Below are 124,721 nucleotides of genomic sequence, written 5' to 3'. Positions count from 1 at the left end.
GCAGATTTGGTAAAATGTGCCAGACTGCCTTTCTACCTGTTGTATGGTCTTGATAAAGAAGATGAAAGGTACGGAGACAGTGTCCCAGGGGGCAGAGACATGGCTCTTGCATTTTCATTTACTCGCTCTAGCAGCCTAAATTAAATTGGACAGTTGATCCTCCAGAGGGAGCAGTTCCAGGGTTTGATTTAACATTATATAAAAAGCAGCAACATTAATTATCCTTCTGGTTTTGACCTTCATTTTGACGTGCCCATGCGGACAGACTCGCAAAATCTAACACATACACAGAAAACTCAGCCATATCTCTATTAGGACAGGCCTAAACATCCCATTAGTCCGCATAAGTATAGCTAAAACCCGTCTCACACATGCACACACACATTGCCCACAGGGCCTGTTCATCTGTCAGGAAGGTGACATCTTCAGATGAATTAAGGGAGATGGTTGCCATCTTCTCTGGGGTCACATTCGAAATGGCGAGCTCGGGCTGTGGGCTCCCTCTCCTCACACTATCGCACATCAGCCATTTTAGAGGTTGAAAGCCTCGACGGGGGACCAAAACGACCTCAATTAAACCTCCATTAATATTAATACATTTTGTCGTTTCACGTGAGTTGCTGCTAATTAAACGTGTCCCTGACTGTATAATGAGGGTCAGCTGGGGTCACTAACATGAAGCTAATTCACCACATAACAGCGACCAAACACTCTTTGCTGATCTGAGCTCGCTTCCTATAAATACACCCGGAGACGAGGACCGTTTTGTTTACACCCGTACGTAAACATCTGCGCAGGTTCTCAGTCATTCAGGTCACGGTAGTCTCGAGAGCTTGAAAAGAAGGAAGGCAACTGGACTTCATCACCACAGCTTAACTAAACAATGTAGCATATGCTGTGCAGGGCAGTGAGGAGTGCTTGGATCTCTACGCAGGAGAAACTTCACAAATGCATGGTGGTGGCTTACGTCAACCACCTACAATGCATTGCTTCAAGCCCCACTCACAAATTTACCTCAGGTGACGTGAGTAAGTCAGCCAAGGTCTTACAGTAGTTTCACCCTTAACCCCCAGTGATGGCAATGATCCACACCCTCACATGATCAATAACGGGTCAACGATCACCTCTGAAGGGGACAGCCCCCACTAGGCTTTAGCTGGGATTCTCCAGCTTTTAGCTTTAGAACTGAAGAAGCCTCTTGAACGAGAGGTGAAACGTCTCCACAACTTAAAGGTACAATATGCAGTATCTCACCACTAGATGTCAGTAGATTGCAGGCTGGGTGAACTGAAAGTGGATAATCCTGGCTTGGTGGCTACAGTATGACAACTCTGGTCATTCATCTGCAGTGAGTGTAGGCTGTCAGTTCGCTGTTCGCCTCAGCTGTTAATATATAGTCACGTTTATTTACTCTTGCACAGAAACTCTTACATGGCGCTTTCACAAACCGATGCCTGCACCTCTATATTTTTCCATCCATCCATCCATCCATCTTCATCCGCTTATCCGAGGTCGGGTCGCGGGGGTAGCAGCCTAAGCAAAGAGGTCCAGACCTCCCTCTCCCCAGCCACCTCCTCCAGCTTGTCCGGGGGAATACCAAGGCGTTCCCAGGCCAGCCGAGAGATATAATCTCTCCAGCGTGTCCTGGGTCTGCCCCGGGGCCTCCTCCCGGTGGGACATGCCTGGAACACCTCGCCCAGGAGGCGCCCAGGGGGCATCCTTGCCAGATGCCCGAACCACCTCAGCTGGCTCCTTTCGATGTGGAGCAGCAGCTGCTCTACTCTAAGCCCCTCCCGGATGGCCGAACTTCTCACCCTATCTCTAAGGGAGAGGCCAGCCACCCTTCGGAGGAAGCTCATTTCCGCCGCTTGTATCCGCGATCTCGTTCTTTCGGTCACTACCCACAGCTCGTGGCCATAGGTGAGGGTAGGGACGTAGATCGACCGGTAAATTGAGAGCTTCGCTTTTACACTCAGCTCCCTCTTCACCACGACTGACCGGTGCAGCGTCCGCATTACTGCAGCCGCAGCCCCAATCCGTCTGTCGATCTCCAGCTCCCTTCTCCCATCACTCGCGAACAAGACCCCGAGATACTTGAACTCCTCCACTTGGGGCAGGAACTCATCCCCGACCCGGAGTGGGCACTCCACCCTTTTCCGGCTGAGAACCATGGCCTCAGATTTGGAGGTGCTGATCCTCATTCCCGCTGCGTTACACTCGGCTGCGAACCGCTCCAGTGCGAGCTGGAGGCCCTCACCCGATGAAGCCAACAGAACCACATCATCCGCAAAAATCAGAGATGAGATTCTGAGGCCACCAAAGCGAAAGCCCTCCGCCACTTGGCTGCGCCTAGAAATCCTGTCCATAAAAATTATGAACAGAACCGGAGACAAAGGGCAGCCTTGGCGGAGCCCATCACCCACCGGGAACGAGTCCGACTTATTGCCGGCAATGCGAACCAAGCTCTTGCAACGGTTGTATAGGGATTGAATGGCCCGTAGCAATGGGCCAGACACCCCATACTCGCGCAACACCTCCCACAGGACGCCCCGAGGGACACGGTCGAATGCCTTCTCCAGGTCCACAAAACACATGTAGACTGGTTGGGCAAACTCCCATGCACCCTCAAGTATCCTCGAGAGGACAAAGAGCTGGTCCAGTGTTCCGCGACCAGGACGAAAACCGCATTGTTCCTCCTGTATCCGAGGTTCGACTAGCGGACGAACCCTCCTCTCCAGCACCCTGGCATAGACTTTCCCGGGGAGGCTGAGGAGTGTGATCCCCCTGTAGTTGGAACACACCCTCCGGTCCCCCTTCTTGAAGATGGGGACCACCACCCCGGTCTGCCAGTCCACAGGTACTGCCCCTGATCTCCACGCAACATTGCAGAGACGTGTCAACCAAGACAGCCCTACAACGTCCAGAGCCTTCAGGAACTCGGGGCGGACCTCATCGACACCAGGGGCTCTGCCACCAAGGAGTTGTTTAACTGCCTCAGTGACCTCGCCCCCGGAAATCGGTGGGTCACACCCCTCATCCCCAGACTCTGCATCCTCCCCGGAAGACGTGTCAGTGGGATTAAGGAGGTCCTCGAAGTATTCCTTCCACCGCCCGACAATTTTCTCAGTCGACGTCAACAGCGCTCCGCCAGCACTATACACAGTGCAGGTAGAGCACCGCTTTCCCCTCCTGAGACGCCTGACGGTTTGCCAGAATCTCTTCGAGGCAGTCCGAAAGTCTTTTTCCATGGCCTCTCCGAACTCCTCCCACATCCGAGTTTTTGCTTCAGCCACTGCCCGAGCCGCATTCCGCTTGGCCTGTCGATACCTGTCGGCTGCCTCCGGAGTCCCACAGGCTAACCAAGCCCGATAGGCCTCCTTCTTCAGCCTGGTGGCTCCCTTCACCTCTGGTGTCCACCATTTGGTTCGGGGATTACCACCACGGCAGGCACCAACCACCTTGCGGCCGCAGCTCAATGCAGCAGCTTCGGCAATGGAGACGCTGAACATGGTCCATTCGGACTCAATGTCCCCAGTCTCCCTCGGAATGCTGTTGATTAATTCAAAGTTCATAAGAATGCATTAATTTGTTGGGAAGCCTTAATTACACCCTGATAAATGTATATGTTTGAGTAAAATATTTGCTTAGTCCATTAAAAATGTTCAAAAAACAACATCCAGGTGCTTTCTTTTGAGAATGCACACGCTTAATGAGCGCATCACTTTTTCCCTGCACTGTAGCATTTTTTTGTGTTCTCTGAAGGATCCATGTGTCACTTAATGCGAATATGTTATCCCTTTTAAACAGCCTTTTAGATCTCATGGGCTGGCCCAGCCCCTGCGGGTTTGTGTCCTGTTACATTTCCCCAACATCAACATTTATCAGGCTTTTATGTTGAGGTTAATAAGTTTGCAGCAGATCAGCTCTTTATGAGCTCCTGTCCCACAGCTCCAAAGCTCCACACACACACACACACACACACACACGTGCGTGCAAACAAACATAATGAACACACATTTTTCAAGCCTAATAGGATTGTGAGATCCTTCAGATTGGACTCCCACTAGTGTAAGTCAGCAGAGCACTGCCTGGGAGGTTAGATTCTTCTGTTCAATCCTGCAGTATCACGAGAGGTGATTTGGTGTTGACCTGGGAGATTAGCCAGACGTGGAGTGGAAGGTCAGATAACAGCCCCAGATGGTCCATCTAATCATATTTATTTTATTGCTAAAGGGAAAAATGCGTACTCCCACTCTGGACTGCTGTCTCTCCCTCACCGCCCTCCGCATTCACAATCTGACAAAACAGGGTACTGAAACTCTGCAAATTGTTTGTGTAGAGAGATTTATCCACATTGTATATCTGGCGATGAGGGTCTAAGCCATGCCACTGCTGGAAATGACTCAAGCCCGGACACAAAGACCAAACTCCATCGTGACCAGCTGCCGGCGCCAACAGGGCAGTCCTCCAGAACTACAATAGCCTGGCTCGATGCACGTAAGGGAGGAACTCGGTATGAACTTATCTGCAGAATTCCACGCTGAAAATAAGCAGTAATAACGCCAGAGTTTCTTTGTTTGCACGGCGCACGTATGGGACCAGCACTGAGGAGCTGTAGCCAGTTTGACCTGCTAATAATGGACTGCAGCCAGAGTCCGTACAATCAACTTGGAGCTGGATTCCCACTGCAAAAGCGAGCGAGCGCTTTCTCTCCCAAACACTCACATGCACACGTTCAGCCGCACAAAAGCTGTCCACCCCTCTGCAACGGTCGAGCCATTATTGTTTGTCCAGTCCAGCTGCACTTGGAATGACAGCGACCTAGAGCTAGGGGGAGGATTAAAGACTGCGTTCAGTCTAATACACCATTTGCCAGCTGCCAGAGAGGCTTCGCAGCTCTTCCTTTTCCATCCCACTCTTCTGTTCGTATGTCAGGCAGAAAAAAAACAAAAAAAACCCAGCATCTCTTTCCTCATGTCCTACATAAAGACTCTCTCTGATTCCTCATCTGCTCGACACTCTTGCTCTTGTCCGTGCCAGCTTTGATCTCCCTCCAGCCAACTGGCCCTGCTCGTCACTGTCCTGGCAAATTATTTTCTACGCCTGCCTCGATAGGTCAGAGTTGAAGCTCACTGGTGTGTTGATGAGGCAGGGTGGAGGCCTCTCTCCTCTGGAAGCTCAGCCAAGGACACGGAATTATATTTATACAGGCTGTCCTCTTCCTCGCAAACACCCACCTGCCACAGCAGAGGAAGAAGCATATTTGTGTGCATATAAGTGCATCAGGCAGGCTCAGAGTGTCTGCACATTGAATTAGGCTGTAGATCACTGGCGACAGGACTGAGGACCGTCATTAGGTGGGGGAACGGGCATCTTTATGGGGTCACAGTTTTGCAGTTAGTGTAGGCAAAAGGTAAAAAAAAAGAAAAAAAGAAAGAAATCCTTTAGTTACAAATTGGCCTGTGAATGGGAGTGTGGAAACCTGCAGGTCTCAGCTCCCACTCAAGCTGTCAAAAAATCACTGAGTGTAATTGAACATGTGGCTCGTTTTCAAGTTCAGTACCTTGGATGTAATTTCCAGCTAGAAAAAAAAGAAAAAAAACGGGAGATATTTTTCATGCTTGATAATAAAGTGACAGAATGGGAAACATCAGAAATGACACGCAGTGACAACCACAACACAGCCCGGTCTGTAAAAATGAAATATTTTAATTGGTGGCTTGATGATTCATTTTTGCAATCATAAGAAACAATCCCAGAAATATGCATACAGAAGGAGCCAGAGACAGACTGCACACCAACTCAAAAACAAAAACAAACAACACACATCTCTCTTTAAAAAAATAAAAAGCATGATGCTAGCGACACCCGGGTTGCTTCATTGTCACAAAGAAAAATGCTGTTAAGACATCAGATATACACAGAGATCAGACACAAAAATCTGAGCATAGCTTCAGAGCATCGGTAACTGGAATCATTTCGGTGAAAGGTTTGAGATTTCCTCTCACACTCTGTTCAGGTACGGGGAGTGTTTTTGAGGACTACTACACTTGAAACTGGGACGCTGAAAATGAAATGCTCTTGAGATACAGAATTGGTGTCTTATTTGTTCCGAAACCACTAATGCGGAGCCAGATATTATTGGTTTCGAGCCAAAACATGGACTAATGTGAGTGTGACTCTGAAAAAGAAGTTGTGGGCAAAACGCCCGGAGCTTAGGGGGGGAAAAAAATAAATAAAAATCTCCGGTTTGAAGAATACAATGACTGAGACGGAAAAATATGAAAAAGGGAGCTCTCTCGTTCTATAACCATTTTTCCTCTCCCTAATGCATTACTTTAAAAGAAGCATATTGACTCTGGATGTGTCCCAGTACATTTTCATCATCCCCCCTCGCCCTTGTTCTTTTCTCCTTCATAAATCATCCCTGATTTAAACAGAGCTGATCAAATAAAGAGATCTGCAGGAGGACAGGAGGATCCGGCCTGTTAAATTTCAGCTAAATTGTTCCCTTTGTTTACAAAAAAAATAAAAATAAAATAACGTTAACAACCAGATGAATCATCTTATGTATTTGGATACCAGGAAAGCAGGTTGTTTGCCTGCATCCTTTGCCTGAGGACACAAACAGCGGACTACATTCAGTTTAGATTCTTCCCGTCCCACTTTTACATTCTCTTCGTTTTCCCGCTTTATTGCTGACAGTGTTTGCTTGCAGGCAGGGTCGATGAGGGATTTTTTCCAACTCCAATCCACTTTTAAACCCAAATTCTTTCAAAATGCTTCCTTCCATGCATGTGAAACAAATACATTTATTGTTTCCAGCCTGTAACTCAAGCCTAAAGCGAAATCCCACTGTAGCACAAAGTCTTGATTAAGTGATAATGAACAGATGTAGCTTTGCACCATATTTTTCAGTGAGCTGGGCGCTATTAATTTGATGACCTTAAAGTATTGATTATATTCCTGAGACGTGTTCAGCTAACCAGATAAGTTCCCAGCAGTTATAGAAAGGAAACAATCATTGGCAGAATACAGAAAATTGCAGATATCTCTCAGCTGCTATGGACTTAATGTCGATTAGCTACAGATGACTGGAAACTGCTGCCATTAGAGCCCCATCTGTGACCACGTCAGAGGTCCTACGCAACCTTGGGCTTTGAACCCAAAATCTAATTTTCTTTTTACCTGTGATCTGGATAGAAGTTGTGTCTCCAGTTCTCTTTGTGGTGACTCAAGCAGCTACTTACTGTAGAAAACAATAAAATGATGACCCTGGGCTAAAGACGCATTTAAATCCGATCTTTCCACAGGCTTCCTGCTCGACCTGTGCCAGTAGCTGGCACGCTGCGTGGAAATAGTTTTTCAGTCTTCCCCATGCAAATATTTAACTTTTCAGTTAAAAAGCTGACCCCTGTGGGAACGTGGAAAAGCCTTTGAAGATACGGCCAGCTGCTGGATAGCACGTTTGGATTCCCTCCTGCAGTTTGCATACATAACGCTACATGACCAAATCACTGAATAACATAGAGGGGAACTAAGGTCACAAAAGGAGAAAAATCCCACTAAGCTTACTTATGACTGATTGACAAAAATGCACATTAGGATTTTAAGTGGTCGTACTGATAGTCTTTATACGTAGCCTCATCATGGGTAACAGACAAAAAAAAACAAGGGTTAAGGGCAGGTCGCGGGGGAGGAGGAGAGGGGAGGGGAGTATTATTGGCTTGCATCACTGTGAGGGTCGCACTGCTCTGACATGCTGCCCTCCACAAAAACAAAAAAGGCATTATAATTGGTCATGAAGCCACTCACTCGCAAAACTCATCGCACATCCTCTGTCAGTCAGTCAGGCACACTATTTACAAAGGCATACACATACGCCAATCAAAGGCATACTGTACATACTATTTACACAAACACACGCACTCTTGCAGAATTGCACTCATCCACACAGACTCACGAGTAGTCAGAGAAATTACTGTAGTGTAATGCAGACATAGTATCAGCAATAATTATGGTGACTATGATTCCCAGTACATAGAGGCACTGCTACCTCGCCCTGTCCGTTCTTCAGGGTAAAAAGACAGCTCCCACTAACGAACCGCGGGTCACCGGCGCTGTGGGCGCCCTTTCAGCAGGTAGGGCGGAAGCTTCTTTGAGACTGCTACTTTTACAACGCAGTCAGAAGGTAAAAGAAAGAAATGGGAATAAACGGTGAAACTGAAAATGCCACCCACTGCAATAAGAGCTCACATTGCCATGGTGACCAGAAGTTCCATGGCTCCCATCTCAAGCATTTGTCTGAGTTAAGGCTTCCAAAGCGCTTGCCGCTCACACAGTTCCTGGCAACAACCTGCAGCACACTTGCTCCTCTCCCCTCCCTTTGATTTCCTCGCACCTATGTGAGATTCTGCGCTGTAATTGGCTGTCATTCTCTGCAGGATGGAGACCAAAAAAAAAGAGAAATAATGAACTTATCAAGCGACAAGGGCTGTGGAAACCTTGACTAGAAAAACAAAAAACAAAAATTCCCACCCCTAAGAAGCAAGGCTTCAGTAATGGCTATGGTCCATAGTACATCAATCTAATCCATTTGCTTTGACTTATAAAACAAATAAAAACAAAGACATAAAGGAATTACTTTTCTTTAGGCAGCAATGTTGGTCTCAGTGTTATTACAATTGTGCTTTTTTAAAAAAAAAGCATCAACACAGAAGGAAAAATACAAATAAATTCATCCTAAAATGAGAATGTCACTATTTCATGGCCAAAGCATGTTCATGGGTGAGATGACAGATTTTTTTTTATTTCATTTTTTTATTTGTAAAGCGGAAAGCTTTTATTACACAACTTTTCTTTCCATCTTTCTGGGGCAGTCTCTGACGCACCTTTTTCTTTGTTCGGCCCAGCAATCAGCACATTTTCATTGCTCTCCCAGTTCCTTTGAAATTGGAGAATCCAGGAAGTAGACTGGTCCTTTATTTTCTCCTTTCTCCCTCTTTCTTTCTTTCTTTCTTTTTTTGCAAGGATTAGCAGGAATTCACAGACTTAAATTCATTTTCTCATGCTCCATATCAGGCCATAGAGACGGAGAGGAATACAGAAGGAGGAGCGGAGGCGGGAGTGCTGGTTGGGTTACTCAGCTGTCAGCGACTTTTAAAAATATCTCTCCTCTGCTCAGTCAGTAATGATGATGGGAGAGACAAAGAAATGCACAGGGGAGGAAAGGTCAAGCAGGCGCTAATAACAACTGGGCAAATCTCAATAATGTGAGCTGATGCAATCGACCAAGCTCAGGTTTCCATAGCAACCCACTCGGATTCTGATTCCCGCAGCCCAACTCTGGTAAAGTCAGTTTTCTTTTTTTTTGTATTTTTTTTTCCAGTCAGTCGGGTCTTTGAAGCAGGCGCCACTTTCTGTGAGTGTAAGTGTGTGTGAGTGTAAGTGTGTGTGTATGTGTTTGCATTTCACATTACATATGCATGTCTGTTCTTTGTTCTCATTCTTCTGCTACCAGCGGTTGATGATCTGGTTCATGTAGTCCTCAGTGGGGAGCCTGCTTCCCGCCTCCTCCGTTCTACCTCCCTCCTCGCCCTCCTCCCGCTCTCCGTCCCCGTCCTCCAGTGTCGACACCAAGCTCTGCTGGCTGCGGGAGGGCCACAGGCTGATGCCCAGGCCCTGGTGGCTCTGTTGCATGTGGTTCTTGATGCGCTGCTGCCGCCTCTCCTGCTGTCTGGTATACTGGTAGCGCTGCTGGAACAGGTCCCTGGCGTAGTCGTACAGCTCCATGTCCAGCTCGTTGAGCTCCTCTATACGCTGGACCTATTAAGAAGAGAGCAGGAGAAATTTAGCTGGGTGGATGAGATGGAGAAAGGGGGGGGGGGGGGAGAGAACAGGGAAGGCTTTTATTAGCTTTTCTAAAAGTTTCAATAGCGCCAGGTTTCTTCTTAGATTGCACTGATTTCTAATCGGTATTGTTTCCATAAGATTTTTAAAGTTGACCTCTCACTCTAGTTTGAGGAACCAGAAAGGGTCAGTCATGGCGGACCTTTTTGGAGCACAGTGACCTGACTGCGTCACGCTCTACCTCGTGCTCTGCGTCAAGGACGGCCTGGCCGCTTGCTGACAATGCAAAAAACACAAAGTGTTCCCTTATCTGGAGTGTTGATGTAGGCGGGAGTAAAAAGAAAACTCTCTGTGGAGAGATGAAGGTCAGAACACAGTGATCATACTCATCTCCCTTTTTTGGTCAACTAAACTCACAGGGGAAGTGAGATGGATCACAAGTAAGGCCGATATGCTTGGAAATGCATGGAGCTGAATGTATTATCACTTTAGCCATGGTATTGGATTGCTCTGGGATTGATGTGGAAGCCTTAATTTCTTCATCAACTTGTGTCCACTCCTAACCCAAACACTGACTCTGGGGACACAGGGATATTTCTTTGATTAATGACCCATCAATACTGCTCAATATTACAAACTCAGGCCCAGAAAGTTCCCAAAACACTCAAGGCACAAGCCCAGAAACTAAATATAGTCTCAGTTTCCTCCATGCGATGCTGGGAAAGTTTCAAAGTTGGAATTGCGAAAATATCCCATTGTGACATTTGATCACATGCTTTATAGCGCGTCTGCAGAGAGAGGGAACTGAAAGAGAATGCATCGCCAGCGTGGAGACAACAGAAACACGTTGTTTGGTTGTGCCATGCAGCTGGCTTTGTAATCTGCTGTGTGCAGATTGAACATGGAGGTGGGGGGTGTGTGTGTTTAATTAAGAGAATCCCTTTGAAATCTGTGATGGAGTGCTGGATATCATTTGCGAGCCATGTGTGGGATAACAGGGGGAAGCGACGTGATGCGTCGATGTTAGAAAATCTGAGGCGTTTGATCAGCGGCGTGGGGGGGGGACACCAGCAAAAGAAAGCCAGGGAGAAGGCGCACGGCTATCTGAGAACAGGCGTCGAATTATTTAGAAACCAGTTTCAAACAAAAATGACTCACTGAGATCTTGAAGGGATGAGGGTAAGAGTGGGCTTTCAGCAGCTTTAGAGGACAGTCTAAAGTAAACAGTCTCCGCCAAACCTGCTGATATAATTATTTGAATTCCTTTAAAAAAAAAAAAACTAATTCAGCTTCGCAAAGATTTAAACCAATTTTATAACCTACTTTTTAAACAAAATGCGACACAAAACGCCACATCTGTCGGAAGCATATTTTATATTCTCTGCTCCAACTGGTTTTGATGTATAAATCACCAGTCTGCTGTATACTGGAGGATTTCTCTTTTCTTTCTTTCTTTTTTTTAAGATGAGAACTGAGCTTAAAAACTCCCACACAAGTGTGAAGAACATGTTTAAAGCTGCTGTTTTCTCAACAGCAACAGTCATTCCAACTCATTTCACAGCAATATCAGACTGCAGACTTTTCTCTCCGTCTCTTTTTGAAATTTCCCCCCCTTTCTTCATTTTTCGTTTGAGCTTATTGTACTTCTTCCTTTTTCTTCCAGTTTCTATTAAAATAAAGTATCTGCCAAGTAATACAAATTTGAACGCAATGAGAAATAAATCATCTTAAAATAGAAACAGCGTGATTATAGTATAAGCTGCTTTAAAATAATTGCCAGAAAATTCTTATTTTTGAACAAATAAGAAAGAAAGGAATGTAATTTTTATTTAACTTTTGTTTGTTAATTTTTGCTACATCTACTACTTTTGTTACTTTTGTGCAATTTATTTAGGTTTTTCAGGGGAAAAGAGAACTCTTATATCAAAGATGATACATCTGGCATTATAGAGTTACCGGTAAATACAATGTTGCACTTACCGTAGTGTTGTCCAGGTCCACCCCTGCAGCCCGCGTGCTGTTGTACTGCATGAAAGGCCTGATGAAGCGCAACCTGAAGGTTCGTTCAAAGAGGAACTGTGTTTTCCTCTGGTACTCCGTCAAGCCAAAGAAGGCCATGTCTCGCAAGTTCTTCTTGGCAGACTCCAGGAGAAGCTGGGCCCTCTTCTTCTCTGGAACTGTGGACATGTTGTAGCAGCCTACGAGACTCAGGTCCGCCAACATACGAACCTAAAGACGGGAGAAAAGGACGTGAAGGCGGCTGTGCGAGCCCATGGAGTGTCTGTCACTCACTGCATGTGCAACAGAATTTATGTAGGTGGTACAAATATTACTTGGATTTTCACTATTCATCGTCCAGCCTTGATCCTGAAATCTTTGATTTTGCCGGCACATCATATGTTATCTTTAAAATGTTGGTATCAGTAACAAATTTCCCTCTGAAATTCCAGTAGCAGGAGCAGATTAGAGCCAAGAAAATTTTGCTCCAAAGTGAGAGATCACTTCATTACCAAGGGTATACGGGGGGGCTGTTAAAGTACAGTAAACAAACAGACTGGACATAAATTTGGATTCACTGCATGCACCATAGCCCGCTGGTCTATCAGGATTCCTCAAGTATGCATGTGTGTGTGTGTTTGTGCGCGCGTGTCGCATTTATAAGTCATAGGACCCTGAGTAATAACACCCCGAGGCTCAGATGAGATAAGCTGGCCAACACGTTGAGGTGGGAGACTGAGATAGCATGAGAAAACGAGGTGCGAATTTGAGGTGTTTATGACCAGAAGGCAAACTCCTGACGGTGTACTAGTAAATGTGTGTGTGTGTGTGTGTGTGTGTGTGTGTGTGTGTGTGTGTAAGAGAGAGGGAGAAAGATCTAGTGTATTTTCACTCATGCAGATTTCATCTTACAAGTGTACCAGGCACTTTTTATATGTAAGAAATGAAATAAAGTAGTAGGAGAACTTGTTTAACTTTAATTCAAGCCAAAGTGCATCTTTGCTGGTGTTTTCAACATCTGTACAGTAATTCTCACGGTGATAAAGCAACCTGATAGGAGAGAAGTCAGGCCTGGTGATGTGATGCAAGTTTGATGGACCATTTTTGACCATTTGTGTGAAAACTGTTAAAAAAATCTGTATCTATAATAATATGAATGTCCAATTTCTTTTCAAATATCAGTATTGGCCTTAAAAATCCTATATCGGTCAAGGCCTATTACAGTGCACAGGTTTAACTTATTTTATTGCTTATTTTTAAAAAGTGACAGCACACAGTTAAAAGTATTTGCACAGCATCTAATTTGCATCCATTATCCCTGGACAGGTGGATAAAAACAACCACACTTCAACTGAAACGGCACACAAGACTGCACAAAAGTCCATCAGTATTAAATTATGAACCAAATCAATGGATACAAAGGAATAACTCCTGGTGACACTTTTGTGCTGACTTTAGACAACGTTTGAGGCTGGTTTTATACATTACAAAGCTTTGTGATTCCATTATGTTTATGGTATGGATTTTTGCTTCCTCGCTACTTTTAATAAGAAAGCAAACTGAGCTTTTTTAAACTGTGGTACCCGATCACCAGTCGCTACCACTGCCAGGACAGGCCACACATCTTAGAGGAGACAAAGCAAGACTACAGACAGTTTTAAACATCAGGAATAAATGATAGTAAAATAACAATCTAGCTCTATGAGAATTTGCCAGTACACCTTCTTGTGTGTTATGAGGTAAAATAAAAGGGAAAAACATGGTGTACAGAAACTTTTCCAGTGATTTGAGACATTTGGTGTCTGATGTTCTTAAAGTTATTGAGATTAAAATAAACATTGATGCTTATGATCTCCCCCCCCCCCCCCCCCCCCTCTGTACCTGTCTGTTATTGGCCAGGTTGTAGGGACAGTCCATGAACTGTTGCAGGGTGCACCCCGACCAGTCGGACCCCTCGTAGCAGGAGGGCAGCTCCTCGGGCGTTGGGGTTCGTCCATCGCACATGTGCAGGGAGGTTTTCCACGTGGCGCCCCGCTGCACGTGCCTCCACTCGCTGAGGTAGCGAGACACGGGGTCCCTCAGCAGAGTGATGTAGTAGAACTTTCTATTTGGGGACAAGGATGGAGCAAAAGGGAGGAGAGAAAAAAAAGCAGAGGTTACCTCAGTTGTACAGAACATTTGGTGTATGCACAGTTAAAGTTTTAAGTGAATTTTATTCGCCTCTTTACACGCATCAAGTATGCCAACAAGAACGCTAAATCAACACGCAGTTCTTTAGCCGACCATATGGTGGCACTGTGTGCAATGGTTTCCCGAAGCAGTTCATTGTGCATGCTCCTAACTCAGGGCTTCACACTGAGCTTGTCATATTTAGTACCACATTATTTGCATTTACTAGAAGCAGCTCCGTGTTGCACAAAAGAAATCTGGGTGGAAGACTGGAAGCCAAACTGCAAATGAGCACGGGAGGAGGAGGAAGTGAGCGAGAGAGTTGATTTGTAAGGCAGAGGGATCGGGTCAGTGTTGGGGCCATGCTGTGCAGGAAAGGAAACTGCTGGCACAAGCACATCTCATGTGTGCAGCACACATCTCCACGCTGCAAACATCCTTCTGTCTCGGGCTCCGACGCACGCGCGCGTCAAACATCCTTTCCCCTTCCTTCGCGCTTGCACCAAGTCTCTCTGAGAGATGACTCATCCCACATCTTGGATTTGGATGGAACCATTTCTGTGGTGTTTGTCTGTGCGTGTTTGTGTGTGATGTAATGGTGCATAGCACAGTTCAACATCTCTCTAGAGGGGACACTCCCACCAGAGTGGAGACCTTTCTAGGCCTTCACACTCCAGCTAATTACTGCAGTCTAATCAATCAACACATCCTCATTAACCAAAACGCACACATATAACCCACGTGTGTATGCTTATGTGTGACTATGTGCCTGCAGCGTGGCTCAGAGTGGCGGTATGGATTTGTCTGGGCAGCAGACGCACGTCAACTGTCAAAAACACACACACGCAGAGGCACACACGCTGCCCTTTTCCCCTGGGCCTGCATCACATCAGAGGAATGTTTGCAGAGGGAATTTTGTGTGCTGACAGAACTCTACGAAATCGCCTGGTTCACACACAAGCCGCCTCTCATATACACACAGAGTCTCTGCTTTCATCGCTAAATCTTGGGCTTCACACTACAAAGCTCGCCTGGCGAGAGAAGCGGGACTGCTGGGTGGACACAAAGCCCCAAGTGTCACACAAACAGTAGCAGTGTCTGGCTATTAAAAAGTGGCAACATCCCTTAAAATCCAGCAGCACTAGCAGCTGCAGCAGGAGGAGGGAGATCCTGGACAACAAAACAAATAAACCCAAAATCTAGCCACAGCTGAGAGATAGAGCATCATTATAAAGACAAAAAAAACTAAATCCAGCAGTTATGAGGCGATCCCGGACAGCTAAAGAAAAAAAAAATCATCTGGGAGACCCTGCACGACAAAACAGCCACACCCCGATTGTAGCTGCAGCACAGAGACATCTCTGCAAATGAAACAAATCAAGTAGCGGCAAGGGGGGGGATCATGAACAATGAAACGACTAAACCCTCAATCCAGTGGCAGCTGGGAGATCCCAGGCAACGAACCAAACAGACCTTCAATCTCGGAGACAGCGGGGAGGTGGAAATCACAGCCACAGAAACAAGAATCTAAACTCTAAATCCCATCACTCTAAACCTAAAATCTCCCCCACCCCACCCCATCGCACCCATCTAATCAAAAACAGAGGAGAGGCACAGTCAAACTGGAGCCTGCAGGACACCTGAGTACATTATAGAGATTCCTGCGATGACATTATCAAGATTCCTAACACTCCCCAGAGTGAACTGTGTGTGTGTGTGTGTGTCTCAGTAAGAATATGCCTATTAAATCAGTGATGACATTTTCCCCCTCTTGGCTTCCATTCCACTGAAAAAACACGGTACTGTTTGGCCCTCGATACAGGAGACGGGAAGGGAGAACGAGGGAAAGGGTGAAAAACAGAGCGGGAGGGAAAAAGAAAAAAGGGGAAGCTAGAGCGAGGGAGAGAGTTAGGAGGGGGCGGAAGAGAATTTCAATTAGTTTTCTAATACTGTGAAAGCAGTGAGGGCCCCAAGCCCAAGTGATTTATCAAAGTTATGGCTCCCGCTATAATGAAGGCTCAGGCATATTACCAGGCAAAATAAATAAATAACACACACACACACACACACACACACACACACACACACGCAAAGCCAAATAAATGATCTTAAACGGCATGCCGGCCTGTCGTGTCTGCTGGGTCAGGCAGACTGCGAAACCAGTGCCGCGGAGACTTTCTCGCCTTAAAGCCTAATGATGTCTGGCCGTGTACTCAGATCCCAAGGTAATGATGGTTCAACCCACACACACACACCTAGCCTCACGTATTTTTGCTCACTCACCAGCAAGGCCACTCCCTTTTCCATGTTTTTTCCCTTGGCTCTGAGGGAGCGGAACATTACAACAGGTATTCTGGTTTTTTCTCCCCCACCACAGGTGACATGGCTCGTAGCTGAAGCTTATGTGCACTTGTCAAATCAGCTTCAAAGGTAATATGAACTGCTCAATCTCTCACCGGCGAGATTAAAGATCGTCATACTCCGGCTGAGCACGGCTGTGGATTCGTAGTCATGACACTGCAGCTTGAAAGGTCCCCTCCTGCAGACTACATTTAAATGCATTGCATTGTTTTCCTTCCATAAGATTCGCCGGTTTGCCTTTGCGTTATCTGCAAAAGCAGTCAAAATTACATTTATGAAACACGTCGACTAATCGGCGAACACTTATGGATTTATCCCGTCAGACTGGTGGTGTGTGGAGCACTGATAAAAAAAAAGACAAAAAAAGACGACTGCTTGATGGGGAGAGGTGTGAGGAAGCCACTGCGGGGCTTTGTCTAGTACCTCTTTTACTTCATCCCTTTTTACTTTGTCCTGATCAGTAAAACTGAATTCAAAATTGAGGCTATAAGCTCATTATGAAGCTCACTAGCTGACTGACTGACAAAAACAAAGATAGGACGAAGAACAAAGCAAGCCCATCATGCAATGATTCCAGTAGTTTTCCATTTCGAGAAATTTCCCCCTCCTTTCCTCCTTGTCTCTTGTGTGCATCTGTATTTTTCCACATTTTTATATTTTATTCACATTTCCAACTTTGCCAAAACTACGACGATGTCAGGAAACACTGAATGCTTGTGATTCCTTGCAGGTTTTGGTGGACAACTTGGAGGACAACTGAATAAACACAAAACGTGCTAGACTCATCCCTCTATAACAACGCAGTCCAGACTCTCTACAGTGCAAGTAAGTGTGACAACAAGTGAGGTTGCTGAGTGTTATCAAGAGGAAACACACAGAACTTGGGCTGGCTACGGTCCCTCAGAGCCCGGAAAAAAAACATAACCCTGTTTCCTGAGGACCTCAAATCATCACTTCTACAACTTCTACCTCCTTTTTTTTTTAAGCCTCTATTTCCTTCTGTTTAAATCTTCCCTTCCCTCTGGGTCGTCTACTTTAGCCCATCCAATCTAGGAAATTATTTTTTTCCTTTTGGAGTAACACCCTGAAAGTGCGACACCCAAATCTTTCTCTACCACTTTACTGTTAGTTAGTAAAACATTAGAAAGCAAGACTGCCATTAATTAGGGTGAGGAGGTCTGCAGGTTGTCCTCCAATTAAAATCTCTTTTTTAAGAAATACCAGAGGTTCGCTTCAGTACACAAGAGATGCAAACAGTTTTTTAATGCCTTAAGAACATGAAAGGGTTAAGACAACTTGTTTAAATATAAATCTGAGGGTGTTTACATGCGTAAATCATGCTCATCCGGCCCTATAAACACAGTGACGCCAACAGCACCCTATGATGTCGCAGCCATGATTTATTAATAGTCTGGAACCAGATCCACTCAAGAATGAACTTTTTCCACCTCTAAAAATGGAATTGGAAGCAAAACCACCGCAAGGAGAGTCCAAACTGACCATTACGCTTTAATGCCAACGCCACAGGCTGGTGAATTTCTCTTCAAAAATCAGACGAAAAGGTCGGAAATAGCAGGCGAAAAACGTGCACGAATATCCTCAGATTGCTGGTCAATTATGCAAAGATTTGAAATTCCAGCAGCACATCTTGTTTCTTAAACATGATGAAGAAACGCTGAGGATAACTTGTGTAAAAATGAACCTCATTTTAGATAAAACAAGCAAATTAAAATGTACTTTATTTCACTTAATGTGTTCAAAGTAGGAAGGATTGATTGAAACTGGGATACTATGATCAGACATTGGCCAGAGGTGATCAAATCCCATCACTTCTTTCTGTCAAAATCCACCATGTGGACCAGTGAGAAGTTTACGGTCTTCTGCATGGTGGCAATAACGAAGACTAAAACAAAATGCATCAGGAACGCAGAGCACGTTTAAATATAAACCATATAATATAAATGCATAAGTATTGGTTTGCACATTCGGCTAACAAGCGAAAGCTCTCAAGTTTGATCCTGGGAGGAGACACAGAAAATGCATCAGAAAATGCATCAGACATAAAAACCTGTCAAACAGGAGCCTGGTTAAGAGAGATATATATATCTCTATATATCTATATACATATACATAAAATCACAGTTACAGCCATCATTTTTAACATCACAGCTACGTTTGATACATAAACGGTTTTTAATTAGTACCACCACAAAAGATGCCAGAAATCGGACTTTAACATCCTCTCCTTTTAGCACAATATATGCAAGTGTGGCTTTGCTCTTTTTTCTTGTCACATTTAGATTTCTTCGCCCAAATACCACAAACGAACATCAAGATTTGACAAGGTCTACACCAAAAACGAAAAATAAGAATCAGATTTTGAATGTGTGCGTGTGGTTTAACTCTCAATAACAGGCACTTTGAATGCTGGCAAAGGAGCTGGTGTGTGGAATAAGATGGCTGTAAATTCAGATGACATCAGCCATGTTGGAGTGAAAGCAGGGATCAACATGTCGAGACTTGACTCTCAGCAGACTACCACTGAGGACTTCCTTCACGTCATCATTTGGATGAACGCGCACACTCGACACAGGCCTAAAATAATTGATCGTCAGGTTGGACACATGTTGACCTCATTTCATAAATCAAGTAGTCAGTCTTTTTCGGAGTTGGCAGGCTTCAAGCTCCAGAACCGTCCCACCCGCACAAAGCTGACTTATAGTGCCCGTTTGTCCCTCTAAAAGGTGATCTCTTGGCCTCCCCCCTACTCCTGTTTTCCTGTTCCTGTCCCAAGTGTCTCTAGCCAATAATGACCCACCGAGACAGACAGAAATAGACCCTCCGGTTCAGACAAGCTCTCCGGGCGTCTTCTTCTTCTGGCTGCCCTAGCTCACTCTTCCTCCCTGTACCGCTTTCTTTGTTAGTTGATCAATAACAGCCTCGGGACTCAGACAGCCTGCCTTGGTAATTTGGACTTTAAACACAGAAGACGTATGAGAGACTGAGTGGAAAGAAAACAGAGTGGGAGAGAAGTGGGAGGAACAGGAGACAGTGGGGACAGCGCTGGGGTGAGGGGACGCAGAGGGAGCACGGTGGGATCAAGCAGACATCCAAGAGCGTTTGTGGTTAAATATTAAGGACATTAACAGAAATTCTTTGTTCTCTCAACAGCAAGAGAGGAAATTTATGGTTTCTAAATATTTTCCATTTAGCGTATCCACATTTTCTATATATCAAAACATCCTGACTTAGATTTTTGGATGCAACTGGATATGTGCTGATGTGTCAAAGAAAATGTGACTGGGGTAACGTGGCTAAGGCCAACCTTCAGAGCAACAGAATTCAGAATTATATCACATTATGACCTGTAACTGCAATCATTATTTGGCAAAACAATGAAAAATCAGTTGTCCCTAACCATGTGGAACATCCACTAAGGGATTGCTTTGTGCAACTAAATGTCCAAAACCCCCAAAAAACAGCAAATCAAACCATTTAATAGAGAACCTGATGTCATTTTGCTTAATGAGACAATATTACTGAGCCGTCTATTTGTGATTGAGAGTAGAAGTAAAAAAGGGCCCTGCTTGATCTGATGTTGAAATGAGAATCGGTGGTTTTTATCTAGTAAATTGAAGACATTCAAAAGCAGGTTTTGTAGTAGTTACACAAAACCAGCAACTTAGATTTGTACTTTTTTTTTTCTCCATTAGAGAAATCACATTATCACGCGATTAACATCATCATTCAGCTTCACAAACAGACAGGATTACTGCCACTATTAAGATGCAAAATGAAATCGTTGATTAACCGATCAGAACAGGTAAGAGGAAATTAATTAGCACTATTAATGATCTAATTGCTCATTTATTCAGTCTGTATATTGAACACTGGTTAGCTCCAGCTTATCAAGAGTGTGGATTTGCCTCTTCTTTTTATCTCTCCGAGTTCTGGACTTTCTTTCAGACACTGAAAATGAGTGAAAAAACAGTCAATCCAGTCTTAGTAGGTGAAGGTATCTAACTGAAGGGATGAGCCAGTGCTCTGTCTCCACACAACCAATATCACAGCAAAGAACCAATTTTAAGTTGTATCTTTAGGCAGTAGCAGCCTGACACGAAAACACAATTTGTTTCAATTTCTTTAGTCAAATCTAAGGAAAGATAACACAATTTCAGAGGCATAAAATAGTTTTTGTGCGCCAACTAGCTGATTCCTAAAGAACTATTAGTAAAAAATGAATAGTTTGACATGATGTGTATATAGACTTTTCTTTTAAATTATGAAGAAATAGGTGAAGAACAAAAAATAAGTGACAGGTTTAGAGAAAAATATCTACAGCAGATGAACAGTGAAGTTATGCCCTTAAAAAATAGGAACAAATCCAGTAGTAAAGATTTAAAAGATGAATCTGGTCCTTCAGTTTATCCATCTACTGTTCACTGAAGCTTCAATAGAAATGGTCTCAGTGGCTGTCAAGAAGCCATTATTAAGAAAGGGAAACTGGTAGAATTGGTTGGGGTTTCCCAAAGTACGCAAATACTAGAACGAAATTTTGTGGCAAAAGGTGTTATAGAGTGAGGAGTCGTAAATGTGAAGTTTTTGGTTCAAAATTGTCATTGATGGAAGTATGAATAAGATTTTGAGCCACTATGCACTGTATATTGTACTTCCTTGTAGGGCTGGGCCATATACTGTTCACGGTAATACCGGTATAATGTTGGGCAACGATAAGAAAATGAAATATCGCGATAGAATATGGGTAAAACCGCGCATGCGCAGTGCCTTTGTTTTCATACGCACATGGCAGGAAAAGCATGGCGGCGATAGAGAATGAGAAGGGCGACAGCGGATCGTTGAATGAAACGGATGAACCAGAATTGGTTTGTAAAAATGCTGCAACTTCAGTGGTGTGGAACTGGTTTAGCTTTCGTCCGTCAGACACACAACAAAGCACTATTTTTGGTAGAGCATGCTAGCAGGCCGTCGTTATTACCGTGTTCTTTGGAAAATACGGCACACTTAAAAATCAATCCTTTGATTTTTCTGAAAATCAAGAGTGCCCCTTATAATCCCGTGTGCCTTATGTATGAATTCTGGTTGTGTTTACTGACCTCGAAACGATTTTATGTCGTACACGGCGCTCGAAAATCTGACAAATGTTTTAGTACGACTTTCCTAACCTACGAACCCGGACTGCTTGATGGATTGTCGGAGCATTACGGCTATCGTAGGCAGGAACCTCGCGGAGTGATACGTACTGTGCTTCAACATAATATTACCGTATTGTGTGTGTATAACCTCTTTTTAAGTTTTGTGGATATTATACATGGTTATGCTGAGGATATGTCGGCCAATTTCCACTGGAAATGCCTTTTGGTTAAACTGTCAGCAAGGAACTTTAATGCACATAAAACAGCTGCTAGTTTAAGTAAAAATACATTATTAGTGCAAAAAAACCCATCAAAGTTGTGGAGTTGTAAAGTGTTTTGTCTAGTGTCAATTATATCGTCAGTTATATTGTTATTGCAAATTTTCAAATGTATATCGTGATAAATATTTTTGGTAATATCGCCCTGCTCTACTTCCTTGTACGTTTGCACATGTTTCAATAGCTCCCATTTCATTTATGTCACCCAGCAAAATATAAAGAACTGAGGGGTGACTCAAGAGTTTTTGGTAGGACTGCAAGATTAGCAAAACAACAATTACTGTAGTTGTATTAACCAGCCTTTATTACTCATTATTTTGTCAAGAGAATGAAACCAGTGCCATTAGGCGCACATTTTGCCAGCATCGCCCCCAAAAAGGAGTCTTATTATGATGTACAGTAACAATTTTGAATCGTCGTTCCACTGGGGCAGTAAATTTGGATCCAACACCGAGAATGCTTCAGAGCCCCTGCAGTCATTAACAAAGCATTCAGGCGAGCTCTTCTCTACAAGCAAGGTATTCTTCACAAAAAAAAAAGAAAAAAAAATGCAAGTTGGCAATGCAAGTGGGAGTTGCTGTGCGACCATAACTAAAAGAGCGTGTGAAACCTTGGCTTTTGCCATGAGTGCAAAATAACTCATGGCTCGCTGCATTTCAGCACAGAAATGCATCCTCTTCGTGATTACAAGACAAAGAGGAGCAGCAAACAGGGAGCAGAATGCCTCGTATGGAAGTGTAGCCCACGGCTTACGGAGCTGTTCGTTACAGTTCGGGAATGGACAAAAACAAAGAGAGGGCAGGAGGAAAAGAGAGACAGGGGAGGGAATCCCCTGAGTGCAAAGCTATGTTCGGCAGGAATGTTCGGCCGCCTGTTCGCTCATGTAACTTGGCTGGCAACAGCCCAGAGAACTGTCTGACAGACGGAGGGAGAGCGAGAGGGAGCCGGGAGAAAGTAAGATGGATATGGTGAGAGGTAGATGGGTGGAGGACAAGGAAAGTTGCACAAGTAATCGCAGATCATTTTTCATGTTTTTGCAATTTTATGTTATGCGCGCATGTTAGGATAGGAAGATGTGGCTGTATGAGATGTATCTGCAGCAGATATACAATTCTTAAATGTCGATGTTTCCCCTCAACATTTAGAGTGGAAATGATGATTAATTGATTATTCAGCCATCCAGATAAGTTAACCTGCAGCTAGCACGACAGTTGACGAATGTCTCCGTTTTTGACAAGCTGGGACAGTTTGATAATTATCAAAGTAGTTAGCAACCACTTTCGTGTCCGTGATACGCACTTATAACCTCATATTCATTCCAGCATGTAACGCTCATCACTGTGACCAAAAACAGCAGTTAAATTTTGTGATGCAGAGTGAATTGGCTCATCTTAAGAAAAGACCCCTCCCCAAATCTGAGTTTATCTTCAGTTTTAAGGGAGATTATGACAAATAACTGCAGAATGTGTGCTAAGTTTGCCTCTGGGCTGCAGCTGTGTCCCAAAGTAATAAAGAAGTGATTATTAACTGAATTGGGTGCAAAAAGGACCACAACGAGAGTATAAAGATCGCAGAGTGTGGAATAAAGCACTCTAAGCAAGTTTAAGAAATAGTGCACGGAAATAAAGTGGAAATGTATGCTAAGCTGCAAACAAAATCCAATAAAACAATCTGCTATAGTCTCCCAAAGCTGAGACAAATAATCGTTGTTGTAAGTGTGAGCGCAGTAGTAATAAAAATTCAGTAATCAGAGTCCTTTTTCATAATCGTGCATCCAGTTAAGCAGAGGAAATGTGAGCCAGGAAATGAGAGGGATGAAGGTGGAGCGTCACGCTGTTTAAGGTAACAGACTAAACCTGATATCCTGTTGTGTGTGTGTGCGTGCGTGCGTGCGTGCAAAAGTCCCCTCCACCCAGCATCATGTTCACATGCCTCCTGATACCGAGGTCAAAGCAATCACTTTGCTGACATATGGAAAAGCTGCAATCAACGCAACCTCACCCACTCCTATTGCACAAACGCACTCGAGCACACACCTGCAAGTTGTGACATAATCCTCGCCATATGCGGTGATGTTAGATTATTGATATGTCCCAACAGTTCACTTATTCCAATGAAGGGGAGGGGGGAGGAAGAAGAGGAGAAGAAGACGAAGGAGGAGACTGTGCGGAGTTTGGGGGCAATTAAAAGGCTGGATAACGAGGCTAATGAGTAGACAGGTGGCCCCATTACAGAAGCAGCCACACACACACACACACACACACACACACACACACACACACACACACACACACACACACACACCCCTCTGGCTGGGATTAGTGTGTGCACTTTATGTGTGTGCGTGTGTGTGAGAAAGAAAGGGAGAGAGACCCCCCTGTTTGTCCGTTAATCAGTCGCCACATACGAGACTGCAGGCAACAGGGTGTTTTCTGTGTGCGTGCATTGTGTTTGTGTGTGCGTGCGTGACTGGAGGCGAGAGTGTGAAATTGGAGTGATAAGGCAGTTAACATTCAAACCTCCCCACCTGCCTTGCGCAACCCTTTCCACGCGCAGACACACCACGGCGCTCTCTTTACTTCTCGGCTCCAGCGCTACATCTGTATATATGCATGCGCGTGTAGAGAAAGTAGGCATTCAGCTGTGTGAATAAACAGGATAATGAGATATTGCTGAGCCAGTAGCAGCGGTGGATAGTGTACGCTTGTGTGTTCGTTACCGAGAGACAAAAAAGGCGAGGAGGCAAAAAAGCGAGACTGGGGATTTTTCTTTCGTTTGAAGTAAACATCCTTTTAAGGTAGTGTCAAGCGTTTGCCCGAGAACGATAAAAAAAAGAAATAAATTTTTAAAAGAGCAGCCCGATGCGGGTGTAATTACGCAGACATAGATAGGCACGCTGATGCTTCACGATTACCTGGAAAGTTGAGCATATGTGCAGCACGAAGAAAAACAAAAAACAAAAACTGCAGTCACATGAGGATAAATCTCAGTATCTTTGAAAAGTAAAAAAAAAATCCTCTTCAGGTAAAAAACATATAAATAAATATATTCTCAGGCAGTAAGACAAAGAGTTTACTTAGAAACAAGTCAGGGATGGAAAGAAAGACAAGTCAGGAAAAAGAGGTAGTGGAGAGGTAAAGACTAGGTGGAGTTAGGAAGGAAAAAAGCGAGCACGGAGACTTTGAGGAGCCAAAGGCCAGGAGAGCCCAGTGAATTTGGAATATATTCCTGCATGTCAATGGAGCTTGTATTGGTAGTAGTTATTATCTTTTTGACTGAAAACGGGGAGAAGGGAGATGTGGGGGAAGTCAGTCAGTGAGTCAGCCAGGCCTGGAGACAAGCCTGAGGCTGGATTTACGCGGTCCGGCCTAGGAACCACAACCTCACCCTGGGGAATAGGACGGGGACAATTGGTTCTTTAAGAATGGAGGGAAAAGTGTGAAGGGAGGAGGAGGGGTGAATATGAGTGATGGATGTGTGTGTGTGTGTGTGTGTGTGTGTGTGTGTGTGTGTGTGTGTGTGTGTGTGTGTGTGTGTGTGTGTGTGTGTGTGTGGTTAAGGGGTCCTCTAAGCCCAATTAAGCCTGACTGCATGTCGGAGGGCTGTGCCAAACATGCCCCACCTGTTTAGAGAGGGCCAAGGGGCTAATGAGCAGTGCCTGGAGGGAGGGACTGGCATGAACAAGGCGTGGAGGAAAATGGGAAAGAAAATTCCAGGGAATTAAAGAATAAAGGTGGCATTCCCTAGATTGTGTCCCCATACACTCTCTCATTATGCAGCCACAACTTGGAGACACAATGTCAGAGGGATTTCACAGCTAAAATTAGCTTTTGTTATCATGCGCAATCATACGACACAGGCTATATACATGTGACAGGGCAAGGCAAGTCCAAACGCACAAGACACACACACACACACACACACACACACACACACACACACAAACACACACACACACACACACACACACACACCCTCCAATCAGTCGGGCAAAAACAAGCAGCCAAGGAAATTACAATCAGAGATGGTCAGCAGAGGCAGGAGAACAGGAAGAAGGGGGCATAGCAAAATAATAACAGCCAAATATTGTGCAACAAGCACAACAACTGATTTCTACAGAACCCCTGTGCTGTGTGTGTCTGTGCGTTTGGGTGAAAGAAGACTATTGTCTAGTAACATAACTCGAGCTCACAGCTCCAGCTTTGTCTCGAATAAGCTGTGAGGCTATAGCATCCTTCCGCCTCGCCTTCCCTCCCTCCTTACCTTCAATCTCTTCAATAAGGCTCAATCTATTCCTAAAAGAGCAGTTTGACATTTTGGGGTGCAAGTTAAATGAGAAGCTGATGTATAGTTACGGCTAACAGCCTGGTAGCTTAAGAGGCCTTAAAAAAAAAAAAAAAAAAAGCAAAACAAAAAACCCCAGCAAGTCCTCCCTCGTCTGAAAGTCATTATATCTGCCTACAAGCTTGCTAATTAACATGTTATGACTCGTCCGCTTAAGTGGTATAAACACTACTTGAAATAACCCCACAATAACCCTATTACACTAACTGCATTATAGTCTGCTAAAAATCCTTTATCAAAAACAGCCTGTGACAGGCAAACAAGAGAAATTATGTAAAATGGGAAAGACCTGTCACGGTCTAAAAATATTTAGGCAAACAATCATGGAAAATTACAATTTGTGGCTTTCACACTTTTTGCTCACAATTGTTGTGTTGATTAAACAAAAACGATTAGATATTGGAGCTTTAGAGACACTAATAGGCAAATTTATTTAATGTGACCAAAGCCACATCTGACTTTGGAGCTTAGCCTTATTTCCCTGTTAGAACAGAGCATAACAGGGGAAAGGGTAAGGCCCATGAGCCACACAGGCCTATAGATTAGGAGATAACTACCTGTTGCTAGGAAAAAATGTATTCCCCGACTGGTTTGCAGGTGGTTGCTGGTTGTCACCAGGTGAAATTGGAGAATTTCAAAGTAAAGGTCGTGCCTTGCCACACCAACCAACATGTTAGAAAAGGCAAGACCTTTACTTTAAAGGTGAATAGTCTCCCTTTTAGTTTACATTTCACATTCAATAGCTTCACTAGCACTCTGTGACTGCAGCAATTAACAGGTGACCAAATCAATCTTAAGGAGGTTTCTGGTGCAGCACTGTACAGCTATTAGAGGCCGAGTTCACCTAACGGCTGCAATAGTTCTCCAGGGTTGCTCTTTCAAAGTGCTGTTAGGGATCTTGACAAAATTATAAACGCTGAAAAGTACAGTCAGATTTCAATCCACCGTGCAATACCATGTGGGAACAATCTGATTGCCAACGGCTTCATTTTTCAGCATGATAATAATCCCAAATACACTGCCAGTGAAGTAAAAGCGCACCTGAATAGAAAAATACATCAGTCATGAATTGGCCTCCCTAGAGCCCAGACATCAACATTATTGAAGCAGTGTGGGATCACCTTGACAGAAAATGGAACAAAAGGCAGCCAACATCCAAAGAAGAGAATGGCTTACAGGATGCCTGGAGAACTATTCCTGAAGACTACTTAAAGGTTTTCAGGTACTTTAATAGAAAAAAAAGAATGTTGTACTCATAAATATAAACCGATTAGTGTGAATCAGATCTATGTTTAATCATCAGGAAAGACAAAACATGACTAGAATGTGGATTAAAAACGTCATCATCTTCCTCCTCACCTCAAGCTTCACCTCCTAAGCTGAAGTCAGGGCTTTAACACACAAAGCTGTGCATAAACATGCTTATTTATTCCTGATATCGTCACAGTTACTTATTGTCAGATTACACATGCGGCCCTCCTGTCTCCATGGCTGACAGCAGGCCAGCTAAACAACAACAGCTGGTTAGAGACTAATTTTATTGCAGCTAATGTTAAGCTCGAGTGTAAAAATCAAACTTTCTCTCTGATAAACAGTTTGATCACATTCTCAAATTGTTAAATGTCCGAGTCCAAAAATCCAGGTTAAAGAAAGCTTCACTAAATCTAGCTAACAACAATAAAAACACCAGCGCTTAATAATAGAAAAGTTCTATAACTCACCTCAGTATCACCGTCACCTGATTCTTAAACTTGTATTGGACTCCTTTCACAAAGTGTTACAGCCTGGCATAGGTAAACAGCCGACTGACATCCTACACTCACTACAGATGAACAATAGACTGAGTTGTTTGTTCTACATTGGCCACCGTAGCCAGGATTTTGCACTTGGATTGGGAGGAAGGAAAACAGAATTCAGTTGACAGGAATTTGCAACCTACTGACATCTAGTGGTGAAATTTTACATACTGTAACTTTAAAGAAATTATAAAAAAAAAAAAACTTGCCCCAGAGTTCAAGAAGAATAAAAGTCATACCAAATATTGATTATCAAGCTCGTTGGAAATTTTATTTAAACTGAGTTCGCTCTATTTTTGCCTTACATAGCGCATTTCCATTTACTTTTGCATATTTATCATTTTGGTAAAATCTAAAGAAATGAGGGTGGCAAAAGACTTTTGCACATTATTGTGTGTTTTTTTTTCTTATTCCGTTGCACTAGTGCGCTGTTGTTCAGATAAGACAGAAGTTTTCTAGTGAAACTTGAATCAAGACAGTTTGTGTGCGCATGTGTGTGTCTGTCCAGCTTGATCAACATCAGTTTATTCCTTTAATTATCCACTGACCAACAGCTTTAAATACACACTTACACATTCAAGTGACCAGAGCGTTAAGGGGGATTTTAACTGCTTATTTAATTCTTCACACAAGATCACGCAAACACATACACGTTTGCGCTCCACACACACACACACACACACACACACACACACACACACACACACACACACACAAAATCAACTGGCAGCTGCTATCAGTGAGATTAAGGCCAGTGTGACAGACGTGATTTCAGGCTACATCTGCGACAAAGAGAAAGAGAGCAGAATAAACCAATGCAGAGCAACATGCAGCTAACGTACACCGAGCAGCAAATTGTTCCTAGCTAGTGGAGAGGAAAAAAACAAGAAGAGGAAAAGCAGTGGAGCCAGGCACCATCTGTTGGGTGCATATTGACTGTGCATTCAGAGATTCAAAAGGCTGTTAATTCTGCACAAAACCCAACACAGAGGGCAGCTGGGAAGACCTGGAAATGCTGTTATGAAGTAACCTTTAAACAGGAATTAGAAAAGGCAAAAGAAGATAAGATGTAAGACTGAAGAGGGATGAAAAACCATGCCCTTTTGATGTCTCCGTCTTGGGTTAAAAGGAAGAAAAGGATTTAGAAAAAAGAAGAAGAAAAAAAAAAACAGATGTTGTGTTTGCATTTGATGCAAGCAGGCTTTTAGCAAAGGAACCTGGCCTTTGGTCATAGCTAAAATTGAATTAGATCTCCATTTAGCCTGCCACAAACAGCTCTGCTCTGCCAGTGCCCATGTTCTCTTCTGCTCTCAGCTCCGTCTCCCCTTTTCTCTCATGACTCCCTCTTCCTCTATCCGTCTTATACCATTACGAATGACACCGAAAATAATTGAAAAGCCCGCTCCGTCCTCCAGAAAACTTCAAACCTGCTTCTCAGCATGGAAAGAGGGAGGCAGAGAGATAGAAGAGAGACTGAAAAAGAAAAGTGAAGTGTAGAGGGGAGTATTTTTTGTAGTGGTGGGGGGTGTTGAGCTGCTCATTGATATGACAGTTTGATTTTCTGGGCTCTGCTGTGAAGCAGCTTAAGGGGGCATCCCTCTATTATAAGGCCCGTGACATCTAGCCTCTCTAGCTCTTCAGCCTTCACCCTGCATATGTGTCTATGTGATTCTAAGCTGTGCATGTGTGGCTCTAAGTACATGTGTTTTTCACCGTGTGCGCATGTGTGTGTGTCTGTCCGAGTCAGACGCTCCCCTGAGTTTCCAATCTCGGATCACATGCAGGGGAATGTGGAGTTGGAGCAGCTGCTATCCTGGCAACACTCCTCGCCAACCAACTGGGATAAAAACTTACCAAGCATCAACACCCCGACATTCAACACAGCAGAGGACAGGGTACATGCAGTGTGTGTGTATATATGTGTGTGTGTGTGTCAGCTTAAATAACCATTCATGTTGTCAGCAACTATTACGCATTCAGCTGAGGAGCCTACCTGGAATTATTTAGTCAGAATTCAAAAGCAGGACAATTGTAAATGTTGGTATTTGGAAAAAAAGTGTGCTAAATCAAAAGCCCAGAGACCTGTTTTGGTATCAACAGCGCCTTTCAGAATTTGTGCCACCTGGTTGGATTTGGCATAAAAATCTATTGATTGATTGATTGATTGAATCTTTATTTTGAACATGTTGAAAAAGTATAAAAAAAAAAATAGAATTAAAAGAGACAAATGAACAAAGCAAACAAAAGGAAAACGAGCAACCACAACTCCAAATAACGTCCATGTTCAAAAAGGAGCAGGAAGAAGCATAAGCTTATTTAATCCCACCCCTTTTCCACTATCTAGTATCAATAGACTACAGAAATACCTCCTTGTAATTACATTATATGTTATGTGTAATTTTTTTTTTTTTTTTTAATATATACACATATATGTTTCATATATATATCACATATATCTATTCATTTACTTTATATAACTAAAGTGGCATAAGGCTGCTGTTCTCCCAGCACGAATCAACCACATGCTTTGGGATTTTCTTCCAATAGAAGACGAATGACATGGAAAAACAACAAGTGAAAGGCTGATGGAAAAAATATACATCACAGCTGACGGGTTTATTCTATCCTCCAAAATGAAAGTAAACAAAGGCCAAGGGTCAAAGCTGGAGTGCTCCCTTTAGAGAGGCAAGAAAAATGAAAATAGAGTGAATAAATATCTCCTTTAATGGTCATGTAATTGGACTAGTCCTCGTACAGAAACAAAAGAACAAAAAGCCAGCTGAATAGAGAGTTTGGGTAAAGGGTGTAACATGTTTAATGAGAGCAAAAACTGGAAGACCGTGAAAAACCATTTAGTCTCATGTGAACCAAAAAAAAAGGTTGTTTGTAGCTTATCGTGCGCAGGTCTGAAATCAGCAAAAGGAAATCTTGATTGTCTCAAATCACACTCTTTAACCCCTCAACAAGGGGGGGAAAAAAATAATTCTGCATGCATATTTTTATGAAAACATAACATAAAAGTCAGCGCTTTTAGTTCTTATTAGTAGTTCTTATTTTGGTGGTGCCAGGAAAGGCATCCGGCATAAGCTCTGCCAGATGAAAAACACTCTGAGCGGACTTTCCCAAACTCAACAAACTAAACAACAACACACATGATCTATTGAATCCTGCAATTTAAATTCCTATTCAGATACCGTTTTCCTGTTTTGATGAGAGAGAAGGCTTCACATCTAGCTTCATGTTAACAGAACTGTGGCTGGGTGCACGTGTTCAGGTGCTGGCCGCGTGAGATCACAGCCTTTGAACACAAAAGATATCATAACGCACACCAGTTAGCCCCCTTTGTTTCAGATAACGCACAGCAGTTGTTTTTGCTGCTATATGAAAAGTGCTGCTTGTAGAGTTTCCACTCAGCTTCTTCGCAATCCACTTTAACAAAACACAGCCACTCTGTTGACTCGTTTGACATGGTGCCACTTAGTTTGGAGCCAACTCAGACTAAGCATTAAATAAGTTAGACCCAGCGGTCTCCATTAGGTTGGGTGAGCTCAAAGTTACCAAAAGCACGGGGGTGTTTTTGAAAAGCTGTTGATGTTGTGCTTTTCACCATATAAAAGTAACACCGCTGACTGTCTCAATAACACGTATTGATTAGTGCGTATCAACCAACCAATCAATCAGCTAACCCTGAGTCTGCAACCCTATTTATGAAGGTCCTTTTATAACACCTTTTTTATGTTGTAATAACATCAAACTCATCACGCTATCTACTAAAAATTTAGGACCATGACAGTAAATAGAGTCACAAGCATTCAGTTGGCCAGATCTATGTGGAAAAAAGCTGCAGACTGCATCGTACACCGAGTTGGGCATTTATTCATAACAGCTATGTCCTGTGTTTTGGAGCGGATATTAGTCAATGGAATGTCTACATAACAGTAATAGTATCAGTGTGTGAAAGTGTGTGCGCGAATGTGCGGCAGCACATCCTACCCTCACCAATACGAACAATGCGAGATTTTGTCTTGTTGGAAAGATATTAGAGACTGTGTGGGAGGCTGATATGTAATTATCCTCATGTGCCCAGCCAGAAGAAACATGTAGAGACGAGCACACGAGCGCACTGATAAAGGGGAGAATCAGGGTGAATCCAAGAGAATCCCAAACAAATCCTTGGATCAGATGCTGTGGTGACGGTGTTGGGAAGTGGAACGAGGAAAAATAAGAAGCCAGACTAGGCGACTGGAGGTCCCGGTTAGTGATTCCGTGTTAATGTGCTGGTTACAAGAGAGTATATTAAAACTCGCAAGAGACCATGTGCCAAGGGAACAATATACTATGCAAATAAAGCTCCTCCATATGGTGAGTCAACTGAGCACTAAACACACACGTCTGCGCTGACGAGCCAAGTGCTTTCCCTCATTTTCATGCTAAATCTGCAAAGCCTTCTAACTGCTATCCCTGCTCAGCCTGCGACGGAGAAAAGCGAAAGAGACGAGAGGAACACAGAATGAGAGGAGAGGACAAGAGATGATAGGGAGGGAAGCAGCAGACGCTCAATAGAGGAAAGTAGGAAAAACTAGCCAATCTTGTCTTCTGCTGCTCTTGATTAGCATTCAGTAGGAACTGGAGGAAACAGTTAGCAGTCTGGCCCTTATCAGAGTCTGCCTGCATACCTCCCACACTGGGTCACCACGCTGAAAGCTCACCATGTCTTTTTCCCGTGTCTTCCCACTGACTATTATCTGTTAATCCGCCCACATTGGTTCATCCCAGACTAACAGGAAACATTACCAACTGCTGAGATCGACCTCAAGGCACACAGGGAAAACTAATCACTCCAAAAGCCCGCTGGATAAGTATGTTCGTCTGGCCTGCACTGTGTTGTCTCGCCTAACAGTGAGGCCGATCTACCTACACAATGCTTTGGACGGTGATCTGGAGCTTTCACAACCTGTCCCCGGGAGAGCAGTGACAGGACAGACGGATAAGAACGAAACAGGAGAGATTGGAGGAGTAAAATATAGACTTCTGTAGAGGTCAGACACGGTTCGGCGTACCAGAGAGATGCTGCTGTAGCAGAGGGATTCTACCAACCCTGTACTTTATTTTGTAGCATTTAACCTCCTGTGTACAAGCAGCAGCTGGCAGGAGCGTCAAACTCACAAACATAAATCCTTGTAAAAAGTAAATAAAACCATCTGTAAGGGTTGGAGGCGAGCGAGCTCCACAGCTGGGGGTTAAGTTATCCCTTAAACTTTCCCCTTTCCACTGGAATGTGTGTCTGTGTGTGTGGAAGTGTCTGATGCACGTGCGTTCAGAGAAAAAGGTAAGCAGTGATGGAATGATGATCCTGTGATTTCCCCCGAGGCCACATCTGCCTCCGCTAAGCAGGCCGCCCCTAAAAAGCCTCATCCGACATTCCTGGAGCATTCCACTAGCATTCATCAGCCGCTCCAAGACCTCTTCACAAAGCCCCCACACACCCCTGCTGTGTGTACCTCTCTCCCTCCACTTCCACAAAGTTCCCTGAAGCTGGATCCAGAAATGTCCAGAATGTCTGCTGTGAGATTTGCCAGAGCCAGAGCGCGATCCCGCCCTCCCTCCCTGCAGCACCGGGGTCATTGTTCATCCCTCTCTGCTCATTTCTTATCCATCGCTCACTCCATCTCTTTTCTCCACCTCTGCAGGGATTTGCGGCTCTCTAATAGAGGCATCTACCATGTCCCACTAACTGCTGGAACAGCTGGAGCTGGGATGCATGCAGTGAGCTGCCCATAATGTGTGTGTATGTGTGCAGCGGGGTGCGTGTGTGTGTGTGAGACAGGGTGTGCGCAGACGAACATCTGTGCCGAGAGGAGCAATGGGAAATGATGTTGCAAGCTCCAAGCTTGGAATATCTGTCACTCTTTGACATATCAACGCGCCCAAGTGCATCCGCACACAAGCACGCACAGCTGAGGATTGCGCCGCTCACGCCTACACACACACCGAACGCTAAAGCGGCTGTTTTTCTTTTTTCCTTTTTTTAAATCAGGTGTCATAAATCACCCATCTTCTAATTGTCGCCGACTTCCTTGTTCTCTGACAATCTGCTCCCTGACAACCAGCCCATATAACTGATAAACGGTACCCAGGACTTTCGTCGTCCAGGGTAACCGGGACGTTTATCAGGGGCCTCCATCCCTCTTGGATAGGATCCTGCTTGGCAAAGCACTGAAAGTTTGATAAGGTGAAGGTGGGCATGAAGCTCCATATTTAGCCACTGCTGTCAGGCTCTGATTTAGCACCGCAGGTAATTGCAGAGTCACAACGAAGCAGGCGGGAAGTAACTTGGGGGGCGTAGGCAAGGACGAGCATGGAGGGGGGGGGGGGGGGGGGGAGGGGGAGGGGGGTTAAATTATGCTGAATAGCACTGCAGTGATATCCCCATTGCTGTTGAAACAATGCATTGCCGCCAACTACTTTTCATTGAGACAGCAGCATTAAAGCAAGAATAATGGATCCTTACAGGAACCTCGGCTCGATAGTTGGAGAAACAAAGCTCTCATTGTAATCTCAGGCTCTCTCCCTCCTCTCGTGCATTCATCCCAGCGTTAATCCTTTTCACATTACCCTGACTCTACTGTAGGCCATTAGATGAAGAGAATTACAATTCTACTGTAGGTTTCTAATCTCACCCCCCCTCCTATTCTCCTCCCATGTTCAATCAGCTCCTGGCAGCAGTAAAAAAAAAAAAAAAAGATCTATAAAGAAGTTAAAGACATACATCACAGGCATTCACAGCTGTTCACAAGAAACAAACTCGCAGCTGTATCTTATATCAAACAGTACCACATCACAGCGTGCTCTATTATTTTGAAGCTTGACACACTGACATTTGCAGGAATGCAAACATTTTAGGTTAAGGAAGCAGCTACTGAGGGAAAAAAGGGGAAAAAAAGCGACCCAAGGTGTATTTTGTCTTTGAAAATAATGTCGGTGAAATTTGAAACCAGCACAGATAGAAAAATCAGCACCTATCCAATGACAACGGGGAAGACTGTCTGCTTATGACTTCCTTGTGATACGGGTAAAGTAAAATCTAATTTCGTTTCAACCTCCAAATAAGCAAATCAACTTCATGGTGCACAGAATATAGAGCAGCAGTTTAAAAATACACTAATATGGTTAAAAACTGGGCAACCTTTAGATATTTCTGAGACTATTTCAAGCATGTTTTTTTTATTTTTTAATACCCTAGTACAAAACTCCGGCTTTATCAACTGCTGCCAACTTTTAGAGTTGTTCGCCGACTGCTCACAGCTAAGAGATCTTCTAATATATTACCAAGAAGTACAGATGGTAGTTATGACTGTGACTTTATTTCATGTGAGATTTAATAGAGACACTACTGAGTTAAGGCTCCATTTGCACGGTCACTGTCAAGACAAAATAAAATATCAAACTAAGGCTTAAAAAACACGACGAAAACAAATCTTTCTAATCAATTGCAAAAACAAGCTGTGCCGCTGAAAACTCTTTAAAACTCAAATCACATCGATACTCACATAGTGTGAAGTCTTCACATTCTGAGAAAATCTCAACGTGACTGAATCGATTGTTCCTCGAAACGTCACACGTGAGCGCACGAAGTACGTGTGGTTAGGGTTGCCAACTCCCTGAAAAATAAATAAGGGACACCTCGTGGCCAGGGCCGGGCGACCCAGTTGTCTTCACCCTTCCCAGTGTGGTGAATTTTCTAGCTCTTTTTTTGTGTGTGAAATTATTTTTTTTAACCCTTTGACTTGAATTTGATTTAAGTAGATGTGTATTCTTTGTGATATGAACACATGTGAAACAAATGATCATTTAGCCATTTATTTTTTAGCTCAAAATGACAACATTAACACAGTAAAACAGGTCTCTTTCTTAAACAGAAGCCTGTCATGCTTAACTTTTGAGAATATAAGTAAATCTTTCTTTAAAAGAACTCTGTCCTGCTTAACTTAAAATAATAGAAAACAATAGAAAGAAAAATATTCTTGTAACAGTGCACATTTAGTGCATTTAGTACAATTGGCTTCAGCTGAGGTATTATTTCAGCTTTTCTAATGCTAATCAGCTGCTCCCGTTTGAAAACCCGCTTGTTCCCATGATTACGCATCTTAACTCATCATCATTATTCATCTATGTATTACTTTTATGTATTAGTCATCAATTTGTTGTAATCATCTATCCTTGCAGTCGTTTATTACACAAAATAAATTATATTATCACACTTCTGGCCACATAGCGCTGATATTCACTGCACATGCCCATATTAACTTTTTCCAGCCAGGTGTTTTCCTTTTCCCATTCTTCCCTTTCTCTGAGGGGGAACAAACATTGCTGCTCTAACGCTGGGCTCACACTGTGCGGTTTTAGGCCCATTTTGAGCCGATTTTTGAGTGATCGGACCGATTTTGGCCTTCATCGTGCGTCGTGTAGTATACGTGGGGTAACGAGAAGTGATTAACACCTCACGACCAGCTCCCGATCATCAATCGCTCGTGAGCCGCTCACACTGCTCGCGCGCAAACACGTAAACGCCGTGAAAAAGACGGAGCAGCACGGCTGTGCAGCGTGTGATCTGGACACAAGCGATGGAGGCACAACTTGTAGAACTTTGAAAAGCTCATCCGAGCCTTTTCGATGTGGCCTCACAAAATTATCACGACCACAACAACCGTGAAAATAGTTGGATCTACATCGCTGCTAAATCACAGCTGCCTGATCATGTTTTTCATTAGCAATTTAGCAAAGTTGATGGTAGTGGTGTGTCTGTGTGAGTGAGAGACAGAGAGAGCGAGCGACAGATTTTCTGTTATAACCTTAATTTTATGGACGCACAGTGTGAGCACTCAGGTCGCATCAGAGCATCGGGCGGTATAGTGTGAGACCTGCATCGTGACCTACCAACTTCTAACCCCTGCGAGTCAATCGTGCAGTTTGAGCAGGAGCTGAATAACGCGACTGAAAAAATCGCACAGTGTCTGCCCAGCTTTAGGTGTACTGTCGTCCGAGACTTGCACCGCAGTGACGGCGTTTGTTCCCCTGTTGGCCATGCTTCTTGTTGTGGTCATCTGTTGTCTTCCGGTATTTTCTCCGTAAGCGACCTTTCCTCGACCAATGAGATGAGCGGTAATCTGAATTGTCATACTCGAATTGTCATAAGTGTGCTGTCAGCTCATTGGTCACAAAGCAGGAGAGGGGCTGGGAATTATGTTTTCAAACAAAGCGTTAATTCCATTAACATTTATAGACTACTTTTGATTCTCACTGTATTACGGGACAAAGTGCGTCCCTTATTAGCTCAATACGGGACGTGTACTTTTGTTTCGAAATACGGGACGATTCCGTATTTTAAGGGACGGTTGGCAACCCTACGTGTGGTGGACAGTCTGACTGCGGGGATAAGAAGAAGTGACCACAGGCAGAAAACTACAGGATGCCATTGACAACAGATCCATACCCATCTGACTGGAACTAGGCCTGTAGTGGAAAGAGGTCAGCTGGAAAAATAGATGGGTGACCGTGATGTAAAAGCACCTTTTCGGCTCCAAATGGCTTCGGTGGTGATTATTGTAATCGATCAAACGGGATTTCAATCACCTGCACAATAAAAAGCCTCAGACTCAATTTTCAAGGCAGGATTCAGTGTTTTGTTTTTCCCAGTTTGGGGGACAGAAAAAAAAAAAACCCAACAAAAAAACCCAAACAGACCTAATATGATGTATTCCAGTTTAGACATGTTCACACATGAACTTGGAACAATTTCAAGAGTATCAGGATGGGATATTTCTGTCCGTTTCTATTCTCACATATAGCACACAGCAAGAAATAGTGCTGCCCACACTGCTGGTGCAGGAGGGAACACACATGACGCCTACTCGCAAGCGGTAAATCCACTGGAATACTTGCCGGTTTGCACATCAGCACAACAGAACATCACATGGACTTTGCAATAGGAAGCTGGCAGGCCGAAGACCAGTTTATGCCTGACTGGGCCGGACAGCTGCGCTCTGATATGAACCCGTGTTGGGAAATGTGCAGAAGTGTTAAGGCCTCTTTCGAGCCCCCAAAAATCCACCTAATTGGAATTAAACTAAATAAATTAAATTCTTATCTTGTCCTAGAAAGAAAAAAATTATTGAAGAGTATTTAAGGAAAAAACCAAAACAAAACAGTGTGGCGAGAGGAAATAGCTGCTCGGAGATTCACTTTGGTGAGACCTTTTTTTGCTTCATTAATGGGGAGCTGATGTCAGCAAGGACTCTGTTGGGAAATGGAAGAGAGCAACATAATTCAAATTCGAATCAATCACCGAGCTGCAAGGACACCTCGGCTCTAGCAGCCGACATTTCGTCTGAGAATTCCGGCTCGCTTGTCTACACCGGATGGCCACATTGCTAATCACCCCTGCAGGAAACATTTTAAAAAGCTCAAAACTATCGCGCAGTCTGGAGCCTTTTAGCCACCGGCATCCATTATGTGATTATTAGGGTATTCACAATTCTCCAGGGGCAACGGAGGGGCTGCCAGGTACAGCCTTAACACAGAAATGTTGTGATGTGTGATACCAACAGGTACCTGGAGGGTCTGCAAGTGCTTCACACAAGGACACTCCATCCACATCGGTGCTTCCTTTCCCGGGGGAATATGGAAACAGACCTTCCAGCTGGAGGACAGTCTTCCCATTTATTATGCGAGTGGGCATTTATGCTTTACTGGATAGCCTCTGTATAGGACAGGGCAGGATTTATTAATCTCCTGTGTTTTGGATTCCCGTTTAGTGTGTAAAGACTGGGAAAATAAGGGCCCTAGCTAGTATACAGATATAACTGATGAGCCAGTGCAAACCTCTCTCATTAGTCCGCAACCTCAAACTATTAGGCAATTAATTTATTAACCATTACATTACACATTCAGCATTATACACATATTAGCTACTAGATTATCATAAAAAAATCATTATTTTCTTTTCTCTGTTCATTAATCGTTTTGGTTTGGAACTTTTCAAATGACGCAAGGCTTAAATATCTAGAATTTGAGTAAATTGCTATGGATTTTTCTCACATTTACAGCTCCAAAGTTGGAGGAAACAACCGGCTCGATTATCTGACGATGAAAATGACGGTTATTACTTACATCTGTAAGAAGGGGGGGGGGAGGCTTGTGTCCTATTGTGGCTGAGTGCTTTCAAACAGAAAATGAAAAGCAGGTTTGCTCCTGTGCATCATGTGCAGACTCATTTGCTCCTCTTCCACACAAGTAACTTCGAACAAACATCCCCGTAGACTCTTAACTGACAGAGAAGTCTAAGATGGTGTAATAATGTGTTGTTTATTATTTTCTCCGCATCCCTCCCCGTAGCAACACTCCCAAACGTATATAAAGGAATTTGTCGGCTTCCTCTCTCTGCTCCACTGGTCATCCTTTCAGCATTCAGCTGGGACAGCTAATCAAATTTCATTTTGGGCAGGAAAGGAATTTTCTATGAAAAGCTGCAGTGTTGCTTAAAAAAAAAGAAAAAGAAAAAAAAAATGTTTGCCACATTATCCTCCGTTTATAGATTTGTTATTCCATTTATCAGTTTTGTTGTCTCTTCTATTCAGCATCAACACGAACCACTCGATATGAGTGAGTGTGCCTCCACAGATAAAACCTGAGCCTTACAGATTTATCTATTCTGACCCGCAGGGCTTTCCAAGCAAGGATAATGCTGGTGTTTAGCAAATCACCACCATGTTCCCCCCCATCTCGTCTCTGCTAGCATATAAACACAGTCAGCATAAATGAAATATGGGCTTATTTTCTCACCTTAAAGGAGAAATGGTTAGCCGCCATTCACTTTCATATAGTATAAAAAAAAAAAACCCCAGCTTATTTGTCTCAGCGAGGTGGTCAGTGAGAGCAAACATGACGTTTTAATTTGCTTTTACCTGCGCTGGGTTATTCCAGCGAGCCTGGCCTCAGACGACTGCTGCATTACACTACTCTGCTTACTGTCAGCAGACTGAAACTGACAGGAAGACAGAAGCCTCTGCCAGGAAACAGTCTTAAAAGAGCATGATAGGATCTTACAAAGCATTAGATTCGTGTTTTGCTATTACAGATGTCCTCATAGAGTTATTTGAACTGGAACGCCTTTCTTTTACTTGAGTATATCTTTTATGTTCATTACAGCCAGCCTGCTATTTATTGTGTTCTCATGTGTTATTAGGTCCTAAACACCAATAGGTCCTGTTATTTTTTGTTACTTTTTATGTGTAACATTGTTGTTATTGGAGGATCGTGGCATGGAAACTGGTATTTGTAGTGGTGCTAGTACTGTGATCATTTGTGGGACTGTACCTTGATACCACTGCTCTTGACTGACTGATTCCCATCCCTGTTACTTACAGTCAATTATTAGCTGCCAGATTTTCACTTCTCGCTAAAAGAGTTTGGAAAAAAAACATAAGCAACACACCGACCGATACGCGGGATAAAACTCAGTTCAGCATTTATCCCTTAACGGTGTTAACATTTGCTGCAGCAAAATATACTACAGTACATATTGACTCAACTGAGATTCATTCCACTCGCTGTTGGAAAAATAAAAATCCCCCAAAAGCCTTTCTGCTACCTGCAGCTCTTTCCGGCTCCCTGAAACACGTAAGCACAGAGTGAGCAGGGCCTGATCTGGTCTAATCCAGTCCCTCGCCAACCCACCATGCAGTGGAGGTCAAGGACACCCCAACGCAACCTCCACCTGTCAGCGCAGGTTGGCAGGGGAGGGATTATGGTGAGACGCAGGAGACAGATTAAAGGGCGCCACAAACAGAGATCTGGGGTGTCAATCTGCTGGGCGGCAGGGGATCGTCCACATTGGTGAACCAAACTATGCACCAACACAGTGAGGCTCAAACAAATGCTCCCTCCTCTTCTCTGCAACATCAAACACCCCAACGTCACCATGACTAGAATCACAGAGCAGTGCTGACACAAATTCTGTCTTAGCTTTTATGTGCTGCAGGTTGCAGGCACTGCACCAAGCAATAAACGGTGGGGGCCTGGGTGTGGAGTGGGCTCTGAGGCCTTTAAGCACAGAGCCTGAGGAGCTGAGGCAAAGAAAATCAACCCCAACTTCGGAACCATTTTGCACTCTTAGCGGCGAGCTTCCACATTATTTTCTTTCAGTCTGATTCCGGCTGCGTACTTGCATATTCTTTTCCCGCAGTCGTGCTTTTAATTCGCATCAAGCAGTTCCATCTCATTATAGTATTATTCTTAATGGCTTCGCTTCCTCACTGCTTTGTAAAGCTCTTAACTGTGTTTTGAATGTAGTCGCAAATGTGAAGTTTACTGTGATTCAAATCGCGCCGCTGCTCAAGCAGCTGTCTAAATTAGAATTCATGAATATAAGAGGAAACATTTCATTTCACCTCTGCCGTTATCTGACAGCTAAACCCAGAAAAAGAGCACAATCGGTGGCAGGTAACGCCGCGTAAACGGAGGTTGTTATAAGGGAAAGCATTTCATTGTAACAACTTTCACTATAAGGTGACTCCGCGTCCAAGTGCTGACATCAGTGGAAAATGTGCACCGTGCACACACGCTTATAATTTGCCTCTCGGCGAATGTGAAGTTGTTGCTGTTGGAAACTGTTTAAGTTAAACACACAGAGGAGAGCGAAATCCAGATGAGCTAATAATGCTCTCTGAAAAACACCCACATGTGAATGAGCGAGTGCATTTACTTACACGCTGTAAATACTCATGGCCACACACACGTTCATGAACTCCCTTCGGCAAACACACGTGAACACACTTGCGCACGAACGCACAGGCCCCCAGACTGACCGCCCCGGACGCACACTCATACGTGGCCTTATCGTCTAAGATGTCCAGCTTTCAACAGGCCCTCATATTCTCCTCCTCTCCGTTTGGGCTTCTCCTCCGTCTCCCTCCCACTCTTTGCAACCATTCAGAAAAGCAAAATGTGAAAAACACGCTCGCCTCCAAACACTGATTTAATTAGCTGATTTAATTAACTGATTACCAAACTTCTATCTCAATGCTACAAACAGCAGCCAGCATTATTAATCATTATAGCAATACTGTCGCACTTCCCACTCACTGCTGAAGCTGTTGCACCGAAGGAAAAGGGACAGCTGCCCTACTTGCACACTCCACGTATACACACTTAACAATCAAACCACTGTAAAATTCACATGCATCCACTATGATATGAGCCGAGTGAACATGTGCGCCATCGTGCACGCACGCAGACGTCGCACTTTGGTTCAGAAACGTTCCCAGTGGTACCCATGCCCTGTCACTTCAGCTCTCTTGCTGTGATTAACTCTGTGAAGGTGTGTGTGCGTGTGCATCCAAGTCCCAAGTTACTGTCTGTTGTCCTTCGAACAAAGGAGAGAGGAGAGAGTCCCAGTTAAATTAGCAAGTTTCATTCCATCAATGGTCATCATTATTTCATGGGGTCTTGAATATTTTATATACTGTGAGCCTGTGTGTGTTTGTGTGCACGTATGTGAGAGGTTATATGTGTGTGTAAAAGCATGCTTACGTCTTGTGTGTGTGTGTGTGTGTGCATGTGTTTATGATTTTCTAGCTCTACGTACTACAAATGCCGGTGTGTGTGTGTGTGTGTGTGTGTGTGTGTGTGTGTGTGTGTGTGTGTGTGTGTGTGTGTGTGTGTGTGTGTGTGTGTGTGTGTGTGTGTGTGCATGCTGGGACATTAAGTATTAACTGGGCTGGGGGGCTCAGAGATGAACGTCCGGGTCTTCTACCATCCCATCATGCTCCACTGCTCTCCTGTCTCGCCTTTCCAGGATAGGAGCCTGGGGAGCTGTCAAAACTCACTGCACTGTGTGTGTGTGAGAGAGACAGTGTGCGTGCGCGCGTGCGTGCGTGCGTGCGTGCGTGCGTGTGTGTGTGCATTGTCTGGGAATGGGAGGCGACTCATGCAAAACCCGGATGAGTTAATAATGCTGTTTGAGAGTAACTCTTCAACACACACTCTCAGACATGCTCGCGAACACACACACGCTGAGGCGCCCGCACACACACGAACTGAAAAACAGCTGCGCACGGGACTTCTGCCTCGCACCCTCCCTCCCAGCTTGACATGTTCCTGTCTGTCCCCTCCTATTCCCTCGCCTTTTCGGTTCACGGGCGGCAGAAATAAAAAAAAAAAAAGAAATGTGGAAAACACAGAAAAATAAAACCAGATTGAGGAGAGAGACGAGGGAGACGAATAAAAGCGCCCGTTTCGACGGAGCGATGACACGAAGCAGGTGTCGCCAGTTAATTTCTCGACTGTCACACCCCTCCCCTTTCTTTTCTCTCAATATCACTTTTTTACCTCAGCGCAGCCTCTGTTCCTCCTCAATCCTTCTCTTCCCCACCCCCTATCTGGGTCATCCTTTCTTCTGCTTCCCTGCGGGCGTACAGTAGGTACAGAACAAGGCAAGAAGAAAAATAAATAAATAACAGAAAATAAGACAGAGAGAGAGAGAGAGAGAGAGAGAGAGAGAGAGAGAGAGAGAGAGAGAGAGAGAGAGAGAGAGAGAGAGAAAAAAAACTTCTGACAAATATCAGCGGAGGAGAGTCCAGCACCACCACCCCCTCCCCAAAAGTCTCCATACCGACTGTTCTTTTACAAACTCCACATGCCGAGACAATTAAATATCTCTGAGCCTGTGTTCTGATTGCCAGCCCGGGGAGCGAAGCAACAGACTCTACAGGCTGGCGTATTTGTGATGGAAGCTACTTTGTTTTGGCTGTTTTTGTTGGCCTTCTGGTTAGTTATTAAAAAAAAAAAAAAAACCCAAAAACTGAGAAATAGAAAAAAAGAAGAAAAAAAAAAAAAAAAAAAAGAGGATGAAGCAAAGCTTGGTGATTTTTTTTTTCACCAAAGAAGAAAATACTGCAGTGCTGCCTGATGCACCAGTGACCAAGGACACACACACACGCACGCACACTGAAGTGAGGTGCTCAGCTAGACTTTTGGTTGTAAGACTGAAGACCAGGGGAAAGGTGGGGAGAGAGTGAGAGAGAGACAAAAGAAAATGAATTGGACACAAGAGACGAGTGAGCGGTGGAACGTGGAGAAACACCTTTGCAGACTACACTAGAGTGCACCAGAGCAACACACACACACACACACACACACACACACACACACACACACACACAGGTCCGCACAGGTGCTGTTTCTGGGCTGGGTTTGGCTGCAAAGAAGAGATAAGGGACCGGAGAAAGAGGAGGGCTGAGGGGGGAAAAAAAAGAAAACTGAAAAGAAAATGGGGAGAATACAGAACGATGGGAAATTAGAGAAGAGGTGCTTCAGAGGCGAGAGAGATCACAAGAGACAGCTCAGGGAAAACAACATCCTGCAGGTGATGAGACAGCAGCGCGCACACTTACGCGCGCAGACTACACAATGTTCACACTTATAAAGAAATCACACAAATACAAACGGGTCCCACAGGCTGGGTGAATGGAAGAAAGGAAAAGGGCCAATCCCATTTGGGAGAGCTGAAACGTCCCAACAGGAGGACGACGCGCACGCACAAACACGCCGCGAAGGAGAACAAACACAGACGCAAAGACCTTCAGCGCTTCAAAGTCGAGTTAACATTTAACAAGTTTAGTAAATCAACACACGTGGACCTTGAGTGTGCGAGTGTGACCTGCGATTGTAAACGCATGTGTGAAGAACAAAGTGGGTCTGTGTCTGCGTGCTCGGGGACAAGAGATCGTGTGTGTGTGTGTGTGTAAAGCCACAAGGGCAGTGCAAATTGTTTGATTAGCAAACTCGCGCGATGTAACTTTGAGTCTTGTGACAACTGATCTGATTTACATAAACACACAAAAGAGGTCAGATGAAAAGGTCTTACCTGCTCAGGAAGAGGCCACGTGGAGGAGGAGGAGGAGCCATGGAAGAAAAACACAAAAAAAAGAAAGAGTGGTAAATAATGACTTGTGCTGACATAAAGGTGGAACAAAGTGTCCTATCACAGTGACACTGTGTCAACAGTAAGTGAACCACAGAAAATCCCCATAGCAATCACACAGTCTGAAATCAATAGTTCAAAATGCCACTCCTTGGCTCATTTATAGGACGCAGAAGAATTAATCTGACACGCTGACAAGTGAGGGGAAAAATGAACACCCCGAGCGGCAGAGCGGCACAGAAAGATCGACAGGTAGGAAGGCCAGTGGGAGGGACAAAGTGATAGGTGGGTGACCTATTTATTTGACAAAAGGAGTGACAGGCAGGAGGGCAAACCGACAGGTAGACAGATGCATAAATTGTAAAGAGACAGAGTGAGATGGACAAGTAGACATACAGACACGACTTAGAGTGTGCCAAAAGCAGGGAGCCTGTGCAGCCACGGGGACAGGAAGGCTTGACACCTCATTATAAATGAATGAGAGATGCGTGCCCAAAGAGGCTGACGCTGGGGGGACAAACACACAAACATGGTGAGAAATCTCCTCCCTGGAGCTGGCAACCAGATGGACAGGTAGAAAGCGGGTGGTGGGGAGGAGGAAGGTAGAAGGGAGGAAGGAAGTAGTAGCAGAGGAGCCAGTTTGCTTTGGTGTTCCTCCAGTTCATCTGCTGGCGTTGGCCAAAGCTTCAGAAGACGGTCCAACTCGGACACAGGCGCTCGCTCACAAGCAGGTATGTTCAGATGGAGTTAAACAGAAGGACGGTGAAATTAGGATAGATGGTGACAAATGGAGAGAAAGTGTGAAAACAGAAGAGGGAGCAGGCGATGATGCGTGTGTGTGTGTGTGTGTGCCTGTGTGTGTGTGTGCGCCAGTGCCTGAAATAAGCCTGATGGCAGCTGTCGGCTTCTGAGGAAAGGAAGAGGGAGAAGAGAAGAGGAAGAGATGATGGAGTGAGCGGTTAAGATAAGAACAGACAGAAAGAAAAATAGAGAAAATCACCTGATACATAAGCATGTGATTACACACCAAGAGAGAGGGGAGAAAGATCAGGATGTAGAAGACGCCCATTCCTTTCGACATATCCGCAGCATGTCAGACACCATATGCGAACGTCTTGCTTCATGCGAACACGCGACAGTCACTTTCGCCTCAGAGTTGAGTTAATTAAAATGAAGCGTGGCGAAGCTGACAGCCTTCGTGTCTGTGGTCATACATATGTAGTAATGGATGGAGATGCCACGTTACTACCACGCTAACGCACGCACAGATCACTGGGTACAAGAGCGGGGAATGAACCCCAATACAGTGACAGTCGGAGTCTGTCACTCTTCAAAGAGAGGAGAGTGGCTGGGTTTGAAGGAGCTAATAAGGCATTTCCTTTTCCTTATCTTTTGTTCCATCTTGGCTTATTTTATGTTTTTAAACTTTCAGCCAAATTTTCTATCATTTATACAACAACAGCTCCGGGCACACTAATAGCTTATCTAAAAACATGTATTAAAATAAATCCACCTAAAAGGGAAAGCAATGAAAGCGCTGGTAGCATTCTCCCATTTCCATGACAGACAGCAAAATGCACTTGAACGCCAAACAAGCGAAAGAAAAAGTTACTGAACCCCAGGGAATTAAATCAATTTCATCTATGATGCCTATTTTCTGTTAGATGCATAATTTGGGGAACTGGCAGAATAAAGACGAGCTAATGTTCTTATGTGCACCTCTGTTTAACAAGCATCTATCAACAGGCTAACAATAATTCACCAGTTACCAGAACAAAACACTGAGTCCCTACCTAACATAAGGTAACTCCCGCCACGGCCACCCAGTATAATCCATCCTTGCAAAGAAAGTTGGTAAAATACATCCTGTTATTCCTCTCTTGCCGATTGAATACGCTCTTTATTTTACATCTGTGTCTGCAAGTGGACTCTTTAGCTAAAATGACTGATCTCATCTAGGATAATAATGACGACTTTAGCGTAATGTCTTGTATTACTACGCTATTAGTACGCTATTATAGACCTTTTTAGCAGCACAGCAGATAGTTCGACTTGTCACAGTGGGGAAAGCACAGGTACTAACGATGGCTCAGGTCTGTTAAGTGTCCCAGTAAGCCATAACAGTGAATCCGTCTACAAGGCTTTCCTGTATGCGGTATGGATCCATCATTAATACATCTGTGCTGTCCCTACTTCGACAAGTGTAGAGCGTATGAAAAATCGACGTAGCTTCCGGGTTTGAAAAGTGAAGCCAATGCAGATGTGCATGGAACCTGCACTATGAAATCCATTTTCAACACAAAACTGGTGACAGGTTGGATAAAGCAGCTAAACACTGAGAAAGAATTTAAGTTTGCTTTGCTTTATAGCTTTATCGGGCTCAGGAGGTAGAGCAGGTCATCCAACTGGAAGGTTCGTAGTTCCATCCATGGCTGCTCCATTCAGCATGCCAAAGTATCCTTTGGGCACGAAACTGATCAGTAGAGTAAAAAAAAGCACTGTTTAAGAACTACCCTATTTAGCTTTTACCACTTTAACTAAACCAGTGTGTCTTGCCTCATCAGGTTTCATCACATCCATGTCACCACCTTGACTTTGTACAGTTACTCATTAAACTAATTCCGATGTATATGCTACCCAAAAGGAAACGCTTTTCCCCCAATGGCCCTTGTTTCTTTGTTAGTCATTAATCTCCAGTTGGAGAGGACTTCCTTAACAGCTAAACAAACATGAAGCATCTGCTGCAGATGTGGATCACTACACTACATTACCAAATTCCCCTTAGAAACGTATCCTGATGTGGTCGCAATGTACAACAAAGGATCACATCACTATTTACAAAATGAGATTGCGAATAAACGAGTCATCCTATTTCACTGGAATTCTCAGTTTCTCAACACAAGGACCGACTGAACCGTCGTGAACACTTTTCTGGAAATCTTACAATTTCTTCCATGTAACAGAGTTAGACGCCAGTAAGATCAGAATCTCTTTAGAGTCGACGAGCAGCACGCCCTCTCAACGAGTTCCTGGTCTGATTGTTTTGTTCCCAAGTGAAATTACACAGCCCGATTTCTTATACGACCCACTAAACTGAAAAGCACTCTCAGCTACTTCGACTGATTTAGTTGTAAAAATGACCTCAGCTGAGACGTACAGACACAAACTGCTACTCCAGATTCAATTTGTGACCGAACAAATACACAAATTGCTTTAAGATGTGTCAAATAAGTTAGTGAGAGAAGACTAAAAGTGGATCTTTTACACAAGAACAATTACTACAGATAATTTGAAACAACACAAATACGAGAGCTTTACATTTAAGTAAAAAAAATCTGGTTAAAATAAAATACTGATTATTTCGTATGTTTAATGAAAAACTGAACATACAATCTTCAAATCTCTCTCGATGGGTTTCTTTATAGGATAAATCATATGTAGTACAGCTAGTACAATGCTAACTCCTGCCATTTTAACCAATCCAAGACTGTGTTTCCTTCTTTTTACATCACAGACTATTTCGGGCAGTTTCCTATACAACTTAATTTATTGGTGTGAAGAATTTTTTTTACCCACCAAAAAAAGACTCATGTAGGAGAAAATCCTTTAGTTCATTTATAACAAAAGCATCTTAGTCTCACAGCTGCAATTTTTATTTATGCATTGTGTTTATTTTTAAGCAGTGAAATTTTCATTCACTTTGTTGAAACGCCAATGTGCACGATTCAGAAGGGGGGGGGGGTGTCTATGATGTTTTTGTCAATATCGCAAAAGCCTTTTCTCTCACCCCAAGGCGATCGCTGCCCTGAAATAATCCTCCACAGACTTCTTTAATAAGAGGAAATGCACAACATGTTTTAAATCTTTACTGTGGACGACACATTATGGCTCTGTGGCTGTTTAATGATCTACAATCCTGTGGGTCCAACCTGTAGATCTAATGCACTGGCAGCATAATTCCCTTTCTGGGAATGAAAAAAAAAAAAAAGCAGGCAGGTAAAAGCTGCTCATAAAGGCTGACGGCTGCACTTACAAAACAGAGAGTGAAGGAAGAGAAGCTGAAAAGATGGTAAGTGCGATAGATTTTTAATATTTAATAGACAAAAACACAGTCGACAGATATCTGAGGCCACTTTTCTAAATCTGTCAAAACTGATGGATCATCATCGGGTGTTTATCTACAATTTGTGACTGCGACTGTGTTGTGAAGAAAGTCGTAACGGACCCCTGTGTAAAGTCGTTCACTTCAAGGACTTTAAGATGAGGCTCCAAAGAGCCAGTACACCCATGTCTGACCTTTTCACCTCGTCACACTCTCTCACACAGACGCACAAAACGCCGCAAGGGCTGACCTCTTTACACTGATTAACATTCCATCATGTTAGGAGGGGCAACGAGATAGTTTCACTTCACCTTCTTGATTTCTGTTTCTTTTACTTTTTATTTATTTATTTTTTTAAAGAAAAACCTCCATCATCTCTCCCAGGCTTTTCTTTCTGTTTGCCTGCTCAAACACAATTATCCCACCCCTCCAATTTCCTTCATCGTGGCACTTTTATTAAGCTTCTTTCTCCCTTCATATCCATTTTCTCCTATGGGTGTTTTAATGTTTTAGCAGGAGTGTGCATGTGTGCCGGCATGTCCTGGCAGGTCTGTTTCTCAGCCACCAGGCTTACAAGAACTTGCCCGACTAGCCCCATAGGGCCAGAGTTTGTGTACATAATTTACACGCAGACTTATATAGATGAATACTTAAAAATACAGATATATTTTTATATATGGACACAAAAGCAGAAACACACATTTTATCACTGTGGCAGCGAGAGTAACAAAAAGGGGAAAATGACTAGGTGTTTCATTAACTATTCTGCACCTTTTCTGCTTTATTAAGACCTGTGACTCATGTTCGTCTCTACACCTGCTCTCTCCGGGCTTTTTGTGGCCGTTGGTGCAGAGCTGCGCCCAGCAGCTTGTGTGTGCGTCTGCTAGAGTGAAGTTCAGCTCATGAAGACTGCACACGGACACGGTATTTGACTTTAAAATCCAAACACTGCGGTCTGCGGACACGTCAGCTCTCCTGCCAATTTTTTGACGGATTCTCAGCGGGCGCAATTTCTCTTCTTTGCTTTCATTCCCCCACTTTTTAAAATGCAGCGACAAAAACAACATGTCAATATTTTTGAAGCTTCTCAGGCTCGTTCAGGCGGTTAATTAGTTGAATGCCTTTAACGGGGGCTTCTGTGTTGCTTAAAGCTACAAATTTATGTTTTGTTTGTCCCTATTTACACACAAGAATGGTAAAATATTAAAAAACACGGCCCAATGCATCGTTACTTCTACCAAACAGAGCTAAAACAATGCCAGAAAGAGCTGCTTTGGCATGAGCAGCACTGTGTATCTACTAATTTCACATTTTTGCCTCTAATCGCAATTAAAATCTCTTTTCGGCGTTAAGAAAACTACATTTGAAGTGAATTCAATTATAATAAAACTCTGAAATCTCTCATTTCTATGAAATAATATCCTAGCTACCTACCTATCCTGAGCTTTGATAAAATGAACGTAAAATGTATTTGAGGAGGACTTTGATGTTTGAATATTTTGAAGGAAATCAAATTTGGTACAAAAAAATAAACAAAAAACATAAGTTACACTTAGGGCTGTCTTGAATATCGTTTGTTGGGCTTCAGACGTTGACAGTAAAATGATCCAAAAGAGGCAGAATTTCTTTTTTCCTTCTCCTCAGTGCATGCTGCTCTCCAACTTGCTGAATGGCACAGAAGGAGACAATTGACTGTAGAAGGACCTTCGTTGCTGAACAGCAGTTGGTTGACGTGAGAAAAATGCTACTAAATGTCTGCAAAGTTGCTAAATGTAGCAACAAACAGTCAAGCTGAAACAGGAAGAGGATCACTGCTTAGAGTGAGTCGTGTCAAACGCATAATTTAAGATGATATAGATTAAGAACGCAGTTTGCAATAATAGTGCACCCAAGACATGAACACAAGATTTATAAAAACAAAACAATGGACTGTGAAAAATTTGTTGAACGAATTCAGCTTATTGGTGCAAAAGCCACAGTTTCTGCCACAGGAACTAAAAAAAAAAAAAGAAGAAGTAAAGACCGGAGTTTGTGTAATTAGTGTAAGAATTAGTTTAAGAGTAGAATAGCCCTTTATTGCCATCGTACATGTATAACAAAATTACACATCTGCACTTTAAAAAAAAAAAAGCTAACTGGACTTAAGGAATTAAAATGCTATTTTGACCTATGTATACAATTCCTTGCCGAGTTCATGGGTTCAGTCTATCATTACATTTACTCCATTTTTTTACTCAGTCTCAGTTTCAGAAAGGAAGATTATCCGGGATGACCGTCAGAGCTACACCTCGCTCCTCAGATCTGGTTTCAGAACCCCAACATATGAACGGAAACATCTTGAAGCTTCAAAACAGCGCTTCAGAAACCAGTAATGGATGCTACACCCATCTTTTACGCTGAATTTCCCATCAGAAAAAAGTGTGAAGCCTCAAGTAGCACCAGATAGTGAGGGGTGCCTACGTAACACCTTAGAAAAACAGTTAAATTGTGCTGTATGGGAAAAAATATATTAACAGTAAAAAAAAATAATAATCAAATTAAATAAATATGAAAAAAACAAAACAAAACATCTTAACAGTCAAATATTATTTTAGGCTCTTACGCTCAGCACACAGTAATTGCAGGGTGCACAAAAAATAATAATAAAAATGACAATGACATATTACCGTTCACTGTATGCATATACTTTTACTTTCTATACAACAAAAAGCCGTTTCAAACTTTTAAAAGTCCTTCAACAGGCACTGGCATCCTTACATAAGACCATAATTACCTCTTGTAAAAACATTAAAACCTGCTTGTTGAGCATGAAACGTTAACTTCGGTAAGAGTTTAGATACATACGGTACATGCCCACACACAAACAAGGTGAGTCATAAAGAAATCGCTTCTCCATACAGAGTGAAAAACCACAAAAACAGATCGTAGCACCCAGAGCGTCACAGTCTTTCAGTTGTGACTTATTACTTGAGAGAGAAACGCAAGTAAAAGCCGGGATGATGAAAAGACATGAAGGTGGATGAAAGACACCTGGCGCACCTACAAGAAATCTTTACAAGTTAAGAAACCGTGTGTACAAGGCCACAGAACCACATGTCCATATAAACCGGTTATAAAAGAGAAAAAAGAGCAGGATGAACAATAAGTGTGCATATCTGTGTGTGCGAGTGTGTTTGTATGCAGTCGAGTGTGAGCCAGACTCCAACTGAGAGGGGAGGCAATAGCAATTCCCACTGACCTGAAAACTAGCTTGTCAGCCACCTCAAAATACAGAGGAATGGGAAAAAAGAGGGAGAATGTCAGTGAACACCAATGGAGTGAAAATACACATTTAGAAATAGTGGCGAGCGGTCGTGTAGAAAAGATTTGAAAGAGAAAAAAAAATACCCAGGTGCAGTGAGGGGATTACAGAAGGAACGGGACTCGACGCCCCCTCTGCACCGCTGGCTCAAATGAGAAGAATGAGAAGACAAAAAAAAAAGACAGAGAGAGAAAACGGAGATTGACAGAAAACGATGGAAGGAAATGTGCACGAGGCATCTGCACACACCCAACAGGATGGAAAACAAGTGTGAGACAGTTTGTTTAAGTGCTGACAGGGACTCTGTATGGGTGTGTGGATGTGTGGGAGCATGTCCCTTTTTTTGCTTTTGTGACTCCCAAGGTCTCCCGCGGTCAAGAGCGGATCCCCTTTCTCTCTCGTGCCCTCTTTTCATACACTTATCCCCCGCCCCCCCAAAGCACACTCTTTTTTTTTTCTTTTTTATACACTCATTCCTCGTCCCCTCCCTCTCTTTTAGCGCAGCGCTGAATGGCCCTCTCTTTCTGATGAGTGACTGATGAATGAAGTAGCTCTTTGAAGTCAAGAGTCACAGCAAGGCCGGTCAAGCGTGAAGAGATGCCGGACAAAAGATGGCAGAGAGCGAGGGGAGAACGGGAAGGAAGGGAGGAAAAGAGAGGGAGGGGGGGGGGGGGGGGAAGGCACATGTGGGGGGGGAACAGTGAACATCATAAAGTCTGTAAGGGACGGAGGGAGCATGTGTGTGGCAGAGAGAGCACGGTCTGCATTTTTGCATGAGTGCCTCGGACTATTTGCATTGTGATGCTCAAAAGGCCAGCATCACGCAAATGGGAAATAGTCCAAGTTGTGATGAAGTGACATCTTTCTGGACTCCAGGGAGTTTCATGCACCTTTAATACCTCTACTCTCTTTCATCTATTGCTATAGACACTCAGAAGCAGAGAAAACGGCTACTGCCTAGGTCTTTTTTCCTGTGTTTTTTTTTCTTCTTCAAATACTGTTAATGGTACTTCTCTTTATTTTGTTTCGGTGGTTTAAGTGTTGCATTACAGTTAGTATCTTGCCTTCTGCAAATTAATAGCCTTTTAGTCCTATAACCGGTATTTGTCTTTGTTTATGCGTAGTGTTTCTGAGTATCAGCTGCTTAATTTGAATCTTTTTTTTTCCAAAACCCTCTGCCTCGCCACCTCTTTCAGTCAACACTGTGTTTAAATTACTTTCCTAGCAGGGAAAAAGGAAAAAAAGCTTAAATAAAAGAGAACAATCTCACTTGTTTTACTCATTTTCTGGGAACACCTTGCTTCACAATGACACACTCACCTCTGAAAGCTTCTCTGTGCTTAAAGGCTCATTGGTGGTGGGGTAACGTTTGTTCAAAGCTTTGGAGCTAACACCTCAAATTACCTGGCTTTCCACTAGAGGAGAATATGAAATTCATAGACGGCAGCGGAGTGACAAGAAGTCATTGGGAAAGCGGTTTGATAGTTATTACTTTGGCTTCATTTGTCGAGTAATTACAGACTGGGATGTGCAGCCAAGTCCAATTTTCAGAACAAGCGAAAAACACAAAAACAAAGACTGAACGATTTCAATACTGTTTGCCTTAAAGAGGCAGGATAAGTCTTGTCTCTCATAAACATCTAATTTACATACTCAGCTCTAATTGGGCTGTTATGTTCTACTTTCCGGGACATGACAAAGCCCTCTTAAGCACCGCTAAGTGATGCGTTTTCATGCGTTTGAACTCGTCAAAGCTCCTTTTTTGGTCATCTGTTCGGTTGTCTAATAAAATATTTTTTTAGGAGGTAGCAGGACTACCTTGGAGATAATTACAGCATACCAAAATTTCCGGGGTTTAGGCCGAGACTGGAGTGGAATGCTCGAAAGCGTATTAGCAGTGGATGCCATTGACTAAGTATGAAAATAAACTTTGAAACAGATGTTCAGGCTTAGTTGGGGAGTTATCTAAAAATATCCGCAACGGGCAGCACCAGGGTGCAGTGGTTAGCACGGCTGCCTCACAGGAAGGAGGTTCTGGGAATCCACACTGGTCGGCTGAGTCCTTTCTTTATGGAGTTCACATGTTCTCCCTGTGCTCGAGTGGGTTCTCTCTGGGTATACTGGCTTCCTCCCACAGTCCAAACATGTGCATGGGGTTAGGTTAATTGGGATTTCTAAATTGGCCATAGGAGTGAATGTCATTTTCAACAGTTGTCTGTTTCTCTGTTATCCCTGCCATAGACTGGTGACCTGTTTAGGATGTACTGGCCTATCCTCTCCCCACGACCCTGATTTTATAACTGGTAGAAGATGGAAGGATGCAATGTTCAAGTGGTTGGTTATGGTATTAGCCTTGCCTCTCCATGTGTATCTACTCTAATAAATACAGCAGTTTTAAATATAAGACACTAGACTGTCTGCTGAAAACAGTGCAGCCTCAGTGGGACTGGATTTTCTCTGCCTATTAAAGCCTAAGTAACCAATCTATGTGGTTGTTAGGACAACTCCAGGGGAAAATCTGAAATATTGATACACTTTGTATCCTTTTCAAGTACTAGTCTAAAAAAATGTCACAACACTCTACTATGCATCTGTAGGAGCTCCTGAAGTAATTTAGTATTTTTTTGCATTTATTTGACAGGCTAACAAAAAGTATAAAACTAGAAGCTGATGGAAGTTTAGTATCTTACTTAAAGACTGTAACAACACAAAGCTGTCGGAAGAAATATTACATATCATGGGGGATCAAACCAGTGATCTCACTGTTACAAGACTTCGTCCTAAACTTCTAGTATAAGGTATCAAAGGAGATATTTTAAGGAATTGACGGGCTTAGCAGACATGAAAGACCCACTCCCTAGAATTCCCTTTGTAACTTGGCAATTACCCCAAGACCACCTGATTTTTCTGTCTGTGCACATGAGGGAAAAAAGGCACAGACAGAGGGTGGGGGGAAAAAAGAAACCCGTCGTACAGTTCCCCAGGGTGAGAGAGGGAGAGAACATTATACTCCTCCTGTGTTTATCTCAATCTCACATCAGATCAGATCACTGGCGGATAAAGGCGCATCCTGACACATCACTTCCTCTCTCTGGAGGAAGCTGACACGCGCTGGGGACTCGGAATGACAGCGGTGGTGGCGCGCAGGATGAAGAAGTTTTTTTTGACAGAGCGAAAGAGAGAAGGGGAAAACAAAGGTGAACCTGACATACTTGCAGCCCAGATCCACAGAGCCAAGTGAGATGAAGAAGAGGAGGAGAAGGAAGAGCGGCAAGAGACAAAGAGGTGAAGAGGCACTAAGAATAGTATAACTGGATTAGCTTTAACGCTGACCTTTATTTGGCAGAGTGACACTCTCTCACTCGTCTCTTTAGTGCAGTTACAGGAGAGGCCTGCCCTACATTTAAAGCTCAGATCAACAAGAGTCGGTGCTGATTTTCAAACAAGGAGACGTATGGATTTAACTCTTAACTCAACCAGGCCTCTCGCATAATCTGTGTGCGTTTGTGTGCAAGAAACATCTTTTAGTAGCTGCCACCTGACAGCTCCTCATGCAACTGTTTGTGGTACAAGTAATCAGCTGCGGTTCGCCTTTAATTCTGCTCAGCACAAAATAAAAATCTAAATCTCTCCGAGCAGCCCGATGAAGTTTTTATTATTTATGCCCAGCTACAGATGGTGCACAGAGGGCTGAAATGAAACCAGAAGTTCGGGGGCTTGTTTCCAGAGTTAAGACAAAAACACTCAATGTCACCAGTGGCATTTGTAACATAGAACTAATCCGACAGAAGAATCCAAGGGCGAGTCAGGAGATGCCAGTTTGGATGAGAGGCGGCAGCGAGTTATGGAAACAATGGAACAGAGGCGAGCGCAGATGTGACGTCACAACTATCGCTCTGTTCATACTGGAGAAAAGAAAGCAGCGAGTGACTTTTTGTTGTTCGGTTTGTCCTTGTTAATATTTAAAGTGACCACCGTCGAGCTTTTTCGCCTTTTAAAGCCTTTAGAAAATGTAGATATTATTATGCAACGTCAATCTTATTCATGTAAATGCAGTGATTTTGGAGACATCCCTGGGAGGGCCTCAGAAACAAGAAACTGCATCATCTGAAGCTGACATTGTGCAGAAATAATGGTAAGGTGCACCTAAATGTTCACAAACACACCTTGGCTTTTAGGAATTGTAACAAATCACAGCTCAAAGCTCATTATTTGTATTAGAAGATAATCAGAAATATGCATTTTCAGTGACGCTTGGCAGCAATGTAAGCAACACATTTCATCTGTGGTTTACCAGGCAAACATGCAGTCACGGGCAGGCTCACAAATCAAATTAATGTACAGTGCTGTGAACACAGATCCCACAGGACACACATTCACACGGCACACACACATGCACCAATGAAGTTAGAGGACATGCACTCGCACACAGACACACACTGCACTTTCAAAACAACCAAAACAAAACAAGGAGCAACTCTGGTGATCTACAGCTCTGCCCTAAAGCAAAGTACACAAACCAAGTGTAGCAGAACGAGGAATTTCATTTTTCCCCCACTCTGGCGGGACCCTCACATGCAAACACATATGAACACACACACACACACACACACACACACACACACACACACACACACACACACACACACACACACACACACACACAGAGACAAAAGAGGTCCTGGGATGGCATGACGGGCAGAAAAACTGAGAAGGCTGATGGGTAATGATGGGAAGAGGCGTCAAATAGTAGCAGGCAAAACTGTTTTTTTGGGGGATCGGTAAAAGTTAGCTCAGTGTGTGTGTGTGCATGGGCGTGTGTGAGCAGAGACGGTCACAGTCAGCTGAAACTCCTCCCCCTAACTCAAAGAGGCAGTGCAGGATTTGCATTTTTCCCACAATTCAATTAACACGCTTGTCAGCCTCGCCTCTCCGTTCACATGCCTCCTTTGGCCATCTCTCGCTCGCACACACGCAAGCACGCACCCACAGACACACATCAGCTTCGTGAATAGATTATTCATAAATCCTAGCATGCAGAAAACGGTCGCATTTATTTGTTTGTTAACAAATAAAGGAGAGGGAATGCACACTGAGAGATGAGGAGCAGCTCCGGGTTCACATCCTGTCTGGACTTGTCATATTGAGGGACGTGAAAAGACAGTGCCGTTAATGGATGCAGAGAGAGGCTTCCCCTAGGGATGTCTCCTTCCCTCTCTCTCTCTCTCTGTCCTTCTCCATCTCTGAGGAAGGAAAGAAGATGTGAGGGAGGGCAAAAGATGAGAAGTGCGATCAAAGAATAGGGAATCATTGGGTGTTAAAAGAAAGACAAGAAACTCAGTGTTGATATGTAGCGAGAGACCAGACAATGGAGACAAGGCCAAACCTCATTTAGGAACCAGAAATAAGCCACAGATGCGCTGACTTTGCCGCGGGGCTGGCTAATGACTCCAGCGAGCCTCTTGTCTGATTAATAGACTGTAATCCCATTCTCATGGATAGCATACCATAGCATTCCGCAGCACCACTCATTAACCACTATAGAAATGCTCACTAATCAGCCAGTCGCTTTTAGCTAGCAAAACTAATGCTAGGCTAGGATAATCAATAGGCGGTAATCCTGTTGGCGGAGCTGCTGCAGCGTAACACCCCTTATTAACAGCCATAGAAATGTCTGCTAATCATTCACCGCACGGTTATTTGTCCACAGGGCCGCAGAATCACTTCGGTGGCGGTGGCGAGGGTTGACATTTGACAGTCGGCAACAGAGGGTGGAAGAAAAGGAGTGACACACAGAGTGGTAGGGGCTGTGTAATGATTAAGAAACACATCACTCCTGCTTTTCTGTCCCGCGCTCATGCTCTCTCTGTCTGCGTGTCTGTCGTCCGTCTTCAGCATACATCCATACTGGTCTGGTAAGACTCTGCTCTATGTTACTGTCATTCAAGTTCAATCAATCAATGACAAAAAAAACCCAACCTATCTAATCCATAGCACTCAATCAATAATGAAGTCTTGCAGGCAGGGTAATGATAACCTTTCACATACCATCAATGGAGACGATGTTTAGCAGTCCCTCTACTTCTCCTGCCCTTACAATCCACTGAGGTGAAACAGCTGCGGCCAATCAATTACGTGCAATGGCCTCAACTCGGCTTCACTGTACTGGTTTGATTTCTGTGCCGGTTCATGTTGACTTTAAGGTCGATTCTGTAATGCCCAACGTCAACAGTTTGGTTCTAATCAGACATTTGCATCCCTGATCAACCAAAGCCAACCTTTCGTTTGCTGCAAAACGCCTGCAGATGGTCTCCGTGACACAGAGTCAAACTAAAACCCTGCGTATGTGTGTAGTGATGAGGCCCAACAGAGGTATTGGCATATTCTATTGAGCTAAAGTCTCAGCTCTGAATCCTGAGGCTGTGTTATGCGTTGACGCAATGACCTGAGAATGAACCTGAGCTGAACTCCTGAAGTCAACGCGAAGCAGCAGTGAAGCACAGACCTGTCAATTCTACGTTACCAAAGGAGAAAACAGATACAGAATCCATCTCAACTTTTTCTAACAGTAGAGAAATAACCATTTTATTTGAGGACATCTTGAAACAGCATTCAACTAAACAGACTACAAAGAATCAAAACCTTTACTTAACTTTTAAAAATCCCCAAAACAAAACTATTTGCTGTATGATAACAAATGATTATCATTTTTCCCAATTCAAGATAAAGCTAAATGACGAACTAGTAGTGCAGTGTTTACCGATCCACCTGACATTATCCACTGTCCTGTCAAAGTCTCAAATAGGCTGTGAGCAACGAGTTGATATTTGAAGCTTTTGGCACGTCTGTGGTGGCTTCATTATTCGAATCCACACTAAAGCATTTTAAGCTTTAAAAAGAAAACTTTAAATAAAACAGGTTGAGCAGCAAGAACTTTGGATTATCGGCCTGGTGGCAGCTTGTACAGATATACAACCTATAAAGCTTCTTTCGGTATGGTCCTGCAAACGTGCATAGAGAGTGGTCTTCGCCCAGTCCTCTAAAATTCTAACTGTGCATTTCTGGAAGTTGATGATGCATCGGTCTGCCGAAAGATGGACTGCAAACGTGCTATCCCTGCTGAACCACAAATTCTGCTTTATTCCTAAGGGGTCGCCGTAGTGGATGGATCTGCATATTTAATTTGGCATGGATTTTTACACTGGATGCCCTTCCTGTCGCCTCCTACAGCAAGTGTTTGATATTTTACTTAATTACCAAACAGGTCATAACAACTGTCATTGATCAATTGTGTGTCCTTTGAAAACTCCATTAATCTACTAATGTTCCCACGACTAAATGTAAACATCCATCCAGACACTTATCACTGCATGTCCACTGTACAAACATGATATTCATCAGGTAAAGTAAAGCAGCTACTGGTATTATTCATGAGAGATAAACCCAATCAGAGCCTGGTTTCTAGGAAGATAAGCAGGCTTGCCTGAGAAGAAAAGGGGATTTGAGTTCATGAACGGAATAACTGGCTGGACTGATCTGGGAATGTTTGTCGGGAATACTATAACCGCAGCCACAGGATGAACGGACGTAACCGGCTTTGGTGTTCCTAGCCGGCAGCGCTTAAAACCAGCTAATCTGATTGGATTAACACTGACCTGCCTGACTACACATGAGCGCGTGCATGTGCTCGCATAGACAAACACACACACGCACATATGATATGCCAATCAGCCGTGGCTGCCTCTGCAAAGTTAATCTGGATGCTGGGTTGCACTGGCATCATGCTGGGCTACCACATGCATACGCATCCGCTCTCACGCCACACACACGCACGCACGCGCACGCACGCACACACACAGCCATCTTAGGGTGCAGTTATTTGTGCTGTGAATCTGAAACAGACCTATTGAAAGAAGAGTAATGCCCAGTGCTTGACAACCGTGCTAATTGACTAGCCCCCTCCCCAGCAATGAAACTAAACGTTTTCACCCCTCCATCCTTTATCTTTCCAATCATTCCCTGACAGCTCTCCTCTTGTCCCACACTCATTCCATCCTCTTCCTCATATTGCTCTTCATCGCCGCCATCTCTTCTTCTGTTCCCCCCCTGCCATCGTCCCCTCCCCTCCCTCATACATGTAATCATTCATTAGAACCAAGGCAGTTGTCCATTAGGCAAAGCAGCCATTTTGGAAATTGCAGCAAATCTTCCATGAAAAGACATTTCCTCTAATGCAGTAGTCACGCTCGGGGGGAGAGCGAGAGAACGATGGCAAAGGAAGGAAAGAGAGACAACGGGCCCGAGATGGATGGAAAAGTGAAAGAGAGACAGCAAGAGAGCCCCCAGCCATAAAGCCACCAAGCAGAAAGCAAGCCTGCTGTTTGATTAGAGTGACACCGTCATGTGGACGGAAGGAGGGAGGAAAGGATGGAAGGAGAGGGAGGGAGGGAAAGTGTTCTAGAGAAAAGCCAAGGGGGGCTGAAGAGGAGGTGGGGGAGAAAGAAACAGGGAGCGATTTGAAAGAGGACTGAGACTAAGGCAGTAAAATTAGCCCCATCACTTTGCTTACTAAGACACTCTTTGACATGCCAGGATTAAAAAAAAGAAAGAAAAACAGGCACACACAGTCATGAGACACACACACACACACACACACACACACACACACACACACACACACACTTCCAGAGGACAGATGGTTTCCCCCATTTGAAAGTGGTGCTTTAATTTGAGTAAAGTGATAGGAACCTCCTTAACCAATTAGAAGCGCCATATCTTAAGCATTGCATTTGACTGTTTGTTTCACACACTTATTAGTGGACGTGTGTGAGCGCGAGATAGTGTGTCCCATGGGATCAGTGGGGAACATTAAAACTGGTATAAGGAGTGGGAAGATGACAAATCCACTCTCAGTGGCGCTCTGCTAAGTAAGTGAGTTACTTTCTCCCACAATGCCACTGTTCATATCGATCTCATCTAATCACCAATCAAAGCCAGACCTGTCTCCCCCATTACCAACTATTCATCACGCCGCTGCTTGCTCCTTTTAATGCGCTTTGCTCTGAAGCTGCCACATTTATCTCCACACCAAACTATGTCCAATCAACTGTTTTATTTTCTTCAAAAAAAAAAAAAAAAAAAAATTAGGATTCACTGTATTTAAAAGAAAAAAAAAAGAAACCATACTTTATCTACTTTCTTCAGCGTTTTTAAAGCTGCTGTTACGCTCTCTTCAAGTGGAAATATTCAGAAGAAATGGTGCAACAGACTCATCTGTTCAATCAATAACTAATCCAGCCATAACAACTGGGCTTGGAAAGTGTTACAGCATCAATACAAAACAGCTCCCAAATCCACAAATGTTTTGGAAATCTCATAAGGGTAATTATGATGCTCTCTAGCTCTTATTAAAAGGGCAACATGCCCCCATATAAACATAATTAGAAACAGTTAATAAATTAGGCAACTGTCAAATATCGCAGAATTTTATTAATGGATGCACTTGTTTGGACAAAAACCATATTGATACTTCTTTCACAAAAGGCTTGAAAGTATTTTTTGGTTTTTTGCTGGTATGCTTAATCAGCAGAACGAAACAAGCAAAGACAAAGTTCTTTGATTTCATCATCACGTTAAAGAAGTTCCCAAAGTCAAGAGTCCTACAGCCTACTTAAAAACCTGAAAATCCCATGGAATCTGTGATTGTGATGCGTTTCCTTGAAATTTTTATTTAAAACAAACAAACAGAAACAGGCTCTTGGCTATAAATTGCTAATGCTACCAAGTCATATGCAAACTGCTGAGCCCAGTGAGTGACCCACCTGCCACTTTGACACAAACTTCAATACAAAAGCAGTAATGAGTACTACCACAGACTAACCAACCCATATTACCAGTTTTAATTAACGTTTGACATCAATACACAAATTTAAATAAATATGGAACTGTACATACTTGAGTAATCTCAAACTGATTTTCTATTAGTAATTTGCCCCACATGCAATACTTTTGTGGCCCACCAGGGGGCCCCGCCCGCAATTTGGGAATCACTGCATCAAAGCATAAATCAATTAAAATGGGATAAAATATAATCAAAAAATTAAAACAATGTAAGAATGAAACATTTCATTAATGATAATTACATATTATATGAGTCTTAATTTCACTCCAGCTCAGTGTGTGCATCTGCTCTGTTTTACTGTCATTTCTCTCCTCTGCTCTCTGTTTCACCATGTGACTGAGCGACGAGTAAAAGCTTTAAAACACTTTAGCTCCACTTAAACCCAACGACAACCCCAGCGTCCGAAAGTCAGCCCTAAAATCTCCTAGTCATCATTATTATTTCTTAATATGCATCCCACATGAAGCTAGTAGCAAGAGACAACGCTGCAAGAAGCTCTGCTGGTAGAGAAGCCAATCCTGACCACGACCCTGGTGGCTCTCCTGCTGATGTCATTACAGCTGCAACCCCACCGATAAGCTTCCTCAACCCTCCCATCCACTTCTGGAGACAGTTAACCTCGGGGAAACACTGCAAGGCTAACCCTGGTAGCCTGCTACACGGATGAAAAGGACTGGTGTGCTGCCAAAACACTGTGGGAGAAAGCTCATCGATTTTCATTAAGGGCGTGTGAACATAAAGACATAGACATGAAATAGATGTTTGGCTTACATTAAAACTCAGGAAATATCCATATCATATAGAGCACAGCATACCAAGCAAAGCCAAACTGAATGAGTTTGGGATGTATTCACATACCCTTACAGTAGTAGTAGTGGTAGCCATCTTTAGTGACTTGTCCACTATTAAATCTTAAATATGTTTGTTTGTCTGGACTTTATTCAGGTTTTCCTGCAGATATATATTTTCGTTGACAGCCAGGTGGTGTATTTATGTGCCTCAATCCAGCTGATGGAAATGGTCCTAATTCACATTTTATTTTTGCAGCATTTGAGACGTTTGTGTAAAATCCACTCGACAGCTGTATGAGCGCACAGCTGCGGAGAGAGGGATGCTGGATCTGTCAGCACAACAACTGCTCCTGCTACATAGGTCTGTTTTAAATAATCATTTTCCGTTTCACACAGACATAGATTCACTCAAACCCACTTCCTCAAACATAAACGCACTACGAATATACGCAGTTGATCGGAAAGCTGCGGGTTGGGGGGACACCGAGAAATGCCACACTGACACCTTTAAATTCACGCTTTAACTCGCCTTCGCACGACAATGCCCTCAAGATAAATGCTCCCAGCATTATAAGAGTGCCACAAGAGGACCGAACAATGAGGACAGAGGCCAGAAAAAGAGGCAACGAGGGAGAAAAAGGAACAAACAGAGCCGTGACAGAGAGAGAAACAGAGAGCGCTTCTTGTTTCTTTGCAGTTATTCACTTCTCTTCTTTGTGAAAGTTGCGCTGTACACAGCTTGGAGCGGCACAGTTTCCTTTAGGCCGTTTTTACCCTTGCAGTGCCTTGTTTTTCCTGCCCCGAGTGCTCAGACAGTCGATTACACCCGGGCCAAGCGATCGTCTGTCATCTGTGCTCTCACCCGTGCATATTTACTCTCATCTTCTCTGCCTTCTTGTCTCGTTCTTTTCCTGTGGCCTCTTCAGGTGCGCGCGGGCTCAGAAACTGTTCACAAAGTGATGAAAGGCAGTTTATCCTGCATCCACGGTGATATCTCAGCCCTCCATGCAGAATGGCTGAACACGTTATCACCTCTGCCCCAGGGAAACCACAGGAGTCAGGACAGACGCCAGTAGCAAATACCACTGCTAGTGTGTGTATGTGTATGTGTGTATGCGCGTCCCAGTGGTAATAATCACCCGGATTAGAGCGGAGCCAAACCCCCGCAGGGTCCCCCGATCTCCCTCCCCCTCTACCAGCCAAGCCCAGCCCAGCCTGCAGCACTGATCCCCCAGTCTGAGCAGCCATGGGAAGCAGAGCAGCCGGCCTGACATCTCCACCACGCCTGGCTGCCAGACAGACAAATTTCCACAATTTCTAATCCCTCTTTGTCCTATTGATCATCCATAGCCAAAATAAAATATTGAACAAGCTCAGACAACACAAAGACACATAACCCATTCAACAAGCGTACCCTTTAACCACAGGGGTGCAGTGAAATGGAAGTTGATACAGCCGTCAATATGTCTGGGTGAGGGATGCAATATGTGGGCAACAACAATGGGGAAGGCGTGGAGAAGAAATGGGTTATAACTTAATAAGATGCGCATTGTGTCTGGGTACCTCGCAGTCAAAGCGAGGGATTATTACTGAGCGGAAATGTTGCCTGGATGTATTACAGCCCTCCTGAAATAAATTCAGCCAAATCTCAGTGTACGATTCAGTGGGAGGGCACCCTGATATTGGCACCGATCAACAATTGTCAGAGATGCTGCTGAGCTCCTGTGGCATTTCGTGACAGTGTAGTGTTGAAATGTCAATCAACATTTGCCTCTCAGCATCTATTCTCGACCTACAGATAGATGACTTTATGAAAATTATATGGTAATGCTGTCCCATGCAGAGAACAACACATCCGTGAAGAAGCTGTGGGGATTTTCATGCGTTTGTTACATTCGTTTATGAGACTATAACACCTTTATATTACCCTCTGTTGTGCTTTATCTTCTCTGGGATCACAATAACAATCCTGCGATTAAAAAAGAAAAAAAAAAAAACCCTGCTCCAGGTGGACTTTTGATATTTTTATGAGGAGAGATGATCTTTAAACCAGTGACTATTATGCCTTTTAAAATGTCTCCAGGGGGATGAGGTAAAATATGTCATGAACAGAAAGAAGCTGCTAAGAACTGAAAGGCAGTTTGACTGAGTGACATAAGTTTATTTATCAACTGTAAGTTTTTACGAGCTTTCAGTGACCTTATTGTACCTCCAATGGAGAAGAGCTCTAAAGTTTCAGACAAACAAAATCCTCCGCAGTTTGGGGGATTAGAACCTAAACCACACTTTGTGTCTTTTCCATAGTCTACAGTAGCCTGACTACACCAAACACCTCCCAGTCTCACCTCAGGGATTTCTGCTTGTTCTCCTTCTTGTTGAGGACCCCTGGCACACAGTTGGTGAGCTCCGTCCAGTCTGCGTGTAAACCGCAGCTCCAGCCGGTGGAGAACCGAGAGAACAGCCAGGTCTCCTTGCGGTTCGGCCGGTAGCAGGTACACTTCTTCTGGCCCGGTCTGCAGTCGCAGGGGACCTCCAGACGGACATTCTGCACCAGGTGCCTACCGAAGGTAGTCCCCCCGGTCTTCTGGATGTGCAAAAACACGATCACGTCCTCCCCTTTAATTTGGAAATCAATCGTCCTCTCCAGGTCCCTAACGGGGAAGTAGTATTTCTTAACGTAGTGGGGGTCCGGAGTGGGGAAGATGTCCCCCTCGTCTTCTTCCGTGAAATAACCGTGCGGGGAGCCGAAATTGATCACCCCGGGGGCCACGTACTGATAGAGAATCAGCATAAAACACACGGATCCGACGACGATCAACAAGAATTTGCTGCTCCTCTCGACCATGATCCTTCCCAGTGCGGTCCCTACAGCACGCTACCATTTCCCAGTCAAGCCGGCAACGGGGAGCAGGGCGCTCGGCTTCTTCATTTTTGCTTTCCCCCCTCCGAGAAGGAATCGTTTTCGGGGCTCAACAGTGGCTAATTCCGCTTCGAGGCGACCGGCTCGTGGCTCATGGCTCACCGCGACCGTTCAACACCGTGAAAGACGCATCGTAACTCGCTCGGAGAGCCCCTCGGAGCCGACCCGCTCCAGTTTCACTTTACTTTGGTGTCCAGTCAACACAACAGGCTCACTGAATCACAGTGGAGCTATGTACCCAGGATGCAGCGCGAAACCTACCTTTCAACCTCTCTCACTCCCTCTCTCTTTCTCTGAAAATCTAGTGAAAGGAGAATCGCTTTAATTTGTTGGTTGACATGTAACGACCGCGGCATTTGCCAGCAGCCAATAGACAGCGAGATCGAGCGTTACAGTAACGAGCTGTAGTTAAATACTTTGTATTGGATTATTTTACAAACAGGGGGATTTGAATGAGTCATAGTGGTTATAATGTTGTATTCTGAGTTTATGTTTTCACTTTCAAAATACATTTGCTCTTTTACTTTTACTTTTATTGTTTAAATCCTTCAGTTTTTGCTTTTTCTCATTAATATCAGCGTAGCTTTTAGACTTTTTTTCTCCTTAAATTATTCTAATGTGGAAGCCAAGATTCAAAGGAGTTCTGAGCAGACAGATAACTAAAAGTGAACTAAAAACTGGGTGTGGAAAAAAACATTAACACATAAATGGTAATAAAAATAAAACCTATAGTTTAAAAAAGTAATAGGAATTTCAAAGTTAAAAAAAAATATATATATATATATATATATATAAAATATTAAGTGAAAATGAAAACATTTCAGACATTTATTTTTATTTTTTTTACTGAACTGGAACTCAACTCTGGGAATTACTTGGAACTCAACTGATTTGAAAACAGAAACGAAACAGAAATCAATACCAAACTATAAATACCAAATTCTAAAATTAACTGATAGGACACTTTGTGCTGGCAGCACACTTACAGCATGTAGACAACCCATGACTCCATAAACCAACGTAGCAAAATCCATCTGTCAAGTTGTGCTCAGAAAATGTTCCAAACTGACCTTAGTGTGTTTTGTAAGTACATATTATTGTTTCACCAGGGACAACACACATTTATGTACATAAAAATACAAAAGAATAGAAGATGTAATGTAATGTAATGCCAGATTAAAGCAGAACTGCTAATCTACGTCTGTGGTTCCATGCCAGGTCACATGAAAATGTCATAATTAAGAAAGACATTCAACAAAAACTAACACAATAAAACACCATACAGAAAATGTCCTACCTCACCAGGACTGAGTTTTAGTTTTGTTTCAGAAAAAGGACTTCAAATAAAAATAAAAGAATTTTTATTTTAAACCTTTTTATACACACTCATCACAAATGGTAAATTTTTAGTAACTGCAGAGTGGTTTCGATATCTCTGGAGTTGAATTAGTCTGTACAGTACCTGTGATGAGCCTATGAATGCTGCAGTCTCAGGGGCTTTGGGGACCCGGCTCCTGTGGGTCTGTGTGGCATTTACTCTGCAGTAATTTGATTATTCACAGATCTGTTTGCTAATACCTTCCCCTAACAGAAAACAAAAGCCGGAGCGGATGGTCCTTAAACGGCCCCTGCATTTTTTATTAGTTTCAAAAGATCTGGCAAAAAGACGATGATTTTCTGAAAATATAGCCTTTTGTATGTTTTTGTAAGGACACTACTTCTTAAATTTTTAAAGATATTTTCTCAAAAACACATTACTTATAAATCCACATTTTTATAGGCACATGTTTTATTTAAAATCTTCTAACTTCCTTTTGTTGTTGTTATTTTTTTTTCTCTGTTTTCATCTTTAGATTGGGGTAACCCAATATTGTGTTATTTTTCCTCTTGCTCAATAAATTAAGAATTTATATAAATATATTTAAAATAGCCTCGAAATCTCCATCACAAAGACACACTTCACACAGCCAGAAAAGCAGCATTAGGTACAAGTTTCTGTTGAGCAAAGCTCCCCTAGCTCATTTACTAGAAAGCACCGAATATCCGACAACCATGAGATCAACCTTCCCCCTGTGCTTCACGTTGCTTCTCGCGTTGCTCCCGCTGGTGGTCAGTAAAGAGTCCTCCTGCTCGCTTTTCTTCGAGACAGCCTTCCAACTTGTCAGGCATATTTACGCGATTCCTCGGGGCGATTAATGTCGAACATGTTTTGACTGATCACATGTGCGAGTGGAAGAAAGAGGCATGTTTTAACAGCCAGGTGCTGCTTCATCACAGCTGACGGTGTGTTTTCTTTGCCCTCCCTGTGGTTACCTCGCAGGTTCTCACACATTTGTTATTGCAGATGTTTATTGTGGTAATGTGACAGAGCGAAATGAATGTGCCTCTAATCTCACCAAACTACCCGCCCTGATTCCCACATGTCTCTTAAATGAGGCTTAATCAGGAAGATCGGCCTCATCAGCAGACTGGGGTTGTGAAAACAGCAGTTTGTTGGCTGTGGGTAGTAAGCAAGTAAGGTATGAGGGTATGCTTTCACTTAGAGAGGTTTCGGTTGATGTTGAGTTACGCGTTGAGTCAGGCTGTAGTTGGCCTCGTGGTTCTCCATGATTTGATTATGGAGAACCACTTATATAAATATTCTTTCATTTTTAGCTACTTTAAATCTACCCCCCCCCCACACACACACACACACATAAAAGCTTTAATCGTTAAATATTCTTGGGTTTTATTTACCGTTATTGACAACACGGTTCCCTCAGATTAATGAAAAAAATGCACAAAACAGACCGTGATTGGTATTAACACGTCTTACACTTATAGTTCAAATCCCTTGAACATGTTGAAACATGGGCAGTTTTTATGACTCTCTTTTTTTCTCACATTCAGTTAATTGGTAACACATAAACGAAATACATCAAAACCGAATGACTCTCAGATTTAAGTTAGGCAGATCAGAAGCACAGCCAGCAGCAATTATAGCTTATTTTACTGCAGGGAAGCTCAGGTCAGGTGCACTGGCTGCTTGTCAGCAATGTCACAGGGAACTGCAGATGCAATCAATATCGCAGGGTTTTGTGGTTTGGTTGAAAACAGGCAATGTATATGAGGCGCTGTGGATTTTGTGCAACAAGTGTGCAAAACTCGCCACATTGGGAATCAGCAACTTTGTTTAAGCCCTGAAGATCTCAGATCAGCTATCTTGGATGTGTCGCTTCAATGTTCACAAACAGCCTCAGCCAAACCACAAAACCCAAGCAACTCTTACATTACCTAATCTTGTTTTTTTTCCCTTCAGCTTTTCTTAGAAAACAAAAAGATATTAAAAAGGCTTAAAAATCTAACACGCCTTAAGCTGCAGGAACCCCAAAGAGATATTAACAGATTGGTTTTGATACAGATTCTCTCCACGTGTTATTCCAGAGGTTACATAGTCCATTTTAGACCTTCAATTATAACACACTAATGTGTTATAATTGATCTGGCATGAGTAGAATGATGAAACGATTGATTCCTAATAAAGCTATGTGTTAGTCACAAACCCTTAACAATATTGTCCCTTATTAGAGTGTAGTTATTTGCTGTGTGAGCTATCTCAATAAAGGGACACCACTGCTAACAGACTCCAAACCACAAATGCCTTTGTTTGCCTGAGGAAAATCTGGCTCACATCTGAAAGTTGTCTGTGCAAATTTGTGGTTTAAAGTCTGCGTCCAGGCATTCCTCTTGTTATTGGCAGCGCTTTACAGGAGCCTTTCACCTTCTTGCCTTGTGCATGTAATTATACGCCTTCCTTTACAGCTTGTAAGCATTTTTTTTAGATGTTTTCTATTATCATAATGGCATTTAATGATGCCAGTTTGGGCTTTAGAAACATAAAGAAGACATTATAAACCAAACAAAGCAAACATTTCGACTTATCAACTTCACTCAGCAAATAATGAAATAGCAGGAATTTGAACTGCTGATTATTTGGTCGATAAAACATCTAACGAAAATGTTTAAATAAGACAAAGAATGGCAGCAAATGCTACTTTGGGAAAGCTGCAAGAAAGCCATCATATGGAAAGGGCTGCAGACAAAACTGCCAGCAAAAAGAGTGACTGTGCCACGTCTATCACTGAAATAAACTGTAGAGAGACATTGAACTTTACCTGAAGAGTAAATTATGATCAAGACGTGAAATATGGGGGGAAAAACAAATCACAGATAGATGTGCACTTGGACGCATGTTCCTGAGAGATGCTGTACATGTGTTAGTGTCACATTGTCCATGTTAATCAAATATTAAAGCCTGAAATTTTTAATTAAAGTGGTCCTACTGCTCATTTTCTTATTTATAAGACAAACTTGAATGTCATAATAATATTATTATTAATGTTGTCAGGGTATGTGCAAGTAATCCTTGTCTTCAGACTGCTCCAAATACTTTTTCTTGGATCTCTAGGATGTCAGTGAGTATGGAAATCCCTAATATGGTCATCTCAGGCACGCAGCTCTGGCTATGAGCTCATAAGCCCCACCCAACTGCTGTTCAAACCATCTGTTTATGAAAGGCAGCCAATCATAGCGAAGTTGGCTTAAAAGGAGCCAACGAAACCCAGTATATGAAAGCAAAGCTACTCCAGTACAGTCCAAGAATATCAAGTTGGAAAAAAACAGGAAAAGTCTGCTGTAAAATAAAGTTGCAAGAAATATGTTTATTTCTTTTTTTATTTTCTTCTTTCATCCCCATCTGGTCATATGCAGCACAAAACTCTTCTGTCATCCCGTACACATCCCTGACATCTCCCCTGAGCCTTGTGGAAGCCACATGTGCCTCTTCACAACTTCACCAAACTCCTGAATCTGCAGGCACATCACGTGAGTTCACTACGCCCGCTGCATGATAAGCACTCCTGCTTGGCTCCGTCTTGGACTGTTTGCACCTTGACAAGCAAAGGCATTTTTTCCTGAGATTATCCCAGCATGTCTGGATCTGAGTGTGTGAGGGTGAGCCAGCACGAGCGAGCCAGTCTCCCGTCTTGAATAATTCAGCCCGCTTATTTACATGTGCTTTACTTACAGTGAAGCAGCATCCGCCTGTCACACCGCTGTTAAACACACTCGTGATTATGAGTTCTGCCTCGCCCCTGGCATTACCCAGTTGTATTAAATACTGGGAGAGTCTATATATGTGTGTCAGGCTGAGAGAGAGAGTGCAAGTGAGCATATTAATACTGTGTGTTTGGCAGTGTTAACTTGTGTGTGTGTTCTGCTCCCGCCATGCACAGTGCCATTACGAGCAGCGTTACTTAAAGAAGATGGATGTCACTGAGTGTGTTGCCCTCTGGCTTGGGTATAGAGATATGACAGTCTGTTTATCATGAGAACCAGTTTATTGTTGCCTTTGCATAATGTTGCTGTTTAGATGGATATTTCCATGCTGTTTCCAGAGGCTTTGACTTGTGGATTATGTCCCGCTTCAGTGTCCATGCACACATCGAGTCTCTCTATTTCTCTTGTACAAATGCATTATATTAATGTGTCTAAGCCATAATGTATAGATGAGATTTATTTTGTGATAATGAAGTGAGAGCTACGTATTTTACAGGGTGGCTACAGATCCTTAAAAAGCATGAACTCTCTTAAACGCATAATTTTAAAAAGCGTTAAAAGCATGAAATTGTTTCCAATTGTCTTAATTGTTTTGTACACAATGTTGCTTTTAGATACTTAAACCTTGTTTTTTTGTGTGTGCAAGTAGTTATTGTTTAGTTAGCCCAAGAATACCACTAGTGGAAGCCTTGACGTAATGATGAAGTTAAAGGCTCTGCTAGCCGGCCTGCTAGTTAGATCCAGTAATGAGGAGACGTGAGCTTAATGCTAAATGTCTTGATTGGAATAAATGTTATTTCAATAAGGAGAGGTCATTAGAAGGAACTGAACGTGATTTATTGATATACAGAATTCAATTTAGCTACTTGGCAATTAGACTCCGATGGCCCATTGCAGCAGAACGGAATCCCAGTGGTGATAGGATTTAGGGCAGGACCCCCCCCCCCCAGAGTCTAGGCGCTGGTGGCGGTGAAAATAAAGAGGGGGAGGAGGTGCGTTCCATGAAGGCGTCTGCAACGGAGAATGACAGATGAGCAGTGAGATTTAAAGTACACAGAGTGATTAACTTAAAGAAGGCAGGCAGAAAGATGATTGGACTAGAGCAGGGATGTCAAACTCATTTTACATTGTGGGCCACATGCAGCCCACTTTGACTTTAAGTGGGCCAGGCCAGTGAAACTCCCCGATCTGTCAGGATAAAGATGTTAAACTACACATTGAATCCCTGAGCTATATTCATACAAAAAACAGGGGTGCATTTTTTTGTTTTACTGTGGAACCAATATATTAAAATAATTCTATTTATCTATACAGAGTTGTGTTTTCTTGCTTTTGTAACATGTGGTCTAATAAATGTGTTTAGCAATATACATATGTTACATATGTGCAGGCATACTTGCGTACAAGCAACAATTTTAATACTAGCCCAAACTTTTTGGTGCAGACATTTAAAATGAACCATAGAAGAAGGCAGTTTGTTCCACATTTTTTGGGTGCTACAACCTCAAAAGCCTGGATTTTGATATAGCACCATGGAGTAGTTAAAATGCCCTGATCAGTTCATTGGTGATCCATTGCTGGAATAAGGTCTTAGCACATCTGCTGTACATTTTTTAAATGAGTTCTAAATATCACTGGACGCTGCTGAAGGAAAGCAAGAATGATGATGTGCGACTTAGTTTCGTTAACATTATAGTTGTCCTGCTCTGGAGAAACATGAAAAGGGAATTTGTAGATGGAGGGAAAAGTGTGTAGTTAAAGTTGCAGTTTATTAGGAAAATACAAGCCTGGGTGACTTTAGAGATGTAAGATTTGAAATTTGAATGCTGGTCACATGTTACCAAGATTCTCAATGAATCATAAGATGTTGCCGGGAAGTCGGCCAGTCAATAAATATTTAGACAGTATTCTTAAAAGTCATCCAAATACTTTCATTTTACAGTATTTTATATTCAGAACCAACATCAGCATGTATATCTGCATAGAATATATTATCTAGGTTATGCTACGATCACAATAAGAAAAACAATGATGCTTTTGAAACTGTGACTTCGAAGAGAGGAAGCAGGTCTGCCAGCGCTTGGAGTCAGCTGTGATTTTCAAAGTATTTTTGACATGTCAAAAAAGTAATTCTGTGATTGAATGGGGTCAAGTTGGCAATTCCATGCAATATACTTGTGATAATACACAAATTACAGCAATTGAATGGTTAAAAATTGCAAATTAGTTGCCTTCTGTTGCAAATATGTTGACGTACAAAGGAAATTCTACGTATGTATAAATTCACATTAAACAGAAATTTGCATTAACTCCAGTCCAGAATTGACTCTGCCTCCACAAACAGTGAGATAGCTGCTGCACGATAGCGATTTCACATCAAAGTGACATTTTCACTCAGCAACCTTGGTTTTATGCAAGAATACAACCAGTAGGCAACCAATTGAGTTGAATCCACAGATGAATTACGCTCATTGGTGAAGACTGACTTAAATTGCCAACACTTTGCAAAAAGTCTGTCTGTGTTTATTAATTAGATGGCAGTCATTTGCAACCCTTTGCCAATCTGTCCGAGAGTGACTGCAGTCAGTCTGAGTCAGACTGACTATTTGAAGATAGGCTGCTTCAGACCAGGTGACCCTTCAAAGTGGTTGGCTGCCTGCTTAATGTCTGGGAGACCAATTGGTCATCACATCTACTTGCAACTGATTCCCAGATGTGAAAAAAATGTAACTACAGCAAAACCACCGATTTTTCTTACTTTCAAGAAGGTTGCTGTCTTATTTTTACTCTACTGAGACTGAGTCATTGAATTCAATCCAATCTTATTTATATAAATCACAACAACAGCTCCTTGAAGCAACTGTTGTATATAATACTTCTTATAATACTTCTTTAAAGTATTATAGGGTCTTTACTAGAGATGGACCGATCCGATATTACGTATCGGTATCGGTCCGATACTGACCTAAATTACTGGATCGGATATCGGAGAAAAATAAAAAATGTAATCCGATCCATTAAATATCACGAAAGCACCTCACAAAACTTGCAACACGCGTAACTCACCTCAGAACGTTAGCACGTCGGAGCAGTATGCATCACGTGATAGAGCGGCTGTGGCATTTGTGACCTGTCGGTGGTCTGGATAGCATGTGGAGCTTCGCTAGCAACCCGGCATTTCATCTCCGACAAAGTTATCCCCGAGAGAAGTAAAGCAAGTGTGTAAGTCCATCTCTGAATGTTTGTAAAGCATTCCTGCGTTAAGCTTAACAAGCGACTGCCTCTTCTTGCTGCTACTTCAATCATGAAACTGCTTAATGATCAGCTGATCGGCTTTTCTGTCGCGACTCCGTCTCTCTGGTTTGTTTTTGGCCCACTTTGCACCAGAAAGAGGAAACCAGCGGCTGAACAACAGCAGCGCTTGATAAGCTGTTGTTAGAATTTATTTAATATTACTTTCTACTCGAGGATCTTTTGTAGCTGACGGCTGGTAACTGTGCAGGGGCGGATCTAGCAAAGTTTAGCCAGGGGGGCCGATAGGGCATTAACAGGGAAAAGAGGGCACAAAGACATACTTTTCTTTCTTATTCTCATTTAAAATGTCTAGCTTTTAATAAATAATTATCTGACACCCAAAGTTTTAATTTGATGTAAAATGAATAGAAGTCAATTACTGTATATAGTGACTATTAAGTCTAATATATATACCCTAGTAAGCTATAGTACTTTTTACTTTGGGAAGGTACCATCTGTGCAGTCTGCAATTTTGTTGAAGAAAGATGTTGAATCTATTTAATATTTCTTGAAAAATAATTGATTTCTGTGCATTTTTTTTTCACACTGCATCAAATTAAGGTTGATTACGTCGATTAAGCATCATGAGGTGGAGCGTGAGGGGTGGTTCCCTATTTTTTATTTATTTATTTTTGTTGTTCCTGGGAGTTGGAACCCTATTAGTTAGGTTGCTTAATATTTACGCTAAGTACTCTTTAAAATACCAGAATAGGGAGGATGGTGTAGGTTTAAGTTTATTAGATTGATCAGTATTGCTGAACTATGAAATTTTTTTTTTTTTGCATACAGGTATAACAGAATAGCTTTAGTGTAGTTGTTGTTTTAAACTTGAGTATGAACTTATACAAAATGCAGCAAGATATTTAAAAAAAAAACAGTTTTGTTGATTAAAAAACACTATATCGGATTCATATCGGTATCGACAGATATCCAAATTTATGATATCGGAATCGGTATCGGACATAAAAAAGTGGTATCGTGCCATCTCTAGTCTTTACCCTATAATACTTTAAAGAAAACCCCAACAATCAGTTAACTTCCTATGAGCAAGCACTTGGCGACAATGGGAAGCAAAAACTTCCTTTTAACAGGAAGAAACTTCCAATAAACATTCTTATATCTGTAAACTATGAGAAACAAATATGAGAAATGCATGAAAATAAAAGCATATAAATATTTACATGTGCAGAAGAGACATTAAACACCCTCAGTTATTGTTGGTTCTCTTGCTGACACAAGCTAAAGAGGGTTCATTCACGGTGCTTACATATCTGTCATTTCCTGATTTTTAAGATTTTTTCCCTGCAAACAAACAAGCACACACATCATATTCACACACCCTCCTTCTGTTTGTACGTGCCCCCCCCTTTTTTTGTTTTTTACTCAGCCAGCGGCCAGGACCGAATACCACTGTGTGCAAAGAACATGAAAACAAGAGCAGGAAGGTATTAAAAGCACGCACGCAGAAAATGACACAAACGCACACACCAAACTCTCATTTTTTTTTTTGTCATGAACGCAATCACGCATTTGTTTGCTCTCCCTTATAAATACACAGGCCGAAGATAAATAAAAAAAACTTTTTTTCATCAAGAAGCCCAGAAATGAATTATTCCCTGAACTTTCAGAGTGTTTCAGACACAAATATTTTCTTTGGATGTGCCTAAGGGGAAGTGCACACTGTCGAAAGAAAACAAAACTGGGCGCCATGTAGTTCCTACATTCCACAGTCTGTTTGAGTGTGTGTTTGAGGAGGGCACACAGGAGGTTTGATGCATGCGAGTGTGTGTTAGACATAAGTGCATGTACGTTAGCCATACAGACGTGCAAATATGCTGCAGCGTATGCACATGTTTTTTTAAACAAGCGAGTATACATTTGTGGGAATGTGTATGTTGTATGATGTTAATGAGCCATTCTAACTGTGTTCCCTTGAGCTCCCCCTGGATAAAGATATGAACTCCTCCAAAGAAAAAAAGCTGGTTGGGTTGAAATGTCTACTATATTTGTTCTATATGACTGTGATCATTAATACTAGTGTGTGTATCAAGAGGGGCTCTGTTCTCTGTGAGGGTAGCAACACAAGACTCATTCTTAATGTACTGTATGTGGTAGCTCTGCCCCGGTGAGTATGCCTGACTTTATCTTCTGTCAGTATTCCTGCAAAATGATGCATCAGGACATGTGCGGCGTGTTTATATTTATCATGGCTTATGGGCTGCTTTCATGTGCTGCTTTGTGCCCCTATGCGTAATCATTGTGTGTGTGGATTTGGTGTCAGATCAGCGATTCTCAACGACCGGCTGGAGTGCACCACCTCCTGACAGTGCATTTGCTTCAGCGGCCTTTCTTTCATCTCATCAACATGATTTTTCCACACAGTGACAATTATGTTGTGATAAATTAGATATAGAACTAGAAATACGCCTGCATTTCTCATGCAGCATAGGCTTGCTAAATCTTTTTACTTTTCCTTGTATTAAAGTAAGTAAAGTATACAATGCTTAAGAAATGTATTAGAGCAAAAAACAAGGAAGCACAAATATAACAAAAAAGAAAACTTAACGAAATTTGCATTTTTATAATCCGTTTTTATAATCAAATTCCGACTTCTCCGAGAAGTCGGAATTTGATCAAGCATAAACTTCAATCACTAAAATAAAATGTTCAGGAATGCAAGTAAATAGCTGTAATTTAATATCTTACTCAAAAAATAATATTTTTTCTGCTTTTCAAAATAAAATTGTAAATTTGAAAATTCATGGATAACAACAAAAATTATATTTTAAAAATGTTTTAATAAAAAGATATATATATATATGTAATGTAATATTAATTACACATATTGGTGGATTAAACATTCTCACTCAGAGAACGTAAACCTTCGCCGAGGCAGCTCGCTCTTTGGGTGACATTTACTGTAAAGGGAATAGTACTGTATTTTGCATATATTCATTTTGTTTCTTTCTTGTTTTTGAACATACTTTAAGAAGTTTTCAAACTAAAGGCATTAGAATTTCATGCACAGTGTCACGATCTGTGGGAGAGACCGTGTGGAGGGTGTTTGGAGGACCCAGGTGTGGACGGAATTAACTCCAAGCAAATATCGAGCCTTTTATTGTGGCTGGTGATCATGAACAAAAACGAGAGCAAGAGCAGAACAGGAGTAACAACTAAACAGGAACCTAAACTGGGAAGAAACTATTAAAACTATTAAAACTGAGATAACTACGATAACTCTGAAGACTATGACGATGAAGACTATGAAAAACATGGAGTGAAGTAACACAGACGACGCAACGCTAAACACAGGAAGACGGAGGACTTAAATAGACACATGAGGTGATCAGGGGAATTGGAGACACATGAGGAAACAGCCGACTAGAACGAACACATGATGCACAGAAAAACGTAAACCTGAACGCAACGACATGGAAACCGGACTTTCAAAGTAAACAGGAAAACATGACGAGAAGCACACATGACACGAACTTGACAACATCAACCATGCAGACCTGAAACATGACAGAATAAGACTGTCACGGTTCTGGGTCCGTTGGACCCAGTATTTTGAGTTTATTATGTTTTGGTTCACTTTTGCATCATGGATTATTCTTTGTTTCTCTGGTATTTTGTGTTTCAGTTATCTTGGTGTTTTGGATTGTTTCTCATTCTCTTGTTGTGATGTTTATTATTATTATTATTATTATTATTATTATCATTATTAGAGTTTCATGTTTCTATTATCCATGTTTTAGGAATGGTGGTTTCATGTATAGTTCAGTTCCATGTTTCATTTTCTGTCTCTGTGTTGAGTCCATGTCTCTGAGTTGTGATTCATGTTTCCTGTTTTATTGTGAAAGACTTTGTCTTATGTTAGTGTGTGCAGCTTTGTTCCCCATGTCTCGTTAGCCCTGATCTCTCCCAGCTGTGTCTCCCTTCTGTGGCCCATTTCCTCATTACTACCCTGTGTATTTAAGCCCTGTGTTTTCCCATGCCCAGTGTCGCGTCGTACCCTCAGATTATGCCTGTGTGTTTTTGGTTTCGGTGTTCAGTCCTCATTTCATGTTTTGTTTTCTGGCCAGCAATAAAGCTGAGGTTTTTGAGTTGCATTCCGTTTTCCGAGTCCTGCATTTGGATCCTCCTCTCTGCCTGCCCGCACACAGAGCCCTGACAGAACGACGCGACCAGTATGGATCCAGCGGACTCACTTTTCACCTCTAAGGGAGAGAATCTCGCGCACCTATGGGATTACTGTCGGAGGATAATCCACGCTGCGAGGCATATGGAGGTAGTGTTTTTTGATAATTTCTTGTCGTCTACTGCCTCCACCGTCAGTTTTCTGCACATAAACGGACTTAAGCAAATGATAACAGCTCTAAGAGCGAGGCTAGCCTTTGAACTGTTTGGCATGGGCGGCCCAGGGAAAGAAGATTCAGCCGTTCTCCTGGAGGCCCTCGCCACTTGGTACTCTCAGCGACAGCAGCATTTTTTGCCACGGTTTATCACCAAATCATTTGATCCGTCCCTGAGGAAGAAATGCAACCCTCGCCATCATCATCCAACCACACTTCCATTCTCACCTGTAGTAGGGACTGGTGCAGTTTTCATTTCCACACCTTCAGCTCAGTTTTCCGATCAGCAGCCACCTTCAGCTCAGTTTCCAGTGTCACCTGGTCAGCAGCCGTCTGTAGCACAGTTTCCAGTGTCACCTGGTCAGCAGCCGTCTGTAGCACAGTTTCCAGTGTCACCTGGTCAGCAGCCGTCTGTAGCACAGTTTCCAGTGTCACCTGGTCAGCAGCCGTCTGTAGCACAGTTTCCAGTGTCACCTGGTCAGCAGCCGTCTGTAGCACAGTCACCAACTCCACCACCACCACTATCACCTCAAGTTCAGTTATCCATGGCTCAGTCGCTACCTCAATCAGACTTTTTGCAGACTTTATTACAGTCCATGGCCCAGTCAGTAGCGCAGCTAGTGCAGGAATCGTTAGCTTTGTCTTCTGCTAAATCAGCCTCTCATCTCCACCCTCAGTCAGGGGTCCCTATTGCCTCTGGCCCTGCATCTACTCCAGCTGGAGGGCCCGAGGAGCCCGTCCAGCCTCAGGTTTCGTCAGCTGGGGGTTCGGGAGAACCCAGCCAGCCTCAGGTTTCGTCAGCTGGGGGTTCGGGAGAACCCAGCCAGCCTCAGGTTTCGTCAGCTGGGGGTTCGGGAGAACCCAGCCAGCCTCAGGTTTCGTCAGCTGGGGGTTCGGGAGAACCCAGCCAGCCTCAGGTTTCGTCTGCTGGGGGTTCGGGAGAACCCAGCCAGCCTCAGGTTTCGTCTCCTGTGGGGCCCGTGGAGCCCGTCCAGCTTCAAGCCACGTCTGCTGGAGGGGCCCGTCCAGCTTCAAGCCACGTCTGCTGGGGGGCCCGAGGAGCCCGTCCAGCACCACGCCTCGTTAGCTGAGGGTCCTGGAGGACCCAGCCAGCATATCCTCACATCTGCTGGCGGTCCGGGGAAGTTTGTTCAGCTACCATCTGCTGAATCATCCCCTGTGACTCCTACACCGTTGCCTGCATCCACATCACCGCCTGCAGCATTCACGCCACTGCCTACAGCATTCACATCATCACCATTCGCATCACCGCCTGCAGCGTCGCTGCCGTCAGGTCCCGCTGCCGTCAGGTCCCGCTGCCGTCAGGTCCCGCAGCCGTCAGGTCCCGCAGCCGTCAGGTCCCGCAGCCGTCAGGTCCCGCAGCCGTCAGGTCCCGCAGCCGTCCCGCTGCCGTCATCCACGCCTGGTCCGGCCTCCGTGTCTTCATCCACGCCTGGTCCGGCCTCCGTGTCTTCATCCACGCCTGGTCCGGCCTCCGTGTCTTCATCCACGCCGTCGCCTGGTCCGGCCTCCGCTTCTTCATCCACGCCGTCGCCTGGTCCGGCCTCCGCTTCGGCTTCAGCTCCGCCCACGCCGTCGCCTGGTCCGGCCTCCGCTTCGGCTTCAGCTCCGCCCACGCCGTCGCCTGGTCCGGCCTCCGCTTCAGCTTCGTCTGGTCCTGCCTCGCCTGGTCCTGCGGTTGCCACACCGCCGTCAGAGTCAGCTCGACCTGTTCCGCCTAGCCTCTGCCGGCCATTTTCCAGGCCTATAAGGTGGCATCATGGCCTTCGGGGACGGCCTCCGGAAAAGGTTTGTCGCCGCTGCTGGCATCGCGGCTGCCCTCCGGACCTGCTCAGTGGCCGCCACTGCCTTCCAAGTGGTCGGCCTCCGCAACTGTTCGCCCGTCGCCGCCGTTGCCGTGTGCACGGTCGGCCTCCGCAACTGTTCGCCCGTCGCCGCCGTTGCCGTGTGCACGGTCGGCCCCCTGAACTCGTCGTGGACTCTAGAGCTCCTTGTTTTTTGTTTGGTCTCTGTCCCTCCGTCCTGGACCCCCTCCGCCCGCCCTGGCCTGGTGCTTTGTGCTTTTTTTTGTTTGGGGCTGTCGGGAGCCAGCCCTTTGAGGGGGGGTACTGTCACGGTTCTGGGTCCGTTGGACCCAGTATTTTGAGGTTATTATGTTTTGGTTCACTTTTGCATCATGGATTCTTTGTTTCTCTGGTATTTTGTGTTTCAGTTATCTTGGTGTTTTGGATTGTTTCTCATTCTCTTGTTGTGATGTTTATTATTATTATTATTATTATTATTATTATTATCATTATCATCATTATTATTATTATTATTATCATTATTAGAGTTTCATGTTTCTATTATCCATGTTTTAGGAATGGTGGTTTCATGTATAGTTCAGTTCCATGTTTCATTTTCTGTCTCTGTGTTGAGTCCATGTCTCTGAGTTGTGATTCATGTTTCCTGTTTTATTGTGAAAGACTTTGTCTTATGTTAGTGTGTGCAGCTTTGTTCCCCATGTCTCGTTAGCCCTGATCTCTCCCAGCTGTGTCTCCCTTCTGTGGCCCATTTCCTCATTACTACCCTGTGTATTTAAGCCCTGTGTTTTCCCATGCCCAGTGTCGCGTCGTACCCTCAGATTATGCCTGTGTGTTTTTGGTTTCAGTGTTCAGTCCTCACTTCATGTTTTGTTTTCTGGCCAGCAATAAAGCTGAGGTTTTTGAGTTGCATTCCGTTTTCCGAGTCCTGCATTTGGATCCTCCTCTCTGCCTGCCCGCACACAGAGCCCTGACAAAGACACACGCAACAACAAGGGGATATTTAACTCAGGGATGATGACACAAGGGGAACCTGATAACCCATGAACTAAAACCGTAAACTAGGCATGAATTTAACTAGATAACTGAAAAGAAACTAGAATACAGATGAAATAACAAAATAACATGGAACTCAGAAACACTGGGTCGCATGACCCAGGACCATGACACACAGCTTGAAAGAAACTAAATTTTATGAAAGGCTGGCATTATTTGACCTTGTAGAGGTCAGAGGTCAAAAGTAACATGGTACTTAGCGTCCCCATAAACCATTCCCTATATGCCTTTATGTTGTCAATACAAGCAATGGCAGTAAGATAATTGTAAATAGCTCAATATAACATTATTATCACTTTGACCTTCAGATCAATCTATTGACTTTGAAGGTCAAAGGTCAAATGTGTCATGATATTTACGGTACTTTCTACATGTTGACAACACACACAACACTTGTAAGAATCACAGTTTCTAAGTTATAAGACTTTTTGTAAATTTGAATAAATCATTCGGTTGAACTCAGTGGATGTATACCAAATTTTAACAGACTGTAAACATGACCCGACTCTACACTGCTACAAAGTTTTATCAGAATTCATTCAACACTTTTTCAGCTTTCGTGCTTACAGGCAGAACGACACGCAATCACATGCTACCACAAACATATCCTCCTCGGTAGAGATAATTATTTTAATAATTACCAATACTGGCACAAACCTTGCATTGGGCGGTGGCCTAATAAAGTTATTAAACACTGTATATGACACCTAGGAAATTACACCCCAGGAAATATTACACTAATTAACCTTAATTGTAAAGCACAAATTATTTACTGACAAGGCGCAGCTGTGGCAAGTTAATTTCAATAAGGCAGTAATAAATCAGTAAGTCAAAAACAAGACTGCAACGCAAGAAAGTTAAACAGGCAAAAACAGTATACTCTAGTAAAAATATTACTGTAATATAATATATATATATTTCTAACAGAAGACATGCACAATCACAGTGGTAAAATAGCAGCCCAACTGACTGTCTGACTGCAACTGTCACTGCAAACTAAAGTAGTGTCCATTATACTCATGCAATTAAGTACAGGCACTGGGGCACAAGTGTGGGAAGGGGACCTCAACAAATGTCCCCAGGCTCCCAACAAGAGTTTCCTCTCCTTACTAAAAAGAAAAAACAAAACAAAAAAGGTCGAATTAAAGAAAAGACCTAAAGAAGCCAGCAGCAAGGGAGATCTATAAAAAGGAGAAAACATGTTATCTGAGGTCCACCCTACTGGAATCCCAAACTACAACCTTGATGCTGTGACCCTACTCATAACCAGTAGGCACTGGACAACCAAAAACAGTCAACAAGAGAAAGAAATCTGGTCCACCAACACCAGGATCAGATCATAAAAAAGAAGGAGCCGCTCACATTTAGGCTGAACACATGAAATCCATTTTCCACCCCTGCTGTCTGCAACTAAGATGAAACCCGAAAAGCCAGGAGAGACTGAACAATGAGCTGCAGGTCCCCTTTATAATCAAGCTTTAATTGGAGGGTCAGGGTAGGAGTTGGGGTTAATGCTACATTGACAAGCACTAATCAGGAGAGGGCTACTTTGCAGGATCATCCCTGGGTTTTAAGAACAGATGTATCACTTCAGTATCTGATTTGGCACTACAGGAAAAGACAGAGGATCATGAAACTCATCAGGATTCATCATGTGGTAAGCGTGAGATTGCAAATGTTGGTATCTATCCGATACCAAGTAAATACAGGCCCAGTATTGCAGATACCGACACTGATACCAGTATGGATACTTTTAACCTAAATTTTTCATTGTGCATGTTTGAGGTACATTTTTTGATTTCTCCTCCAAAAACTACTGAAGATAGAAGATACAAAGTATTTATCTTATCACTCTATTATCAATTTTATACCAAACCCAGTGTTGGCATTGATACTATCGATATTTGGATCGATTTGCCCATCTCTGCTGTCAACCATAAATATGTATACAGTTTTCACGGCACTCGCTCAGCCGTTGGTGGACAACTTGTCACACTTGCAAGCATGGCCATTACATTATTATTTTGACCCTAAATTCTTCTTTTAAAACTTTTTTGCTACTGCAAATCAGAAGCAGTTAAATCTGAACCTTTAGTAGACGGAGCTGCAGTGTGTTATTGTGCAACTGAAGGTTGATTTTTTATTTTTCACTCAAACACAACACAATTATTACCAGTTCAAGTAGACAGCGATCTCCCCCTTCTCACCAAAAATGTCAACACGGTTCAAACAAAGTCAGATCACTGATTCAGCCGCCGAACCCTCTCACTGCTAAACTTTCAGTATTGAATGTGTTTTCCTAACTTCCCAAAACTGTCATTTTGATACTAACACACCGTGCAAGGTGATGTATGTGTGACAGTAAGATTCAAACCTTTCTCACAAAGTCTTTTGTATTGATTATTGTGTGTATAGAGATTTTGGATCTTCATACAAAAGATTATTGCAATCTCCTTTAGAACAGACCTCCAAAACACTGCAGGCTTAATCTTCTGCAAGCTCAAACATTTTTTCGTGACAAGCTGACCCTTGAACCTTTTTGCACGAGGACATATATTTCCTGCGGGTGTGACGATTTTATTTTCTCTCACAGACATGACAGATTAAAGTCCATAAGCGGTGTGTCTGGAGGGAACTAGGTTGCTTCACATTTCAAGGCAGTTCTTAACGATTATGGGTTTATTTAAAATGCCGTGCATAGCTACCGTCCGCCGCCTAGTCCACTATTGATTAGCTTTTGGCTCAAAAGTCAAATTGTATGTTTTTGAGCTGTATTACTTAACAAAGTAAGTTTTATTATGAATTTTTGTTTTACACTAAAGTTTCATTTTATCTAAGTTGTGTGTCTAAAAACTCTCAATAAAGGCATTTTTCCCAGTCCTGTATAAAAGCAGATGAATGCTATGCAGACATCACAGATAACAACTTTTATGAAGGAAATGCCTTGTGATCGGTGAAGAATAATATTGCACTCAATATCAATTTTCTCTGTCAACATTTGCCTTGGGAAATTTAGCCGGCACAATGGCAGAGGACTCAAATAACCAAAGCTCTTTGTTTGAGTGAGGTGCAACCTGATCTAGCCGCTGCTCCAGTTCTTGGAAGACAACGGACGACTAATGGAAGCTGCGTAACCTCACACTGTCTCACTCTCTTTCTTCCCTACTCCTCCCCCTTTTTATCTTTCTTTCTTTCCTTGTACTCTTCCCTCACCACGTCTGTCCTTCCTTTCGTGAGCCACATGGCATTGGGTTCTCGCACAGAGAAACCCACAATATCCCCTGTCACACCGCTTATCTCCTTTGAAATAAATGGACAGTAATTACTGTGCTGTAGGTGGTTTTCACCTCACAATCACAAGTTTCCTCCCCTCATCCTCACCCTCCCTCTTGCCCGTTAGCTCAACTTCTGCCTCATGCTAGTTGCACATTATTGGCATGACTGATTGGCAAATGCAGTATTGTTCCAAAGATAGCTGCATAGTTTGGCTTCGGCGTTGTCTCCCTGCCACGAGCAGATTGCAGATTCTAATAGAAGCTTGGTTTCAGTTGTGCAATGAACCTGCCAGAGTTTCTTCTCAGGACAAGGGAACAAACGTTTGCAGCAGTGCAGTAAGAGTGCTCAGAGTTAATGAGGGTCAGCTGCGATCACTGCCAACATGCACTACCTTAATTTTGAGGTTGTTCCCAGAATGTTTGCACCGCGTTCAGAGGAAGTCGAGAATCATTTAACTTCTCTAATTCATGTTTATTGCAGCAGTGAAAGGAACTCAAATGCTGGGAAATAAGATTAACATTTGTGTTTGTCTGCAAATGACACATTAATTATAGGGATTGAGGCGCTGCTGCATGCAAGAAATGATAATTAACTAAATATACATAAATATACAGAGCTGTGCAAAAGTTTTGAGCCACACCTTTGCTTCCCAGGGGCAAAATCTTTGTGTACCTCTAAAAGTGGCCATTAGCTATAACTCTCTGGACTTTCTGAATGTCTTTCAAAGTTTTTCTTTACACATTGGCTGCTTTTTTACTCATGTCCAGTCCAGTCCCTGTACTTTCACAGGAATTTTCCTTTGTTTGTTAAGCTGCTTAACACTGCCCTGTGAATCATTCAAGCGTCGAAAAAGCACCTAACCTTAAATACCATTTTTAAATCGTATCTTTAGGCACTTTGTTACTACCAGCTTGTTGCAAAAACACATAATTGTTCACATTTCTTTAGTCGAATCTACAAAAATCCAAAAGATAACACAGTTTGACAAGCATAAAATAGTGTTTTTGTGCCAACAAGGCAAATCCCAAAGATCTGTCAGCTAAAAACTTAGCATATCTCAGCATGTTTGTCCCTAAAAAACTTTGTGGAAACTGTTGGACAAAAGAAGACGTGCCTAAAACAGCTGGCAATAATTTCGTTTTTCTGCATGAAAATGATCCTAAAAGAACTCCCAATGTAACAAACACATACCTGGATAGAAAAACACATTAAAAGATTATCAGTCATGGATTGGCCTCCACAGAGAGCAAAACAAAAGGCAGTCAGCATCCCAAGAAGAGCTTTGAAAGTCCTTCAAGAAGCCTGTCGATCTGTTCCTAACTAAAGCTTGACCGAAGAAAGTTTGGGCCAAACAGAAGAATTAAAGTTATACCAAATGTTCATTAATAGTGTACAAACTCTGTTTTAGCCTTATATAATGTAGTTTCATTTCATTTGCGTGTTTCAATAAATCTACGGTGATTTCTAATTTTTCTAGCAAAATATAAAGAAATGAGCGGTGGCTGAGACTTTTGTAAAATATTGTAAAATATAGGCATTTTCTTTCAGAAAGCCCCTAGTTTCACTTCCTGACAGCACAGATTCCTTAAGTGAAAAAGATCTTTAACAGAGAATCACTTCACCTTCCTCAGGGTTTCATCACTGTTGCATGAAATTCAGTAAACAGCAAGGGTTATTTTTTCTCCCAGAGCTCTGAGGATGTTTCTAGAGGCTCAAGTGAAATTCTGACATCTGACACAAGATAAGAGCTGGCCTGAGAACAGCTTCGCATCTGGACCGCCACTGACGGAGGGTAAAAGCTTACAAACCAAAAAAAAATGAACACAATGTTGCTCAGCTGACTCTGAAATGTCGTTTGTCAGGATTCTAACACATGATATGATATTTCAAAGCAGTCCATCATTTTTGACTGAATTTTCACACACCTGCAAGGCAATTTTCACTTGTACTGACTAAATGCCTCTGCTGCCAGCAGTTTACAAGCTTTGGCATTTTGATTTTCGCTGAATGAGCAGAGGGCAGGTGCAGTTTGGATAGTAAACACACTTTGATATACTTGTGGAAAGAGAAGACGTGCAAACTGTGAAATGTTCCTTTAAAACAAGTGCAGTCTATAACTCCTCGCTGACGTCACATCAATAACATGAAATGCAGCAGTAGTGATGGGATTTCCGGCTCTGTTTAGAGATCCGGCTCTTTCGGTTCGGCTCACTAAAAAGAGCCGGCTCTTTCGGCTCCGAACCGGCTCTTCAGGTTGTTTTGTTGCTTTAATTAATTTATTATTAACAATAATGTAAAATTATGCACAAAAGGAATTACTAACGTAAAAACAAGTGGTTTTATTTATATATGTTTATATATAAATATATGCGGTGGCCCCTAGAGACAAAACACGTACAAACTCCAAAACACATTTCTAGCATGAACTGAACTTCCAAAGCAGAGCTACTAGATCACTTAAATTACACAATTGAAAGCATGTGTGTATTGTTTGTGTATTTATACACAGGCACTCATATATATATTCAAATAATTTTAAAAAAAGTTCATTTACCTGTTACTACCACACACCAAATCCGGTCGTTGGTACTTGCTGGCTTGTGTAGCCACAAGATAACAAAGGCTCAACACTGCGCCCAGCATCCTGGAGCACTTCTGTTGTCTTTTGTACGTGTTTTGAGTTTTTATATGCTTCTGAGTTTTTACGTGTTTCGGAGTTTGTACGTGTTTTTACGTGTTTTGGAGTTTTTACATGTTTTGGAGTTTGTACGTGTTTTTACGTGTTTTGGAGTTTGTACATGCTTCAGAGTTCGTACGTGATTTGAAGTTTGTATGTGCTTTGTCTCTAGGGGCCACCGTAAATATACTTTTATTTATTCACTCCACATAAAATGTAATAAATAAATCATATAATACAAAAATCAACTATTCACATTTCAAGTTTTAACTATTTAAATTTTCAGCTTTTTCCTTTCACAAATTTAAAGTGAAAAGAACACAAAACACTGCAAACCACAACACAATTAAATATAAATTATAATATGAAAACTAAAAGAAGATGCATATTCTCTGTCATATGGACCTGCATGAATAAACTTTCTCAATCCTTTATCATCTGCAACCGAAAATAGTTGTGGATGATTACTATACCTTTCTAATGTTGTTGTCCCTGCCTCTCTTTCTCTCTCTCTGGCTCTGTTCCTGTGCTACTGAGTGTAACTACCGCCCCTCCCCCCTCTGCCCAGCGTAAAGCACAAGGCTCGCGTGCAGAGTGAAGCGGAAAAAAAGTGCGAGAGAGAGGCTGAGAGAAAGGAAAGAAAAGAAAAACCACGTGACGGCTCGCGATAAGGAGCCGGCTCGCGTCGTTCACGTCAAAGAGCCGGCTCTAAGAGCCATTTCGTTCGCGAACGACCCATCACTATGCAGCAGCAGATGGATCCTGCACTTAAAAAAAGAAATTCTGCATTTATTTCCCTGTGAACCATTTTACATCCCTTTTTTTCCCAGAGCCTTTCTTTCCATTTTGTCAGGTGGACAGAGAAGATAAAACTGATCCTATGATGGATATTGAAATATGGAAGCCAGATTGCGGTGCCTCTCCCCTCCCCTCCCCTCCTCTCCCCTCCTCTCCCCCTCCCTCTCCTGCCCGGCTGCCTCTTCTGCCTCCTAAGTATAAGCAGATTAAAGTTAATGATCTAAAGTGAATTAGATATTTAATCATCTTATCATCTTAGCATGGTCAGGTCATAACTGCACTGATCTGAAATCCCGTCTGTTTGACAGCGCTCAGCAGAAGCACAATAAGCTGTATTCAGAGGTCAGTTTGTAGCCTTTTGGTTGGTTCCACTAAATCAATTTGGAGATTGAGAAATTAAATTCACCCCCGTGTTTTTCTTTTCCAGGCCTTTCCGCTTTGCTATGATTCAAAAACAGTGTGATTGAGGACAAACAGTCCTCAAGTAATGGAATAGAACTGACCCCAAAAGATGAAAAATAACCTGAGAGACGCCTCCATTGATTCATCTAATTTCCTTCGCTCTTTTTAAACTGCTCTCTTCATCGTCCCCTTTGCTGCACTTTCTGTCACCCTGCGTCTGAACTCTCACTGATTGAGGTGCAAACACTTTTTTTTTTTTTGCACACTTGGCTGCCCCCCTCCACGCACACTCACACACACTCTTCTTGTTGATTTTCTCCCTCTTCTCGGTGTGGCTGAGGTGCCCTCTTTAGTTGTCTCTCGATCTTAATTTCATTGCATCATTTCTTCCCTCTGCCGATGTATCTGAATTCATTTCCATCTGCTCAGTGTCTACCCTCTTTACGCCCTCTCATCCCGAGAGTTTAAACAATGCAATCTGATTCATTTCATCTGTATCTGCATCTCATTCAGTGTATTCCAACCTTTTTCAAAAATGCTGCCTTGCAGCGATTCTTAAAAGCTCTGTGAGGGGAAAAAAAACACAGAAGCCCGACATGATTTCGACGCTCAGCTGACTCATGATGCCAATTCACCATGACCGCCTGTCTCAGGCTGCTCACAGCCAGACAGATCTGGTGATGGAGTTTTGTGGTGACAGAGTGGAGTGAGGGGAAGGAACAAATCAGGAAACAGAGTATTGATGTTATTGCAAAGAGATAATGGCTGCTGGTTCAGCAGCACAGTTGGGTTCTGTAGATTTTGAAAGAGGAAAGCTCAGTTTCACCAACATCAAAAGGACTGCAGCTTGTCTGCCAAACGGCAAAACAGCATGCGTGTTAGTACGTGCACCTACAAAATTCCACCCAAAAATCCTCTATCTCTCACAGTTATGGAGATTGTCAACCCAATTTTTAAGCACACGCATATGCATATGACAGAAAAAAAGACTCACTGAGGTGTATTTGCACACGTTGGTGCACAGTGGGGGCAGAATCCCGCTAGTACGTCTAGTGAATTTGTGTAAATGTCATATTACTGAAGGAGCCACATGCGCCTTTCCTCAACAGCCAGCCTGATAAAAGCTGGGGAGGAATAAAAAACGATGAGACGAAAATTTGTTTTGGAGGAAGGTGGGCTAGATACAGGAGGTGAGGATTCAAACGGCGAGTGTGAGAAAATTCTGGTGGAAGGTTGTGATTGTGTCTCTGCAGTGTCTGTAATTGTTGTACCTCTTTGTGGTTCTCTTTTGCTGCAGTCTTCACCTTATCTCACTTTCCACTCCACAGGAGATAAGTGTTTCAAAGGAAATGAATAATTTTCTTTTGCTTTTCGTCTGTGCTCATTTTTGTTGCTTATTTACAATTTCAGTGGTGAGGCAGGGTGCTCAACTCCACAGTTAATTTAGTGTTTTACAACTGTCTGGTGTGTAAAGTCTACGCAATCATCATATTATTAAGAAAAATAATATGTCATATTCATAAAACAGCAAGAAACTATGTTTTTTCATTATAAAAGCAATAAGGAAATCATCAAAAATGTGGTGCCCCTGTAGATAAAGTAAATGAACCTCTTTATTGCCATGGAGTAAACTTCATTTAGACTAGATTAAACTTGTGTTTGCTATGAAATGCATGGTTCAGTCAGGGTCCTGGGGCCTCATTCAAGTAGAAGTTGACGTTTCCTACAAACTTCTTTCATTGATTCATTGGTAAAAACAATGAGTCTGTGTGGAATTGGGACCATCTTTAAACTTCATGCACGCTGTTTTATTTGAAGATAGTTCGCAGCAGAAAAAAGATTGTTCAAGATTAAAAGTGGATGATTTTATTGGTAATTTAAAGGTACAAAGTGTAAAACGACTTAATATCCTTGCCCTCTGGACTATTCCACAGAAAAGTCTGCAGTTACAAAAATAATTTGTATCGCTACAACACATCAGATCCTATCTGCTCATCCATTTCAGTTGTTTGGGAGCTGTTTTTTTCTTTCTTTTTGCCCCTCAGTTTTAAATTAAACCCCATCCTTTATCTTCTTCGCACATGTGCAGTCTTAGGCTCAGCAACTGCACCAGTGATATCCTGGGTCCATTAGTCTACTGCTTGATCCATAAACCATGTCCTTCTCACATTTATCCTTCTCGTGAATCGGATCCTGGAGAGTTTTTCTTTTTTTTTTCTTATTTGTCATTTTTCTCCAAACAAACTTAAGAATAAAAACTGGGGGAAGAAAAAAAAATCAATATTCAGCAACATTATAGTACCATCCAAAAGGAAGTCTTCAGTTAGAGAGTTAATTAGCACTGATGGATGTCTTTGTCAATATGAAACATGGCAGCAATCAGATTAGTTACACTTAAACACCAGACAGAGAACAAGCGGGTCTAGTACGAGGATGAGAAGGCAGAGTGCAGTCAGAGAGGTTTTCATTACTGTGTACATATGTTGAATTTTATAAAAACCTACTGTTCATCCGTGGAAAATGACTCATTTAGTCTTTCAGCTTAACTGTAAATAAGTGCACCGTAATAAGTAAAGGTGGTATGGTAGTGTATGTAGAACATATTAAGTCTACAGGACATTTTAGATTTGTTAACCAGGAACTTATCAAAGTAAATCAAACTCCACAAACAAGTAACATGAAAGAAAATGAATAACTTGTCTTCTGAAGCACAAGCGGCATTATGAAAAATACCTTATATGTTGTCATTGTGGCAGCAGTACAGAAAGATGAAAGGAAATATCGCTTCTTGAAGCTGCGCCATTGTTTGTTCTGTTGTCCAAATGCTACAAGTATTCAGGTTTTTAAGGTCCATAATTTGTTGGACACAAATTGGATTGTAAATCAAACAGTCAAAAGGTGATTCAAGTTCAGACTTTCAGGCTTTTGCAGAAAAGTTTTGCATGAACTGTTTAGGGGTTACAGCCATTTTTATACATAGTCCCAATCGTTTGGTCATACGATTGTTCTTTTAGAGCTTAAGTTTGAACATAAAGCCAACAACGCAAAGTAAAATTTAAAACTGCTCCAAAGAGACTTCAAAGTCATTGCAACTGTGATTCCACTGTAGAAAGATATAGAGCTTGAAATGAACTCTACAGTGCTACAAGCTTGATTGTTCAGCACTGTTTTTGGTACCTGCTGAAGTTCTGAGTCTGCCGGGCTGACTGCAGGAACTCAGCTGTAACATCATTCTGGGATCTTCGTTAGCTTTGTCTTTGCATGCTGTCTTTGCAGATGCTTGCAAAGAGGCAATTTTGTGTTAGTAATACAATGAAGTTGTTTCTGTTTGCACTTTCTCCTTTCATGCAATAAAATCCAAACGTAACTTTTATATTTGTAATCTTTAAGTTTAAGTTTATGTTGTAGACGCTGCACCATTTTCCACCATGTGAACTAATATTAGCTGATTCTAGAGTAGGTGGGCAGAAAGAAAAAGGCATGTTTGACATTTTTTTTCTTTCTTTCTATCAACCCATCATGCAGATAACTGAAAAAATCTTTGTAACATAAGCAACAAGATAATTGTAATTGTAATGTGATTACTGAATTTACTGTGACGCCGAACTGAACAAGTAGAAGACAAATTGGATGGATGGATGGAAACAGTCAGTTACGGCCTTCCTGTCAGTTAAGCTATCAACAACACCAAATGCTTTGTTCCCCCCCTTGAGATACTCTGCAAGGCCTAACCCAGTCTCCTTTTCTTGAGTATAAGCAGTGGGTTGCACCTTGTTGTAAATCCTCTGTGTTTTCATTCATGAAGGCATCTCTTTATTGTAGTCTTTGATAATGATATGCCTGCCTGCCTCTAAAGTGTTCTAGACTTGTTAAGTTGTTGTGAAGTCATTTTTCTTCACTAATCCTGCCATCACCCGCTTCAGTTTGTCTTTAGGCAATTTGGGTGTTGCTGGGCTGCGGTACAGTACTTCTTTTTAATCTACCAGATTGTTGATTTGGCCACTCCAAAACTTTTTTGCCGTCTCTCTGATAGGTTCCTTGTCTTTTTTTCTTCCAGTAAACACAAAATCTCTATTGCTATGCATCAAAAAAAGAGATCCAGTGTAAAAATCTGCCAAATCAAACATGCGGCACTACCCGCTGTGGCAACCCCTTGTGAAAAAAGCGAGCAGCCAAAAGTAGCTTTCTTTTTTGTAAAAGCCCTTGAATTAAAGCTCCAGTTCGGCTCTTCAACCACATGTTGGCTGTGTGATTCAAAATCCACTGTGATGGCATACAGAGATGAAACAAACAAAAAAGGGGTCCTTTTCCAACATATAATGGGCCTAACTGTAAAGTACAAATTTAATTAATACTGAGGAGAAGTTTGATGCATAGTTCTTGAGAAGGATTCACCCAAAGAAGTCGGTATCAGTAAATATGCACTTAGATGGGACTGGGATATATTTCCTCTGAATTAACAGTGGAGTTTATAACTGTATTATTGCTGCTTCCTGCTTCTCTGCATGTGTACTATGTTGTGTACTATTGAGAATGTTGATTCTGATACAGTTGTTGTCATTTCAGTGTGTTATTGTCTTGTGTGTTTCTTAATCCGTCACTGCACTGGTTTTCAGAAAGCTTGCCAAAGGATTGCAGTTGGAAGTTAGCCAGCTGGCTAACACTGGTGTAATTAGTGCTGTCCTTATAAATAAAGAAAAGGAATGAATATGAATTGATTTACATGGGGGAAAAAAAAATCATTTAATTGAGTTTTTTTTTCATCTAACCGGTCACCTATGTGATTTGACATCATCTCATTTGGTATAATTATGACTGCTTTTTAATTACCAGTTGCTCCATATAAAGGTGATATTGAGAAAGAATGGTGAAAAAAAAGAGTTCATGCCTGTGAATCATGAACTGAATTGCTTTTCTCTTTTTAGTTTAGTTTATTCTATGTATAGAATTCATATCAAGAAAACATGAACAAAGGCCAAGTCCAGTGAAGATCATGTGTGATAATATGAAGTGATGTTAAATTTGACATACGATGTAGATATTATACCTGAACAGGAACAGGTAGTTGAATATTTAAAAAGTCCCTGTGTTTTTGTAAATGCCCGCGCCAATCATCGGAAAATCCAGGACTTTGGTTCAGAATAAGCTACCTTAACAGACATGTGGATTTTGTAGAAAGCTTATTTCTATCAAAGAATGACTTCTGCACAGTTATTTTCTCTCTGACCGTGAGCTTGCCCACAAGGTCCCTGAGCATCTAAACATGCAAACACACATTCCTTTTTATAGCATTTAAGTGAGAGTTGCTGCTAGTCTTGCTTCTCACTCTGTACATGTGTCTTAATTTGACAAGCACGGCAGCTATACTTGTTAAACATCAGCATATTTACATCATGTTGCCACCGAGTTAGGGTGCTGTTTACAGCCTCAGAACTTCTAGCATCACTGCAGACTCAAAGTCGTGTTTCATAGTGATTGCCGTGTAAAGAAATCAGTGTACTTGAAGGCGCTTTTAAAATGCTATGAATTAACTTGCCAACGTTAAACTGGAGCTAAAGTCTTGTTCCGATGTTCAGCTGACCCCCATAAATGATTGCCCTGAGAGGTGCTTTGACAACTGTGCAACTGCATGCTTCACTATTAATAATAATGTGAATCATTCATGGTGAGAGTCATACATTATGTCTATGATTATGGTAAAAAGAACACCCAACAACAACTGAATGTGCAAGATGAAAGATACAGTGCCGTTTAACTTCGGATGTGGCGGCACTGCTGCTAAATAATGTGAATTGATAACCGTGTTTATTTGATGATTACTCCATTTCCGCCTGCAAAATGGAACCGGAGTGCAAGTAGCACATTTATAATTTCTCAGCGTGGTCCCTGGTTCACAGTGTCTGTGCCTTGTTTTGATTACTGATCAATTTATGACCCCCGTGTCCCTGATGTCTGGTTTCTTTCTTTCCTTCTTTCACTCTTTCTTTCTTTTTTCAACTCCTCTCTGTTCACCCTCTCCTTCTCTCTCTCTCTCTGTCTGAGCAGTGTGGATGAGTAGTTACATCATTAGTATGCCATTAGCTGTGATCATTGATTCCTTCTGCAGATCCTGCCCTCCTCCTTCCCGTTCGCTGACACGGAATTCTGAGGAGATCTGTGAACTTTATCACCTTCAGCGTTCCAGTTTCCTCCTCAGAATTCCCACTGGATCAGCACTTTCCTCCCCTCCAGACCTTTTCTAATTATCCTGTTCCTGCCTTTCAATAAATAATTACAATAAAGGTCATCAATCAAAACTGAAACATTGATAACTGAAGAGAAAGTCCAATATCCCCTCGGTGCAGCGGCCCCGCTGTCATAAATACGATGAGGAACTGTGTGTGTCTCTGTGTAGATCCTGCTGTGAGTGTTTATAGCGGCAAATAATTTTCACATAAATCATGTGCTATGAGATAGATGAGAAGGACCAGCGAATTCAGTGAACACATGGGCTGCTGTGATTAAGCGCTGTCTGTTTCTGTGTGTGTATGTGTGCATCGCAGAAAACAAAGCACGATCAAACAGTTTGACCGGGAATTAAGCTCAGGCTAAGCCCACACACACAATAACCAGCCCTAGTGCATTTTGATTACCGCGCGCACGCACGCACGCACACACACACACACACACACACACACACACACACACACACACACACACACACACACACACACACACACACACACCTGGATATGCAAATGTGAGTCTGCAGAGAGAGCCATGGGGTAGCCTCTTTGGTGCCAGTGATTGGTTGCTATCTGTCTTGCCTAGAGGAACGGCAAGGCAACCAGGCCTCCCACCAGGCTCAGCCCAGAGAGGAGCTCTGATAACAGCGTAAAAATGTGAGCCATCCTCGGCGTCAACCTGGAGGAACAGCTGCCTCGGGCCTCTTCTGAACTGAAGCTGCAGCCTAAATGAGTTTCTGTGCCTGGCAGCTCAGAAAAATTCGACACTGTTACACGCTCTCTACAAAGGCACACACGAGGTCGCACGTGCAGGCTCCTACACGAATCTGCTCTTACTCTTATCCACAGACACCTAGCTGGCCACTAGAGAGGAAAATTAGAAAACCAAAGAGGAATGTTCTGTGTTAGAAGAGTAAACAGACTTGTGTCAGAATGCAGGAGCCTGAATGCATTCATTATCCTGTTGCTTATGGAGGCATTGTGCTCTGCATGTCAACACTCTGCCACCCCCGTACACTCATCATAATGCAAAGCCAATCATAGACACACACACACACACAGGCACACACAGGCACACAGCTTCAATGACACCAAAATAAAGAGATGACTTCCCATGGACTTTAAAATATTCTCAGCTTTTTTTCTTTTCGCTCTCTGTTTTGGTCTCCTTTGCTGCTTTCTAATTGGTCCAATACATGCTGGCAGCGCTACACATAGCGCTAAATTAGCGCTAAAAACACAGCTCCACCTGAGTTTGAGCTGCAAATGTGCTGAGCACACAAAGACAAAATGGTTGGGCTTTTAAGGGTGCCGGAGCTGAGACATTTTAGTTTGGAAGACAGATTTGCTGAAAATGAGATTTTTGGGGATATTGTTTGGCTGAAAAATAGTTTTCCATTAGGAACAGGTAATGGGTAGAGCTAGCAATATCTGTCTAGAGTAGAGCTCACAGAGAGAGAGAGCGAGTGGGGGAGAAGCTTTCTCAGGCGTCATTGAAGAGACAGAGCATGAAACAGTTCGGTAGGCATGTCTAAAGATAGCGAGTAGAGCCGACAGGGACGAGTTGGCAGTGGGTGGTTAACCAGCCAATAACACCGCATCCTAAACAGGTGAAAAATGCGTCACAGAACAGATTGACATCCAGGATGATGATGATTTCTCATCACCTGCATCTGACGTTGATGACATCATTGTAAAGCACCTGTAGCTATGGACATCCATAATCATGGGAAGTGTGGATTTTTATTTATGTCTGTCTGAGTCTGAATTTCTTAATATCACTGTGCTGCACAGACACTTTAATGACAAAAAAAGAACTCAAATACATATTTTAACTGAAATACTGATCCATTTAGAACAGGGACAATTTATTTCACACATGAGAAAATGTGTTTGTTGTGGAGGGCCGCACCAATAAACTGAAGTTGGTTCGGCTCAGTATTAATTTTTTTTTTTACCTCTTTATAAACTTCAGAGTTCACTGATGAAGATCATGTGGTGAAGTTTACAATCAATTTTTAAAAAACTTTGATTAAGTTTTATTTATATAGCACCAAATGACACTTTAAGGCACTTTATATTGTAAAGTAAAGACACAACAACAATAGAAAGAAAACCCCAACAATTAGATAAGTGCCTATGAACAAGCACTTGGCAACAGTGGGAAGGACAAACTCTTAACAGGAAGGAACCGCTGGCAGAACCAGGCTCAGGGATTAAAATGTACAAATTAAAAGCACTTCTTTGTCCAAGGTCAAAGGCTGAAGTTGGAAGATTTTAAAGGAGATCACACAATTTAATCAATAATGGAAAACAAAGGGAGGTAAATATTTCTATTAGCCCACTTTTTCCATCTGCTAATTTGAACAGCTCTAGAAGGCATAAGATTTAAAGTCTGTAAATATTGAAAGTGAGCTCATGGTGACTATTTTGGGATACCCAGTGGGATTTTTGTTGCAGGCAATAATTTCTTTGTTAACATGTAAGTCATTAAATTTTATGGGGACACAATCTGGCTTTTTAAAACTTTTGTAAATCTCTTGCTAAGTGTCATTTTGTCACGTTTCTAGCTTTCAAATTATATTTCTGCCGTCATTATTTAAAGGATCGATTATTACGTACACTGTTAGACGTATGCAGACTGTTCATTAACCAATGCTACCGTGGTCACTAACATCACAGGGTAATTTTAAACATCTGTGACATATTGAACAAAAGGTTGATATCCGTGCCAATTAACACTAAACTGATTGGTCATTTAAATGATCCAAATATCAAACTGTCAGGAAACTTTTTTAATCGATTTCCCTGAAATTTAAGTGTCAAACATTTCAGATGTTCAACTGTAAAAGTTGCTGTTCGTCTCTTATGAAAATCTAAATTAAACAGACAACAAAGTGGGTTATTGTGAATGTTTATCCTCCAAGAAAACATTAAAAATATTTTAATCTAAGTAGAAAATAACAGTTTACCAGTTTAATTTAGTAAATTTATTTTTGGGTAAAAAACAAACAAAGAAAAAAAAAACCCTCCAGAAATCAAAAGACTGAAGCCTCTTTGTAATAAACTCAGTTTTGCTTGCTAAAAATTGTCACTGGTATTAAATTAGCTCATATTTGAGTACATCTTGAGAGGCTTGCCAACAAGGGATCAACTAGAGACAGCTGAACAAATTCAGCTTTTATAGAAGGCTATCATGTTTCTGACTTTTATTAAACAATGCATTTCCTTTTATTGCAGTAGAGGGTACAACGAAGTGTTATCATAGACAAGTACTAGCAAGTCCTTAATCTTATTTTTACCCCTGAAAGGCAGTGTCATAGCCAGCTCCATCCCTCCCCATAGTCACACACCCGTTAATAGTGACGGTGCATGAAAGCTTTGTGAAATCTCAGTCAGATTTTTTAGATTTGATTATTACAACATGATCCATGCATGTTGTTTTTCTAGAGTATTGACGCAGACACCAGTTATCAAAGTTGTCATAACTTCCCACACATATAAACGCAGAAAACAAAAGTAAGGAAATTTGTGTTTGGGTGATTATTTCTAATGCTTCTTGGCGATAAATGTTATACTGCTGGAAAGCTTGTTTATTTCCCCTTAAATGGTGCCATATTTATGAGGAAAATACATTTGTGAGTTGAATATGTGGTCTGCGCCCATGAAAAATTCTCCAGATCGTTTCTGCCAATGCCAAACAACTTATTCTGCTGTTGACTCTTGTTTGGTGTTTATTGGATTGGATGATTAAAGTCTGAAAAAACAACATTAAACAATTTATTCATTTAACAAACAGAGACTTAAGTAGCATGTGGAACCACAACATCCTGGCAGCTCCCCCTCATGCTGGTCACCAGGTTGGTTACACACTGCTGTGGGATGGCATCCCATTTTTGAACCAGCGTTTATTCCAAGTCAGCCAGTGTAGTTGTGTTACTCTGGCACGAACAGCACCCACCTGCATTTTCCTTACAAATGTGGCACCATTTAATGGGAAATAAACAGGCTTTCCAACTGTATAATATTTATTGCCAAGAAGCATTGTTGCAAACGAGAAATAACCAACCAAATACAATCATTACTCTTTGTGCTAAGTTCATAATAGAGCTGAATCATCAAACCATGCTGGCAGAAAATAATTGTCAATGCTAAAGTGAAGCTCACTTCTTGTGTGTTTATATCACGCTGCCAATGCTTTCTGTACTTATTAGAAGTCATTTCTGTCTGAGCTGCTGATGCCCATTACACCCAGACATCCAGGCTGCCTTGACTTCCCCCTTAACTCTTCCTCCTCTGCGGCGAGTAATGCTGCTGACTGCCATCAGAAAATATTAATGGCTTGTGTGTGCGCCTGTGTGTTGTGTGTGTGTGAGGCACACTCATTAAACAAGGTCTAGGCACATTTAGTGTTTACAGATTATACGCAGGCATCAACACTGATTGGAATAGAGAGATAATTGCTCCAAACAAGCTAGGGGTCCCTCTCTTTATCTCTCTCTCTCACACACCTAGACACACACAGGCGCACAGTTTTTGTCATATGATATTATGATATTCTCATTCATGATCATCTGCATCGCCCTGTCTCGCATACCTTTGACAAACCAGCTCCTCATCACCTTTTCCCATCTTCCTCCCACCTTCCTAATCCCAATGAAACGACGAACACCTGTCACAGTCTATACAAGCTGTATAAGACAATTAATCAGACACTGCAGCAAATGTCACAACATTTAAATGTGCATGCACGCACACCACACACACCACACACACAGCAGGTGTTCTTAGAGGAAACAGCTCAATAGATGTGATGTAAAAACCATCCTTCAGATATGACGGAGTCATTCTCAGCCCGCAGACTGCATTGAGCGTGTAAATGCGCTCTATTGTAAACTCATGAATTACTTTCCTATAATGCATTCTGTCAGCCTGACCTTGGCAAAGAGATTCTGTCCACTGCCCTATAAAGCAGGCTGTAATGCTGGCCCCTTTACAAATGCAACACAACACATACACACAAACTAGGAAGACAGGAAGGGAGGAAAAGGGAACAGGGTCAAAGAGCTGAGACTAAAGACCTTGTCAAAACCAGAAAATGGCTACTTCCTCCACGATTTCTGCACAACATTTTTGGATCAGTGCTAGCTCACTGAGCTTATCCAGTGCCATTCAGTTCTTTTAAGTTAGATGTTCCCAATGGCCCTGTCAGAGAAACTCAAGTAACCCCTGGTTTAGTTGTTTTCCCCAAACTGTTTGTTTATCTGTTACCTTTAAGTATTTAGCTTTTTTAGCTAATTAACAGGACATCACTGTTACTCTCTGAATATTCTGTTTTATGCTTATGTATATTGGAGCTTTTTTGGAGCTCCTATGTGTGGAGTTTGCATGTTTTCCCCTGACTGCATGGATTTCTTCCAGGTACTCTGGATTTTTGACATATTAGGTACACCTTGCTTTCCAGAACTGTCCTAATTTTTCTTGCTATAGATTCAACGTGGTGCTGCAAATATTCCTCAGAGATGTTGGTCGATATTGACATGATAGCATCACAGTTACTTCAGTTTTTTCAGCTGCATTTCCATGATGTCCCATTCCACCACATCCCAATGGTTCTCTTCTTGTCATCTGGCTATGGGAAAGAAATTGATTGGAGATTTGACATTTGCAGTAATGAGCCATTTTAATGGGTGTGCCTAATAAAGTGGAGAATGTTATTGTAATTGTAGTACAATGAAGTAAGGTGTAATACAATTTAAACTGATGAATTATATAACACCACCCTTCCCCACAGAGTTGTCATAAATGACAACATTAGCTATAGAGACCAGAGCCGATTTTTGTAGGAGGATGTAAACGTGTTTCTGTCCGCTGTAAATTTGGGCATTTTTATATGGCTGTCTGCAGGGAATGACTGCCTTTTGGAATCAGCCTCAATTGGACATTCAAGGAATTTTGATTTTTCTGCACGCCTGCAATCATTTCATTTTTCAACCCTGGAGGTTGCCACTTTTTCAAACGATGCTTTTGTACCATCTCCTCTGGGCTCATAACTGTTAAATGCTTCCTCTTTTGTGCAGCAAATAAATTAAGTGGAGGTTGCAGCACCTCTAATAGGCTATAACAGCTTGTGTCATTTTGTGGACTCTTGACTTCAGAGGTCAAGAGAGCTCGCTATTAGTCAAAGGGGTAAATTTACATGTCAATGTTCATAAGTGGGTGTAAAAATGCGTGCACCTTTTGAGACCCAGAGGAAATCAGGGAATGACGATCTGGCAAAAAGGGAAAGTCTGCACTAAGTTTTGGCTGCGTTTTTACGTTATCATCCCAGTTTTTGTGCCTTCTGTTTCTCGTTTTCTATCTCGCATGCCTCTCATAATTTTTCTGTCTATATCTTTGCATTTTTTATGCGTCACTCTTCCAGTTGCATTTTTGATTAATATTGATTTAGCTGTAATCATTGGGCTACAGGGACCCCACATTTCAATAACTTCTAATTACACGCACGTACACACTCGCACCAACACACAAGCTTCGATAAATCTAATTGCAAGTTCCACTCATAAAGCCCCTGAGTCCCGGCCCACAAATTACAACCACAGTCTGACAATGTCAATAAATATGGGTGCCACTCTGCCCGGCTGAATTCTCGTGAAATGAAAGATGCAAATAAATATTGCAAGACATTTTCTTTGATCCAGTTTTTGGCAGTCTTTCTTTCTTGCATTTCTGTCCTTCCTTCTTTCTTTTTTCTTAATTCTCCTGCACGTCATCCCCTCCTCTCTCTCAACCCACCCTTCCCTCTCAACTTTGTTTCAGCTGTTGATTCAGCATCAATCACGGCAAAATCTAATTTGTCAAACCTCAGTCTAGCAGGGCCCTCAACCCCGTGCTGCTGTCTGTTTGTCTGGAGCCCCACAAATGAGATGTGTGATAAGGCAACAGAGGGAGTTCTGCCGGGAATAAAAACAGACTTTTGCACTTTGAAGTCAGAGCAGATCAAAAACAACAGAGGGCTCTTTGTGGTACAAAGGGAGCGTTCTCCCCCTTCATCCATCTTCGCTCATTCCTGCACCTTTTCTTCGCAACCAGTCTGTCACTCTGAACTGTCACAAATCACATAGAGGCCCCCAACCTGCCTCACCTACCTGCAGTATCTAGCTATCTACCTACCGCAGGGGAAGAGATGTGAATCCGCCTGTGTGTATGTGCCTGTGCATGTATATATGCGCATCCCTTGAGGGTTTGTGCCACTTTGCACAGTCTCTACAGTTGATAAAGACATGCAGTATATCCTGTTTGTCTATTTGTCTTCTCATTTCTGGGTCGTATGCTTTTAGGTCGCATCTCACAGGCAATCTTCTTCCCTATTATTCTTGCAGACTCAGGCTCTTTCCTGTCACTTTGATTTTTATTTTTTTTTGCTGCACATTTGCGCTGCCAAGTCTGGAAAGACGTCGTCGCTGTCAGTGCTGATGTTAGGGACTCACTGCGCATCTCGCGTCCCACGCACCTGCAACTGCCCTTCATCACGCCACCTTCGTCACCCTCCCCTCCACCGGTCCCATGTACACGACATGGGAGTCGTTTGTCTTCTCTGTGTCCGCTGCAATGATGTGGGATAACGTTGGGGGCCAGTGGAGCAGACAGGGGAGTATTGGAATATCGATCCTCCTCCTCTCTCACTCTTTCTCTCTCTCTGTCTCCTTGCTGGAGCTTTCTTCCTGCCTGTGATAAAGCGACTAGTGCCAATGGGTTTTGGATCCATCCATTGCTTCTTATACCTTTTGTGCATGAACATGACTGCAGTTTATCGTAGCAGGGAGGGTTTGTTGCTTTAAATGAGTATTCACGTTCCAGTTATCTCTGCTCTTCTCATCATTCATATCAGTTTCATGCCTATTCAAGTAACACTAATACCTGTAAAAGTCTGTCAGGTGCCTGTTACAGTATAGGCAAGGCAAGGCAAGTTTATTTGTATAGCACAATTCAACAACAAGGCGATTCAAAGTGCTTTACAGAGACATTAGAAACAAGAACAAATAAAAAGCATGATTTAAAATTGATTAAAACAAGCAAATAAACTAACTAACTAATTAACAAACAAACAAACAAACAACAGTATATAAAATCAAAACAGATAAAATCAGAACAGTAGATAAAATCAGTAGTTAAATGTAAGTTTTGAAATTTAAGCTTAAAGTGTGGATTTGGTGCTTTATTCAAATGCAGCTGAGAACAGGTGAGTCTTCAACCTGGATTTAAATAAACTGAGTGTTTCAGCTGATCTGAGGCTTTCTGGGAGTTTGTTCCAGATATAAGGAGCATAAAAGCTGAATGCAGCTTCTCCGTGTCTGGTTCTGACTCTGGGAACTGATAAAAGACCGGATCCAGATGACCTGAGGGATCTGGATGGTTCATACTGGGTCAGGAGGTCATTGATGTATTTTGGTCCTAAACCATTCAGAGCTTTATAGGCCAGCATCAGAACTTTAAAGTCTATCCTCTGACGGACAGGCAGCCAGTGTAAGGACCTCAGAGCTGGACTGATGTGGTCCACTTTTTTGGTCTTAGTGTATAACATCTTACTTATAGATCTAATAAATTTAAAAAGATCCTAATGATTTGGCTGCCTGTTTCTCCCCCATAAAAATAACTGAATCTAGATCTGATTACATTTTTTTATGAGTTCTGTGTTTTCTTCTCGACTCTCTGGACTCTGAATCAATTTGACAAGCACATTATAAAAATGATGACCGATTAAAACAGATTCATCGATGGTTGGGGTGATGATCCTGGTTAAAGCTGAGCCTTTTCTTGCTTGCTCTGCCAATTCTGTGCACACATGAATGACACATGAGATAATATACTGACGTAGTTCACTGTGAGTTTTGTGGTCGTTTATTTTTTAAAGCTGTGAGAATCCTACAGTGTTTTTGAAAATATTGGACTGGAGACCTGATAGCTATTATAGCCTCTTGCTGTACCAAAACCCTAACAGGATGAGGTTAAGAAAACAGATGGATTGATAACTTTTAAATATATGTGTAAAAACTGCATTTACTCAAATTGCAGCACAAGCCAGGCTCCAAAAGTGAGTCAGTCCCCAAAGACTTCCACAGTTGAAATGTCCAAGTTTAGAGCAGAAAAAAGCTTGGTTACCGCCTGGTACAAAAAACATTTTGATCTCTATATAGCTTTCTTCGTGACAACTAAATACTGTTGGGTATATAACTTGCTAGAAATAATGCATGATTAAGCGCCGGCACAGACGGCTGTCTGCTATTTGTCACCTCAGCTAATTGGAGTCAGTGAACTGAACCTCTTGAATGTGTTTGTGGTGTTTTTGCATTTGGAAACATTTATAGAGGAATTGTCTAACAAATAAAGTGGCTTGGTGTGCGGTTAATTGCACTAACAAACCATACAAGAAGTCCGGCTCAAATTTAAAGTGTCACGGTCGCAGTGGCTGACCGTATGGAGAGTGTGTGGAGGACTCAGGCGCAGACACTGGCGAAGACATGAAACGGAGTTTTGAACGAAAAGCGAGCCTTCATTTTGGCTGAAGACATGGGGTTCAAACAAGGCAGAATCACAGTGAAGAGAACTAAACTATAACTAAACTGGGGAACTAAAACTGTAATAAATCATGAAGACACGGAAAGCTATGGCTAAGACTACAATAGACTGGGCATGAAAACATGGAGGGTGGGAACACAGATGACGTGACACACAGAGACTAAATACACATGAGGGATGATCAGGGGAAGTGGCCACACATGGGAGCACAGCTGACATACATGAACCTAAAGACAGGACAGGAGAAGTGAAACTAAATACACTGATATTGAATACAGACTTACAAAGTAAAACAGGAAACATGGAGATTGGACATGACATGAACTAAACATAACCACGCAGACATGACGCATGAACCAGGGAGATTTAGTACAGCGGGAGATGACAGAAACGACAACATGAACTTGGCAACATAAGACAGACATAAACACATGAAGGGCAAGGGAGACTTAACACAAGGGTAATATAATTACAAGTGAGCTAGAATAACTTAATGAACCTAAACAAACAATAAACATCAAAATAGACTAAAACTCAAAACACTAGGTCGCACGACCCAGGACCATGACACAAAGTCTTTACAGCCAAGGTTTAAACAAGAGCATCTCTGAACACCATGTTAGACAGTGAGGCAGATTGGCTACAGCAGCAGAAGACCACACAGGGTGCCAGGAGAGAACAGAAAACTGAAGGCACAACTTAAACGAGCTCACTAAAATTGGACAACAGAAGAGCAGAAAAGTGTTGTCTGGCATGATGGGTCTTAATTTGGATGGCAGGAGCAGAATTTAGCATGAACTGAAGTATTGTTAATCACCATGCCTTTCCGTTCAGGACCATTTTCTGATGACTGATTCCGGCAGGATAACACAGCATATCATAAATTTAAAACATTTCTCAAACGTGACAAAGAACTCACTGTACTCAAATGGCCTCCACATAGATATTGCCATGCTATTGTGACAAGCTACCAAACTCTTTGAAGAATGTTTCCACGGTTCTTGTTGAATCTACTCCATGAAAAATTAAGGCAGTTCTGCAGGCGAAAGGGGGCCCCTGCAGCCTGCACATAATAACGTTTCTGGTGAGTCTTGAGTCTGGTGAGATGCAGCTTTATCTTGGTATCTTGTGCTTAAACTGAAGGTTCAAAGTACATGTTACCAAACCAATGTCATGGTGACTACATCAGTTTTCATATACAGTTTAAGCAGGCAGCCAGTCACCATTTCTCCAGTAAAAAAAAGGAAAACACTGCCATTCAGACATTAATGATTTAAATCCTATCCACTACAATTGCAGCAGACAGAATTTAATTAGTACTACTATTATCATTTCTTTTACGTGATCTGGATTTCAAATAATTACACCAGAGGTAGGTGCCACAACCCATAATTAAACCTGTAGACATCTGTCCACAAAATAATTTCCAAACAAATTACAAATCTATTATTAATTATTCTATGAAGAATGAATTATTCTTCTGTGTTGTCTGTTGAATTTGTGCACAAATGGAGAATGTCTTATGTAACTTCCCATTACAGAGATTATGATTGACTGACTGAGTGAAAATAGCCTGTCGGTTTGTATCATCACAAAAGCCCTATTATCCTTTTGACCCAGTCGCTGTTGTGATGTTCATATCTGGTCAGTAATGCTTACTTTGGCAATCACAAGAGCCAGTTTCTAAGTGGCTCTTTGTTGTTGTGGAGCTCAACACACCCAGATAGAAAGAGATATCTGCAAAACAAAAACACACACCTGATGGGGAAAGATTAGCACGCGATAGGCGAGGAGGGGTGATAACAACTGCTGTGGAAATGAAAACACAGGCACAACTGCATAGATAAGCACACACACACACACACACACACACACACACACACACACACACACACACACACACGCCTCTTGAAACCATGCATCTGCCAAATGCTTACTTTCCACAAGTTGGGAATAAACACCATATTTTTTTTTTGCCTTGTATTGTTATTATTTTACTCAATTCTGCCCTTTTTAAAAGATTTATTTAGCTTTAGGGGGAACTCTGCTGATTTTTCACATCCAAGTGTGAAGTCCGAAGGGAGCTGAACACAGTCCCAAGTGATTGCACTTGAGTCAATCCCAGTTGGGGCTGAAGGTAATTTAAAAATGGAAAAAAAAAAAAAAATCTAGAGGTGTGGAGATAGAAAGAAGTGAGCTTACAAGCCCTTTGGAACTGCTGTGATCTATTGGAGGCCCAAACTGTCAGTGGCTAGGCTGCATTTGGTAATAAAGCAACAGACTGTGATGACTTAGACAAGTGCATCGAACTGAATGATGCGTTCTACTGAATTAAAGTGCTTAATGCTTCGATATCATAAAAAATAACCACACTTAAATTGTACTTTACAGTATCTGTAAGTCATGTCCTTAAGAAACTGAGAAGAATCCAGCAAAGACCTGACACAGGACCTGAGAAAGGCAGCTCCACCTTCAGCTGATTCATCTACTGTTCACTGAAACCTCATCAGAAATGGTCTCAATAAAATTGGATGTTCAAATTGTCATTAATATCTAGAGAGGAGCTCATAAGGCAGAAAAGTACAGTCAGATTTTGATCCACTATGTAATACCATCTGGACAGCTTCTGATTGGCATGATCATGGTGCCAAACACCCTGCTGGTACAGTAAAAACATACCTAGATTTAAAAAACAAAACAAAACACACACAGAGGAACACTATCAGTCATGGACTGGCCTCCTCTGAGTCCGGGCCTCAACATTATTGAAGCAGTATGTGATCATCTTCACAGAGAATGGAACAAAAAAGCAGCCAACATCCAAAAAAAGAGCTTTGAATGTCTTTCTGGAAGCCTGGGAATATTCAGGCTGTGTAAATCTTGACCTTCAGGCTTCTTAGAATGCACTGCATTTCCATTCATATTTGCACCTTTCAATAAATTACTACAAGTGTCTCTCATTTTCTTTTTATCAAATTGCAGAAATCAGCGATGACTAAAGATATTTGTACATCTGATTAAGAAAAATATTACATGCTGAAACAACAGCTACTGTAATCTATATTTATTTTTCCACAGATGGTTGAATACAAGTACTCAGAGCAGCTATAAAATGCAAGGCACAACCTCTCTTACAGTATACCTATGGGCTGATTGTGATCTGTGGACGCATGTGGCCTGAGCTGCTCTTAACATGCCAGCGCATCAAGAACAAAGCAGTAATTCTAATCTATTCCCACCTTCCACCTTGCAGAGCCAAGATGCTGCATATCATTTTATAGGCCCTGTGCCACTTTACACTCTCTTACTCGCACACACACATATGCAAACGTGCGGACGACCAATCCGCTCCTCAACACGACCAAAAGTAATTTGTCATGTTCATGATAAATTATACCCTCTCCAGTTCATAGCCTACAGAGATTTCTAGAGGGAGAGAGAGAGGGAGAGTAGGTGGAGAGAGAGGGGGAGCCAGTTGTTTACAGCTGTCATTTGTATTTGATGCTAAGCGGTGCCAAATGAAACATGACAAAATATGGTAAGATGAGGAGGTGTTTGTGCGTAGTTCCGTTACTTCTGCATGGTATCTGCTGTGGGTGGTAAAACGTGGGTCATTTACGGGGTGGGTACACTTGCCAATTGAATTTGTCCTTGTAGTTTTTAAGTAAATCAAACCTTGAATAAATAATGTCACCCGTTACTGTTGTGCTTATGACTTATGGCTCAGTGAGCCCAGTAATGTAGAACAGTAAAACAGCATGCAAAAAGAGCCGGACCGCCGTAATTGCAATGCTACATTAACTCTGAAGTGAGATAAATGTGATATAATAAAAAACAAAACAAAAAACAAGCTAATGGAGTATTAAAAACTTAAAAAAAAATGAGCATCAGCCTCGGATTCAACTTTTTAAAACTTAAGTAGGAGGCTAGTAAAACGAACGATGTGATTGCAATGAAAATTAAGCGGTTAGAATACTAAAAGTTCTGTAAAAGAACCTGAAATTGTCTGCTCATCTCGTAACTCACAAAAGGTTCAGTAACACCCTGATTTACAAGAAATTTATTCATAAGCTTTTGTCTGCTGCACTGGAAGTGTCTCTTGGTATTAGGGAGGGCTAAAAATTTTAATGTGTGGCTTAAAAGTCAAACTATCTGCATGGTCATCTGCTTTAGAAAAACAAATAAATGCTAATACAGAATTCTAAAAATTGCTCTCTGTATGGGACCATTGGGATTCCCAGCCTGTGCCTGCTAAACAATTAATTTAACTAAAGTTTTAGGCGGTCACATTCAAGATCTGTTTAAAAAACCAAGCATGCACAACCAAGCCACAGATTTTATTAAAAAGAGTTAGTCTTGGAGGTGCAGGGCTGGGGGATAGGGCACATTTTAGAATAGCCCTGCACAGCATGTATGTTTATGGAGGCTGAATGCCCACAGGACCAGCATGAAGCGCGGATAGACTGTTAGCCAGGGGAGAACTCATCTGTTCCTTGGCTCTTAGCTCTTCCAACACTCATAATGCCTCCGTCCCCTGGGTGGTACTGCTTCTATAATAGCCTGAGACTGTGCAGCACTGAAAAACAACCATGCTAATTCTCACACACTCCATGAGCGAGAGAGAGAAGGCGATAGAAAGAGAGGATGGAAACAGAGGGGGAGGGAGCGAGAGCGTGGGGGAGGCTACGTTCTTGAGTCCAACAAACCTCTTTGGTATTCAGGTGAGTTGGCTTAAGCGTAAAATGCTGATAACTCCTTGACACAAGGTCAGGCATTATGTGGCATTAAAAAGCAAATACAGACATGCATAGTTCCCGCGAGCACGGTCTCTCTTGCTCTCTGTCACATACACAAGCTGACAGGTCAACCGAATTATGTAAACCACTTCGTTTCGTCTTCATAATCACCTGAGAGCTTTGTGCAGTCGAGGTCACTGACACGATTATCCTATCATATTAGATAAAATGAAGGAGATGGAGAGAAGCGATGAGAAAGAGCAGAAATTAAAACGGGCTCAGGCACGCTGGAGCATCTCCAGTTAACAGTACGAAAAATGTGCAGGAAACACAATGGATTCCTCTGTGACTACTAAGAAATTCTACCTTCAAGAGCAGGTGTGTGTGTGTGTGTGTGTGTGTGTGTGTGTGTGTGTGTGTGTGTGTGTGTGTGTGTGTGTGTGTGAGAGAAGGAGAGTCTATATTTTGTGTGCGTGTGTGTGACAGAAAAAAGGTAGAACCAGAGAGATGGGATGAGTCATGTGGAGTGACAGTAAGAGAGAGGAGGATTTCAGAGTGAACTTTGAATGTACATCTTATATATTTTCATCTGGCCTCAGGGAGAGCCGAGACTGGCTCTCTACTTCACTGCCAGCCATGACAGACTCCCCTGATTTGCTTTATTCACCCTATGTGTGTGTGTGTGTGTGGTGATGAATATGTTGATGCACTTGTGCAAATTGCTCTCACATAAAACTGTTCCCCAAAGAATGCACATAAGTAAGTTGTAGGAAATGCAGAGCTGTTCTGTGTATTCACCCCTTTCAAATGTGATCACCCCACTGATGCCCATTTACTTGTTGATAGTCTCGTCTGACTTGTTTGTAGTTATTACCTCGTTAAATGGTGGTTGTTACACCCTTCGATGTGCGGAGTGTTTCTAGTTTAAAAGGGCCGGGAAAATTCTGCTCCAGGAGTCAGAAAGGCTGCAGAGGCATAATCCATTCGGCTCTGCACCATGACGCAAGTTGGAGCTCTTTTGGGCATAACTTTCGTTATGACAGGCTTCATAATTGTGGTTTTACTCACTGTTCACGTTCACTTGGACCCACTGTGTGGTTAGGTTTAGAAAACGTAGGCTATTTGGTTATGTTCTGGCCAGTAAAAGCAAACAAATCAGTAAGTAATTAAGTAAGCAAGTAAATTGCTTGGGATTAAAATCTGTCAATTTGTTTTGTTTCACTTTCGTCACTTATTGAATAGGTGATAAGATCAAATCGGGTGATACTAATGATAGGAAATCCTGGAAAATAGGTAATAATAACATAGTTTCTAGAAAGACTGCTCAAGTTCTTTGTAAAAAAAAAAAAACCTCACTTGGCTGAAGACGAAGGAATGTCGGCGCTGACGGCGGGTGAAATGCAGATCTTCATTCACTCTCAATGTAAAAAGTGATCTTGTCAAGACTTTTTTGTCTTGCAACTAAAGTACATTTTCTAACTTTGCTGATTTTATGTCATATTATTATGTCATGATGTGATTCCCAACACTGCAAGACCGGCATACAGTGTAGTTTATGTAACAGTCTGCATTCGTTTGAACCAAATTTGTGAAACCTGGAGTCTTTCAACCTCACGGGAATTAAAAGCTTCAGGGAATCTGTGTTACCTTCCAAGAAATCCTCCTGCACTCAACTCCCATAAAACAAGTCAATCATCTACTTTTATTTTTTTGTGTGGCTTAAAGAGAGCGAGGCACAGAGGAGACTTAACTAAGTCTTCTTCAAGCATCTTGATAGGTCTATATCCCAAAATGCTAACTGATTTCTTTAACACACATAGTGATATGACAAAGGTTTTCACATGCACTCCTCTGAAGAAAAAAAAAGAATACACCTTCCCTGCTTCCATAGAAATTCATAGGGTAAGTAACAAAAGAAAACACACTTGATTATCAGCATTGATTAATAATAAGCAAGTCTGACCACCTCTATAAATACAGGGTTTTGGCTGTTAGCTGGTGTGGAGCATTCACAATTCCACAGTCTTCCCACAAGTGGACGTCCAATGAAAGTCAGCAGGAGGACAGAGCGTCCAATTCTTCTGAAATTGCAAAAAACTCAAGTGGTAAATGTCTGAAGTTAGCATGTTAACTGTTAATGTTCATGACAATACAAATTTAAAAAAAAAGAGCATTACAGCATGGCTTAGGTTTGCAATGTTGCACTTGAACATACTATAGGACTTCTGGGCCATAATGACCACAATGCAGAGAAAAACAAACAGAATATTGGCATGCACACTTCATACCAACTATCAATCACGGTGGTGGAGGGGTAATGATTTCAGCTTGTTTTGCAGTCACAGCACCTGAGCACCTTGCAGTCATCAAGTCAAACGTAAACTCCTCTGTAAGTATTCTGGTCAAATGTGAATCTGTCCAACAGCTAAAGCTTGGCTGAAACTGCAATACAATGATCCAAAGCACAACAGGACATCCACAACAGAACGGCTGAATAGGAAAAGAACAAAATGTCTACAAAGATCCAGTCAAAGTCCAGCCATCAACCAATTCTTGAGATTAAGAAAGCTGTGTATAAACAAATCCACACAAACCTCAATGAACTCAAGCAATGTTATAAAGAAGAGTGGAGCAAAGTTCCTTCACAACGATATGAGAGGCTGAAAAAAAATAAAAGAGACAACAATTATTGGTGATAAAAGCTGCTGAATTATGGGGGCAGATTTAGTTTTGTACAGGACTTCATAGAGTCCTGTGAAACCTCTCGTTTTCATGACTGTACACGTAAACACTCAACCCCCACACACTATAAAGATGCAGAAAAAATGTTACTATAATTGTAAACAATTTTCTCCCATTTGGCAAAGCAAGTAACTAGTACAAAAATGTATTTTTGTAGTAAGCCAGGGTGTAAATACAGGCAGTAATGTGTAAGGTATGAAATGAGCTCAGATTTCCCAGCAAGCAGCTCAAAGTGAAAAGAGAATGAGAGCTGACAGGTAAGACATCTCATGAAGGTCTGCATTAGTAGGATTTTGAACCTTCGAGTAATAAAACTGATTCATGGAGTGGTATTGTGCCAAGCTTTTATAACTGACCCTAAAACAATTTTGTTTGCCCCTCTGCTCGGTTTCAATAGGCTGAAAATATTTTTAAGTGTTTTTTGTGCTTCTAAGAAAGGTGGAAATTGAAGGACTGAGGTGAAATGATAAAGTAAAAGCACTGAAAGCCAGCTGTCAGCGATGACATTCCCTCTGAACCTGACAAATGTTTGGTAGTTAGGAGAAAAATGCACCTTATATATTTTACTGATGGAAACTGAAAACACTATAAATCAGCGCTTGTGAATCATTGCATTTGGTGTTGGCTCAGTCATATATTCTGCCGGTATACTGAAGAAAGGAGCTCACATTCAAAACTTAATATGACAGCACAACATTTATTTTGGAAACCTCCTAGATAAAAAAAATACCAGAGTCTCTCTTTTATTCACATTTTTTTTAAAAATAAAATTTTTTTTTTTGCCATGAAAACACACTTTGCAGTCATAACGCTCAGAAGCAGAAAATGAGAAACAACAAAAGAGGAAAACCTGGGTTTATCATCCGCCTTGCGGTGCTCTGTAATGGAATGCTATTCAAATCCCCAGCTCCCCTAAATACTTTGCTGCATGGCTGCGATCCAAAACAAAAACCTCCTTCGCTGTACCCTTGATGCTACAGCCCTAATGGTCTATTTTCATGACAAGCTGGAGAACAGAAAACACCCTTGCAGTTAATTTTCCCGACTGGCTCTATGATGATGAGCCTTGACGTGGTTTGCTCAAGGGCAGCAGATAAAGATGGGGGGAGAGCAGGGAGTGTGTACAGTATCCTTGGTTTTGGAATGCAACCACTGTGTTGCTCTATGTTTGACACATGCTGCAGTGCATTAGAATCAGCTCAGACATCACTCGACTGAGCCCTGTGCTCTGAGCCTGCAGCATCAGTCCAATCAAATGAGCTTTTCTGACCGCCGTGCCTCTGGAGAACAGCCCTGAGCATAGGAAACATGTCAGTCTAACATCTGACACACACGCTATCTGACTGATCAAACAGCCACAGAGATAACAGCTGAACAGGGGCTTCGACATGTGTTTGTGAGTACATGAGTGAGCGGAACAACATCGCAAAATACTCGAGTGGAGACGGAACTGCTACATAAGAGACTTCGCCGCTGATTGACTGATAATAATGAGTCTTGCTTAAGATGACACAATGGGTAAGTGAGAGGCCACGAACTGTTAAATAAGTGCAGAAGAAGAAAAGCACAGGTGAGGCTGTAAAAACACAAGTTGGAGAGGTGAGAAGAAGGAGAAAGTGTGAATGATGAGAGAGCTGGAACAAGAGGTGCAGGAGGAAGAGGAGGAATGAGAGAGGATCAAAAAAGATGGGGGAAGAAAAAAAAAGTATGTTTTCGGAAGAAAAAAACAAAAAAAAAACAAAAAACAGGCCATCTGGCGAGATGGAATTACATTAGCGACGCACATACAACCCTCACGCTCCTGTCTCATCAACACATGGCTCTGGCTGAGATGGTTTATGTGCATGTATGTGTTGATGTGTCTGCACATGTGTGTGTGGGTGATTGCTGAAAGAGCTTAAAGTGAGGTTTCGACCTTGAAATTTTTGCTGAAACCCAGCACCTTTTACCCTTATTGGACACTGTATTAAACCAAAACTCTGTCTCATTTACAACACAATAGAGCGTGTGAGGTGTCCATGCCCTGAAAAGCCTGTTCAAACTGTCCAAAGAGAGGGAAAAAAGGAATTAAGAGGGCTTGTGGTGCCTAATGCTCATAACTATCACCTCACATAAGAGCTCTTCCACATTCCCATTTACTCAATATTACATGCATGAATAATCCAATACATGCAAAAGTGCAATATTTCCACCAGGACCCCGACTAGATTAAGAAACGGGGTTGGGCACAGTCCCCCCCCCCCCCGAGAACTCCCAAGCCTCTCCCAGGAACACAGAGCAAGAGTAATCAGACACAAGACACATCTTTCTTATCTCCGGCCCACTCCTAACAAGCACATAATTGCCAATATCTTTGCTGAGTTGGAGAACGAATACCCTGGAGACTAGCTATGTATATACACCCTGATAGAGAGATGAGGAGGGGTTGCTATAGGAACAAGGAAGCCCTAATGTTTTGTAGGAGGACAGGAGCGGAGTGGAGCAACATGAGAGGGAACAAGAAGATTGAAGGACCCGAAGAACCATAAACTCAAGCACTTGTGTGGGCCCCCTTTGAACTTTTCTTTTTTGTTTAACCAAAGTGAATCACAGTGGATGTAATTAGGCCTCTTTGAACTTCATCAACAGAGGAGACAACTTAATATCAGTTTGAAAATAAATCACTTTACATTGCAGTTTATATAACATTAAAGTGCAATTAAATACAGGAAAAGGAGATAAGTGATCAGAGAATATGGGCTCCTTTTACAGGGGCTGCTGTGGCTCAGGTGGCAGAGTGGGTCGTCTATCCCCCTGAACTCTTCCTAATAGATAAAAGCATTGTATGAATGTGTGTGCGTGGTTGTGTGTGTGTGTGTGTTTTACTGGGTAAATGAGACTGGTAGTACAAAGCGCTTTGAATGACCAAATTGAGTGGAAAGGTGCTATATAAGTATCAGTCCACTTACAATGGCAAATATATATTCTGGAAAATAGTGGGTGTTTTTATTAAACATATTTCAGCATTTAAATAGAGACCTAGGTTTACTTAGAAGTAACCTCTATGAGGCAAATGTTCTGTTTGAGAGAGCTTTTTCTACCATTGGCTTATGATGTTAATGAGAGCAAATATCCTTAATGTGGTCAATTAAGGCAGAGTAGTCTGGCTGTAAGTACAAAAGACCTTCATATCTTCTTTTTGTGAAGGGCAGCCAATCATAAGAAAAATGCTTTAAAGGGAGAAAAGCTACAACAGCTTGTTTTGTACACTGGATGAATTATGTGGCAGCACCCAAACCCCGACACATAAGCACTATCATGCAAAGCTACTCTACACGGTCCAAGAACACAATTATGAAGCTGGAAACAAACACCAAAGTTCCTCTTTAATCACTGCTGGTACAGCAACTAGTGGTTTTAATTGAGGTAAGTGAAGGTCAACAGTGTATTAAAGTGTCACACTTGATTTAAGATAACTACCCCATGTGAGAAAGCTTCAGTTGTAAGTAAATTTCCTGCCAAGAACTAATTGATAAGGACAAACATCTGAGAAAGATCCTGGACACAGAAGGTAAAAATTACCTTTCAAGGGAAAAGACAGGAAGGGAAACTTCCAGCAAGTTAAAACATTTGAAATTATGGCCAGGGTAATATGAGGAAGCGTGTGTAATGCAAATAGAAAACAGAAGATGAAACTGAGCCTCTTGGTCATTACACCTAATGCAGCCTCAGTCAGAGACCCCTGTGTGTACAAAGGGTGATTTGGTGGAAAAGGGTTTGCTCTTTAAAGGAGATTCTGCTAATCCCTCCTTTGAACACATACATATTAAACAGGGAAAAATGTGTGTATCAGCAGATTAATGCTGAAATGAGCCTGGCCATGGTGGGCATACTGTACACCTGCGTGAATATTATGTTTGACACCCCATTTCCTGAGAGCATTCGAATATAAATAGGTTAAAAAGTGAGAAACATCATTCTTTTTAATGACTCTTTCAACAATGATCTTGATTAATGTTTGGGAATATTACTTTTAAAAGTTACTTGGTGTATTACAAGATTACTAAAATGTAATCTGTTTTAATTAGAAAAAGAAAACAATACGTTTTTCATCGTGGCATGAGAAGGAGATCATGTTATACAAGATGGAAAGTTTATTTCATTTGAAGAACTTGTATCAAAATATAGAATCAGCAAAGATACATTTTCTTGAAATCCATCATACCGGAAAAATTCAATCCCAGTCAACTGAATGTAGAATTATGTAGTTGGGAAGCAAAGTTTTTAAATATTTGTGCCCCAAAATGGTTATGAAAAATTGATAAACTATTGTTAAAAATTGACAAATCAATTTCCTCCCAACTGCTAAGTGGGAGCCAGATCTTTCCATCAGTCCTGATCCCAACTTCTGGTCTCTTCTTGGCATTGCCAGGTGCTGGGCCAGTGTGTGCGCATTTGTCTTTAGGTCTCTCTGTGTCTCTCTGTGTCATTGGTGAGTAGGTGAGAGGGAATGAGTGAGCGAATGGTCTGTAAGAGTGTGTGTGGGCATGGCTGGGCCGGGGTCAGGGGCTTGCTGGGCCTTAACCCCTGTGGGACATGGTCACAGCTCCACGCTGAACGCCCCTCCCCTGGAATGCGGGTGCTCGTTGGATCTGGGATGCGTGGCTGGATGCTCTGTTGTGGTTGTTGGTCTGCTCCCTCCCTGTTGCCTCGGGGTGGCTTGGACCTCTTTGGTTTTTGGGCACCTGGGGCCCCGGGACTGTGTTTTCAACTCATACCAGTTACCCCACCCCCCCTGCCTGTCCTGCCTTAGACATTATCATATTATACCACATATAATGTAAAAACTGAAATAACACAAATAGAAATTAATGAATGAACATATAAAAGATTAACATGAACAAGAGGAGGCTATAGAGATTTTATATAGTTGTGCTTGGCACCACAGTTCATTCAGATCACAAAAGCTGCCAGACAGGACAGGATTTAAGAAAAATCTGACAGTAAATAATATTTTTCAAGTGTATTTCTAAAACAAGTGTCCAACTGTCTTAAAAAAACAAAGCTTCATTAAACATCTACAGTGAGTGTGTTTTGCAAAATAATAAAATGAGAAAAGTCCACAGGGGAGCGTAATTTGCAGTTCAACAACAGAGTTGGGAAGGAGTGACACACAGCCGGTAATTAGATGGCAGAAATAGAAACTGAGTGAGTCGAAGAAAAGCAGCGAGAACAAGTGACAAAGACACAAACACACCTCAACTTTGTAAAACAGCAGAAAATACACATCTAAATGTTAAAGGACTACACGTTAGCTGCACATGTGCAAGTTTTTCATATAACACTTGTTTGTCATTAGTCTACAAAATCCATCGGTGAGACCGTTATTGAATTGAAAGTCTATAGTTCTTATGGTGGATTACTGGATTACCAGCTAGCTATCTGTAAAGTCAGCTTTTGTACAGCAACACCAGAAAAACTGAGGCCGTAACTTATGTGTGCAAGAGATCACATTATGTTGGCCGAGCTCTAATCATTCTTTGATGCCAGAGGCGCTCCGTTCAGCCTCCCTCTCTGTGTCTTTATCAGTCTCTCTCTTTCTCTCTTTGCCCCTGTGTGTTTGTCTCTATCTTCTGCTCTTTATATCTCGTTTTCCTCCTCTCCGCCTCTCTGTAATGGTATTTCAATAGGACAGATAGCCACAGGAATCCAATACGCAGAACGTCTAATTGAGTCTTTAATAGGCTGTCTGATGTCTGATGCCGCTGGTTCACACTGAGAGAGAACCGAGTCACACTTCAAACAACGTACTATTGCCAGCTGGACTCGTTTGGAAAGGTCACCCTTACATGGCTGGATCAACCGCACTATCACGTTGTTTGTTAATTATGCACACTTTAAAGGATTTTCTTTCTTTTATCGTCCAGAGGAAATGTTGTGGTAAACTTTTGGGTTAGCTAAAAAAGACCCACATTCTTTTATTTTCTTTTTTTCTGGAGATGCATTCATAACGGTTGAGAGTGGATCAAAGAAGCTGCTCATCAGGGCCGTGTGCAGTTCCTAACTTTCAATTCGCTGATTTAAGTTCGCTCCCATCTGATAATCTTAATAGAAAACAGGTTGTTGACATGTTGCCGTGTGTACAGGGTGGAAAATTAGACTTTGGGAAGCAAAGACTCCAGTGGTGATACAAGAAGCCAACAGAAGAGAGCCAAAGACTGCAGTTTCTAAAATGGCCAATTGAGGCTGGCTCCTAAAGAGTGTCATTACCCACAGACTCCCGTGATAAAATGCCCAACTTTTCAGAAGAAATAAGCATGTTTAAAGCTTGGTACAAATAAAAAAAAGCTTTTATTTTTGTCATATAGTGTGAGTGGCAATGGAGAAAGGACCCAAATGCTGGACATGAAGGCAACGTGACATTATTTAGCTGTCCAAAGAGCTAACAGGGAACTGAGAGATAAGTACAACATCCAAAATGAACAAAGAAAATAACTACTACTACTACTACTAATATACAGGAACATATATGGCTGTACAACAGGGATCATGGACACTGATTTATCTCATCTCCTCTGTCTTCCAAAAATCTCTCAAACAGGATGTTTTTATCTGTATATTATGCCGTACATTTAATTGAAAGCAGCCCTAAATATAAAATATGTCATGAACACGTCACATCTGAGATCAGAAAATGCAGCAGTAGTTGGGCTAACTTTATGACACACATTGAATTGACAGTTATGTCAAACATTGAATTTAACTGATGTTTTAAAATGACAGCTCCAAAAGAGGGATGTGTTATTTTGTTAAATGCCTGCTGCATTGACTCTGCTTACTTCTCTGGTGGAATGGACTAAAATGCGAGGAGAGGAAAATGTGTGATTTGGTAAATGAGAAAGGGGGATAGAGGGAGACAGGGAGACAGCTTAACTTCAACCCTTATTATCATAAAGGGGCGATCGTGGCTCAAGAGTTGGGAGTTTGCCTTGTAATCGGAAGGTTGCCGGTTCGAGCCCCGGCTTGGACAGTCTCGGTCGTTGTGTCCTTGGGCAAGACACTTCACCCATTGCCTACTGGTGGTGGTCAGAGGGCCCGGTGGTGCCTGTGTCCGGCAGCCTCTGTCAGTGCGCCCCAGGGTGGCTGTGGCTACAATGTAGCTGCCATCACCAGTGTGTGTGTGTGTGAATGGGTGGATGACTGGATATGTAAAGCGCTTTGGGGTCCTTAGGGACTAGTAAAGCGCTATATAAATACAGGCCATTTACCATTTATCATATAAAGCAAAACAATGACTCAAATACTTAGTAATAATATCACAAGAGGTAAAACTTACAGTCTACTAGACTAATAAATAAACCCCCCAAATCCCCCAAAACAAACACAAAAATCAAAACTTCAAACACTAGAGTACCAGCAAAAAACAAAGAGAAACCAGGAAAGTAACGATCCCAAAGGTCAGTGTCACAATAAAAAAAATTATCATTTGAAACTGGAATAAAAAAAAAACTAGTCTAAAACTCGAAAACGTAACCAAACCCCGAGAACATGACATGTTCCATAGCCCGGCTGCCCTTTCAGAACAACTGTACAGTCAATGAGAGTCTGAAAGACAAGTCGGCAGCTCAGTTTCAGTGAAGACTGATCATTTGATTGTTGCGGTTTTGTCCGTAGGGTCTTTACCTTACAATCTAAAGTGACTGAGGTGTTTGAATGGCTGTAACTTACCTGGGTAGCAGCATTGACTAATTCATTACCAGTCATTCATTTGTCACAAGTAAGCAGCCAACCCTGTACTTCCTGGTAACACTTGGGCACCAGCCATATGAAAACAGCACAATCACTTTTTTTTTTGTTCCTTTTGGGATTACCACAGATGATCATCTGTCTCTATCTCACTCTGTCCCTCTTCTGTCATACCAACCCTCTGCATTTCCTTCTTCACTCCATCCATGAATCTTCTCTTTGGTCCTTTCCTCCTCCCTTGCCGCTCCTTATTCAATCTTTTTCAATACATCTACTATCCCTCCTCTGCACATGCCAGAAATTTGAGCTTTGCTTTTACTAACTTTGTCTCCAAACCACTCAAGCTGAGCTGTTCATCTGATGTACTCATTTCTAAACTGTCCATCCTGGTCACTACCAATGGAAGTTTTAACATCTTCAGCTCTGCCACCTCCAGCTCGGCCCATCTTTTTGTCAGTGCCTCTAAACCATATATCATAGCAGGTCTCTCTACCATCTTTTAAACTTTCCCTTTCACTCTACCTACTATCCTGTCACAAATAACCCCTGTCCCTCGTCTCCAACAACTCCACCCTGCCTGCACTCGCTACTTCACCTCTCCTCTGCACTGTCTGTTGCTTGGATGGTTGACCCCAGGTATTCAAACTCATCCACCTTCACTGTTAAACCTGTCTCTCTCTCTCACACACATATTCTGTCTTGCTTCTATTGACTTTCATTCCTCTTTTCTCCAGAGCATACTTCCACCTCTCCATGCTCTCTTCCACCTGCTCTCTACTCTCACTACAGATCACAATGTCGCCTGCAAAGATAATAGTCCACGGAGACTCCTGCCTGAACTCATCTGTTCATCTGTCCATCACCATCACAAAGAAGAAGGCGCTCAGAGCAGATCCCTGATGTAATTCCCAACCTTGAACCCATCTGTCATTCCTACCACACACCTCACCACTGTCTTGCAGTCCACTAACAAGTCCTGCAGCACCCTTACACACTTCTCTGCCACTTCTGCCTTTCTCATGCAAAACCACAGCTCCTCTCTTGGCACCCTATCATCTGCTTTCTTTAGATCCACAAACACACAGTGTCACAGATTCTGACCTTCTCTATACTTCGCCATCAACACTCTCAAAGCAAACACTGGATCTGTAGTGCTCATGGATAGAATAGAATAGAATGCTTTTCAATTTTTCACATGAATGAAAATACTTTTCAACTAAAAACACAGTTTAAAAGAATAATGTGGACATTTGTAAATGAAAACGTGACACTTTATTCAGATATATGACTACATTTCAGGCCAGAAAAGCAGCTTCGGTGGTTATCTAAGTTTTCAATAACAATGTGCATCATTGTTCTGATAAGCATTAGCGCTCATGAAATGTTTTCCCCGTATCTACTGAAGCTGTTGGCTTAGGTCACGTCTTTAGCTGGACAGAATTTGTAAGTAGGAGTCCTGAGTTGGATTGTTTTGTTATGTACAAATCAATACATTTGTTTTGGTTATTTGGTTTGTGGACAAAAAAAAGAGAATCACTGCTTAAATATTTTCCTAAATCAATATATTTGTAAATCAACTGGGTTCACCCTTGTATTCCAGCATGCACTCAAAACAAGCAGCAGTGCCCGGACTTGAACAACACCCATAATGAGCCAGATATACTATAAAGTGCCGCTCTGAGCCCTCAGAAGACACGAACAAGCACACAAAAAGCAGTATTTTATAACAGACTTGAAACCTGAATCATCCACTCGCATTCATCCTCATTATATAACAACCGTTCGATATATAGGTCTGGATTCTTTGTGTCAATGTGGATCCTGTCGGTTGCCTAGAAATGAGTGAAATTCTAAGTTTTGTGCACCATCTTTTATATCAGCTGATCTTTGTTTAGCTTGTTTGTTTAGCTGCTAGACTCCTGAGATTTTATCAGCAGCTCCACAAGCTGTTCACAAACCAAATAACCAAAACAAATGTATTGATTTGTACATAACAAAACAATCCAAAACTAATATATATATATATATATATATATATATATATATATATATATATATATATATATATATATATATATATATATATCAGTATGAGGGGAATGAGACACAGGAGAAAGAATCAGAAAATTACAAAAGAAAGCTAACCTTTAAAATAAAACAGGAAGTCACTGAAACACAAGCCTGGACAAGCTTAACTTCAACCCTTATTATCATAAAGGGGCGATCGTGGCTCAAGAGTTGGGAGTTTGCCTTGTAATCGGAAGGTTGCCGGTTCGAGCCCCGGCTTGGACAGTCTCGGTCGTTGTGTCCTTGGGCAAGACACTTCACCCATTGCCTACTGGTGGTGGTCAGAGGGCCCGGTGGTGCCTGTGTCCGGCAGCCTCGCCTCTGTCAGTGCGCCCCAGGGTGGCTGTGGCTACAATGTAGCTGCCATCACCAGTGTGTGTGTGTGAATGGGTGGATGACTGGATATGTAAAGCGCTTTGGGGTCCTTAGGGACTAGTAAAGCGCTATATAAATACAGGCCATTTACCATTTATCATATAAAGCAAAACAATGACTCAAATACTTAGTAATAATATCACAAGAGGTAAAACTTACAGTCTACTAGACTAATAAATAAACCCCCCAAATCCCCCAAAACAAACACAAAAATCAAAACTTCAAACACTAGAGTACCAGCAAAAAACAAAGAGAAACCAGGAAAGTAACGATCCCAAAGGTCAGTGTCACAATAAAAAAAATTATCATTTGAAACTGGAATAAAAAAAAAAACTAGTCTAAAACTCGAAAACGTAACCAAACCCCGAGAACATGACATGTTCCATAGCCCGGCTGCCCTTTCAGAACAACTGTACAGTCAATGAGAGTCTGAAAGACAAGTCGGCAGCTCAGTTTCAGTGAAGACTGATCATTTGATTGTTGCGGTTTTGTCTGTAGGGTCTTTACCTTACAATCTAAAGTGACTGAGGTGTTTGAATGGCTGTAACTTACCTGGGTAGCAGCATTGACTAATTCATTACCAGTCATTCATTTGTCACAAGTAAGCAGCCAACCCTGTACTTCCTGGTAACACTTGGGCACCAGCCATATGAAAACAGCACAATCACTTTTTTTTTTGTTCCTTTTGGGATTACCACAGATGATCATCTGTCTCTATCTCACTCTGTCCCTCTTCTGTCATACCAACTCTCTGCATTTCCTTCTTCACTCCATCCATGAATCTTCTCTTTGGTCCTTTCCTCCTCCCTTGCCGCTCCTTATTCAATCTTTTTCAATACATCTACTATCCCTCCTCTGCACATGCCAGAAATTTGAGCTTTGCTTTTACTAACTTTGTCTCCAAACCACTCAAGCTGAGCTGTTCATCTGATGTACTCATTTCTAAACTGTCCATCCTGGTCACTACCAATGGAAGTTTTAACATCTTCAGCTCTGCCACCTCCAGCTCGGCCCATCTTTTTGTCAGTGCCTCTAAACCATATATCATAGCAGGTCTCTCTACCATCTTTTAAACTTTCCCTTTCACTCTACCTACTATCCTGTCACAAATAACCCCTGTCCCTCGTCTCCAACAACTCCACCCTGCCTGCACTCGCTACTTCACCTCTCCTCTGCACTGTCTGTTGCTTGGATGGTTGACCCCAGGTATTCAAACTCATCCACCTTCACTGTTAAACCTGTCTCTCTCTCTCTCACACACATATTCTGTCTTGCTTCTATTGACTTTCATTCCTCTTTTCTCCAGAGCATACTTCCACCTCTCCATGCTCTCTTCCACCTGCTCTCTACTCTCACTACAGATCACAATGTCACCTGCAAAGATAATAGTCCACGGAGACTCCTGCCTGAACTCATCTGTTCATCTGTCCATCACCATCACAAAGAAGAAGGCGCTCAGAGCAGATCCCTGATGTAATTCCCAACCTTGAACCCATCTGTCATTCCTACCACACACCTCACCACTGTCTTGCAGTCCACTAACAAGTCCTGCAGCACCCTTACACACTTCTCTGCCACTTCTGCCTTTCTCATGCAAAACCACAGCTCCTCTCTTGGCACCCTATCATCTGCTTTCTTTAGATCCACAAACACACAGTGTCACAGATTCTGACCTTCTCTATACTTCGCCATCAACACTCTCAAAGCAAACACTGGATCTGTAGTGCTCATGGATAGAATAGAATAGAATGCTTTTCAATTTTTCATATGAATGAAAATACTTTTCAACTAAAAACACAGTTTAAAAGAATAATGTGGACATTTGTAAATGAAAACGTGACACTTTATTCAGATATATGACTACATTTCAGGCCAGAAAAGCAGCTTCGGTGGTTATCTAAGTTTTCAATAACAATGTGCATCATTGTTCTGATAAGCATTAGCGCTCATGAAATGTTTTCCCCGTATCTACTGAAGCTGTTGGCTTAGGTCACGTCTTTAGCTGGACAGAATTTGTAAGTAGGAGTCCTGAGTTGGATTGTTTTGTTATGTACAAATCAATACATTTGTTTTGGTTATTTGGTTTGTGAACAGCTTGTGGAGCTGCTGATAAAATCTCAGGAGTCTAGCAGCTAAACAAACAAGCTAAACAAAGATCAGCTGATATAAAAGATGGTGCACAAAACTTAGAATTTCACTCATTTCTAGGCAACCGACAGGATCCACATTGACACAAAGAATCCAGACCTATATATCGAACGGTTGTTATATAATGAGGATGAATGCGAGTGGATGATTCAGGTTTCAAGTCTGTTATAAAATACTGCTTTTTGTGTGCTTGTTCGTGTCTTCTGAGGGCTCAGAGCGGCACTTTATAGTATATCTGGCTCATTATGGGGGTTGTTCAAGTCCGGGCACTGCTGCTTGTTTTGAGTGCATGCTGGGAATACAAGGGTGAACCCAGTTGATTTAGAAATATATTGATTTAGGAAAATATTTAAGCAGTGATTCTCTTTTTTTTGTCCTCGGCTTCAAATGTTTGCTTTCACAT

The 124,721-nt window shown here is 42.3% G+C and overlaps 1 protein-coding gene across 1 annotated transcript; it reads right to left on the bottom strand.

Annotated features, from left to right (window-relative positions):
* Positions 1 to 5,688: 5,688 nt before the first annotated feature.
* On the bottom strand, positions 5,689 to 66,193 carry hs6st1a (heparan sulfate 6-O-sulfotransferase 1a). Its single transcript, XM_086274303.1, has 4 exons — positions 65,370 to 66,193; positions 13,729 to 13,951; positions 11,830 to 12,078; positions 5,689 to 9,825 (listed from the first exon to the last, which is right to left on the bottom strand). The coding sequence occupies exons 1-4, from the start codon at positions 65,867 to 65,869 to the stop codon at positions 9,514 to 9,516; spliced, it is 1,284 nt and encodes a 427-aa protein (XP_086130429.1). The 5' UTR covers positions 65,870 to 66,193; the 3' UTR covers positions 5,689 to 9,513.
* Between the last annotated feature and the right edge of the window lie 58,528 nt (positions 66,194 to 124,721).

The sequence above is a fragment of the Aulonocara sp. 'chitande type north' Nkhata Bay genome, linkage group LG19 (assembly GCF_057382095.1).
Source record: "Aulonocara sp. 'chitande type north' Nkhata Bay isolate Kocher_YH1m ecotype deep benthic linkage group LG19, A_spYH_male_GT1.1, whole genome shotgun sequence".
Taxonomy (NCBI): Eukaryota; Metazoa; Chordata; class Actinopteri; order Cichliformes; family Cichlidae; genus Aulonocara; species Aulonocara sp. 'chitande type north' Nkhata Bay.
Note: the sequence above shows the minus strand (reverse complement) of the source record. Positions and strands in the feature narration are given on the sequence as shown.

Bases quoted from the DNA above. Each gene is read 5' to 3' on its own strand.
- hs6st1a (XM_086274303.1), bottom strand. From the start codon at position 65,869: ATGGTCGAGAGGAGCAGCAAATTCTTGTTGATCGTCGTCGGATCCGTG. The intron at 13,952-65,369 runs GTGAGACTGGGA...GTCCCCAAATAG, and splicing joins AACAAGCAGAAATCCCTGAG to AAAGTTCTACTACATCACTC. The intron at 9,826-11,829 runs GTAAGTGCAACA...TCTTCTTAATAG, and splicing joins TGGACCTGGACAACACTACG to GTCCAGCGTATAGAGGAGCT.